This window comes from Oryza sativa, chromosome 4 (genome assembly GCF_034140825.1).
Source record: "Oryza sativa Japonica Group chromosome 4, ASM3414082v1".
Lineage (NCBI taxonomy): Eukaryota > Viridiplantae > Streptophyta > Magnoliopsida > Poales > Poaceae > Oryza > Oryza sativa.
This window is the reverse complement of record NC_089038.1, coordinates 6,583,545-6,726,958: the sequence shown is the minus strand read 5'-3', so window position 1 is coordinate 6,726,958 and position 143,414 is coordinate 6,583,545. Positions and strand designations below refer to the sequence as shown.

The window sequence follows — 143,414 nt, the reverse complement described above, 5'->3', positions numbered from 1 at the left end:
CATCCAAATTATAACAATTATTGGTTATTTATCTGAAAAGATACATAACTAATAATTGCTACTACTCCGTCCCAAAATATAAGGATTTTTAGAATAGTATCAAGTCAAACATTTTTTATCTTTAAATATTAATAGAAAAAAATAAAAAAGATCAATCATGTAAAATTGATGTTACTTGATTTATCATTAAACAAAGTATTATACTATGCAACTCTTTTTATTTAAAACATCTTATTTTATAGATATTATTGGTCAAATTAACATCTCGAAGACTGTGTCAAAGTCTAAAAATACTTATATTTTGAGAGACGGAGGAAATATATTTTAGGATGAAAGTGGTATAGAATAAAGTTGGTGGGATGGCAGATTGGGGACCACCAGCATGTTGTCTTAGGTCATTCACAATGCAGTGATGTGACACTCAGCCCAAGCCGGCCAGCTCAAAGATTTCATTCCAGGTCGGACTATTCCCTTGCTTCAGGAAGAATGCATAGCCAAGTTTTGCCACAGGTACCTCGTCAGAATCGGCAACTCTGGGCCCACATTTTCGTGTCCTGCACCACAGAGAAGGGAGAAAGGGCCGAGGAGAGAGGACTGAGGTGATGCACGGTGTTGCGTTGAGAGGAGAGATGGTGAGGTGGCGCCGGCATTGAGATGTTGCCTTCGCCGCTTGGGACGCCCCCGCCGAGCTCGCCATCCCCCACTCCCAACACGGCCGCTCCGCGCGACGCCCGACACCGACGCCCAGGGCAGATCTGGCTGCCCCGTCACCGCTCGGGCCGCCGCTCATCCCAGCTCCGCAAGAAAGACGAAGACGGCGACGGGGCTCCGGTCGGCGGCGACCTTTGCGAGGATGACCGCGCCGCCGCTCGTCGTCCACGAGGAAGATGAGGTCGCGGGCGAACTCCACGAAGAAGATGGAAGCGGCGGCGGCGCACAAGAAGAGGAGGTCCAAGTCCGCCTCCGACTGAGCTCCATGCCCGCCACCGTCGAGCATCCGTCGCTGCCGAGAGGGACCAAGTTCGTCATCATCGAGCATCCATCGCTGCCGAGGAGGGTAGGGGGAGGGTTGCGCCGGCGCATTCCGGCGCCGACGAGGAGAGGAAGGGGCGGGAGAGTTGCCGCTCGCTCCTCGCCGCCGGCGCCGCTTGGGCCACGCCGCTCGACCGCTCAGGCCGCTTCGCCGGTGCAGTCGCCGCTTGACCACCCCGCCACCCAGCACCGTCGCTACTCGGGCCGCCTGGACGCTCGGCGCCTTCGTGAGCTGCCTTGGATTCCCTGGTGAAAAAAGTAATAGCGGAGAGAGAGATTGGGATATGGAAAAGAGACCCAGTGGGACCCACTATTGGCTACCGTGTACTGTGGAGCATGTGGCTTAGAGTAGGTACAATAGCAGACTATTAGTCAGCTACAAAATATATTTTAATGAGATAAAAGATGAGAAAGAAGAGCAGTGGGCTACAGATCTGTAGCTAGTTGTAGCACGGACTCCAAGACGCAATGTGTGTATGACAGGTGGGACCACATACTAATAGATCAGTTCTAACTGTGTAAGATAGATTTTTTTTTATCTCGAACAAATGCAAGAAATATGGGTCTTCCACAAAATACGATTTTTCTGGGACGAAGAAAATATTAGCTAGGATGGGTCACATCACATCTTAGATTAAGTTATCCTGAGACAAAGGAACATGGTGTAGCTAATTTAGGATTGGACAGCTGCCTAAGCTAGCTCACTTTCATAAAGCAAGACTTGACCAAAAAAAACTTTGCCATAATAGGGTTTAATTATCCTGCTACCTTGTTTAACTGCTAATGTATATGAATCAAGCTGTCAGCTATATTCTTGCTAATTTAGCAATGGGCAGAGCAAGACATGACCAAAACTCTTTGAAATTACAGGTTTTTAACCAAGATTTGCAAAAAAAAAAAATCGAGAAAAAAGAGCATATATATATATATATATATATATATATATATATATATATATATATATATATATATATATATATATATATATATATATATATATATATATATATATATATATATATATATATATATATATATATATATATATATATATATATATATATATATATATATATATATATATCTAGAAAATCAATTATTCCGGTACTACAATTTTTATCCCAAACTAATTTATTTTACAACACGGTTTTGCCAAGCAGTAGTAGTAGTACTCCCTTCGGGCTGATAATACTTGTCGTTTAAACTAGGGAGAGGTCAAACTTTAGAATCTTTATTATGAATCATATTTAAAATATTTGACTTTCAAATATGGCGACTAAATGTATAGATTAGTTTTAAAAAGTACTTTAATAAAATCATATATTTGTTAACACTTTATATATATTATAATAGAAAATAATGGTCAAAGTTGTTTTTTTGGTGACCGTGCCCTTATCAACAAGTATTATCAATTCGGAGAGAGTACTTAATTAGCGTGAAGCATGGAGTTGATTTGACTAGGTCAAGTTTCACATTGTACTGGGAGGAAGGACCCGTTAAAACACTCAAAACCGGTGTCAGTAGTTTACAGATATAATGAATATAGTTCTATGAAAAGAATTTCGAAAATAGTTCGCATAGCAATTAGTAAAATATTTTTTTCTAAGAAAATAAAAGCTTTTTCAGCAGAAGGTCTTAACTCTTTAAGTCCTAGTATATGATAAATTAACATGCATGCACTAGTGTACAAGTGCAGTTAACTGGAGAATCGAAGCTGGCTCACCCTGCCCTTCTCCGATAGACGGCTTCGAGCTGGAGGCCGACGGGCCGGGAGACGGCGGCTGCGCATCGACGGTGAGATCGTAGTAGGTGTATATTTCGACGCGTACGTAGTAGTTGTAGCCGAGCACCACCCCACCCTGGTGTCCCCAGCAGCAGCTCGGCAGCTGCTGCACCGAGTCGTTCAAGCACCGGTCGCACTCCGCCGCCGTGCGGTCCCTCATACACTGCACCAGCCCGTACATCGTCCCGTTGTCGGCGCCGGGGTCGTACACCGCCTCTCCCGCGGCGAACATCCGCGCCGTGTCGTTCGCGGCCCGCGCCCTGAGGCGGCTCATCAGCGCGTAGTACGTCCTCTCGAAGCCGACCTTGTCGGTGACGTTGTTGACGTTGTAGAGCTCCGCGTGGTAGCTGTTCTCGTAGGCGGTGGATGCGTTGGTGTCGGCGTAGCTGAGGAAGCACTTGTCGTACCAGATGGCGGCTCGGCGGTTGGAGTTGCAGTGGCCGTTGATGTCCAGCACGGCGCTGCGGAGGTAGGTGGCGCAGTCGTCCGGCGTGGAGTCGCCGCGGCACATGCCGCGGACGAACGCGCGGTCGGCGCCTTCGCCGCGGGACAGGGAGGCGAACCCGGTGGGGCCGGCGGCGGAAGGGAGGTCGTCGAGGAGCGCCAACACGTTGGATTGGAACGTGCTGTTGATCGCTGATGAGGGTGGCGACGGCGAAGCCGAGGGTGGCGGCGAGGGGCAGTCGAGCGAAGTGAATGGATTCGTGGTGTCTTTGGACGTCGCTCCGGTGAAAAGGATCGCCACCACCTCGACGAGGAGGAAGACGATGCTGCCGCTGTTGCAGCGACAGGACGGACACGGCATGGCATGTGTTTTTGTGTGTTCTGAACTCGGACGCGATAGCAATGGGGGATATCAGAATTGTTGCAGAAGATATATAGTAAATCATTCCGGCCGTTGCCTGGTTGGCATATTAATTACTAGGAGTGTACATCGTCCGTCCCAAAATAATGGGTTACTGTGTTCAATGTTTAATCATCGTTCAATGTTTCCGTCTTATTTAAATTATTTTTATAATTAATATTTTTATTATCATAAAATGGTAAAATTTGAATAGTATTTTATACATGACTTAGTTTTTCAATTTTTTTTATAATTTTACCAAGTAAGGAGCGTGGATAGTCAAACATTAAACAATGAACTTAGTTTCGATGAAGGGTCAAGGGTGTATGGCGCGCGTTACGTACTGTGGACTTGCGGGAGTGGTGGAGCGTAACCCTGGAAAGGGGAAACAAACACGCAGCGTAGGCTTGACTTAGGAAAGGCATTGGTAAGCTAGTCTCCTCCATTGGCTCGCCTGCAGTGATAGTCTTGTCCACGTATTGCAGAATTAATGAGGCCGTTCATTCTAAAATATAAGTGTCTTTTGATGAATTTGACATATCTTACAAAATCTGGACATGCTTTTCTAGACCCGATCTTCTAGTTAGGGAATAACTCTTGTTTTAATCAAATGCGATGTTTGCGGCATGGCTATCAAACAGAACAAGTCTAGGACTGTCACGCCTTGATTTTTTTTGGGATTAACAATCATTAAATAATGCATTTCTAGAAATTATATTAAAAGTTAAAACAAGTTCTCAAGTGGAATTAATGTGGGAAATTAAATTTCCTTTAAAAATAATGGCCAAAAATATTTTTTAATATTCTCCGTGCCCTAAAATATTCTCTGAAATTTCCTGTGAATTTTTGGAGCTAAATAAGTAATTTTAATAATACAAAGTTTATTTGATCAATTAAATAAAATGAAAAACAAATTAAACTCCCCGCCTTCCCTTTGGGACGTTCCAGCCCAAAGTTCGCTTTACCTCCAACCTCCCCCAGCCCCCTCTCCCTTGAAGTCTACTTTACCTCCCCCAACCAGTCTCCCCTCCTCCTCCCTTCGACAGGTGGGACCGGCGGCCGCACTTGTCATCCCCAGCCTCCGGCCTCCTATCCCAGCCAGCCACACGTCGTTGCCCACTCCGCGTGCACGGGAACCCTCCGCCCCACTCCACTCATGTTGGTATTTCTTAACGATATTACTAGAAATATAATTCCAGCAATAGTGTAGAACTACTCCTGGTATATTATGGTTACAGAGTTTATCCGCAAGCGCACGGATATACCATAATAGCATTTCACCCGAGAGTATTCCAAGGGTATTGTATTTGTTTAATCCTGTGGGAATATTATAATAGAGAGAACCATACAAATAATTTATATATTACTTGTAATAATCAAAGTCTAAGTAGGGGGTAATATAATTCAAATGGGTAGAGTGACACTAAGTAGAAGCATTCATCCTCTTGCTCATGATATCTAAACTAAGTGGAAAGAATATAGAAAGATCCTATTTCTACACTTCTAGTATACATACATATTATATATACATCCTAGTTATATTATTACTTAGCTAATACACTCTATCTGATGCTCTCCTGGTGCTTTGAGAAGCCACCCCTAATTACGGAGGAGTACCCCTAATCCGTGCTGAGTTCCTTACGACAATCTGTCCTGACCATACAATCGGGCTAAATACGGAGGAGTACCCTCCCCAGGAAATTAACTTAGGACTATATACATGTGCGGAGGAATACCTGTACTGAGCTGTCACCATCAGCGGCCTACCTCGCTTCCGCAGCATATAACCCCAAATAATGATATCCAGTAATCTAAACACCACACTTAAATTACCGAATACTACTCTAATATCATCGTCATGACATAGAGTCATCGTAAATACAATTATTATACCCACACCATTGTATCTCCCAAATAAGCTAGTATCATAATAAATATAACTCAAACATATAGTAAAGTTGGTATTCATATACTCGGAAAGTAATACAATACCATAATAGTATAAAGAACAGTATTCTAAATAAAGTACAAGTCTTACACAAGAAGGAAAAGCTACTAGAGCCATACCCGAATTCTTCCGAAGACTCCGAGGATAGAAGATTCTATTCTAATTCTATTCCACTATACTCTAGAAAATATACTAAACTTGAGAGATGAAATAGACTTCTTGCTTGAGGTGTGTCTTGAAATGGAGAATGAGAGGGCTTTATATAGCTTGAGAATAATGGTTATGACGGTTGGAAAGGTCGGTAATACCCTCCAACCGCCATAGGGGAGCAATCCTGACCATCCATCCAAACCCTGCATCGAACAGAGCCACGGTGGGTTCGACCGAACCATGGGCTGGGCTGGCCTGGCCCAAATTCGGCAGGTGACCTGTCAACAACCCACTCGCCCGCAACAGCCGCTCATCTAACCAACTTTTTCCTAAAAATCCGGCGTGGATTTGGCGCCGCGTAGCCCCACATCGCCAGCCCGCCTCACTGGCCGTTGCCAGCCAAATTTGCCTCACCCGGCTCCCTTTCACCCTGTTAAACCTATAAAACCCTTCCCCGCACCTCTGTCTACATTTTTCCTACCTTGTCCGAGCTTCCCGAGCCCTCTCCCACTCTCCCCGCACCGTTCTCATGCGCCGCTGCTTGCCAGAGCGCTGCGACCGCCGCTTGCCGCCGCCCTAGCCACCTCCGCTCCACTCTGCCAGCACCGCTGGCTCTGCCGCTCAGTGCCACACTCCGAGCACCGCTCCGCTTCTCCAAAATCCATCGGCTCCGCCACTTCCACCACACTCTCGTGCCACGGCTCGCCATTGCTGTCTCCAGCCATTCGTCGCCAACGGTTGGGACCACGTTGGACCACTCCGCCTCCTCTTCCGGCTCCGCATCACCAAGCTGATCCCTGGCTGCCACTCCTACTTTGTCGCGAGCTCCTGGAACCAGCCATCACCGTGACCCCATTGGGGTGCCGCCATGTCACGCCCGGAATTTCTATCCAAAATTCCAAACGCTTACATGTGTGTGAACCCTTGTCCAGGAATCAGCCGAGGCACACAATAACAAATTGATAATAGAGTACAATTATTACTCTAATTAAGAGGCGAATAAAAAGTCATTACAGAGGTAGATAGTTCCTCTCAATCAATAAAGATCTAAGCAGCGGAAAATAAAATAAACGGCGCAGACGGCTCCACTCCACAGGCAGCTTGACCAAGGCTACACCTAATCCTCCACACCATCAGCATCATTGTAGAACTCTTCCTCTGATGAATGATTGCAAGGTGAGTATATGACATACTCAGCAAGCCACGCAGCAAATATGCAAGTGCACAGGATAACAAAGGATGGCATAATAGGTTTTCATTTCCAAAAGCAGCATTTAGCAAACATTTGAGAATTTAATAAAACAGTTGAGTAATAATTAAACAATATTAATCCAACACTATACAACGTACCCTGTTGTATAGGCCCAACCATTCTGAACAACCATACCCGGCTGTACAGATCTATCTCCAAACCAGGAATATACCATTCCAAACCAGGAGCTAATCAAATTATTACCAGTTATAGCATCATTTATTATGGTGAGAAGTGTGAAACTAATCACGAAAGACATTGTTAGACCCGCCCATAACCGCGGGCACGGCTATTCGAATAGTTTTACTCTGATCAGAGGTGTACCACTGTACCCACAAGACACAACCCCACATCATGTCACCATGTGCCTCAATACCACCACGGTACCTCGGAAAAGAGTTGTGACATTACCTCTCGTACAACACAATCTACCACAGTGCACCACTCCCGGATCATAGTCACCCCCTTATAAACAAGGTATGGACTCCCCAGCGAACCCCCGTGGGCTTATCTCCGCCACTTCTCAGTCTGGTGCTCCGCAATGAACCACGCTATACAAAAGGTAAAGCCGTTGCCCACCCTAGCTTGTGGTTGGCACGGTAAATGTTTCACAACCGAAACTCGTGAACCGGTCCTTAATTGTCATGAGCACGACCATCAAAACCATGTGCTCACAACCCACCATTATCAGGTTTTAGTTGGCACATTAATTAATTAACCAATCACGATTGACCATCGTGAGCTATCAGTAAACCATCATGAAATAATAGTGAGTCATAAGTTATTCCAATAGTGTGCTAATGTTTCTAAGCATGGCTAAGCAATCACATCTAATATCTAGCTGAACCAATAAATAAAGCTCAACTAGTCAAGTTATAATAACCCAAGGTATCAAGGAATAAAGTAATCAAGAACAAAAGGGCTATAACAAAGAATAGGTTAATTCCACCCAATGACATTCGAAAATAAATGCAATAGTTGAATAGAAACAATAGCTTTAAATAGGATCAACATGCTCAAAGGGTTCTTTGGGATCTGTGTGACTTGCCTTGCTGGCCTTGGAACTCTTCAAACTCTTCTCCGACGAAAACGGACTCTCCGGAAACGACGGAATCTAAACAGAAAGAAGCAAAATCACCAAAACAACACATAAGCAAGCATGAACAGTACATGTCGATCTCAATTTTAGAAAAATTTAGAGACTTGAACCAACTAAATCGGAGCTAAGATGAATTAATTATGAATTTTTGAAGATTTAATCGGATTAAAACACTTATATAGATTTTAATTGAATTATGACGCAATAATGAATTATTTTTGAAAAGGAAAAGAATGTTTATTGCGTCAGCGGCTAGGGTTTCGGTGGACCGGGCGCACGGGCGACGGTTCACGCGAACGGACGGCCGAGATCGACTTGATCCAAAACGGACGGCCGAGATCGAACGGTCCACGACCGGCTCACGGGAGACGGGGACGATGACTTCGGCGATGACGTCACCACCGACGGCGGCGGCTCGGCAGCTCGGATGCGCAAGCCCGCCGGCGAACGACGGCGCTTCGGTACGAACGGAGGACACCAACGGTAGCGGACGGCACGGCGAACTCACCGGTGACCAAAGGAGCGGCGGAAGATCAACGGACGGCGATGGCGACGAGGTTGAAGCGGCGGCGGTCTTCGGGTCGACGGTGACGGCGGTGCTCCGGCGATCTTCGGCGACGGCGAAGCGGCGGACGAGGACGGCAGCGACTTGGCGACCACAACGGCGGTCTTCCCGAGCGACGGCGACGGCTGGAACGGCGGCGGCGCACGGCTGAAGCGACGGCGGCGACGACGGCTCAAGGCTACACGGCGCTAGGGCGCTACGGACGACGAGAGGCGAAGGCGAGGGAGGCGACGGGTAGAGAAGAGCCCGGGGGTCCTTTTAAAGGGGTTGGAGGGCGACGACGAAGGCCCACGGCGGCCGGCGACGAGAAGGAAAGTTCGGGGTTCGGAGGAAAGAGGCCGATCCGAATCGAACTCGATTCCACGAACTTCCAAAACGAATTAGCCGATGTTTCCAAAAGAGAAAAGGTAGAGGAGATCCCGAGGATCATTTCCCCTCTATCAATTCGGTCGGAAACGGAAAGGATCAATCGAATTTGGAAAGGAACGGCGGCGGCGCGAAACTAGGGTTTCGGGCGGCGGCGGCCGAAGGTTGACGACGACCCTGACAGGTGGGCCCCACCTGTCAGCGGGCGGACGCGCGCGCGCGCGGCGGATTGGGCCGGACTGGGCCGAGGAGAGAGAGAAAGGTTTTGGGCCGACTTTCGGCCCAAAGCCAAAAGAGACTTTTTAAAACCTTTTTCAATTTAAATTATTCATGAAATGCAATTCCATTTATTAAAAATACTTCCTTAGCTCAAATAAATCCCAGAAAAATCTAGGAATTATAGAATTAAGCAAAGTATTTAATGAAATTTTATCTGGCCCCATTTTATATTGGAATTTATTAATTAAAAATTAGATCTTCTCTTCTAGGCTTTTAAAAATTATTTCTAAAAATTCCATTTAAACAACAATTTATATATTTTGATTTTTCAGGGTGTGACACGCCATCGGCCTCCTCCCACGTCGCCTCTCCCACCGGGTGCACTCGGTGAGCATCCCACTCTCCATCCCCGCATCCTCCCAGTCCGGGTACGTAGTAGAGCGACATCTGGGAACAGCGGGTTGCCAGTGCCTAAAGTATTGCGTTAGGATTCGATACCCTTGGAATACTCCGTAGGGGAAGTGCTACTTCGGTATATCCATGCGCTTGCGGATTTTGACTGTGACCGTAAAAATTATCAACAAGCATTTCTGGCGCCATTGCCGGGGACCAGTTGCTGATCATTTCCAAACCCAGTTCATCCTTGTATCTCTTTTCATTTTTTATTCTACCTTTACCCCTACTACCTGTAGAAGTATTCCCATCAAACTCTTCTCGACTATGGAGCAACCTCTCTTCGAGCTGTCTGCTCCTAGGTGCGAATTCTATGAGCCACCTCCTTCATCGGAGCCAATTTATACAACTGGCTATGAAATTGGCCCTGAACTAATTAGTATGGTTAGGGAAAACTCTTTTTCTGTCATTGATCTAGAAAATCCCTACCATCATCTGTGGGACTTTGAGCAAGTCTGCTCATGCCTTAAGATTCATGGCATGAAGCAAGAAACTGTATGGTGGAAATTGTTTTCGTTCTCCCTTCATGAGAGAGCGAAGCAATGGTACACATCTACCGTTGGATGTGTAAACGGTAGTTGGGAAAAGTTGCAAGACAGATTATGTCTTGCCTTCTTCCCAGTTACTCGTATTACTGCCCTTCAAGTAGAAATTCTCAGTTTCTGGCAGATTGAAAATGAACCCATCGGTGCAGCCTGGTCCAGATTCACTAATTTAGTGCAGTCCGGACAACCCTTATCCTTACCTGACTATGTGCTTTTGCAACATTTTCATATGGGTCTAAATAAGGAGTCTGCATTCTATCTGGACATAACTGCCGGATGATCATTCATGCACAAAATGCCGTCAGAAGGAAAAGTAATTCTAGACCACATTCTAGAAAATACTTCCTTCGTGACGCCATGCAATGAACCCCTATTGGAAGCATCCGTGTCCAAGATAGAGGAACCTTCAACAATCGAGTCACAATCTGAACCTTCCACCTCTACCTACTCGATTGTTGAAAAAGTTCCCGAGCCACCAGCCGTTGAGAATGAAGAAATTCAGACTCCGGATCATGCCGCTATCATGTTCAGGGATGGTTTTGACGAAGACTATGGTAACACCCTGAACTACTTCAGTAAAAAGAAACCACTCGTCCCCTTGCCACCTCCCGATCCTATGGAACTTGGGTTCCTAATAGAAACTGTACGGGAGCTGACTTCTATAATGAGTGATGAATGTCTAAGAGAGGCAGAGCTTTCATCCGAAGTAACTCGGATAAATACCGCTCCCCGAGTTCTTCCTTGTCACCTAGAAGGGAACGACGTTGTCATTCAATACAGTCCAACTATCGTGGTTAATCTTATCTCTGAGTCTTTTGCATTCGCTTACCTAAGCAATAAGGCAGTAACCCCGACAAACAAATTCTTCAAGCACCCAAACGGAAATATCATTGAAGGATTTGGGATTGTGCAAGACGTACCTGTCTACTTCGAAGACAGGAAGGCAGTCTTGGATTTCTACGTCTTTGAAATCCAAGATTTTGACATTCTAATCGGGCTCCCTATTGAGCAACTCCTCATAAATACGCCCCGATTAGATAGCCTCAAGATAACTCTGGGAGGGAATGAATTCTCAGTTCCATTCTCATGGGCAAGGTTCGCCTTGACTGACTCTCTCCCAGAAGATGAGTTTGCGGAGGAGGTTACGTCAGGTCCCCCTCACGAGTCTCCCGAGACCCTTCTGGAAAATTAAGTCCCTGACTTCATCAAAGAGGAAGCAGAACCCGGTGAGATTCTCGAACTTCCAATCTTGGAACCTCCGCTTAAGCTTAAACCTCTACCTGAAGGCCTACGATATGCTTTCTTGCACACTAACAAAGAAGCCCCTGTCATCATAAGTGACAAGGTTTCTAAAGACGAGACTCAACGTCTTCTGTCTGTGTTAGAAAAGCATCGTGTTGTTCTTGGCTATTCCCTCCAAGATCTCATAGGGATTAACCCCGTGCTTTGCACTCATCGTATCCCTATTGACCCCGAGAGTACCCCCTCCAAGACGGCTCAATAATGCGATGCGTGAAGTTGTAATGAAAGAGGTCCTGAAACTCCTATATGCCGAGATTATTTATCCTGTACCATACAGTGAGTGGGTTAGCCCAATCCAGGTTGTGCCAAAGAAGAGAAGAATGACGGTCGTTGCAAATGCTCAAAATGAACTTATCCCACAACGAATCGTAACCGGATGGAGGATGTGCATAGACTAACAATGCTACGAAAAAGGATCATTTTCCGCTACCATTCATTGACGAAATATTGGAACGCCTAGCAAATCATTCCTTTTTCTGTTTTCTTTATGGGTATTCCGGGTATCATCAAATTCCCATCCATCCGGAAGACCAAAGTAAGATGACGTTCACATGTCTGTACGACACCTAAGCTTATCGTAGGATGTCCTTCGGACTATGCAACGCTCCCGCATCTTTTCAAAGATGTATGATGTCTATTTTTTCGGACATGATCGAGGATATTATGGAAGTCTTCATGGATGACTTCTCTGTCTATGGAAATGATGTGACCATGGCTACTACGGATACATCCGTTGCTCAACGTCTCGTACGGTTGTAGTCGGATCGTCAACGTTTCTCCGAAATCGTAGTTATCATCAACTCACAGAAAGATCAGGCCAACAACAGCCTTGAGTGTCGAGTGGAACTCAGGGTTCATCAGGAAAGACCTTCGGTCATTGTCTACAGAATTTAGACAAAGTCTTACAACGATGCCAAGAAAAGGACCTGGTACTCAATTGGGAAAAGTGCCATTTCTTGGTCCGCGAAGGGATTGTTCTTGGTCATCGAGTGTCCCAATGAGGAATCGAAGTTGATCGTGCGAAAATCGATGTGATTGATCAACTTCCTCCTCCTGTGAACATCAAAGGGATCCGTAGCTTTTTGGGACACGCCGGCTTTTATAGAAGGTTCATCAAGGAGTTCTCTACAATCACCTGACCTCTGACCAACCTGCTAGCCAAGGATGCTCCCTTTGAGTTCGACGATGTGTGCCTAAAATCCTTTGAGATTCTCAAAAAGGCACTCGTCTCTGCTCCAATCATCCAACCCCCTGATTGGACTCTACCCTTCGAGATCATGTGTGATGCAAGCGATTTCGCTGTTGGTGTGGTCTTGGGCCAAACTAAGGATAAAAAGCAACACGCAGTCTGCTATGCTAGCAAAACTCTAACCGGAGCTCAGTTGAATTATGCAACTACTGAAAAAGAGCTGCTCGCGGTTGTTTTTCTATCGATAAGTTTAGGTCTTACTTAGTGGGAGCTAAGGTAATAATTTATACTGATCATGCTGCTCTAAAATACCTGCTCACTAAGAAAGATGCTAAACCACGTCTATGAAGATGGATTTTGCTGCTCCAAGAATTTGATTTAGAAATTAAGGATAAAAAGGGAGTAGAAAATTCCGTAGCGGATCATTTGTCTAGCTACGAATTACTGATGCACAGGAACAGCCAATAAATGATTTCTTGAGAGATGACATGCTAATGATGGTGCGCGACTCCAACCCATGGTATGCCAACATAGTAAACTACATGGTGTCAAAGTACATACCACTACGGGAAAATCAAAGAAAGCTGAAATTACCAACACCGGGTGAAGTGCTACATCGGTATATCCGTGCTTTGCGGATTTTATCTGTGACCATAAGAATTACCAACAGTGGTTATGGGCGATCAACCAGATTCACCGTGATTAGTCCCACTTTATTATTAATTTGACTTAATAAACCAGTGTAGTTCAGGTGATTTGGTTGGGCCTGTTCAACGTGGTGTAGCATTGTTCAGTGGATATTTAATGTTGCCGTAATTAATCAATGGTTTTATTGTTTTCAACTTTAAATGTTTACAACCGCCTTATGCAAATGCCCACAAACCTCCCTTTATATCCCACTGCACGAATGCAACGTTGTTGTGGTTTGCTGAGTACGGTGGTTGTACCCAACCTTGCTATTATTCCTCCTTTTCAGAAGTGTAGTGCTTTTGAGCTGAAGATGAAGTTAGAGAACAGCTGAATATTTGCCTATGCCGCTGTTTTCATTCGGTGTGAGGACTAAGTGCCTCTTCTGTAAGTATTTACGCTTTATTTACGTTTGGATCTGTATATTAAATTGTTGTTTTGTGTACCCTAGCTTGATTCCTGGATCGGGATTTATACACAAAATAGTCTGGAAATTTGGGCTAAATTTATGGGCGTGACAAGGACGTTGTGCAATCGCTACACCACAAACAATGTCGTACCAACCATGATGCACGATTGATGATTCTTGCAATGCAAACGAGAGAACATTGCAAGAACAAGATAAGATGCAATCTAAATATTGCGAATAGGTAATTATGCACAAAGAAATAGTTGCAATTAATGTGGAAGAACTAATCGACCCAACAAATCAATGCACCAACTATTTGTGGTCTGAATCTATAGTCGCCGACTAATCGAGCGAGGACTAGAGACAAGATGAATGGCACTTAGTAAAATTCAACTAAACAAAACCCAATTATTCTAGAGGGTGTACATAGACATTTATAAAGGAAAATAGAGCTAGGATTAGGTGTTGGTTCATGGAGGTGGAGAGAGACACTTCCAAGATAGGCCTAGTCTATTACAAGGTCTAAGGCCCAAGTTCGGTTTTAGCAACAACACTGTCTTGTTTTGTCGATTCCCGTTGACTTCGGATAATTTTGGATATGAGACTGGATGAGTTTGAAAGGTGACAAGATAAGCTTTCCAACAAGTCCAACATCACGCAAGGAGCTAGGTCAGGTTGAAGTCAGTACTGTGTTCGGAGGCCGAACTGGATTCCAAAACTCGTTGGACTTGAATATCTTATAGGTCCTTTGTTCATCAAATGTATTCTTTGGCAATGCTTATATTTCTTATGCTTGGTTGTATGCCTATACTTGATGGTCACATTAGATTCATAGTAGTAGAATGTGTCATATCCTCCTAACATCCTTTATATTTTGGGGCAGAGGGAGTATAATTTTTCTCATATGATGTGTGGCGTTCTGCAGAGCATCAGAATCGAAAGAGACTAATAGCAAAAGACAAAATTACCAAACCAACTAGAGGGCGGAGTAAATAGCAAAAGGCAAATTATTCAAAACTTGAAATATATAAATCTACAATAGCTCCGAATTCATATACGTGCTACAACAAATTTTATGATAGATGACGCACTACAAGAAACTTGAAATATATGACGTTTCTCCACATTTGCCGGATCGCTATAGTACACCCACAGAGTGTTCGTTCAAGATCCTGTTGATTCTTTGGTTTCCTAACATGAACGTGGCCGGGTGAGCACGTCAAAACATGATCCCGGACGAGCGGATACTATTTTTGTGGTTTGTTGATAGAGATGAGGTGCCGAAGAAGCCGACCACGATGGCAGCCATGGCGGCGGACAGAAACATGCTAGGAACTCGATACAAGCAGGGAAAGAAGGTCGACGAGAGGTGGTCCTGCTAGTGCTGTGGTGCGGCGGCAGAAGGTCGACGACGGCGGATTGGTCGCACGGCCGGTCTTGGCTATGGCTGGAGAAAATTTTGGAATAGAACGAGTTTAGCGCTTAGAGGTCTAGAGAGGAAACCAGAAGTGATTCAGACTTCTGTGCTCATTTGCTTTGAGGAAGAGGAGGATTGGAAAAGGAGGGAAAACAAAGGAGGGATTGGCAACGAGCAGCTGCGCGGTTACGAGCTCGGGGCGGCACATGGAGCAGCGCAGGCAGGAGCGAGGCTGCACGCGACCCGACTAGCGCGTGCGAACGCGGGCAGGGTGCAGGGCGGCGCGAGCGGCTGCTGCCTCGGCTGGGCCAACGGCAGCCGTGGGCCGGAACGGCCCAAACTGAGGGAGATGGGTGGAAGAAGTGAAAAGAAATGGACTACATATATATTTGTCGACAAATTTTTCCCCAAAAATTTGACAGATGTAATTATAATACAATCGTAGTGTAATTACACTGTAACTTATATATAATTACACTGTAACTTCCATGTAACTACAGTGTAACTTATATGTAAGTTTCACATAATTTTGAATCGTTAGATCTATTACAAGATTTGTTTTGGTGAGGAAGAAAACAAATCATAGCACACATAAATGTGAAAGAATTTGTTCCCACGACCTCCATTTTACCGAAATAACATGTACAGAGAGATTTTTGAAAGTTACATACAAGTTACATGATAGTTACAGTGTAATTACATGCAAGTTACAGTGTAATTACACTACGATTGTACTGTAATTACATCTGTCAAATTTTTGGGGAAAAATTTGTCGACAAATATATAGCAAAATCGTTAAAGAAAGGGGTGATGGGCTGGGTTGAGGTAGATTTCGGCCCAGGAGAGATAATGATCCATTTGAATTTTTCAAGAGATTTTTCAATGGATCTTTGGTAGGATATTTCCGAATACTAATTGATGGGATTTGGGATGTTGGAATATTTGCATGATGACTCCGGGATAACTTAAAATAAACATGAACTCTTCTGATGGTTTTGGGAATCTTTCTCTATAATATCTTGGATATGTTTTGGAGAAGAAACTAAACAATGTTAAGCAGGAGGAGGAAACCTAGAGGAAACAAATTAAAGGAAAGTAAAGGATTAGGAGGCTCCAATTCGAAAGAATGAAGAACATCAACTTTAAAGACTTTTGCAAAAAGTTTACCCCTAAAAAATCTAGTATGTTACATAACAAATGGGCAAAGACCATTTTGAAAGCCCACATAGGACCAATGCGATAGCAACCTGTATAGCCCACTAACATTCAAAACAACCCAGTGAACATCAATACAGTGAAAAACTTATAGCTAGCCCAATTTACACACAAAACTAGCCACGTGTCCAATTACAATAACATATTTCATTGACCAAAGCAAACATCACAGGTGACCATATCCTACTACTAGATTGCAAAATGAATATATGAAAACCTTTAGCATCGACAAGTCTCCAGCCTAGCTTCATCTGCAATCTGGATTAGGGTGTTCCGACGGCTTCCTTGTTGAGGAGCACGGAGATGTGGTTGAATAGTGTCATGTCCTGATTTTTCTCTTTCTGTTTTTTGCACGTGTTTATGAAAATTTAGTTTTGGTTTATTCTCCTTAAATAGCTTTATGAAAATTTCATGAAATCAAAATAGTTTAATGTGATTAATTAATTAATTACACCATTGGCTTGTTCTTAATTGGAGTTACTTGGATTTAAGTTGTATTTCGGAAGTGGTGCTCAATTTCTAGTCCATTCCAAATATCCTAAATCCTCCAAAAGATCCAAATAATCTAAAGTTGGAATTTCTAGAAAAGTCCGTACCTATTCCCTTCCTTCTTTTCTCTAATGTTCCCTTTTGCATTTTGCCCCTTCTACTTCTTCCTTCCTGTTTCTTTTTCTCTCCTTTTTCTTCAACCTTCAGTTATATATGGAGCTTAAGCTCCCTTCTACTTTGAGCCGCTCAGCCCGGGAGAGCCCGAGCCACTGCTCCCGCTGTCCCCTCTGCACCCTCGGCCTAGCCCACACAGCCGCCAACCCGAGCCGTGGTGTAGGCCCGTGTCACCAGACCACACCATCGCTGTCACGAGCCCGTGCGTGCAGCACTGTGCTATTGCTGAACTCCTGCAAGAACCGGTGCCACCTCCCAAAAATCGGTGTCGTGCGCCACCCTAAACCTAGTCCCCTTCCTCCCCTATAAATACTACCGGCCATCGCCCTTCTCCCCTCTTTTCCGAAGCTGCTCTTGTAGGATCGACGAGGCCGACTAGAGGGGGGGGTGCATAAGTGGTTTTAAAACTTTTGGATAAAACCGAGTTATATATGGGCAAGGTAAATCAAAATGGTTTTCCACAATCCAAAGCTTGAATCAACTAGTCTCAACTAAGTGCACAAAGAAGTTAGCCTACGTTGAGGTTTGCAAGCCTAGGGTGATAATAGCACAAATAATTTCTAGTATGTAAACATGCTCAAAGTAAATTGGCACAAATGTAAGTTGCACAAAATAAAGAAGATAAGAGAAAAGGATTTTTTTCAACCGATGTTGGAAAGTTGTCGGCTTACTACTTCACCGTTGAGACGAGCCCAACTTCACCGCTCAAACTACCGAGCCTTCGAACCCCTTCGTCAATGGATGGGCAAGCTGGGAGCCTGTCTAGAAGTGGTCTCCCAAGTCTCGATCACTAGTGGTAGCGCTACTCTAATCTCCAGATAGGTGAGCTCCAAACCTTCACAATTAACCATCGGGCCTTCTCTACAAACTTCTTTGGAGAGGTCACCGAGTCAACCGCCACCAAGCTGTCTAGGTCTCGGCAAACACCAAGAGTAACAAATCAAGACCACTTGACTCTTACCAAGTGCCAAAGCTTAATATCATGCACAAGCGCTAAACACCAAGAGTAACAAATCAAGACCCACTTTTCAGCACGGACGCTGATAGTAAAACGATGATATCTTATGACTTGGGTGTCGGAATTTTGACGTTCTTGGACTGTATGGAAAGCTTATTCAAAGGTCTATCCAACACATGAACAATCCTTCCTAGAATCACAACTTTTTCTTAAGGATAAATGGCTCACACTCCCAACGATACTCCACTAGACATACGCACAAGTCACTCACTCCTATTGGAGATGCCCACTTCTCTCTTTGTTTGAAACTTGAGAAAACTCATCACACTTGACTAGACACCCCTAGACATGTTCCTTTCTCTCTTTGTCCACAAAACCAACTCTAATGAGAATTACAGGTGGACATGATATAAAAGCCATGCATCATACACATCTAACCAACCTCATCACATGCATGTCAGAGGCTCTAGTTGAGTCTCAAAAGGATCAAGATCCAACCCGGATTCCTCACTCCAAACTAGACCTAAACCTTAGTGTGCATGCCGAGGGAAAGAGATCATGCATTTCAGATTGAGCGATTTGGACATGGTTCAAATCAAGCCAATACTCATTGAGCCCTCTTAATAGTACGACGCCTATCTAGTAGCCCGGTCTTTACTCTAAACACCGAGACTGGTAAAAAACTAATAAAAGCATTCTTAGTTTCACTATACCTTTGCCTTGTGGCCATCCAACTCAGGCTCAATTCTTTTTCTTTTTGACTGAACTCGGGCTCAATTCTTTGTGATCATTCGGTTTTACCATCTTTATGTCGAAGTCTTGACCAACCTTTGTCAACACTTTATTTTCATCACAAGCTTGACTTCATTCTTGTCAACATAGCGATGTCCTTGACTTGGTGACCATCAACTCATAGTTTAATCTATTAGTCTCATCATGGTGGGACCTATTGCTTTGCATAGCTTAAAGGAAAACATTAGTCCCAACAAATCGGTTGTCAACCTCCACTTGATGACCCTATCAAAAAGTAAGAAATAAGAAATGATACATATCGCTTTATCGCCATGTATTTCATCCTTATCATGATTAAGGTCCATCACCAAAGAATGTGTATCTTCCACATCTCATTATGGAGAAAAACCTAGTTGATAACTCTCACCATTTTCATTTCCATATCCAAGTGAGACTAGTCAAACAAAGGCTCATAAAAACATTAGTTTGATGTAATTATATTTGACCTTAATCAACAAAACCAAATGAAGGCACTTGAACTTACATCGTTGCCGCCATCTCTGCCACGAGAAGCCACCACCATTGTTTCTTCTACCATCAAGAGCCACGCCGTTGTGGCTCCACCTCCTCTAGAAGCTGCCACCACCACCTCCTCCGGAAGCCGCCGATGGTGAGCCCTGAGGCCGAAGCCTCTTTGCCGATCTCAGCCGTCCGATCCCCTAGATCCAATCTCCACTGTCGGATTTCCATAACTCTTTCCATTGCCACGTTAGCCCTAGATCCATCCACATTATCTCCATTTTATCCATCTTAGTCCACATGGCAGCAGTCCATCATACATCGAGTCCACCATACTCAAAGCCGCTGACCATGGGTCCCACATATATTTTTCTGTTACAAAATAATTCAATTCCCGATATTAAATACCCATAGAATATTCTTGTGTCGGTGACATGGGATCAGGAGTATCATGACTAGAGGTTTGAGGCAGACACAATCGCCCACGTGGCCTGGCACCCTCGGGGAACGTCGGGCCTGAGGGTGATGTGTTCGCCCTCCTCTTAGTCCCCCCGAGGGGGTCGGGCCGCACCCGCCTCAGCCCCGAGGGCCGAGGCGCCCCGACCCCTCGTGGGTTTTCGCTCCGCGTGTATGGGTTAGGTGAGCACAGTGGGGCTCACCTAACCACATTTATTGCGATTTGGCTGAGCGTGTCACGCCGCATGTAACGCAGTGCAGTGCACTCATTTATCCGGTCTGTGACCAGTCACAGACCGGTCAGATTGCGGGTTAGGTGGCGACAGGCGATCTGACGCACGCCTCGCCCCATCCCGTCAGGACGAGGGCTTCTAGGTGCTCGTCCCCAGCTGGAGCTAGCGTGTTACCTCCCAGAGATGGCACGTTAGTCCTGGTCAGATATATGCCAGGCTTCATCCTAACCATTACAGGCAAGATGTTATGTGAAGAAGGGCGAACATGTAGATTGCTAAGCTGACACGTGGTGGACAAGAATGACCGACGTGACTGGTCTGACTCCGGTCATGTCGACAGCAGACAGCCACGATTCCACGTCGCATCTGCTCCCGGCGAAAGTGGAGGTAGTTGTGGGCCGTCCCATCAGAAGGTGACTCGGACGGCAACTATACAAATCTCCGTCCATTTATGAAAAGGTAGGGGAAGTCCCCACAAAAAAGAGGGAAATGGTGCATGTGGTATCCCCTTAAGATATAAAAGGAGGACCTTGCCCACTTAGAGAAGGGGGGGACTGGACTTTTCCAGATTAGGAACCCAGAACAAGGGAGAGGCTGGCTCATACTTTGTAGCTTCTTCATATGCGAATCCACCAAAACACAGGAGTAGGGTATTACGCTTCTCAGCGGCCTGAACCTGTATACATTGCCGGCGTCTTGTGTGCTTCCTGTCTCGCGAACCTTCCACAGATTGGGAGCTTAGAGTCTCACCCAGGGTCCCCGGCCGAACCGGCAAAGGGGGGCCAGCGCGGTCTCCCGGTGAGGAGCCCCACGCTCCGTCATCTGGCGCGCCAGGTAGGGGACTCTGCGAGTGATCTTCTGAGCTCTCGCACTCCTTCGTGTGCGCCAAGCTTTTCCTGTTCAGCCCAATGGCCGAGCCAGCAAAGGCGCACGACCTCTCCCCGAGTATGAGCGGTGATGACGGGGAGCCAAACCCACGCCGTCGAGCTCGTACTCCACCGCCCCCTCCACGCCAAAGTCCTAGGCGGGAGAAGGCGCTCGAGAGGGCTGAAGGATCCGCGACTTCGACATCCACAGGAGGTGGAGAAGGGCGGCGAGATGGGGAGCGTCGCCTCCTCGTCTACGGCGACGGCAGCACGCCCCAGGGCGCGCTCCAAGCTGCAGGCGCGCTCCTACGTCACCCGCCCGTCGCCCATGACCCGGAGTCTCCAGCCCAACGTTGGCTGGACGATGTGGCCAAATTGGTCATGACTGCACGGCAGCGCCTAGATGCTGGTGGGCGGTCCTCCGCCACCAAGGCCTCTGGTGCTGCTACCACCGGCTCCGCGTCGTCGAGACGGAGGGCGCGGCGAGCGGCAGCCGCTGTTCGCCATTCGGCCGCCATTCCTTCGTCAACGCCTCCGACCCGGGATGATCTGCGTGGGGAACCGGATGCCCGCGTCAGTATCGAGCGCCGGCGTAATGGCCGACGTGCTCCCCACGCAACGGAGGGCACCTCCTCGTCCGGAGTGTCACCTCACCACGGACGCGGGGATCAGCCCTCCGTGCCCCCGGTTGGTGGTGTCGGCTGTAGAGCCTTTGTGGCGAGCCTTCGGAATGTCCGTTGGCCCCCAAGGTTCCGGCCCACCATCACCGAAAAATATGACGGGAGCGTCAACCCCGCCGAGTTTCTCCAGGTCTACACGACCGGGATCGAGGCCGCCGGGGGTGACGACAGGGTCATGGCGAATTTCTTTCCCATGGCCCTGAAAGGACAGGCGCGGGGTTGGCTAATGAACTTGCCACCCGCATCTGTCCACTCTTGGGAGGATTTGTGCCAACAGTTCACCATGAACTTTCAAGGCACGTATCCGCGCCCAGGTGAGGAAGCGGACTTGCACGCAGTACAGCGAAGGGATGATGAGTCACTTCGCTCGTACATTCAGCGGTTCTGTCAAGTCCGCAACACCATACCATGCATCCCTGCACACGCGGTGATTTACGCGTTCAGGGGAGGTGTGCGGCACAACCGCATGCTCGAAAAGATCGCCTCCAAAGAGCCCCAGACTACCGCGGAGCTTTTTCAGCTCGCGGATCGAGTGGCTCGTAAGGAGGAGGCATGGACCTGGAACCCCTCCGGTTCCGGTGTGGCAGCTTCGGCCGCCCCCGGATCCGCCGCTCAGACAGGGCGGCGTGACAGGAGGAGGAAGAAGAGGTCAGCCCATACCGACGACGAGGGTCATGTCCTCGCCGTCGAGGGCGCACCGCGGGCCACCCGAAAGGGGAGGCCTGCGGGAGACAAAAAGAAGGAGGCCGGCGCTCCCAGCAGGGAGCGCCCAACCGGCAAGTGGTGCACCGTCCACAACACTTCCCTTCACGACCTCGCGGACTGCCGTGCAGTCAAAAGTTTGGCTGAGCGGACGAGGAAGTGGGAGGAGGAGAGGAGGCAGGAGCGCCGAGAGGGCAAGTCCCCGGCGGTTCCTTCCGGCAATCGGCGAAGTGAGGCCAAGCAGAAGGCCCCCGCCGAGGACATCGATGACGGCGATGATGACCTAGGTTTCCAAGAGCCTGGGGCCACCATTGCCACTATCGATGGGGGAGCGTGTGCTCACGTTTCTCGCCGGAGCCTCAAGGCCATGAAGCGAGAGCTTCTGGCCGCGGCCCCTACTCATGAGGCGACGCGCCGGGCGCGGTGGTCGGAGGTTGCCCTCACCTTCGACCAGACCGACCACCCACCGTGCGTTGCCCGGGGAGGACAGATCGCAATGGTGGTTTCCCCCACTGTTTGCAACGTGAAGCTGGGGCGTGTCCTCATTGATGGAGGAGCAGCCCTCAACATCCTTTCCCCCGCAGCCTTTGACGCCATCAAGGCCCCGGGGATGATGCTCCGGCCGTCCCAGCCGATCATCGGTGTGACGCCGGGGCACACTTGGCCGCTAGGTCATATCGACCTCCCGGTCACCTTCGGTGGACCCGCCAACTTCCGCACGGAGCGGGTGAACTTTGATGTGGCGGACCTCAGTCTGCCCTACAACGCGCTCTTGGGGAGGCCCGCGTTGGTAAAGTTCATGGCGGCGGTCCACTACGCCTACCTCCAGATGAAGATGCCGGGCCCCGATGGCCCCATCTCTGTCCATGGCGACCTCAAAGTCGCGCTCGCTTGTATGGAGCAGCGCGCGGACCGCCTCGCCGTCGTGTCCAAGCCCGAGGGTGGCGACGAGAGGCTTGGCACATCCGCCCCCGCCGCCCCGAGGCAGCGGATAGTCACGTGCGATGAGGTCCCGGTCAAGGAGGTTGCCCTGGGCGACGGCCCGTCCAAGACCACACGGATCGGTGGTCTTCTGGACGGCAAATAGGAAGACGCGCTCGTCTCTTTCCTGCGGGCAAACGCTGACGTCTTCGCATGGAGACCGGCGGATATGCCCGGGGTCCCCAGGGAGGTGATTGAGCACCGTCTCGCCGTACGGCCGGGCGCAAGGCCGGTCCGGCAGAAAGTGCGGCGCCAGGCCCCGGAACGTCAAGCCTTCATCCGCGAGGAGGTGACGCGACTTCTGGAGGCCGGATTCATCCGCGAGGTCATCCATCCGGAGTGGCTGGCGAACCCGGTGGTCGTTCCCAAGGCGAACGGCAAGCTTCGGGTGTGCATCGACTACACCGACTTTAACAAGGCATGTCCTAAGGATCCTTACCCCCTGCCTCGCATAGATCAGATTGTCGACTCCACAGCGGGGTGCGACCTTTTGTGTTTTCTAGATGCATACTCTGGTTACCATCAGATTCGCATGGCTAAGGAGGATGAGGAAAAAACTGCGTTCATTACCCCCATAGGAACTTATTGTTATACAACAATGCCCTTCGGGTTAAAAAATGCAGGTCCTACTTTTCAACGTACTACTCGAATTTCTTTGGGTAGCCAAATAGGACGTAATGTTGAGGCTTATGTCGATGACTTGGTTGTAAAGACGCGCAACCAAGAAACCTTACTCTCGGATCTAGCGGAAACTTTTGAAAGTCTCCGCTCCGCCCGCATAAAACTGAACCCCGATAAGTGCGTGTTCGGTGTACCTGCGGGCAAGCTTCTTGGGTTTTTGGTCTCTGCCCGAGGCATCGAAGCCAACCCCGAGAAGATACGAGCTATAGAGCGGATGCGCCCCCCCAGCAAGCTTAAGGATGTGCAATGCGTCACCGATTGCATGGCCGCCCTAAGTCGGTTCATATCGAGGCTGGGGGAGAAGGCGCTACCCTTATTTAAGCTCCTCAAACGCTCCGGGCCGTTTACTTGGACGGAGGAAGCTGAGCGCGCCCTCACTCAGTTGAAGGCGTATCTCAGCTCTCCCCCGGTTCTGGTTGCCCCGGAGCCAAATGAACCCTTACTACTCTACTTAGCGGCGACCCCGCAAGTGGTTAGTGCGGCGTTGGTCGTGGAGCGCGATGAGGACAATCCTCATTCTGCGCACCCCACCCTGTACAGACTTGGCCCGGGAGAGAGCAGGGAGGAGAGGCCCCCGAGCCGAACGGTGGCCCAAGGCCCCCGACGACCGGAGTTGGCCCTCTGCCCGCTTGTCAGATGGTGCTAGGAGCCCCCGACCCCCAGGAAGGCCCTGAGGCCACTGTGGGAAGGCCGCACCTATCGCCCTTTGACCCCGAGGCTAACCCTGTGCTGACTCGACCCGGGAAAGAGCAGGGAGAAGAGGCCCCCGAGCCGAACGGAGGCATAAGGCCCCTGACGACCGGAGTTGGCCCTTTGCCCGCTTGTCCGACGACGCCAGGAGCCCCCGACCCCCAGGACGGCCCCGAAGCCACTGTGGGAAGGCCGCCCCTGTTATCCTCCGACCCCGAGGTCATCAGCACAGAAGACAAGTGCGCCCCGCGAGGCTGCTTGGACGAAGAGTGCCCCAGGGATGCGGCCCCTAGCGAAGAGGATCGGCCCCACCGAAAGGTGCAGCGGCCCGTCTACTTTGTTAGTGAGGCCCTCCGGGACGCCAAAACCCGATACCCTCAGGCCCAGAAGATGCTTTACGCTATTCTGATGGCCTCGAGGAAACTGCGCCATTATTTCCAGGCGCATCGGGTCACTGTGGTTACGTCTTACCCCCTCGGTCAAATCTTGCATAATCGAGAGGGTACAGGACGGGTGGTGAAATGGGCAATCGAACTTTCTGAGTTCGATTTGCACTTTGAACCACGCCATGCTATCAAGAGCCAGGCCCTCGCCGATTTTGTGGCAGAGTGGACCCCGGCTCACGAGCCCGTCGCGATCCCCGAGGCCAGCACGGACCCCTCGCAGCTGCCTCACACCGCCCACTGGGTAATGCAGTTCGACGGCTCCCTGTCTCTTCAGGGCGCCGGTGCGGGGGTCACGTTGACCTCTCCGAGCGGAGACGTCCTCAGATACTTGGTCCGCCTCGACTTTCGAGCGACCAATAATATGGCAGAGTATGAGGGACTCCTTGCCGGACTCAGAGTGGCAGCTGGACTGGGGATCCGCCGCCTCCTGGTGTTAGGCGACTCACAGCTGGTCGTTAACCAAGTCTGTAAAGAGTACCGTTGCTCTGACCCGCAGATAGACGCCTACGTGCGCCAAGTACGGCGTATGGAGCGCCATTTTGACGGGATTGAGCTTCGGCATGTGCCCAGACGGGATAACATGATTGCCGACGAACTCTCACGGCTCGCATCCTCGCGAGCCCAGACCCCACCGGGCGCCTTTGAAGAAAGGCTTGCCCAGCCGTCGGCGCGACCCGACCCCTTAGGGGAGACGGATACGCCTAACCGGCCCCCGAGGCCTGTCGGAGTCCAGGCCTCGGGACCCGAGGGGAGTGCTCCCAGTTCCCTTAGATTGATTGCTTGGATCGCCGAGATCCAAGCATACCTCACAGATAAGACTCTACCCGAGGACCGCGAAGGGAGTGAACGCGTCCATCGCATCTCCAAACGCTACGTGCTGGTAGAAGGGACCCTCTATCGGCGCGCGGCTAATGGAATCCTCCTGAAGTGCATTCCTCGGGAACAAGGCGTTGTGCTTCTTGCCGATATCCATGAAGGCGAATGCGGAGCCCACTCCGCCTCGCGCACCTTGGTTGGTAAAGCTTTTCGCCAGGGTTTCTATTGGCCGACAGCTCTCAATGATGCGGTCGACCTGGTCCGGCGATGTAGAGCGTGTCAATTCCACGCCAAGCAAATCCATCAGCCGGCCCAGACCCTGCAGACCATACCACTTTCGTGGCCATTTGCTGTCTGGGGACTCGATATCCTGGGACCGTTTAGGCGGACCCCGGGCGGGTTTGAGTATCTGTATGTCGCGATCGACAAGTTCACTAAGTGGCCCGAGGCTTATCCGGTCGTCAAGATCGATAAGCACTCCGCACTTAAATTCATTAAGGGCATCACGGCCCGGTTTGGAGTGCCTAACCGTATTATTACGGATAATGGCACCCAATTCACTAGTGAACTCTTCGGCGACTACTGCGAAGACATGGGCATCAAGCTCTGCTTCGCCTCACCTGCCCACCCCAGAAGCAATGGCCAAGTGGAGCGCGCCAATGCGGAAATCCTCAAAGGCCTTAAAACCAAGACCTTCAACATACTCAAGAAGCACGGCGATTCATGGATCGAGGAGTTGCCAGCGGTGCTCTGGGCAAACCGAACTACACCAAGCCGAGCAACCGGGGAAATGCCTTTCTTCCTCGTCTACGGCGCGGAAGCGGTTCTCCCATCCGAGCTCACCCTGAGGTCTCCTCGGGCCACCATGTACTGCGAGGCTGATCAAGATCAGCTTCGCAGAGATGACCTCGACTACTTGGAAGAACGAAGGCGGCGCGCGGCCCTCCGAGCCGCGCGCTACCAGCAGAGCCTGCGGCGCTACCATCAGCGTCACGTCCGGGCCCGATCACTCTGCGTCGACGACCTCGTCCTACGCCGCGTCTAAACGCGTGCTGGATTGAGCAAGCTTTCACCAATGTGGGAGGGTCCGTATCGAGTGGTCGGCGTCCCCCGGCCGGGCTCCATACGGCTGGCCACGGGCGACGGCACTGAGCTGCCTAACCCGTGGAACATCGAACACCTTCGTCGCTTCTACCCCTGAGGGGGGGGGGGGTCGGGTGTCAGGTTTCGGGCTCGGGCCAACCCCGCACCCCCTCGGGCGTGCAGGGTTGGCCGGGGGCTGCCACACATGCACATTCTTATTTCTTTTTTTTTTTCAGTATTTCAATAAAAGCAGTTTCAATTTCCTAAAGGCTGTATCTGTGCTGTTTTTTCCTTTTGAAGAATCTTGACTTGAAATAGGTCACTCGCGCTCAATCCTGCCCTCGGGGGCTCGGGTCGGCTAAAATCGCCAAACGGGGCACAGAACCGAGCCGTGCCCCGGGGCGTGGTGAACTCCGGGGGGGAATCGGCAAAAACCCACAATCGGGTCACCCATAACCCTCGGTCACCACGTTCCTGGCCTGGCCAGTCTCGACATGTGGATCTCCCCAGGCACTAGCTCCGACCCGCGCCTTTTGAGGACTAGAACCTGGGCGCGAGCCCTTAGTCAAGCTAAGACACAAAAGGACTACGGCACAGATCATCCTCATCTCATACACACAGCAAGATGAAATTGACACAAAAATTTCTTCATTTTTGATTACAGATTAAGTTGATCTATACAAAAAAGAGGCCCAAAGGCCTTAGAAGAAAGAAAAGAAGAAAAAACTGAAGAATGGCGGGGGTCTGGGGGCTCAATCCGAAGCGCCTGGGTCGCCGGCCTCGTCGTCACTGTCGTCTGCACCACCGGCATTGCCCTCCTCGTCGGAGTTGGGGGCGAACACGAGCCGAGGGGCCGAGCCCTCGAAGCTGTCGACGATCTGGTCGGCGGCATCCCGGACCTGCGCGCGCACGCTGTCCTCGGTCCCAGGAGGGAACTCATCCAGCGCCATCCATGGAGAGAAATTGGGGTCTCTGGCCTGGTAACTCGCCAGGACGAGCTCCACCGCTCCTTGGGCGAGGTCCCTCGAGGATGACTTAATTGTCTTCTCGAGCTCCTCGGGGAGCCGTTGGAGAGCCCCGGCCATCTTCGAGAGGCGCTGGGCGAGGCCTCCCTGGTTGGCGGCGTACTTTACGGTCCGCCCTCTCCAGAGGCCCACTTGCCGACCGGCGCAATCTAGGCGCGAGACGGCGTCCCAAAGCATGCCGGGCCCTACCTCGCCTGCCAAGCGGAGGGCTTCGACCTTCCCGGCGGACGAGTCTAGCGCGCACTGCAGATCGGCGATGGTGTGTTCGGCAGCTGCGAGGCGGGCGGCTAAGTCGCTTTCGCCCGCGGCCGCCCCGCCGCTGCGCGCCCTCGCGTCCAGCTCCTTCGCCCGCGCCTCAAGCTCAGCGGCCCGTTGGTTCAGTGCGGCCCTCTCGGCGCGGGCACCTTCCAGATTACGGCGCGCCTGCTCCTCCTGCGCTGCCTCGCGGAGGGACAGGCTGTCCGCCAGCTGTTGCGCCGCGGACTCGGCCCCCTCGAGAGATCGCTCCCGCTCGGTGAGCGCGTCCTCGCGGAGGCGGAGCGCGAACTCTTCTTCGGCGCAGGCAGCCTCGTGCGCCGCCAGCGTTGCTTCCCGGATGGTGACGGCGGCCTCGCGGTCCGCCAGATCCCTCTCCACAACGCAGGCGCGCTCTTCCAGCGCCATGGCGCGCGCCTCAAGGGCCACTTCGCGCCGCCGGGACGCCGCTTCGGTCTCCGCCGCCCGCTGTTCTCGGGCAGCGGCAGCGTCAAGCACCCCCTGGGCGGCGTCGAGCTTCTTCCTTAGCTCCGCCTCCCAGCTCCCGTATTGAAGGCGGAGGGTGTCCTGCGTCTCGTTCATCACGGTGGTGGCAATGAGGGCAGCCCCCCGCTCCTCCTCCACTTCCTTGGCGATTTCCGCCAGCACCTTCTTACGGGTTTCAAGCTCCGAAACGTGCCGGCGGTGAGCCTTACGGCCCATCTCCACCATGGCCTCCACCGAGCGTCGCCCCTCTTCGACACGCGCCCACGCGGCGTCGAGCTCCGCCCGCTCTGCCTGCAGGGCCTCCACCTGGGCACTTAACCCATCCAACACCGTGGTGTTTGCGGCGGCCAAGGCCTGCAGAAGGGGCTCTGCGTTCAGTGGGGCGATAGAAGGCGTGCGGAAGAGCCGCCTTGGAGAGGATGCCGCGCGGCTCGGGCCGCCGATGGAAGTGCCGGACTCGGGGATGTTCCCCGGACCCGGTTGGTCCTGAGCGTCGCCCGAGGGAGTGGGCCCAAGCAACGTGCCCGCAGCCTCGTCGCCAGCTGCCCCGGAAGTTGTCGCCTGAGCGTCGCCCGAGGGAGTGGGCCCAAGCGACGCGCCCGCGGCCTCGTCGCGAGCTGCCTCGGAAGTTGCTATCGCCTCGTCCTGGCGAAATCCGGCTTTCTCCCGAGCGGCTTCCTCGGCCTGGCGGGCTCGGGCGGCCTCCTCCCGAGCGGTTTCCTCGGCCTGGCGAGCCCGGGCGGCCTCCTGGGCGGCCTCCTCAGCTTCCCGTAGGCGATCCGCGGCCTCTCGCCGGTCAGATTCCCGCCTCCGGGCCTCTGCGGCCGCCGGATCCTCGGCCTCAGACTGGCCAGACTTGGAATGGCGGGAGGGACGCGACGGGATCTCGCTGAAACAAAAGAAAAGACCAGAAGACGAACAAGATGGGTGAGTGAAAACTCATGTTGAGAGAATGAATACAGCCACGATGGGTGAGAGACGAACCTGCGAGGGGGTCGGTTAAACGACCACTTTGGAGGGGAAATGAGGTTTCCCCGAGATGGTTCTGTCTCCCCCATCTTGCGGAACCGCTTCTTCTTGCGCTCCCCCTCGGGCTGCGATGTCGGCGCGGCCCCCTCCGGGCGCCTGCTGCTGGCACGCACCGCCCCGCCCCCTCGGGGAGGAGATGGGGGAGGTGTTCCTCCCTGCTTCCTCTTCCCCCGGGCGTCGGCAGGACGGCTGCTCCCCGGGCCCCTGTCGCGGGACCCAGAAGCACGACCCCCGCCCGGGGTAGATTGTTCCCCCCTGCGGCTCCCGCCTGCGCCGTCGTGGCCCTTTGGAGCTCGCTCCTCTGAGGCCCCGACCGCCATCATAATGGTCAGGATGGAGGCGCGGTCTGGATCGCTGCAGAGGGGGAGGATTCCTTGGGGAATGAGGGACGCCTCCACGGAGTTGAGATTCAGCACCCGTTGGACCAATATCTTGAAGTCCTCAGGAGCCCAGTCCCATCTCACTCCCTGGTAGGTCCTCATGAAGTCTTCGGACCCGGTGTACTCCCAGGCGCCCCGAGCGCGCCGCTGGAGCGGCGCAATCCGACGACGGAGGTAGTCGCCGTACACCATGGCCCCTGTGAGCCCCTGGGATCGCAGGCCCGCCAGACGGTCGAGGACGGCGTCATAGCCATCCCCCAGATCTACCGGCGCCCGCCAGCTGGAGGCCTGCGCCGGGGGCTGGCTCGGAAGTCGGAGGCGCGTTTCGTCGGCGAGGGGGGTGTAGAACGAGTCGCTCTTCCAGTCGTCCCACTTCTTGCTGAGGGCGCAGGGGATGTAGCGGTTCAGCACTGGCCCCCGTGGCTGGAAGTAGCAGCCACCAACTACCGATGGCGGCGACACCGACTGCACGGTGAAGAACCACCGGAACAGCCGAAGAGATGGGCGCACCCCAATGAACATCTCGCACAGATGCGCGAAGATGGCCAATGTCATCACCGCGTTGGGGGTGAGGTGCGCCATCTGGAGATCGTAGAACTCCAGAACATCCATGAAGAAAGAAGAAAATGGCGGAACCAGCCCTGCCATTGAAAAGGGGAGAAAGAAGACGGACCGCCCCGGGTAGTCTGGCGCCGGGCGTCCCTCGCCCAGCGTGACTATCTCCCGGCCGGTGGCAGATTCTGGCATGAAGCGGCGCGGCAGCCCAGCCTGCCTCTCGCTCACGATGCGGGAAGGCGGCAGCACGCTACCATCGAGCAGAGCGGAGCCTCGTGCCATGGCGCCGGAGGAAGAGAAGATTAAGAGCGAGCGCGTGTGGCGAAGGTAGGGCACAGGAAAGAAGGAGTTAGGGCGCAAGCGGCGAAGACAAGGGGAATAATGGCGAAAGGAAGGAAACAGATCCCTTCCTCAGTGCCTTTATACTCTTGCCAACGCTGTGCCCGGCTCCTCGCTTCTCGCGCCCACTATTTCGCCCCCTCGTTTCTCGCGCCCACGCTTCCACTAATCCCATTCGCCCGCTTGCGGCGCATGAGGTGGATATGCGGTTGTGGCAGTCGAGATATATCATATCGTTCGCACGGTAATTACGCTCGCCGACCGAAGCGACGTTACCATATCTCCAGACGAAACAAATCGCCATGTCCAGATTCGTGTGCTACTCGAGTAATGTGGCAGTCTTGAAGAGACCGCTCATTATTGACAGCCGAGTTACCACTGCAGATGTGCGTGATTTGTGACCGATGGGTTTCTGCCCAATTGTGGAGACCGGTCCCACCTGTCACCAGGCCTTAGGAGTGGCATCACGCCCGACCGCTTCCCTTAAAGAGGGCGATCGCCCTGGCATAACGCCGGGGGCTACTGTCGGTGACATGGGATCAGGAGTATCATGACTAGAGGTTTGAGGCAGACACAATCGCCCACGTGGCCTGGCACCCTCGGGGGACGTCGGGCCCGAGGGTGATGTGTTCGCCCTCCTCTTAGTCCCCCCGAGGGGGTCGGGCCGCACCCGCCTCAGCCCCGAGGGCCGAGGCGCCCCGACCCCTCGTGGGTTTTCGCTCCGCGTGTATGGGTTAGGTGAGCACAGTGGGGCTCACCTAACCACATTTATTGCGGGTTGGCTGAGCGTGTCACGCCGCATGTAACGCAGTGCAGTGCACTCATTTATCCGGTCTGTGACCAGTCACAGACCGGTCAGATTGCGGGTTAGGTGGCGACAGGCGATCTGACGCACGCCTCGCCCCATCCCGTCAGGACGAGGGCTTCTAGGCGCTCGTCCCCAGCTGGAGCTAGCGTGTTACCTCCCAGAGATGGCACGTTAGTCCTAGTCAGATATATGCCAGGCTTCATCCTAACCATTACAGGCAAGATGTTATGTGAAGAAGGGCGAACATGTAGATTGCTAAGCTGACACTTGGTGGACAAGAATGACCGACGTGACTGGTCTGACTCCGGTCATGTCGACAGTAGACAGCCACGATTCCACGTCGCATCTGCTCCCGGCGAAAGTGGAGGTAGTTGTGGGCCGTCCCATCAGAAGGTGACTCGGACGGCAACTATACAAATCTCCGTCCATTTATGAAAAGGTAGGGGAAGTCCCCACAAAAAAGAGGGAAATGGTGCATGTGGTATCCCCTTAAGATATAAAAGGAGGACCTTGCCCACTTAGAGAAGGGGGGGACTGGACTTTTCCAGATTAGGAACCCAGAACAAGGGAGAGGCTGGCTCATACTTTGTAGCTTCTTCATACGCGAATCCACCAAAACACAGGAGTAGGGTATTACGCTTCTCAGCGGCCTGAACCTGTATACATTGCCGGCGTCTTGTGTGCTTCCTGTCTCGCGAACCTTCCACAGATTGGGAGCTTAGAGTCTCACCCAGGGTCCCCGGCCAAACCGGCAAAGGGGGGCCAGCGCGGTCTCCCGGTGAGGAGCCCCACGCTCCGTCATCTTGGAATATTCCTTTTATTTTTATCCATGGGTTTTCTTCGAATTCACACTTTCGAAGGTCATAACTCATTCGTTCGAATGCCGATTCGACCTATTCTTCTTCCTAAATTGTTCCAAAAGTGAGCTCTACCGCCTTGTTAAGTTTGTTATTTCATTTAACGTTATCTATTTAGTCTTTCCTTATGTTTATTTGATTCTTGTTTGCCATCGTGTAGACGTTGGAGTAGAGGAGTTGTTCGCTACAGAAGACGCAGTGCAAGGACAGTTTTTGTAGCAAGGCAAGTGCATTCTTTGAACATATTGGACCCAGTTTATAAAATGTTTTGTGTTGAATACATGCATCATTTTATTTATCATTACTTTGATAAGAACTTTGTGGTTGTGTGCCCTTTTGGGTAGCATTTGTTGCACCATGTAATGAACAATGGGCGGATATAATGTTTTTGACCGGGGTGATGGGTGACTCTATATGAACCTAGTTAGGTGGTAATGTATATGTGTGATCGTTACTGGGTATGGTCTCTATGTGAGCTTACTGTCAAGCTATGCGTTATTTAGTTGCTCAAAGGGCCAACTACATGTCCTTAAGCTGCTACCCTATGCTATGTGCTTTTGTAGTTTGGCAAGTTGCCCTAGTTAATTAAGGACTTCACTTCATAATCCATATCCGAGAAGTATACATGAAGGTTAAAGTCTTTGCCTGGTTGTTGTTCCTAGATAGAGTTAATACAAGAGATTTGTTGGAAAGAAGATATTGCAAACCGCCAAATGTTCCTGTTACTTGTGTTTTATGCTTCCTGGGTCTGCGAGAAACTAGAGAGCATTTATTTTTCCAGTGCCCTTTTGCAATTGCTTGCTGGAACACAATTGGTTTTTCTTGGGACACAACACAGGAATTTCATCAAATGCTGCAATCTCACAGGAGTGCCCGACCTCATCTTTCATGCTTTATGGAGATCTTTCTTGTGGCTTGTTGGCTGTTATGGAAGCAAAGAAATGATTTAATCTTTAAGCATATACAACCTTCTGTTCAGATATGGAAATCTAATCTCAAGGAGGAGCTAAGTCTACATTTCCTTAGACTTAGGATAGCTGATAGACCTATTTTGCAAACATGGATTGACGTCTTGTAATTTTCTTGCTTGTACAGATTTCTTTCCTTTTTATATTTGAAATTTAACCTTGGGGGCTTCCTCCACTGTTTCCCGGTCAAAAAAAAAATCCATATCCGAGAGGTCGAAATGACACCCCCGAAGAAGGACAACCTCATTGCATTCATGGAAAAAGTGTTAAGGATGGAACTCCCTCTTTAATATCAGAATGACAAGACACTGAAGAGGTAAGGGGCGCAGCCAAGACTGCGACCTCAAAAGTCCGCTGAATCATCCACACTAGCTAAACCCAAGAAAACTAAGAAAGTGTGGCGAGTCAAATAACAATAGTCATCCGTCGCATCATCTCCAGAACTGGACGTAGCTTCAAATTAATTGGAACGGAGAAGTCCCGCTCGTTGGACTTTAAATAATGAGTCCTTCGCTGAAAGGTAAATTAAGTCGATATCTCATATTTATTTATCTTCTTGAAAATCAAAATGGGACCACTTAGGGATATAAAGAGGTATGAATTGGCATCTTTCTTGGGACCAAACTGTGACACCCTGGACCAATTAGGATGAGGCATGTGTGGCCCATGAGAGCTGTGTGCACATGTTTAGTACCACCTTGCTAGTTTAGCAAGGGTGGAACCAACTTATAAGGCATTGTCCCTCCAACCATGCCACTCCCTTGTTAACCCTTTTACACGAAACAAGGATGAAAATGTAAATGGGCTGGTGTGTGTAAGTTGGCGCACCCGTCGGATGAGTTGGCTACGCGGTTCTAGAGGGCGGTCTATTACATGAACTTTCACTTTTATTTAGTGGAGGATGCCACTATTCTTACGTCGAAAGGAGGGAAACATGGGTAGCCATTAGGGGTTTGCCGACCCCTTGGTGTGGCCAAACCAGGGGTGGCTCGCCCCTATAAAAGCTAACCCATGGTTATTGTTCTCCATGCATGCCTCAAACCAAGTTGCACTAGTTTTCTCTTGGGTTTCTATTTTCGTTCTAGAGTGCTTCTCGTGTTATTGTCTCAAGTTTGAGTATCCACTTTTTTCTTCTTGCATATCAAGTTAACCTTAAGGGTTGAACTACAAGAACATAGTGTGGTAGTGTCATTACCCCACAAGAACGTAGTGTGGTAGTGTCACTACCCCACAAGACGATTTTGTGGTGCGTTCTCGCCCATAAGAACGATTTTGGGGAGTGTTAATACAAACAATGATGACTTTTGTGGTAGCAACCAAGCTCCACAAGGACGACTAACTCTTGGACGGCTAACCGGCTTTTGCTAACGTAACCCGTTTTTGATTATTCGTGTGTTTGTTGCTTTGTGTGCAGGACGAAGAAGAGCTCTAAGCGTTTTCTCAGCGCAATAAAGCGGGCTGCAAGCTCGCGCTCACATCACTATTCCTACAGCTTGAGTGCGTGCCCGTCCAATGAGGACGCAAGAGTGAAGGGCATGCTGAGTCATATGGCCAAGTGCCAATGGATGAGGATCAAGGCCAAACTTTCCATCCCGACTCCAAGCTGGGCTTGCAAAGAGATCAGGATGTGCAGACCTACAACCTCCTCAGGGATCGGGTGTTCACTCATACGCGAGCATACGACCCGGAGCTGCTTGTCAAAATAGGTATGGATGTTGATTTTGCTGTGTTTGTCGAATGACAGCTGCATTCGTCGAAAAATGTGGTTCACTTTTTGTGGAAAAGTTAAACCGTATGTATTAATATTGAATTTTTTGGGATCCCCACATTACATGCCCCTTGGGGTCTATTTATAGTCTTAGTATAAACTCATGCACCCTAGGGTAAATAAATACAGGGGAATTTACGTGGATACCCTTATAATAGGGACATTTATGAGGGCAATTATAGACAATTCAGCCATGGGCTTCCTCTTAGGCCGCAACGTGGGCCATCATTGACCAATCGGCCCCTTTGGACCCCGAGTTCTCTAGTTTGAGGCAAAGGCCCTTGGCTAGGTGGTAAAGGCTCTCGGCTTCGCCCGAAGCTACTGTCTATGCGTCAATCAGTGCTTCGCTGCTGCGCTTCGCCCTGACGATTGTTGACTCGTTTCGGCAGGTCCGTCGAAGGCCCTTGTGATATGCCTGCAATAGTTGTCAGGTGGAAAACTATATGTTGGGGTGATCTCGTGCCAGTAGATGACCCTGTTTGTGTTTTCTTACCATTCAGTTTCTTTGTATGTTGCGAAATGTGGGGGAAGGTATTATGTTCCGATTCGTCAGGATGGAATACTATCTCAGTATTTCAACAGAAACGACTTCTAGCAACGTATTACAAGAGACTTTGTATGTAGGAAACCACAAGTCAGTGACATCCACAATCCTACCTTGCCATCACTCTCTTCCCTCGGGAAAATACTTTCCGAGCAAAAATATTACTCCATATTCTACGGAAGTAGGATGGCTGAAATGTACTAATCAACTGATTTTTGGAGGTAACTAATCTATTTATTAAGAGAATATACCGAGTAAATATTATGGCCACGAGAAAGCCCGATAACTAAGAGTAATTTATTTACCAAAAGAAGGTTGGACCAATAACTGGAGGTGATTTATTTACCAGAGAAAAGGCCAGAATAAATTTTGTGGCTAGATTATTATATTCATGAGTAATTTATTTACTAATATAGGCCGATAACTGAGTAATTTATCAAAACAGGACTGGATACAAATGTGTGGCTATATCACTATGCTCATATGTAATTTAATTACTTAGTGAAGGGTGAGGGTGGGGAGAGGGCCGGGCTGCCTATATGTGAGAAGAGTGTTTTAGTTATTGTGCACTTGTATAATCATGCTACCGCCCAACCTTACCACTACTAAAAAAGCATTTTTCCATGCGGCCAAACCCTATTTTTCCATGTGATAGGGGCGCCATGCGGCCAAACCAGATTTTCGCATGCGGGTGCTTATGCGAGCCGTATGCAAAAATAAAATTTCGAAAAAAAAAATAAAAATCTCGAAATTGAAAAACCAAAACCCTAGCTAGCCTGGTGCCACAAGCCTGCTTCAGCTGCCACCCACCGGCCATTGCTGCTTCCGAGGTCGGGGGCGACGGATCTGCCCGCCGTCGTCGCTCCCGAGGGCGGGGGTGGCGGATCCACCCGATCCCACCACCATTGCCGCCACCACCGCCCATCACCTTCGCTCTCGTGGTTAGGGGCAGTGGATTTGCCCGCTCCCACCGGTAGCCGGGGCCGTCGAGGGGCCAAGCCCGAGGTAGCCTAAGCCGCCCGCTGCCCACTCGCCGGCCGCCAAGAGAGAGCGAGGAAAGGATGAGGACCGAAAAGATAAGGTTGGACTTTGAAAAATTTTGAAGTGTTGAGAGGGAAAAGTGGAGGCAAGTTAGGCTTCTCGGTGGATCCTTAACATGCCCGCCTGCGAAAATGTATTTTTACATGTGGCCCCTTAAGAGGTCCCCTTGCAAAAATAGACTCATTTCCGGATGCGGCTATTTAAGAGTATCGTCTGCGAAAATCGATTTTTCCATGCAAACCTCTTAAGGAGCGGTATGAAAAATAGAGGTCGATTTTGCAAATATGGCTAATTACGGTCCGTCTGCAACCAAATAGGAGTCTTGTCCAGAAAAATCGTTTTTGGAGTAGTGTACGTGGGGCCACTACACAAGTTGCTAGCTACATGTGTTTAGAATGTGCACATGTCATTTGATGGCTGGAATGTATCTTGTAGGCCGTCTCAATAAGACAACCCGATGATATATAGTTAAAGCTAATCAAGCTTGAGTAAGCTGTCCTGTTCAATAATTTGATATATAGATAAGATTCCAGTACATCTTTTACTTATACGCCGGAATGTGAGGGCGACGTGCGTGATGGCCCACGACCTAACAGAAAATCAGCTATGGTTGCTCACGTACTGAACTTGTCGTCGATTGGTTGGCTAAGCAATATGTCAAAGCTGGAATGCTATTATTTTACCACAAATTGCAAGCACAGCCAGTAGAAGAAGCTGATAAAGAAACCTCTCAAAGCGCAGTTCAGCAACAGCCCAAAGTTGATATAGAATCAGTCAAGTAGGGAATTGGAAACGTACTCTACCAAGTAGTACCAAGTACCAACTACCAAGTTCCAATATTAATTCGATTCTTATGTTGAGGCGCGGCCAAACTGCCGCGGGATCATCCTTCTGCCACCGGAGACTCCCGAGATGAGGCGAGGGGAATCGAAGGCGGCGACGAGGGGCGCAAATCGATCGTCGTCGTCGTCGTCGTGGAAGAGCAGATATATTGGATATGGCTTAGTTCTTGGCTTCGTGTTGGTGCTGCTCTACTTGATGGTCAATGCGCAGTTCAGCAACAGCCCAAATGGTAATTATGATTACTTTTTCTCCATATGTGCTTGCTTAATTATCATCTTCCTTTGTTTGCCTTGGAAACTCGAGAAAGTCTAGAGTTAGACAACAACATGGAGATTCATGTGTTCAATCTTTCCAACATGGAGGTTCATGTCCTGATTTCCTTTTGCCGCAGCTTATTTAGGCCCAGCAACAACTAGTAAAACTGAATCGATTCCTGCTACAACATATCAAGGGAATCAAGCATGGCAAGGTATATATACAGCCTTAACATGATTAAGAATTGCTGTTAGATAATCCCGTTTCTTTTCTTTGCTGAAATTGTGAAGTCTGTAGAAGATGGGAGCAGAGGACTGGAGGAAGGCCACAGGGAGGAGGTAGCTAGTACACACACGGAACGATCAACAGGCCAACGTCAAGGTAAACGTCAGCTACGTCATTCCAGAGAGCATACTAATCAAGCGACAACAATTACGACATATCCTTTTACCTACTACAAGATATCGAATTCAAATTATTCTCTTTCTTTTTTGCTCCTTCAGAGAAAGATGACGAAAGCGAGAAGCAACGAACAGAGAAAAATTCAATCGAGGAACAATTAGGTACCTTGTTATTTTCATTTCTACCACTACACGTTAAGCTATAAAATAGCATGTAAGCAACCAAATAATAATTTGTTGGTAAAACTGGTATATATGTGTTATTGATATTGTTAAGGAAAAGAGAGTAATTAGATATCAAAATAAAGAGAATTTAAATGGGAGGTGATTGGTGGGAAAAATAGTACTACAAAATTCCTTATATATGACCAAATTTGACTTCTCAAGTTTGTTTTTCTTTCACCGACTTGCCAGCGTGCCACAGTATCACATTTTATCTTATTATGTGTATATGATGTCAGGCAACGACAGGAGCTCTAACTACTGGGAGGAAGGACGCCAATCCGAGAAGAAGGATACGATAGAATTCAGTGAATTCGGTAAATAATAATATTCCTGATGGACCAGCTCTTCATTTCACATGTCATGAATTGCAGCCCCAATACGTTATACCAGTTTTCAAGCGTGGGCGCGTTATTGACGTGGTGATCAACTGATCATTGATCAGGAGGAGGAACGGACGACTTCAACAATGTTGCCAACACCAAGCCGATCTGCGACACGTCGTTCGGCAAGTACGACATCTGCGTGCTCGACGGCGACACGCGAGCGCAGGGAGGCGGCGGCGCCGGCGCCGCCGTGGTCACCCTGGTCTCGCCGCGCGCGGCGCCGCGGGAGTGGAAGATAAAGCCCTACTCCCGGAAGTACCTCGACGGCCTCAAACCCGTCACGGTGAGGTCCGTCCCCAACCCGGAGGACGCCCCGCCGTGCACGACGCGGCTGAACGTCCCGGCGATGGTGATCGAGCTCGGCGGGCTCACCGGCAACTACTGGCACGACTTCACCGACGTGCTCGTCCCGCTCTTCATCGGCGCGCGTCGCTTCGGCGGCGAGGTCCAGCTCCTCGTCGTCAACCTGCTGCCCTTCTGGGTGGACAAGTACCGGAGGATCTTCAGCCAGATCTCGCGGCACGACATCGTCGACCTGGAGAAGGACGACGACCGCGGCGTCGTCCGCTGTTACCCGCACGTGGTGGTCGGCTATGGCAGCCGCAAGGAGTTCACCATCGACCCCTCCCTCGACGACACCGGCGGCGGCTACACCATGGTCAACTTCACCGAGTTCTTGAGGCAATCCTACTCGCTCCCGCGTGACCGGCCGATCAAGCTCGGTACCAACCACGGTGCACGGCCGCGGATGATGATCCTGGAGCGGACCAACAGCCGGAAGCTGATGAACCTCCCGGAGGTCGCCGCGGCCGCGCGAGCGGCGGGGTTCGAGGTGACCGTCGCCGGCGGCCGTCCGACGAGCACCTACGACGAGTTCGCCCGGGAGGTGAACTCGTACGACGTGATGGTGGGCGTGCACGGCGCCGGGCTGACCAACTGCGTGTTCCTCCCCACGGGGGCCGTGCTGCTGCAGATCGTGCCGTACGGCCGGCTCGAGAGCATCGCGCAGACGGACTTCGGCGAGCCGGCGCGAGACATGGGGCTCCGGTACATCGAGTACGACATCGCCGCCGACGAGAGCTCGCTGATGGACGTGTTCGGCAAGGACCACCCCATGATCAAGGACCCCGTCGCCGTGCACTTGAGCGGGTGGGGAAACGTGGCCGAGTGGTACCTCGGGAAGCAGGACGTGCGGGTCAACATTGAGCGGTTTAGGCCGTTTCTGACGCAGGCGTTGGAGCACCTGCAGTAGCGATCCTTTTTCTCGATGAACAAGCAAAAATGTATATGCATAACACGACGGTGCGTTTTCCTATTCTTATTCTTTTTCCTCAAAATTCCAACACTACCAAGGCAAAGGGTCTGTTTGGGGAAGCTTTAGATTCTGAGAAGTAGCTGTTTGGTAGCCAGCTTCTGAGAATCTGGAAAAGCTCTGAAACTCAGCTTCTCCAGCTTCTGGCTTCTTAGTTTATTTTTCAGAATCTGTAAGCTGTGAACTGTTTGGGGCAGCTTCTAGCAGAAGCAGCTTTTGGGAAAAGCTGCAGCTGGGACAAGCTCCCCAAACAGGACCAAAGTGGTCTTTTAGTTCGATCATATTTTAGTATAGAAAATTTAATCGCCAGATCTAGGCTTAGCTTAAGTTAGCACGGATAACAAGAAAAACCATTAACATATGATTAATTAGTTGCGTATCGACTATTATGAAAAGGATTTTAGTTGTTATTTAAAAAAACTGAAATAAAAAGTTTGCATAAAAGACACCGATGTATTAGCGCATCCTAAACTCACTTCCAAACGCAGCTTAAGTAAAGTTATAAAAGGGCTCATTAGCCATAACCCGTTACTATACCTAGAGTTAGGTAGAACGCACGCTAATCTATTTCAACTAGATAATATAGAGAGATCGGTCATTCTCACAGAAAAAATAATATGAAGACAGGGCCAAAAATAAATATACGTTTTGCGCTTGTGGAAGTCGGTAGAGCTGGAGCTTTATCTCGAACTTGTACTAGCTAGCTAGTGATTAGGCTGATTGGTCTGTATTGTTAGAAACCTATGGGCTTGGGTCCATGAACACCCAGCCCATATATATTAATTGGCCCACACCAAAACCTTCCATATATGGAGGAAGGCTATACAAAGAGGAGAGGGGTGATCATATTATACACTTGTGCTTGAGGAGGATAGAATGATGAATGAGAAGAGAGTCTCACCCCTAAATCTTGTATCTTCACTTTTGTAGAATTACAATCTTATATCTCCACTTTTGTAGAATTACAGGACCTCTTGGACTACTTCGTATAGCAGAAGGATTGCGTAATATGTTATCATGGACTACTTCATATAGGACCTCTTGGACTACTTCGTATAGCAGAAGGATTGCGTAATATGTTATCATGGACTACTTCATATAGCAGGAGGGTTGCGTAATATGTTATCAGCACGACGTTCTACCGGAGACCGAGAAAGAAGAAGGTAGAGAAATCTCTTGAATCCCCTTGCATCTTGGACATTGAATTGCAAAAAAGAATTGCTCGCATCCTTCCGATTCCGTTTTTGTGGTTTTTGTTGGATTCCATCACTGCCGACTGGGAGTCGCCGGCGAATGCCGATTGACGGAGTTACCACCACCGGCCGCCGACTGCCACGAACAGCGCCGGCCCAAACCACACTCGTACTCACGTTGGCCGCCGGCCGCGCTGTCCTGGCTGCGGCCCCGCCGACCGTTGAGGCTTCGCCCGCGCTGGGCCTCGTTTGCACCGATGCCGCCGCGACCGCCGCATCGGCCGGTTGCACAGGGAAGGAGAAGGAATCGGAGAAAAGAAAAGGAAGAAGTGTTAGTAATAAGTCTAGCTGCTCAGAGTAGTTAGTTTCCCTTTGTTTTTACGTTGAGTCTTGCACATGATCTGTTCATCCTGTTTGTGTGCATAGTGGGCTTGACGCACGCTGCGTTCGTGCGGAGTCCGTGGTGTCGTGCGTGGTGTGCTCCAGTTCGTGGGATGACGCGAAGTGGCAAGGAGTGTGGCACGCACAATTAGGAGGCCACTATGGCCACGTTTAACTTTCTTGTAATTTGCTATTTAAGGTTAAGCTCTAATCCAGAAAAGCTGCCAGTTAATGCAGCGCCAAAATACTCTGTGTTGTTCTGTTTCTGTTTTGCCAGACAAGCTACAGTTTTTCGTTTTGCTGCTAACAATTGGTATCAGAGCCTTCGGTGATCGCCGGGGTTCCTGATGTCGTTACCAACGCCGCGCGTCTCCCACTCACCACCGCGTCGTCGCTGGCGCTCGCCGTCTCCGCGCCGTGGCCGTCATGGCGGCCGCGGCCAAGTCGTGGTGGAACGCGTCGTCCGCGAGGCGACCACGAGCAGCGTCGTCTACCCGACACTCACCCGCACAAATTACCAAGATTGGGCGCTGGTAATGCGGGTGAACATGCAAGCCCAATGTCTGTGGGGCGCGGTGGAGCCGGAGGGCGATGATCTCGTCGACTACCGGCAGGACCAGCAGGCGCTCGCCGCGATACTTCGCGCCGTGCCCGCCGAGATGCTCGCCACGCTCGCTGTCAAGGAGACGGCGCAGGAGGCGTGGGAAGCGATCAAGACTCGCCGTATCGGTGTGCAGCGCGTGCGTGAGGCGAATGCACAGCAGCTGCGCCGAGAATTCGGTGATATCCTCTTCAAGGACGATGAAACCGTCGACGACTTCTCGATGCGGATCGGCGGCCTCGCCAACAACCTTCGCACCTTAGGTGATAATATCACTGAAGCTGAGGTCGTTCAGAAATTGTTGCAGGTTGTCCCAGAACATCTCCAGCAAATAGCCATCTCGATTGAGACCTTGCTCGACGTCAATGAGCTGTCTCTCGAGGAGGTTACTGGGCGTCTGCGCTCCGTCGAGCAACGCAAGCAGTGCAAGACTGCGGCGGCATCGAGTCGGGTCGACGCCAATGGCCGTCTCCTCTTCACCGAGGAAGAATGGCTGGCGAAATTCCGCAAGGCGGCCTCTCTGCAAGACGCCGCTCACTCCTCCAGCGGCAACGGCGACCGCCGGGGTCGAGGGCGTGGGAAGAAGGACGATGGAGCCCCGAAGGAGGCCCAGCCCAAGCCAGCCAACCCGGGAGGCCGTAACCCGGGAAATTGCAAGAATTGCGGCAAGAGGGGACATTGGGCCAAAGACTGTCGCAGCAAGCCCAAGGCCCAGCAAGCTTACGTAGCCCAGGAGGAGGACGAAGAGCCTGCTCTGCTCCTGGCCAAGGTGCAGCTGGATCCGCCGCGTCCTCGCGTCGCTGCACCGACAAACGTCGTCTCGCCACCGAGCGCGCCGAGGGCGCCGTCGCCGATTGGCGAACTTGCCGTGGTCGAGGCCAAGGTCTTCGCGCAGCTAGACGACGGTGGCGAACATGATCCGGCGATGTGGATCCTGGATACTGGCGCAACCAACCATATGACCGGGTCCCGCTCCGCTTTCGCCGAGCTCGACACGGCGGTCACCGGCACTGTCAGGTTTGGCGACGGCTCGGTGGTTCGCATCGAGGGCCGCGTCACCGTCCTGTTCTCCTGCAGGTTCGGGGAACACCGCGGCATCGCCGGGGTCTACTACATCCCGCGGCTCACGGCGAACATCGTCAGCCTTGGACAGCTGGATCGTTCCGGCAGCAAGGTACTGATTCATCACGGCATCCTGCACGTGTGGGATCCTCGAGGGCACCTACTCGTCCGTGTCCGACGCTCCGACGACTGCCTCTACACCATCAAGCTGGACATCGACCGTCCGGTCTGCCTCGCGGCAAGGAGCGCCGAGCCGGCGTGGCGGTGGCACGCCAGGTACGGCCACCTCAACTTTCCTGCTCTCCGCAAGCTCGCGCAACAGGAAATGGTTCGTGGGCTGCCGCTGCTACAACAAGTCACTCAAGTCTGCGATGGCTGTTTGCTCGGGAAGCAGCGGCGAGCGGCGTTCCCGACGCAGTCCAAGTACCGCGCTGACGAACATCTGGAGCTCGTCCACGGCGATCTCTGTGGGCCGATCGAACCTGCAACGCCGGCTGGTAATCGGTATTTTTTGTTGCTTGTCGATGACATGAGCCGCTATATGTGGCTAACCATGATTAGGAGCAAGGATGAGGCCGCGAACGCCATCAAGCACTTTCAGGCCCGTGCAGAGGTGGAGTCCGGGCGCAAACTCCGTGCACTGCGCATGGATCGTGGAAGCGAATTCACCTCAATCGAATTTGGGGAATACTGCGCCAATCTCGGAGTTGGTCGGCAGTTGACGGCGCCCTACTCCCCGCAGCAGAACGGAGTAGTGGAGCGTCGAAACCAAACCATCGTCGCCACTGCCCGCAGCATGATGAAGGCGAAGGGTGTTCCTGGGCGGTTCTGGGGAGAGGCCATGTCCACAGCGGTCTTTCTCTTGAATCGTTCGCCGACGAAAAGCTTGGACAACCAGACGCCCTATGAAGCATGGTATGGCCAATGGCCCGCTGTGCATTTCCTGCGCACTTTCGGGTGCGTGGGGCACGTCAAGATCACCAAGCCCGGGCTGAAGAAACTCGATGACCGGAGTGCGCCAATGGTGCTCCTCGGCTACGAGCAAGGCTCGAAGGCCTACCGGCTCTATGATCCAGTCAGCGAGCGCGTCCATGTGTCTAGGGACGTGGTGTTTGATGAAGACATCGCCTGGGACTGGGGACCAGTGACGCCTGATGGTGCTCCCCAGCTCGAGCCGTTCACCGTCGAACAGGTGGTGACGACCACCATCGGGACGGCACCTGCTTCGTCGCCGACTCCACCCTCGCCACCATCGCCGGCTCCGTCGGCCCCCACGACACCGGCACCTCCGTCGCCTCCGTCGCCGGAGGCGGTTGAGTTTGTCACGCCGCCTACCCAAGATTCCATCCTGGACGCCGACGCAGATGACGACGTCGTGCCTCGCTACCGCCTGGTGGATAACCTGCTGGGGAATGCCTCACCGCCCGGACACGCTCCGCGGGTGCTGGAACAGCTCGAGCTCCATGTTGTGAGCGCCGACGAACCTGCTTCACTGGCTGAGGCTGAGGCGGATCCAAGCTGGCGTGGCGCCATGCAAGACGAGCTTAACGCGATCGTCGACAACGACACTTGGTCGCTCACTGACCTACCCCATGGCCACCGTGCAATTGGGCTAAAATGGGTCTACAAGCTGAAACGTGACGAACAGGGGGCGATCGTGCGCTACAAGGCGCGCCTCGTCGCTAAGGGGTACGTCCAGCGACAGGGGGTGGACTTCGACGAGGTCTTCGCACTTGTCGCCCGGCTGGAATCGGTGCGCCTCCTTCTCGCCGTCGCCGCGCACCAAGGGTGGCAAGTCCACCACATGGACGTCAAGTCGGCATTCCTCAACGGCGAGCTGCTCGAGGAAGTTTATGTCTCGCAGCCGCCGGGTTTTGTCGACGACAACCACAAGAACAAGGTGTATCGCCTACACAAAGCTCTTTACGGCTTGCGCCAGGCGCCTCGCGCGTGGAATGCCAAACTTGATAGCTCCTTGCTGTCACTCGGCTTTCACCGCAGCAGCTCCGAGCATGGTGTGTACACACGCACCAGGGGAGGAAGACGACTGATGGTGGGCGTCTACGTCGATGACCTCATCATCACCGGCGATCACGACGACGAGATCCGCAGCTTCAAGGGAGAGATGATGAAGCTCTTCAAGATGAGTGATTTGGGGGCACTCAGATACTACCTCGGCATCGAGGTTACCCAGGACAGTGATGGGATCACGCTGGGGCAAGCCGCATATGCCGGCAAGATTCTTGAGAAGGCAGGACTCAAGGACTGCAATCCCTGTCAGACTCCTATGGAGGTACGTTTGAAATTGAGAAAGGGTTCAGATTTTCCGCTTGTGGATGCTACACTGTATCGCAGCTTGGTTGGGAGTCTGCGCTATCTCGTCAACACGCGACCCGACCTGGCATTCTCTGTTGGGTATGTCAGTCGCTTCATGGAGTCACCCAGGGAAGATCATCTCGCTGCCGTTCGGCGCATACTGCGCTATGTGGCAGGCACTCGCTGCTGGGGAATTCGATTTGGCCCAGGTGCACGGTGCGCTTTGCCAATGCTGGTTGGTTACTCTGACAGTGATCTGGCTGGCGATCCAGATGAGCGAAAGAGCACGTCCGGCCAGATTTTCTTCATCAATGGCGGGCCTGTCACTTGGCAGTCCTCCAAGCAGAAGGTGGTGGCATTGTCTTCCTGTGAGGCCGAGTACATCGCCGCAGCCGCCGCAACATGTCAAGGAGTATGGCTCGCGCGGCTGTTAGCGGAGGTGCTGGGCGACGAGATCACCGCACCGCTGCTGAAGGTGGACAACCAGTCCACAATATCATTGATAAAAAATCCAGTGCATCATGACCGGAGTAAGCATATCGATGTCAAATATCATTATATCCGGGAGTGTGCAGAAAAGAAACTGATCGAAATGATGTTCGTGGGAACTGCGGAGCAGCTCGGTGATATATTCACCAAATCTCTGGGCAGAACCAGGTTTCAGGAGCTTCGTTCAAAGATCGGTGTCTGTTCTCTTGACAAGAGCAGTCAGACTTAAGGGGGTGATTTGTTAGTAATAAGTCTAGCTGCTCAGAGTAGTTAGTTTCCCTCTGTTTTTACGTTGAGTCTTGCACATGATCTGTTCATCCTGTTTGTGTGCATAGTGGGCTTGACGCACGCTGCGTTCGTGCGGAGTCCGTGGTGTCGTGCGTGGTGTGCTCCAGTTCGTGGGATGACGCGAAGTGGCAAGGAGTGTGGCACGCACAATTAGGAGGCCACTATGGCCACGTTTAACTTTCTTGTAATTTGCTATTTAAGGTTAAGCTCTAATCCAGAAAAGCTGCCAGTTAATGCAGCGCCAAAATACTACAGTTTTTCGTTTTGCCGCTAACAAGAAGAAGCAGCAGAAGGAGAGGAGCATCGCCGGCTGCGCCATAGAGGCTGTGACGGCGACATCGTCCTTGCCAACTCCATGCCGGATCACTGCGCCTTGTTGGCTGCGGTATGAAATAGCAAAAAAGGAAAAACAGGTGGCAGCGCCGGCCGCCACCGTCGCGCCTGCGCGTGGCAGCCACGCAGTGCCGGTCGCCGGCCCTACCGCAAGCCACGCCTAGGGTTGGCAACGGGGCGAGTCGGGGGCGGGTTGGGCTAGAACGCCCCCGCCCCCAACCCCCGACTTCTCCCCCCGACCCCGACCCCGCAGAGGTGGTCGGGTGGAAAACGTCACCCGCCCCCGTCCCCGCAGGGGACCCGGCGGGTGAGCGGGCCCCCGCACTACCCAGCTGGGCCGGTGGACGGCGAGCTGACGACAACGACGAGGACGTCGAGCTGGACGACGGCAACGAGGACGGCGAGCTGGAAGGTGAAGAGGCGAGCCGCCGTGCCCCACGCCCTGGCCGCCGCCCGTGGATGGCTGTCGACGCCGCCACCCGTGCCTTGCCCGATGCCGCCGCCCGTGCCTGGCCGTCGACGCCGCCGCCGCCGCGCGCGCCTTTGCTGCCGTCGCCGCGCCCCTTGGCCGCCACCGCCGCACCTTGGCTGCCGTCGCCGCGCGTCTTTGCCGTCGCCGCGCGCCTTGGCCGCCACCGCCGCGTGCCTTGGCTGCCGCCGCCGTCGCCCGCCGGTGGAGTCGTGGAGATGGTGGCTGCCTGGGTGAGAGATTGGGGATAGGGTGTGGAGCAGTGGAGGGGTGGGGAAATTAGGGTTTGGATGTATATATATGATAGGCCAGATGGGCCTTTTGGGCTTACAACATACTATGATTAAGTCTAATATACATCCTCGGGGCTCCGCGGGTCACCCGCGGGTGAAACGTCTCCCCCGTCCCCTCCCCGCCCAAATGCGGGGCCCCGACCCCGACTCACTCGCGGGTCTGAAATCGCCCCCGCCCCCGCCCCCGTAGGGGCGGGTCCCCGCAGGGGACCCGGCCCCGCGGGGAAAATTGCCATCCCTAGCCACGCCGCCTGCTGCTGACCTGGCTGCCGCGCGCTGAACTCGCCGCCGCACGCCGCGACGTCCCACCGCCGCCGCACGCCACGACGTCCTGCCGAGCCGAGCTGCCGCTGCAAGGCCTCGCTGCCGCACGACCCCGTCGTCGACCACGACTGAGACCCGCCGGCCATGTTTTCCTCGCCGCACAAGCCGTGATTTCCATGAAAGAATCAACGGTTGAGGAAAAAGAAGGCAAAGGCAGAAAGAAGAAAGAAAAAAAAAGGCAGCGAGCAGTCATGGCCTCGCCGCCACTGGCGCTCGCTGCCGCCTGGCCGCCGACGCCACCGTGCCACGCCTGCGCAAGGCCGCCGCCGCCCCACGCCCGCACCCGCGCCGCCGCACGGCCGCACTCGCGCCGGCCACGCCCGCGCCCGCGCCGCCGCACGAACGCACTCGCCCCGGCCACGTCCTCTCACGGGCGCGCCGCCGCAGCAAGGCCGGGCCCCGCCGCCTCCTTGCCGTGGCGCCGCCCCGCCTGGCCACCGCGCGCCGCCTAGCCACGGGTGGCCGCCGCGCCGCCGCCGCTCGGCTGCTGGCCTGGCCGCGCCGCCACCGCCGGTCGCCGGTCGCCGGTCGCCGGGCCGCCACCTCCCATACATGGCAAGAAGCCATCGGTGGTAGGGAAAAGAAGGAAAGGATAAGGAAGAAAAGGAAAGAAAAAAAAGGGAAATAATCATGTGATTTTGCAAAAATGCCCTTGTTGTTTTGGAAATTAAGTGCATGTTCCTCTGCATTGGAATTTTTTCATTTTAAATCCTGAATTTTACATAAAACACACAAATAACCCTCTGCATTTGGGATATTTGCTTGAATGGCATTCGGAGTTTGCAAATATCACCAAAATCATATTCTCGTATAAAAGAGCCACGGGACATTGAATTTCGACCCGACTTTGCATTTCAGGTACCTTTATTGCTGATGTTTATGATTATGAAATTTAATTATCACATTTACGATTATTGATTATTTGTGATGCTTTTATTACTTTTAATTAATATCGTTGCGATAAAATATATAGAATTACATAGTATATACTGGAATTATTTGCGGGAATTTTGTGTACCATTATATTGCAACACTTGTGCATTTTACCAGCATTTAATTTGCGCATATTTTTTTAATAACGAAAGATGACTGGCATCACGGATTAGAAAATTCGCTGAATCTAGAATATCTCTGACATATTTATTTTCCAATGTCGAAATTACAGTAAAGTAAGAAGCCCTATGCTCTATGGTACCGTTAATCCAATCGCGCTATAGGCATTGACTCGATGAGTTTAATCTAGCATTTCAAACTCTTGCCAGTGCCTCCAAGCCACTCTCATGAATGAGTAGGCTAGAAGAATAAGCGCGTTAGCATTTAGAAGATTATGGTACATACCCTACCTCTCGTAGAGCAACAACTATGAGCGAGAATGGGTATTTTTTGACTATGATTCACTGAGCAGATGACACAAAGAGTACGGTAATACGGTGCACCGAATTTGCACCGAATACTGCGAAAACTCTTGATGTTCTACCCGAACGTGACGAAAGTCGCACGCAAGCATCACTGGTGCACATACAAGAAGTATGCCTAACTAGTTGATAAATGGAATTGCGTAATGTTTATGACAGTACTCACTAGAAGAGCATTGTCTTCCAAAACCATCTAGCACAGTTAATAATGAATTCAACACGAGTAGCTAGCCTAGTACACTTACCTCAACGAAAGAAGAGGAAAAGGGGGAGTAGAACACAGGTGGTCAAGGAGAAACAATCTAGAACTATGAACATTAAAAGAAAATGACAATCCTAATAGCACACTCATCATGATTTGAGGAGGAGAGCTCCTAGCCTATTTGCATGGCTATGGACGAAGAATCTCCTATGCTATATCGGATCGGCCCTAAAATTGATGTCAGGATAGTAAATAATTGCCATAGCTGTCGAGCAAGAAGCTCGCTATGAAGTTAATTGAATCCGAAGTACCGAGATACCTCGTTGAATCAATATACTTCGTCATCACTTGTTGCAATCTTTGAATAGAGCATTGCATCGAAAAATGGTCCTTGCCCAAGTAGAGCACGCATTTTCCCTGCAATAGAGAATTATTTTCGGTATAAAATTGCATATTTAAGGCATTTACTATTTTGTTGCTCTTTTCTAGCACATAGTTATAATGCTTTGAATTGTGTGTAGCGCCCAAACATAAGAGAAAAAGAATGAATTGTGGTCCGCATAACCACAAATAACACTTTAAGAGAAAAATGTATTTTCCAGACCCATAGAACTGAAAATATTATTATGACTGTTGCTAACAGCAACAACTGAATTTGTCGGCCTAGAATGCGCCACAGTCATATTACCTATGGAACAATTTTGCACTTTATAGAAGCATCTATTGTCCGTCAACCCCGTTGAACTCTCTAAAAAGTGTGATGATTTAGGCTACACCCTTTTAGCAATGGATTTTCAGCCATTTCCGGTCTTAGAATTATAAGAATAAATATTACAACTCGTATGATCGTGGCACATATATGCATAATTTTCCTAAATCATGAAGATTTGTGTCACAGTATGCACCGATAGGAAATTAGTGCATAAACCGCATATAGTTCTAGCATCCCTGAACTGGATTGTGAGGAATATCTGCGGCTCCCATTTGGTACTATATGGATAAATGCGCTTCCAAAGCAGCAAACATCTAGTGTCTCTTAGACACCGTGTCTCTACCAAGACTGATCCAGCAAGATCACGTGAACATCAATTGAACTCACTAAATCATCTTTAGAAGTCCGCGAGGACAATACTAGCATTGCATTTGATGATTGGTGAATTGGTAGCACAAGTACCAAATATCCGCATGAATGGACCAAGTATAAGCTATGAATTGCAATATATGCTATATCATTGTTGTAATACCCGTAGTAGAAAAGGACATGTAGTCCCCAAAGCTGCGGACTCTGAAAGAAAATTCAGACCATCGGCATAAACATGCATCCTGCAACTAGTGCTATTGCATCCGTGTGGTTTATGTGCATATCCCACTAATGCGTTGCAAAAGGCTCTCTCCGAAGGTGGGGAACTTTTTACGGAGATGATTATGAAGCCTAAATTCCTTGACAAATAAGAATTATTTCTAGTCATTTAGGGGGAGAGAATGAACCACTAGATAGGAAATGTCAGAAAATATTACAGCAGAAAGGGACTAATGCATGTTACACCGCACTAGTGAATGCAGTTTGCACAAAGAATTAAAACTGCCAAATCACATTGTAAATACTTTTGTGATTTCGAAGAGTTTGACTAAGTTGCATGAATGAAATGCACCGGGGGAGGGTGATACCGAAGAAAGTAAAGGTACCCCTCGTATTGTCTAGAGGCCTCGAACAAAAAGAATTGGACAAGAAACTTCGGCTCCTCACACCCCTAAAGTAACCGGAGACGTCTGGTGAAAACAGGGCAAGAGGGACTATCATACTCAAAGTCACAAAAGGTACCCCACCGAATAGAAGGGGAGCCGGTTGAGATCTGGCAAACGGTACGGAACCTCCGAATAGGCGTACTGCACCTTCCCATCAAGGAAGAAAACTAGCTGTTGGAGTGCACACTAACGCTGGTACATGCCCACATCAAGAAGTATTAAGCAAGAAAAAGAAGAAGAAGCATATGAAAAGTGCATCTCCTCGTATATCCATGGATACTCGCATAAAGTCTCATACAACCAGTAGAAATTGGCAATGAGACCTATCATGGGCAATGTCTCTTTTAGACAACAAAACTCATTGGCAGTCAACCAGGAGTTGAATGGAATTAATGAACTAGAAGTTGAAATGAAGAATTCAACCTGAATAATTGATAAGCATTGAAGATAGAATCAATGAACGCATTTCAGGAGTTTGGATCGGACACTTGCATAATAGTACATGAATAAATACTAGGTCCCGAACCAACATAAAAGAATAGAATAAACCAGAAAAGAATTGAAGAAAACAAACTCGTTCGTTTTGAATTTGAGTTTGATTTGAAATATTTGGCCGAATCCAAATCATGCTTACACTTGCAGCTAAAGGCATGCGACAGATGGAAGTCTAGTACATCAGTCCAACTGCACTTAGGAATGTTCATGGTGCATAGCTTTGGAATAGTCTATTATCGCCAAAATGGGACGGAATTCCTAAACACGAGTGTCATAGCAGCACATGAATACTTGGCTAAATGAACTAAACCAAACTAAGCATCGTTGAACTGTTCAGAGCCTCGGCATAGTTTTGAGAGATGGTTACCCGCGACAGCAATCGCGATTTGAAAACTATCTCAACCCCCACCATTTATGAAATTAAAGCAGCATATGTCGCACATATGCAATTGAGTTATGTGAGAAGCAAACTCACTAAGCATATGAACCCCCAAGCTCTTCTATGTACATGAATTGCATAGAAGCAACGAACTAAGTCATGTGGAAGTCTTGCAGATTCATCCACTAACTCATTATTTACATCTTCCCTTGAATAGGTGTGCCCGAGAAATCGGAATAATGAAACTTAGAGAAATGCAAAATTCAGGGGGAGAATTTCGCTAACTCATTTCAGAATCTTGATATAGAAAATCAAGTACCCAAAATCAATCTAGAAAGATTGAACGAAGAATTAGGTGAATTGTACTCTTTTTCCCTTGGATAAGTTTTCCTAGTAGTTTCTTATCAAGGTTTTTAATGAGGCAATCCGTGCGACATTGCACGCGTATGCTATGTACTCTTTCTCCAATTTTTTTCCACTGGGTTTTTGTGGAGTTTTGATGAAGCATAGACATCACGCGGTGAGTGCCCAAGGGGGAGTGTTAGGAAACCTATGGGCTTGGGCCCATGAAGGCCCAGCCCATATACACTAATTAGGCCCACACTGAAACCTTCCATATGTGGAGGAAGGTTATATAAGGAGGAGAGGGGTGCTCATATTGTACACTTGTGCTTGAGGAGGATAGAATGATGAATGAGAAGAGAGTCTCACCCCTAAATCTTGTGTCTCCACTTTTGTCGAATTACGGGACCCTCTTGGACTACTTCGTATAGTAGGAGGGTTGCGTAATATGTATCAATATCTACTTATCTAAAGCTGGCCGTTTGGCCAGAATTTTATTGGGCCACGTGGCTTCAATGAGCTTGCAGACAAATCCATGATTTTCTGAGGTAAAAGAAATCTAAGAAAATCTTAAATTAAAAGAAGAATCTAGAGTCATGGGGAAGAAAGAGAAAAATAATACATTGCTTCCATTGTTTCCTGCCCCATGAACATGGATACTAGGCACTAGAAGGTTCGTTCCTGACTTTGACGATGAGTGTCCGAGCTATCTATGAAAACACCGTAAGCGGGAATGGAAGATGAGGAGCACGAGTGACAAAAATAATTGATGTTATTCATCCGTGAACAAAACATTGCGCTTGAATGTCACTGTAAGTTTACAAGATATATTCGCTACGATTCTTTTGGAATGCACAGTAAATTAGTATTAGAATGTAAGGGTTCACATAATGAGTAAAGAGAAAAAATGAAATAAAGTTAATTTAAAAATAATAAGGAAGTTTCACAATTAAATTTAAATCATCAATTCAATTTTCTGGATTAGATTTGAAAAAACCCGTCAAAGGCTGGTTCCTTTTCATATAAATTCAAATAAAATTAAACAAACAATTTTAGATAATTGTATAAATTTATACGTTTCAGAAAAAAAGACTCAATGAATATATACAGGATATAAACTGGATGCGCACCGGTTGGCGCGCCTATTTGCTAGTATACTATATATGCGTGCAACAGGATCAGTTTCGTCGTGATCTGGTGGAAGCAGTCGCTGAAGTACTTGCACCGAACGGATAAACAATTAATTCGTCGATGTTTAGTCTGATTACTACTTCTGAACAAAAACTTGGAGGAGCCTCGATCGCCCATGTGTCAAGGCTGATGTAATTAGAAAATGCAATTCACTGCCACAGAAATACTCATTGATGCCGGTTCCAAAGGCCTCATAGATGCCGGTTTTAGGCCTGACACCAATTGATTCTGAAACTGGCACCTATAATTTTAAACAAACGAAAAAGGAAAAAGAATCTTGGCCACCAACCGCCCGCCAGCCACCACCTCATCCGGTCTTCTCCATGGCCGCCGCCATCACCAGATCTAGAGAAGGGAGGAGGGTGGAGGAAGAGGATGAGAAAGGGCCCCAGGGAGAAAGGGGGGCCGGCGAGCCTCCTCCTCCTCTGCCACCGCCGCCACCAGGTCCGCTTCAACGCCGGTCTTCTCTACCACCGCCGCCACCACTAGATCTGGAGGGAGACGACCAGGAGAGAGAGTGAGTCGGCGAGTGAAGGAGAGGGAGAGGAGGAGGGGGGCACCGGGAGGGAGAGGGGGCCTCTTCCGCCTCCTCCACCAAGCCCGGCCTCCACGCCCATATGGTGTACCATCGCCAAATCTCCGCACCTATGGAGCTTCCACACCGCCGGAGAGAGAGAGAGAGAGGGGGGGAGAAGGGGAGGATGGCGTGAAGGGAGAAGGGGAACGACACAAGGGGAGAAGTAGAGGATGCGATGCGATGCGTGTGGATAAGTATGAGCGGTCGCACAATTCAGTGGTTCTGGTCTCGGCTCATTTTTCTATATGTGCCGGTTTTTTATTTAATCGGGACCTATATTATAATATAGGTGTCAATTCTTTTAAAAAACGATCCCTATAGTATTGGTACCGGTTTTTCCTAATAAATCGACACATATAGTCCTGAAAGATGTTGGTTCTTTATTTTCTTCATCGTGTGGAGGTGGGAAAAGACCCACAAATGTACACCTATAAGGCCGGTCTCTATCAGGGTTTTTGTAGTAGTGATTCCACGATAAATATTCCTCTTTTTTAAAATATATTTCAATTGTTGACAACAAAGACGGATTATAAGTTTACTAAACCATGTATATGTGGAATTTCAGTGAATTTGAATTAATATAATGGTTTATAAAGATTAATCTAACGATTTATTGCGACCGCGAGTAAAGGTAGCTATATAATTTGAAGTCATACAGCTTATCTTTTCCTAGTCTTTAATTCTCTCTTATCTCTCTCCACCGAGAAAAGTAGTGGATCGGTGGCTCTTGCCGACGTCGTCAACTCATCGGCAAGAGGACCCATCAATGAGGAAGGGGATGATTGGGCGGGGCATGATATTATGATGCCTAGGCATGACGAGATGCCACTACTATAGAATCTAGCATTTTCATTAGTAAATCTGTTATGATTTGGCCTTTCACAAAGACACTCATCGATGACTGGTCGAAAATCCCCCTTAAAGATTTGTTCTAGCTGCTGAACTCATCACTGATGACCCCTCGTCGATGACGAGCTAATTTTGCGGTCTATCAATACAAGTCATCTATGATCATCAAATAACACCAAACATTTTTGATATCATTGTCAAGAAAGAAACTGGTTAACATTGATTGTTTTCCCTTCATTTGAAAACGGATATGTATGACTGGTTTCAACCTGCCAGAAAATTTTACCGATAATCCAGAATAACTTGCGAGAAGAGTCCAGCCTCGTGTTGTTCCTTTGCAAATGAAGCTCTCGACACCTAATCCGGTCAAATTTGCAGCGTCAAGCCCCAAGCCAATGGCTCAGGCGGTCCTCCGTGATTACTTGGCTCCATATGTTGCCAACGTGCCCATCAGACCCATTTTCAAACACTGGAGATGCAAACTTTCAGATCAAGACGGGTCTCATCATACTGATGCAGGCTAGCTCATCCTGTGGAAAAGCCGATGAGGACGTAGACGCTCATCTCCAGCAATTCTTGGAACTCTACGATACCATTGTCATCAGGGTAGTTACTCAGAATGCTATCCGACTCCAATTATTTCAACTCTCTACTTGGTACATCGAAACATTAGTTCTACTCCAAGAGAAGTGTCGTGGCCACATGAGAGAAGTCATCAACAACGTTCCTCATGTAGTTCTTTCCGATGGGCAAATCCAACGTCCTTCGGGGAAATATTTCGACCTTCTAGCAAGTAGCAAATGAGTCAATTCCAGAGGCATGGGAAACACTTCATGAGTACATCCTGGCTTATCTGCACCATGGGATGGATGATTGGCTCATTGTCCAGAACTTCTACAACAGGATGATTCCTGCAGCCTATGATCACATCGACAGTGCTGTTGAAGGAGCCTTCTTCTCACTGATTGTTGCTTGTGCTACAGATTTGATTGAGAGGATGGTCTCCAACCAAGGGAGGAGCGAATAACGACTCCCACCTCATCACTAGGGCATGAACACAGTTAATGAAACAGACATGCTCGTCGCTAAAATGGATCTCCTCATGAAGCGCTTGGATGAACGTGCTTGTGATAAGGTGGAGGTGTCCGGTACTGCACAAGAATTTGAAGTTCAAATGACATGTGAAACATGCCACGATACTGCACTCGGGGAATGACTGCCCTGAGTCCTATGAGGAAGTGTTCTTCATGAACAACAACAACAACAACAACAACAACAACAACAACAACAACGGGTACCGTCCACAACAACAACAACATCATGATCATCATCAAACAACAACAATAGAGATTTGCCTGCTGTCATGCCTTGGGATGAGGACCTCCCGCATGTTAACCACATTTCTGAGCCAGAATTTCCTAAGCCTCCACATCAACCTGAATAGCCAGGAGAGCAGCATGGGGATAACATGCAGGAAGATATGAAAGACAACCAGCAGCAACAATCTCAGTCTCATAGTAAGGTCTCAGAGATTTCTGGTTCGCATCACGTGGTGGTCCATCAGATGGGGGTAGAAGATTTTGAGTTGATTCTATAGACCAGATTCCTAGTCAATCCTAATTTTTGGAAGTTTCTTATAGCTGTTCAGAATGTGCTTGTGTTATGGGATTCTGTAATCCTAACTGGTGTTCTTGGGGGACTACCTCATTGTCACTTTGCTATGCTTGCTCACTCTTCCCAATGGACACAAGCTCAAGGACCAGAATCTAATATGCAGAATGTTTCCTACTCGCTACTGGTGACACACATTGTTCAATTTGCTTTGTTGGTTGTTGTTCTGCTACTGGTGGCTAAGATTGAAAGGCATGGGGAAAGCCGACATATACGCCCAGTGACAACCTCGGCCCAGTTGGGAGTGGAGACCCAACAATTTGAAGGTGTTATGCTGGTGGATCCAATCTCATGCATCCCTCCTTATGCCACCCTAATTGAACTGCCAGCTGATCCTTTTCCTCCAGATAATATTTCAAGTATACCTTCGCTCAAAAAGTGCAAGAAATCCAAGGGAACAAATGTTGTCATTACTGACACAGATAGAAGGAGTGCTCGCCTAAACAAGTTGACTAAGGGTTTCTTGTCTCCTAATCCCAATGTTGCAATTGGCAAGGCAAGGGGGAAGAGTGCAAAAATACTAAAGTTAATTGCTGAACAAAGTGGTATAATCTCTTCCCTGCGTCCTCTTCCCCCTAGTTTTTTCAATCCAGATGAGGGCAATGAACTAGAGAGGTGGAGCTGGGTTTTGGCTGCTCCACAACTCCACTCCAGACATAACTCCTGGAGCTAACTTTAGGAGTTGGAGCTCTACCAAACATGCCCTAACCTCAGTTTTTTCTCTTCAACAAACCAAAAAAGAGGGCTTTGATATGGCTTTGTCGAAAAAATTGCACCTAGATGTTATGATAAATTTGTGTAGTCTCCTTCAAGTGGTGCCTTAGGAGGTGTTTTCTAAGGTTGGAATGGCTCTATGTTTGATGGCCAAATCTTCCTTCAAACGGATCATGCAATAGTCTTACACTTCATCTCAAAGCTGAATGCAGATTCTCTATATCTGGTTAATATTTACGGACCTTCCTATGTTCCAGGCACACATGATTTTGTTGAATGGATGAATGCCCTAGACATTAATGTTAATGATAACTAGGTTTTTATGGGAGATTTCAACTTTATAGAGCAACTGGAAATAGAAATAGGCTAGGAGATGATATGTTCATCTTCACTGAAATCATCAGAAATTTAGGACAGCTATAAGTCCGCCTCAAAGTTAGAGCTCACACCCATAAATCTTCAGGTTCAGACCTCAATCCCTATGTTAATGTTTTTCGTTTGGGGAATTTCTAGGAGCTGTCAAAGTTATAGATAAGATATAGACCTCAATCCTCAGGAGCTGTCAGAGTTATAGATAAGACATAGTACCTAATAGTCTCCCTAGGAGGAGAGGGGATAGGTGTAACACCTAGGCTCAAAAACGGTATTGAGTCTATCTTATCCAGTTGGATCACTGTGTTTTTCGTCCTCGCTCTAACAAAAAAAAATCCAGAATAGGAGTTACAGTGACCGGTCAACCTTTTATATTTAAGCTGCTCCCTCTCTTCTCAAATTAGCGGCGTGGGATTATTCTAGCTAGTACTGTAGCGCGGCTGCTGCCGCACTGCTACTACTACACTCTTCTGCTGTTTTGCTTGCATGGGCTGGCCAAGGCCCAAGGCCTGCAGCTGCTGCTGCTGGGCTGGTAGCTTGCTCTCTCTTCTTTTCTCTCTCTTCTTTCTCTTTCTCTTTTCTATAATTATTTGTGGGGCGTTACAACACGCGAACAAGCTAAATAGAAGCCAATACACACCAATAAAAGACAAGCCTAGACATACTTAATCCAGAGCCACAGTTACCGATATAAGGGATCTAGTACTATCTCTAATCTTCTGAGTTCATATTCGAGAAAGAAGACTACACTAGTAGTCGATTGCGTGTTGGCGATCCATGCCGTCAAGCCGACGCCGACTAGATTAGGTTATCCTAAGTATTGTACTCGTGTGGTACTGATATATAAGAGCAACACCGGCTTTGGTCAACAAGAGTAGAGCTATTACCTATCAGTTAAGGGACCTAAATCTATATAAAAATATTTGTCTTCCATCTCTTTTAGCTTAATTTCACATACACCCGGGCACCAACGATCCCCGTGCTCTACAAATACTATGGTTGGGATATCCAACGTCGATAGTGACGCGTTAGATAGGAGCCTTGGTGCTTTAGGCGAGATGGGTTTCAAGAAGACGGATTTCTGACAACAACCTCCTTGATGACTTCGGCTTTGGGAGATACGATCCGACCGGAGTGCGTTCTCCTATGAAGCGGGACCCTTGTCATCTCCATCTCTATCATGACATCACCACTGTGGATTTTTTTCCACGAAGAATACTTCAACAGCTTTGGAATATAGTATGATATATGATCCGACAGAGTACATCGCCGCCAACAATTCAATCTATTAAGATCAATAAAGCTTCGAGACATGCATCGTCGCGTCATGAGTTCTACTACCTCAAACTGATCGACCATGACGCGGCGTACCAACCAATCCATTGATCTGCGATAGGGTACTAGCTGTCGTCGTTGATCGAGTCCGATATCATCAGCCCACACCGCCGACAAGCTGCCTCTTGGTCCAATTTCTACTCGGACATAACGAACCGGAGCATTCAGCGCAAGCAAGTCCCTTAAATAAGGAGTATATGGCTCTGCTCGGAGCACTTGCGCTCTGCCTCGGGTGAAGTGCAACTCTAATCAAAGGAACCAGAAAAGATGACAGCGGAGAATCAAATCAACAGCCACGTGCACATATCCGTGATATGTGATGTACAGTGCAACCTTATCTACGGTAATTTTTTTTATAATGGAAAAACCATTATCTAAGGTAATTAGTAAATTGATTTTTAAATTGGTCTACTAATTTTGTATATATAAATATCTGGCATATATCTACAAAGGTACGCCCAAGATTTTATATCTGATTTATTATACATTTTCCAACTTAATGATTTATTGTGTTTATCTAAAGCATATTTTTTATATGATATCTATTGTGGGAGCGTTCTCTATATTAGACTAACTATGGTCTAATGTTAGAGGCTCACTCTGATTCTTTTGCGTAAATCATGCTGGTTACGGTTTAGATAGTACCTGATAATTAATCTGAATATGCTTGTTATATATGTCCTGATGATGCTAGAAGATTTATACAGTTTTTCGAGTACGTTCCTGGTACACCCTGTTATACATATTGCCTTTTAGAATATATTTTTTTAGGAACAATCGTGCACTCAAGTAGGCAGCGGTCGAGTACGCCACATTGTCGAGAACGTTCTCAAAAAATACGGAGTTGTCAGACCAAATCTACCAACAAAGACTGGTGGCCTATTCCACATATAGTATCGGTCAAGCCCGATTTATTTGTGATATGCTTATAAGTTAGGTATGTGAGTCATGTTGGCCACGTGAGATGCACATGTAACAACCAACTCAAGCGCCTCTATGAGTGGTCGATGTATGGCTACACATGGTCCTCGACCAATGGTCTTAGCGATCCTTTCACCACTTCTCCGAGTTCTCTACGAGTGGTTGAGGTATGGCTACACCTAGTCCTGGACTAGCGGTCGTAGCGATCCTCTCACCACTTCTCCGAGTTCACTACAAGTGGTCAAGGTATGGCTACACCTGGTACTCAACCAGCTGTCGTAGCGATCCTCTCCTTACCTCTCGGAATCCTCTACAGGTGGTCGATGTATGGCTACACCTAGTGCTTGACCAGCGGTTGTAGTGATTCTCCTAGAACATCTATAGGTGGTCGAGGTATATCTACATATGGTACTCGATTAGCAGTCGTAGCGGTCCTCCTACCAGATTTACGAGTGGTCGAGGTATGTCTACACCTGGTCATTCGACTAGCGGTTGTAACGATTCTTCCACCACCTGATATGCATTAAGTATATGCATACAACCAAGTATGAGAAATATAAACCATTGCCAAAAAATACATCGGATGAATGGAGGATCTACATGATATTAAAGTCCAATGAGTTTTAGAATCCAATTCGACCTCCCGAGACAGCACTAAATTGAAACAGACCTAGCGCCTTCATGCCAACTCTGATTTGGGTGATCTTGGACTTGATGGAAGGCTTATCTCACTACCTTTCAAACGCATCCCTTCTCATATTCAAATTCATTCCGGATCGACGGGAATCGTCAAAACAATACAGTGTTGTTGCTGAAACCGAACTTGGGCCTTGAGCCTTGAAATAGACTAGGCCCATCTCAGAAGTATCTCCCTGCACTTAACCCTAGATCTATTTTCCTCTATAAATGTCTATGTACACCCTGTAAAACAAATGGGTTTTGTTTAGTTAAATTTTACCAAGTGCCATTCACCTTGTCTCTAGTCCTTGTTCGATTAGTCAGTGACTATAGATTTAGAGCCCCCAATAGTTGGTGTGTTGATTTACCGAGTCGATTAGATCTACCACTTCAATCGCAACTATTTCTTTGTACTTAATCATGTATTCACAATACTTTTATTACATCGTATCTTGTTCTTGCAGTGTTCTCTCGTTTGCATTGCAGGGATCATCAACCGCGCGTCACGGTTAGTATGACATCGTTTGTGGTGTAGCGATTGCACGGCGTCCTGGACTTGTTCTGGTTGGTACCCACGTCGTAAACGTTGCACTCAATCAAAGCGAGAGTTATCCACCTCACCAGAAAATCAGGCCACGAGAGAGAGCGTCATCACCACCTCTACAATTTGTTGAGTATGACTGCACACTTGGTTTTTGACCAGGGTGGTTGTTGCCTCAGCATCCGCCGTATCAATTCTATAAGTGTTTGTATATATCAAATGTGCAATATTTATCCGTTGATCCTCTCTTCTTATATCACTACGTTTCGAAGTTGATCCTAATGTCCCATTACATTAGTCTGACAAGCTTCGGGGTCTCATTGACCTTGGCCGGGGACGCTTGGCACTGATAAAGCTTGTCGGGCCACGCATGGTCAAACGTCCATGTCAGATTGGTCATGTCAGAGGCCTACCATTAACATCCTCGATTTTTAATGTAAAAATTGAATGCATCATGCTGAGTTTTATTCATAATCTTTTATTTAATAAAAAAATCCTTTTAAAAGCTTTTACCTTAAAAAGAGAAAAGAGGGTTTGAATTGAATTATATAGTTCAAGTATCTCCCTTTCAATCGTATTACCAAACCTGCCTGGTGGTATTGCAAAAATATCAATTCTATTCATCCATCTCAAGTTCTGAATTTCTTTTATAAAATCCAAACTCCTTCTAATTTAGGTGTTATTCTAAATCCTTTGCAAATTCAAATATTTTCTGAACTAGTTCTATGAGTGCACTCTTAAGTACCTCAAATAGGTTTAGAAACCTTTTTCTACCCTTAACCTATCCAATCTTGGATATAACCACTATTTTCCCAACTAGTTTTTGTCAAAAACGAGAAAGAGTACCTGAGTGGCCCAAATTTTGATCCAAAACCTTTTTTTAACTAAATTTAATCTCTAGAGACCTAAATCAGCTTGTTCAAGTCCTCCTTTGCTCCCTAAACCGGCGAAGGATTTTGTGGGCCACGGTGCGCCGTGTCGTGCCCACACCACGCCAACGCGCATCGACACCCTCCTCCATCACGCGCGTGCAACCACAATGGCGCAACATCCATCTATCCACCGCGCCTTGGATACCCTACTTTCTAAGCACTAATCTTCCCGCGATGGAACCGGCAAGCCAATCGCGGAGCGATCTCATGTGCGTGCCGTGCCCGCCACTCCTCCTCCGCTGGCCGCCATCCTTCGACATGGAGACATCCCAGCGAGAAGCCCAACCAAACCATCACCTTTCAGAGCTCAAAGAAACATAACTTTTCCCTCTCACATCCCCAAACATGGCGCCGATGAGCCGGCCGTTTTCCTCAATGCCGCCATTGCACGTCACACTAGGAGAGCGCCACCTCGCCGCCGCCTCCTAGGCCGTGATTTAAATCCCTTCCGCCACCACTTAAAATAGATCATTCGTCATCCAATTTCACCTTCTCCTCCCTCTCTCAGCCCTCTGTTCCTAATGGCACTAAACTCATCCACGGCACTAATGGCAGCCGAGTGCCGTTATCCACCAACCATCACCACACCATCACACCAAAGCTCTACATCTCCATACATTGCTAAGGTTGCTGTGGAGCACTGGTCTTAGTGTGCGATCACGCTGCCGCCGCTCCAATCCTTTCCCAGCCCCGAGAACAAGTTGAACATCGCTTACATGCTCTGTTTTGATCCTTCATCGCTACCAACTTGCTCTGTTTCGGAGTTCGAGTGCTGCCACCAGTTGCATTTCATTCTCCGACCAAATCCCGGTGAGCTTTTGCAGTGCTCAGAAATATGGTTGAATGAAATAAACTTAGATTGGAACATTACGCTAGAAAAGAATAATTTCCGGGTGGCTAGTATTGTTTCGATCGATATAAGATATTATCAAGTACATGTGAAGAACGAATGAGTACGGCCGCAACTCTCACGTGGGTATAAACCTAGTGGATTACGTTATTTAACAAAAGTGGTACTTCTGCATACTGGTTCTATTTTTAAGTCCTCAAGGAGGACCTTGAAGAGGAGGCAAATTTTTGTCGAGCAAGGCAATCGTAATATTTACTGAGAGCGGGTAAATATTTATTTGAGATAAATTGATAAATTGTGATGTCACGAATTATTTGTGAACCCTGATTGCGATAACATGGTGGCATGCATACAATCAGTTCTTCTGAGACCCCAGGAGCTCCAATACACATTCAAGGTGTATGTGGAAGTTTGGTTCATGGAGCAGGTACCACTACTGATAAATAGCTGAAAAACTAGGCCATGACAAAACTACAATTTAATTGGTACGTCATGGATTGCGGGTACATCGTACATCTACTACAGTAAGAGTATTATTGAATCTACTCAGATAGCCGTACTCATGGGAATTGAGCAGCGAGACTCACATTGGTATCTTGGTTAGAAATTAAGATTTATTCTTTGCTAAATTCTCTATGAGCATACCAGATTCAATATTTCCAAATTAGCTTTATGCAAATAACTATCTTATATTTATTGCAATAACTTGCTGGGTGTTGTGTATACTCACCCTTGCTCTATATTACTTTTTCAGATGTGAGTCAAGAGGAGGACCCTTATGACTACTAAAGATTTCTACTTCCCTAGTCAAAATAAAGTAGAACCTCATCCATCATGGTTTGTATCAAATATTATCTAGCTAAAACTCTCTATGTAATATTATACCTCTTGTAATTTGTACATGTGTAATGAACATCCGGTTGTAATATCTGTATCAATGTTAATGATCCAGGGTTGATATAGTAATACTTGTCGATTTCCAATTATTTAATTTTGGGACCCGACACTACTTAAACATTAATTCAAACCAAGCTGTGTAATCGTTAATTGGTCTTCCTAACTTCACGGCTGGGGCTACGAATTCGCTGCTTTGGCATAATTTGTTATATGATTAGAGCTGCACTTGTGGAAACCCGCCTTTTCCATCAAGACAGCTAGAGACTAGGAAGGGTAAAACAAACTCTATTTAGCCGAGGGTGGCTCTGGCGAGAGTACTCTTTTATTATCACAAACAAATTCATTTTATTTTCAAGTGTTCGCTCGGAGGCTTTTCTGTCTGATGATTCATTCTAAGTAATTGATTTTAGAAAAGTTAGATATTGGAGATTTGTCACGTACTCTTCACCTGCTCGGCTATCCGAAAATGGTTGGATGAGTTCGACATGGCACTACTAGAAAAACACTTTTTGCAGGCGGTCAGAACAAATTTTCGTAGGCGGACATATCGTCCTCCCGTACCTAAACGCCTACGAAGATCATCAATCTTCCCATGTGGTACAGTAGTCCACCTGCGAAGATAGGGTCTGGCGCCAAACCCTCGCCCCCCCCCCCCAACCCAGCCCCCGGCCGTGCCCTCGGTTTCACCCCCAAATTACAAATCCTCCAACAAAATCCAACACAATCCTCCATACATGAACAAAATTCATTCATCAACACAATCCTCCATACATGAACAAAATTCAAATAAAAATCATCCAAGGGTGCTACTCCATCACCACTGCCCCATCCTGGATGCAGCACCTAAACCACCACCACCGGGATTAGAGAGAAGTGAGGATAAGAAGAGAAGAGGTGAGAGAGCAGTCGAGCTTACTTGTCGCCGAGCCGCCGCCAGCCTCTCTCTGAACCCCCTCAGGGCCGGGGTGAGAGGCAAGTAGGGAGGGAGTTTGCCGTCACCGCCGGTAGTCGCCGCCGCCTTCTGCCCCCGGGCCGCTGGCCGGCCACCAATCTCCCCCCTCCGCTCTCCGGCCAGATCTGGGAGGGAGGGAGGGAGGGGAGCCGCTGCCGTCCGCCCGCCATCCACCCCGAGACGCTGGCCACCGGCCTCCTCCCCCCTCCCCCCTCCGGCCAGATCTGGGAGGGAGGGACGGAGGGGAGCCGCCGTCCGCCCCACCGCCTTCCACCCACCGCATAACGCCGCCGACCGCCCCGCCGCGCCATGCTGCCGACCGCCCCACCGCGCCCCGCCGCCCTCCCCCAACCGCCCTCTGGCCAAATCTGGGAGGGAGGGGCCGGGAGCCACCTGCTGCCCGCCGCCGGGAGACGCCGCCGCCGGCGGCCGGGGAGAGGAAGAGAGGTGAGGGGAGGGGAGGGGAGGGGAGAGGTGTGGAGGAGAGGGACGTGGGAGAGGAGTGGAGGGGAAGTGGAGGACTTAGAAAAAATAGCCCCTAGGTTGCTCTATTTATATTTCAAATCTATTTTCGTAGGCGGACCATATAAGAGGTCCGCTTGTAAAAATGAAGGGTATCTTTGCAGGCGGACTGCTTAATTTTCGCAGGCGGACAACGAGTTTCACCCTATTTTATATTTTTGTAGGCGGCTATTTGGCTTCCAGAGTTATATCCGCCTAAAAAATAAATATCTAGTGTGGATTACTGGGTAAAGTGATGGTTTGCCTGCTAGATGTGTCTTAGTTACTTCAATCCAAAGCGACCGAAGCCGTCGAAGTTGTGGAAGGGGGTCAGACGGAGCGGTAGCGAACACCTTCGTTTTCGCCTGAAAGAGCTATCGCCGACAGAGAGAGAAAGAGGTCAACTACCTCTCAACATAAATTTTTATTCCCTTCTGCGGTGACACTTTTAGTGAGACTGGGGCTAACATAAAAGCATAATATCTTTAAAATTCTATTAAGTACACACCCGTCCCTGCAAATTTATTCACCATAATTAATTTGACCCGTTATGGGTGGAGTGGTGCATGAATATGTAAGGGGTGTTTAGATTAAGTCCAAAGATGTGAAGTTTATGCGTATCACATCGAGTATTATATAGAGTGTCGCATAGGGTATTCAGGTACTAATAAAAAAAACTTACAGAATCCAACATTAAACCGCGAGACGAATTTATTAAGCCTAATTAATCTCGTCATTAGCAAATATTTACTGCAGCACTACTAAATCATAGGGCAATTAGGTCTAAAAAATTTGTCTCGAAAATTAGTCGCAATCTGTTCAATTAGTTATTTTTTAGCCTATATTTAATATACTTTATGCAGGTGTTTAAACGTTCGATGTGATAGGGTGTAAAATTTTTATGTGGGGCTAAATTTGCCACCACATCTGAAATTTGGTAGGCAGTGCATCATAACTCCACCACCGGACTGATATTTTCCGACATGTAAGCTTTCGAGTCAACAAAAACACGACACTTTAACACAGCATCTTCATCATTTTTTAATAATAGAATTAAATATCCTGGTCTTGCTCAAGAATCACAGCCATTTATTATAAGGTTCACACAAAAGCAAACTCAAACAGTGAGTATGTAGCAAAAATAACAAAACCAAAAATAGAAGCAAACTAACAAAAACCAAACAAGGTAAAACCCTCACAACTACTAAATTCTACTCCCTCCATTTCACATTGTAAGTCATCCTAGCATTTTCCACATTCATATTGATGATAATGAATCTAGACATATTTATCTATCTAGATTCATTAACATTAATATGAATATAGGAAATGCTAAAATGACTTACATTGTGAAACGGAGGAAATATTGGTGAATTTTTACCCGAAGTTGGTAAATAGCTGCATGATATATGATTGTCGACTCAAGTTTACGATACACAATTTTTTATTAGCTTGATATGATCTTCATGCTTATTTTAATTGAGCCCATTTCCGGAGTGTAATAGTTTCACGGATAGACTTCAATGATGGACATCAAACCTAAGACGGGCATGATTCGGTAATCACTGAAACCAGCGTCCAAGAAAATCTTTTTAAATTCATGCTCCTCTCGCTCCGCCCCTCCTATAGCTATCATGTTCATATCAGCCAGCACTTGTCTCTTTGAGAGTACTGTCCTGTTTCACCCCATACCCAATTACCGGATTTATCAGTATCACTTTCCCTCCATCACCTCTTACAGGAATTGCTTTCTTACACTGCCCAACTATCTTAACGCAGTCATCCGCATCCCAGCAATGCAAAACATGCTGAAAGCCGTACATACAAACTAATTATCCATCAATATATATATGCTACTCCCTCCATCCCAAAATATAATAACCTTGTACTGGATGGGAAACGTCCTAGTACTAGATGGAAAATATCCTAGTACAACGAATCTGAACAGCAGTATGTCTAAATTCGTTGTACTAGAATGTATCCCAACCAATATAAGGTTACTATATTTTAGGACGTAGGGAGTACCATATAAAATGGAGAAAACACGGAGAACATAATGTAATGGGAAATGGATTTTTATCTTTCGAGGGGATATCTATCCCCTCATTTTGCGTATGCCGTTTAAAAAGTTATCAAAAAAATTCAAAAAAAATTGTCAAGATATAACAATATATGATTTATCTTTTCGCAAACATGCAAGTTAAAATTCAACTTATACAATTCGAAAAAAATAACAAATTTAACCGCGAATTAAACGTCCTCTTCATAGTCAAATTTGTTATTTTTGTTTCTACTTGTATAAGTTGAATTTGAATTTGCATGTTTGTAAAGTGACATATCACATATTGATCTAAACTAATATTTTTTTCAAATTTTTTATGACTTTTTAAGTGACATGAAAAATAAGGGGATAGATAAATTAAGTTTTCCAGTGTAATGTATACCTTGAGTAAAACCGCATCGGCTGGAGGAATATCCTCAAACATGTCGCCAGCGATAAAACACACCGTGCCATCGTCGGGTGCCTGGCTGATCACATGTGGGAGGTCAAGCACGCTGCACTTGATGTCCGGAAACGCCTTGGCGATGGCCATCGCGGCTCCTCCATGGCCGCCGCCGACATCGACCAGCGATCTAAGCCCTCGGAAGACGACATCACCGCGCTCTCTTAGCGCGATCTCCATGAGGAAGCTGCTGTCGGCGACGCACGCGTCGTTGAGGGCCGAGTTCATCGTGTCGTCCCTCTTCATCATCTCCCACGGTGGCATGCCATGAGCCATCTCGAAGAGCGCCGTTGGGCTGGCGTTTCGTCCATCCCTGAACCACGGACTTAGGCTGGAGAATGTGGTGAGCATCGCAGGGCTCACCACGAGGTGAACCAGAGGGGAGAAGTTGCACGAGGCCTTATCACCGACGAGGATGCGAGATGCCGGGGTGAGCTTGTAGACGTCTTCTTCAACGGCAAATATGCCGGAGACGGAGAGCACGCGCATGAGCCGGCGAAGGTGCGGGAGCTTGGCCGGGGGGATCATGGTGTCGGCGACGATATCGGAGATTGTGGCGGCGCCTCCACGGCGGTGGATGGCGCCAGGGATTCCAAGATCAGTGGCGCAGAGAAGCGCCATGGATTTGTGGTAGCCGTACAGGTGGTGGTGGAGATCGATGTGGCCCTGAAGCATGTCCTGGGTGCTCAGCTCTTGCTCGGTACACGACATGATGTTCTACTTGCCCAGGGCTTGGCCTGAGTGGGCTGGTTAATTTGTTTGATGACACAGAGGGACCAGATATCTAGCAAACAGTATGGTCATATAAATAGGCAACAGTACCCGCAAAGATCAAGGATACTAGTCACTAACCCTGTACTACATATATAATCAATAAGTAATGTTTTTTTAAAACGTGTTGATTATTTTTCAGAAAAAATATACTTCCTCCATTTCAAGTTATAAGATGTTTTGACTTTTTCAAGTTTGACCAAGTTTATAAAAAAAAGAAATATTTTCGACCTAAGATAAATTTATTATAAAAACATATTTAGTTACAAATTTAATAAAACTAATTTGGTAATGTAAATATTATTATATTTCTCTGTAAACTTAGTCAAACTTGAAGCACTTTGACTTTAACTAAAGTCAAAACATCTTATAACCTGAAACGAGGGAGTGGTAGCTTAAGAATAAGGAAAAAGTACGAATTACCCCCTGAACTATCATAGACGATCGAATTACCCCTAAACTCGAATACCGGATATTTTACACCCTTAACTATACAAACTGGACAAATAACCCTCCGGCTCAATCCGGGGTGGTTTCAGTCCTACGTGGTAGTCCAGTCAGCAATTTTTTTAAAAAAAATAGTGTGGGTCCCACCTGTAAGACTCCTCATTCTCTTTCCTCTAAATCTCACACTACTCTCTATTCCTAAATCCCCATCCCCTCTCTCTCTCTCCTCCCTCCCCTGTTGCAGCGAGCGGCGGCGGCCGGCTGGCAAGGCGTGCACGGCGGCACGCGGGGGCGACCGGTGGACGGCGGCGTGCGGCTGTGGGTGATGAGCGGCGGCGCGCCGGCAGAGGACGAGCGGCGCCGTCGAGGACGTGCGGTGGGCAGTGGCACAGGGGGATGCGTGGTGACACTGGAGCTCCACCCCGTCGCTCGTCCCCTCCAGGGACTCCTCCATGGACGCCATCGACCTCCACCATCCGCCGGAGCTTGCTCGTCGCCACCGCCCAAATTCCTCGCCGATCTGGCAGACTACCGCCTTGTTGACAGTGAAATTTGGTAAGGCCAAAGTCATCATCGGCTTAGAGTCACTATCGGCTATGGCATCTCGGAATCAGCCGATGGGAGTTATCAAGTCGCCAATAGTCGGATTCCTGCTATATTCGGTTAAGGAAATCAATCTACTAAAGGAAGCTTACCCATAAACGACCGAGTTCAAAGAGGATACGGCATGGCAGTTTATCTATTAATTAGGAATAGTTTGTTAGTTTCCTTTTATCTTTAGGAAAGTGTGTTTAGTGTCCTATAAGGACTTTAACTTTTCCTTTTATCTTTAGGAAAGTTTCTTTCTTGGCCGACAAGGACTTGTATCAACCCATGGGTATAAATATGTACACCCGAGGTCTATGTAATCTATCGCTACGATCAATACAATTCGGCGCATCGCCACCCTTTTTACTTCTACTTTTGTTTTTTACATTTCGGCAGAACTTGACACCCGACGCGGGGCTGCATCGTCTTCGATCTCCGGCGAAGGGATAAGTCCAATGTTCCGTCGGCCCAGGCAATTGTCTCATCTACATCGGTGTCGTTCAAGGCTGTATCAGTACATTCGACCTCTTGGATTGCTCTGGTTTTGATGATATATTTGCCTACCTATTTATCATATGTCTCTGTTAATCTAGTCTTAGCATGTCAATTTAGCTCTATCGGCTGCTTCTCGTTTTAGGGTTTCTGCCGGTATCGGCTAAATCGCGTTGCTAGATTAGATTAGCTTAGACATCTAACACCCTGAAAACTCAGTCAACGGCTTGATTGTCTAGATATTATGTTTGTTTTCATACTTAGTGCTGCATCAGTTAAGTTTGATCTACTAAGTCATGCTTAGAACCATAATCTCTAGCCTGCTTCTTGATTGTCAATAAGGGTTTCATCGGGGTTTCAACCGGTGAGTTATCTGGACGTTGCATCGGCTCATAAGGATTGCATATACATATAAGTTGGATTTAGCCGATGACAACAAAGGCTTCACTGTTTAATCTAATCTTGTGGATTTCATGACATCGGACCTCCAGCCGATGTGTGCTTTGACCTTCGGATCGATGCTTATTTATCATATCATTATTTGCTGATTGGTTTATACTGGATTATATTGTTATTTTATTACATCGTCGTCAGCCGATTGCCTTTATATCAGTATCTACATTGGACATATAGCCGATTGCTTAAACCCTATCGCTATCGGCTGGTATCGGCATCGGCTATTATCGGCTATCGGCTGGAACTACTCCATCGGCTTGTCAGTCGATCGTCTGTTTTGATCTACTATTTGCATATCTTGTCAGTTGCAGGATCAAACTGACTGGCACGCTCGTATCTCACCAATTTTTGGACCTGCACAGGAGTTAAGCAGATCTCCCAGGCCGGTGTATTCGATTTTTTCGTCAACACGCTTGGAACAGGCTGCCGCCCTACCAGTTTTCCGCGACCACCACAGTCCCCTGCCTCTTCGTCGACATCGCCTCCGCCATCTTCAACCTTTCCGTCCACTGGGCTGCTCGTCGGCAACAAGCACCCGTCGCCGGCATCCTCTCCATCTGCCGATTGGAGGTCGTGTGGCGCCGGTAGTCAACGCGCACAGCGACGCGCGGGGGCTGGCACAGGTCGAGCGGTGGCGGTGGTCGTCACGCACGGTGACGTGCAGGGCCGACGATGGGCGGTGGCGCGCAAAGCAGAGGCAGGACGTCAGCTACCACAGTCACGGCCGAGGCGGAGGTGGAGAAGGCCGAGGTGTAGGGGGCAGTATTGGCGGCGGTGAGGCTCCCCACCGGTTCGCCCTCCCCGTCACGCTCGCCATAGCTCGTCGCCGGCCACTCGCTACCCAGCTCCGACCTCCACCTCCGCGTCTTGCGCTTCCGCCCACGGCCGTCCGCTGCTACTCGCTGCAGCAAGAGGAGGGAGGACAGAGAGGGCGTGCCGCCGTCGTGCCTTGCCGGCTGGTCGGCACCGCTCGCCGCAGCAAGGGGAGGGAGAAGAGAAAGGGCGTGCCGCCATCGTGCCTTGTTGGCCGGCCGCCGCCGCTCGCTGCAGCAAGGGAGGAAGGAGAGAGAGAGAGGGGGGATGGGATTTAGGAAGAGCGAGTAGAGAGGGATTGAGAGGAAAGAGAGAGAGGAGAGTCTTACAGGTGGGGCCCACACTATTTTTTAAAATAAAAAATTGCTGACTGGACTGCCACGTAGGACTGAAACCACCCCAGATTGAGCTAGGGGGGTTATTTGTCAGGTTTGTGTAGTTAAGGGTGTAAAATATCCGGTATTTGAGTTTAGGGGGTAATTCGATCGCCCATGATAGTTCAGGGTGGTAATTCGAACTTTTTCCTAAGAATAAAAGAATAGTCAATATTACACTAGTACATATTCTTACATGTGTAACAGGTCATTTGTGACGGGTCCAATAAAACTGTTACAGATTATGTCATCTGTAATGGCTGATATAGACAACCGTTACCGATGACCAAAACAACCTTGAGCCATTACTGAAGCCCCCGTATCTGTAACTGCTCCTAACCGAGGGCAGTTACAGATGTAAGCTCCATTATCTCACTAGGAGCCGTTGCAGATGACCCACTCATCTATAATGGTTCTCCATTAAGAGCCGTTACAAATATCGGTCCCTTAGCTATAATGGCTCTCAACTTAAAACTGTTATAGATATGTCACTCATTTGTAACAGCTCCACATTTAGAGCCGTTACAGATAATTTCTAGGTCTACTAACTTAAATAAAAAATAAAAATCCTAGCCAAAACCCTTAACTCCCTCACTTCCTCTCCTTTTTCCCCCATCTCCCCACCATTTTCCCCCTCAATCTCTCCTCGTCTCTGTCCTTATCTCTATCCTCTCTTCTCCCGACTCAATGGCTAGCGGGGCTGGCATGTGTGGCGGCGGTCGCGGCTGGTGGCTCGGTGGGGTTGGCGCGGGTGGCCGCCGAGGCTGTGCAGGTGGTGGCGGTCGTGGCTGGTGGCAACGGTTGACGATGGTGCAGGCGGTGGTGGCTGGCGCGGGTGGTGGCGTGCATGCCTTTGGACCACCAGATTCGGCGGCTGCAAGGCACGGGTCCTTCAGATCCGGCGGAGGCTGGCTACAAGATCACTGTATCCGGCTTCAACGGGTGGCGGCAGGAAGCCCAGATAAACGGATGACTCCTTCGAGCCACCGTGCAGCGGCCATCCATGGTAGCATGCTAGGAGTGAGGATGAAGACGGGGTGATTTTTTATTTTTTTATTGTGAATATTCACCTTTTTTTTAAACCTGAATTTTCACGTGCCGTTACAGATAACTTTCATCTGTAATGGCACTTTAGTCGTTACAGATGCGTCTCCATATCTGTAACTGTTAGGTTAGGTTGTAACAGTTGGTTTAACCGTTATAAATGTGAGTTATCAGCCATTACGGCTGTAGTGTTCTGTGCTAGTGTTAATTACAACATTCATTGCAAAAGACCATTAATTACAACTTTGTATTATTAATTCATAATTCCGGAATGAAGTTTATAAAATTTTTAATTGTGGCCCTACATGGATACAACTTTTGTTAATTAATTTGAAATTTAGGACTGACAATTATTTTTCAGTCAAAGATATTTGCAATGTGATGTTTTATTGAACATCAACTCTCAATAAATTCACTCAGACTGCTTACTACGATCAACCTAATCAACAACTGGATTTTTCGGATAAAGTGGAAGCTCACTCAGAATACATTATAGGATACAAATTCATTATAAATAATGTTTAATTTACAATTTATCATTTCGTTAAAACGATGATCGTAAGTTATTCATCTTTGTTAACATACATACTCTTCTGCGTATAAGAAATCTAACAACAAATGCAAAGTCACGTACTCCCACTCCCCAACATTTCCCTTTCTGTTTTACTCATATATTTTCTCCATCTAATATGGTCATATTTATCTTATTTTACCGTAATGCGATAAGTCAGCAGATGCGATGTCTAGCATATAGGTTGTTGTGATTTGTGGTAGCTAGCCCACGGGCCATGGATGTCCAGCATATGCTTAGGTTGTTGTGATTTGTGGTAGCTAGCCAATAGTGTCAGTTCTGTTGGCTTGTTGCCATCTGGACAGTAGTAGCCTCATTAATGTTAGCAAAAACTGGTTCCTTAGATTATGTACACCTGCAACATCACACTCGTACACTTATGAATTCATCATCTAACACATGCTTAAATTGATATGAAACCAGCTATACCTTGTTGATTTTATTTTCCAAATATCTGATTGGCCGTGGAATCATTAAAATGATAGACGGCAAATCAGTGCAAGATACATTCCTAGAAAAAGGGTTTTTTATGGCGTTACCATTTTATTTTTCTGACGGATTAAATAAATAAATATTTATATAAATATATTAGAGGGATTCTGGTCACAAACCGCCAACGAAAATCGATCTTCATCCGCCAACAGAAAGAGTTATTTCTACTAGCGGACATCTTAAGTGACGGCCTGCGAAAATCTATCTTCGCTGGTGCACCTAAAGAGCACCGACAGTGAAAAAAATCACGACATTAAATAGCAGAGTAAGTCATGCGCGCCAATCACCCAGTCTCCTCCCCAACTCTTCCCTTCCTTAATTTCCTCCGAATCTTTCCTTCCTCTCCTCTCTCCATTCTTGATGGTCCGATGCGGCGGTGGCGGTGAAGTGTAGTGCGGTGGTGGTGGTGAAGCGAAGGGCGGTGGTGAAGGGGAGTGCCTCCTCCGCCCTCAAATCCTACTCGAGGCGAGCTCATCTTCCATGGCGATGAAGAGAAGGACGACGATGGTGGCGGTGGGTTGTGGTAGTGGAGGAGGCGGAGGCCGTCCGATCCGGTGGCAGCGGGCTCATTAACGTCGGTGAAGGGGAGGGCCGCCTCCATCCTCAAACCCTACTCGAGGCGAGCCAGCGATAAAGAGGAGGATAACTGTGGTGGCAGATCTAGTGGCGGCGTGCATCGAGAGCTCCAGATCCGGTGGTGGCTGTCTTCGATAGCATTAGATCCGGTGGCAGCGGTGGTTGGTGGTGGGGAGAACAAGACTCGGCTCCTTCCTCCTCTCAACGGCTCGGCTGAGGACGGCGGGAAGGGCAGCAATGACCTCGGTGGCTTCCACCTCTTCGGCGACGCCGCCGTCGATGGCATCGACTTCTCCACGGCGGTGGGAGGTACCGTGGGGGTGGATCCAGCGGTGGGCGATGCTCGGCTGGCTGGGGCGTGGGCGATCCTCGAGACAGTCAAGGAGGTGGATCCGGCGGTGGCTGGCACAACGATGACGACGGACGGGCTCCTCCAACTCCCTCCCCTCTCCCAGATCCGACAGGCGGCGGGTCGGGGCCACCTGGTGGTTGCGGCTCGGCTCGAGCATGGGCTTCGGTGGGGCAGCGATGATGGCAACCACGGCAGCCATGGTGACGTCTGCATCGAGCTCCCTCAATCACCGACGCAGCTACATGATGGCAACCGGCGACTTGAGGATTAGGGATTTCTGATTTGAATTTTTGATTCTGTGCAAGCTGTTTTTGACTGGATTTTCAATTTCTTTTTGCTCCAAAAAATATTTCGCTGGGGGTATCTTAATAGTGCCGCTAGCGAAATCCTATTTTCGCTGGTGGTTGTCTTAGCTTGGCCACCGACTGCCCGGTAGCATAAATGCCTTATTTTCACTGGCCTTAGGTCACAGGTGGTATAGCCGCCAACGAAATCTCATTTGGACCGTCAGCGAAAATTGTTTGTGTAGTAGTGATATATCGTGGTAGAAATTCTTAAATTTGGAATATTATTGTGGCCATGAAATCATTAAAATGATAAAAATCCTAGAAATCAGTGTAGAACTCGTTATATTTGGTAGGACTCCTTAAATTTTGAGAATCAGTACACCGAGTACGATAGAAGCTGCTACCAGTGCCAATTGGCCGAATATCACTAGCCCCATCAGACAACAGGGGATGAAATATCGGGCCTATTTAGATCCCCTGACAAAAATTTTTACACTATCACATCGAATGTTTAGACACATACATAGAGTATTAAATATAAAAAAAACTAATTACACAGATTGCGTGTAAATTACGAGACGAATCTTTTAAGCCTAATTGCTCCATGATTTGACAATATGGTGCTACAGTAAGCATTTGCTAACTGATTAATTAGGCTTAATAAAATTCGTCTCGCAGCTTACAGACGAAATCTGTAATTTGTTTTATTATTAGTCTATATTTAATACTTTAAATGTGTGTCTGTATATCTGATGTGACACGATAGAAACTTTTTATCAGCCATCGTGTCAATGTTGTTGCCAACTTGCCATCTCTATGCACAGTACAGCATTTACTCCCAGGAAATCTCCATACGTGAAAAATACAGTGCGGAAATAGAAAGCCGGCCCGACACTGCCCATGATGAGACAGTGAGATTCACGAGTTACGAGTATCACTCACCCTGTAGTCACTACACTGGCCAAGGTCACCTGTGACGGACCTAAACCCTCATCTTTGACGGCTTCGCGCATGGTCAGTGATCAGTGGTCACTGGTGAGTCCAGTCACCTTTGACGGGTGGCCGGCCGTCACAGGTGACACCCACCTCTGACGGGCAAGTTACTAGAAGGCCGTCAGAGGTGTTGGTCTCCGCTAGCCTTGAGCGAGTTAGGACCCGTCACAGGTGACTCATCTCTGACGGCCCTTTAAATAAAGGCCGTCAGAGGTTGAGGTCTCCGTAGTTAGAAGCTGTCACAGGTGATCTACCTGTGACGGCCCCAAAAGTAAAGGCCCGTCACAGGTAGGTCACATCTGACGGGCCTTTATTTGCTAGTCCATCACAGGTTATGTTACCTTTGACGGATTTTTGTTCCGACCCGTCACTGATGAGTTAATTCCAGAAAAAAAATAAATGCTAAATATTGGCTAGCCTCAGGATTTGCTAGCCATGCCCTCTGAAAAATAGAAACATCACAGATATATTCCAGTCACAGATCCATCACAGATACATCACCCCCCCAATATAACATCACAGATCCCCAACAACACATATATGCAGTTCAAATGCCACAATTTTGCACAGCAAATTCACACCCCTTGAAAGCCACAATTTCGGTCGTTGCTCATAGAACCGCATATATACTTACCAAATGGATTAAAGCCATAATGTCATCGACCTACACAACCTGTCAATAAGGAAAAAAAAAGGAGAAAACAGATGAATAGTACAACATAAATCGTAGTTGATCAAATGTGATGACAATTTAGTAAAGTACCATAAATATTGCACATATGAAAGTAAATTACATTGCACTCTATAAAAACATAATTTTTTACATCGCCAGAAATTATAAAAACATCTTTTTTACATCACAATAAATTATCTAGCCAAGTTCATGAGTCTATTTGGCATGAAAACGTCCTTTCTTGTTCATTATTTCTGCAAGAATAAAGGCGCACAATTCGCCTCTGATAGCGGGGGGGTTGATGGGTGAGATCTTGAAGCCAGCTCTACCTTTCTGTTTAATAAATAAGAGGTTAATTAGCACGTTTTGAATAGCAATGTAGATATTGAAATGAGCTTATTCGCCATTAGCAACAACCTCAGGGTCGAAATCTTTCACCTCTCTTAGAAGTGTTGACATGTTGTGGCACACGTGGAAACCACATTGGTCTCCGATCTGTTGTGCGCATGCAAACTTGGTGTCATGATAAAGTTCATTCTTGCCCTCCTTGTGCCTACCACCCTTTTCCACATATGGGCCCCAAGCCATATTTAAGGCCTTGGTGATTTCACTGAAATCATAATCTTTGGACTTATTGGAGTTAAGGTAGGTAACCCGACTCCACTTAGGTACGATGACTAGGAGAATCCAATGTCGCCTGCGCAGTGGTTATGTAGCGTTAGTACTAATAACCTTAACTTCAAAAACAATATACACGAAGGGTATTGTCCTCTTACTCTTGGTTGTGTGCGCACATGATGTACTCCTTGTCTTGATGGGCCCATAAACACCGGTTGACATAGTCAACCACCTCAGTGAAGCTCTGTCGTAAATTAACCTCATTCACCATGGATGGATCAAGGAACCCAACCTGATTACCATGGCGACGACTCTCGATCCAACACAACCTTAAAATATGTACGTATTAGAACTAATTTAATTAGGAGATATAGTCCAGTCATATCACAAGTATAGAAGGTATGCACTTACAAGGAGTAGCATTTTAGAAGACCAGTGTCCAACTTCCGGATCCTGAAAAGGTCGAAGAGGTCATCAAAGCCTATAGTTATATAGGCAGGCGACGATAGGAACGGCTGGTGGTCGTGATGTCCAACTATGGATGACTCCCTCATTTTCCGCTTGGCATTGCTTAGCTCCATGTATTGCTTATGTAGCTCTCGGCAAGCAATACCCATCACAGCTAACACATTGTCCTCCACCAATGGCATGCCTAGCTCAAATTGGGCTGGCGCCCTCACGACCTTCCCCGATTTGCTCACCGGCATCGACGTCGCAGCCTTGCCCCTTTTTGGCTCCGGCGCCAACTCCCCGACCTTCCCCTTGCCGCGTTCACGCTTCTGGCCCTTGACAAGTGGTGGGGAGCTATCGGCCTTTCTTGTGGTCTTTATTGGAGCCAAGCTTTGAGCTATATCTACCAAGTCCATATCAGCTCCACCGGGAGAATGAGGTACTGACAATGCCGGTCCACGGGGAGCCTCAATTGATAGCTTAGACTTGGGAGGTGTAAGCTCCGTCGGTCGACTTGGACGAGGAGTCATCTTCACAACTATGTCTTCTTTGGGCCATTATATGAACGTCTTGCGCGCATCGCCCAAAGTCATGATTTCATCATTTGGGGGCACGGGCAGCGGATAGCCTGACCAGGTGTTCTTTACTGTATCGATGGACACCTTGGCATACCCAGCTAGCAGGTCTGCGCCGTGGACCTTGTCTGTAACCGAGGGCTTGAAAGCCATGCCCTCAGCGACTTCAGGAGCGAAAGTTGGGTGGACTCTCGCTAGTAGGACACACTGTGCTGCGCCCTGCATAAGGTGAAAGTTTGAATTTAATATTGGAATGTGTACATGTCTTTTATTAGATATGGATCGGATAACAACAATTACCTCGATGTGGTCCACTGCAGCTAGTGGTGCGATCGGGAGACCAGGGGCCGGCACCTCTGTGGATGCACAACTACTCCTATGCTGTGACGGACTCGCGTCGTGTTGTACACGAGGAGTTGGTTGCACATCAGGTGTTGTGACTCGGGGTATATTCATGTCGGCGAGGACCTTGTTAACCCTTTCTTCCACCCTTGCATTCATGCTAGCTTCTAGTTCTTGAATGACCTCAACCTTAAGTTCGGCCTTCAAACGAGCGTCCCTCTCTTCCTTGGAGACTTTCCGTTTCCTGTATTGGGATCTGTACTGAGGGAGTCCATGCTTCCAGGGCACATCGCTACCAATTCCCCGAGTTCGGCCAGGATGTTCTTTGGTTCCGAGCGCCTTTGTGAGGATGTCATCTTCGCGCCTCTTCGGCGTGGACTCAACCTCGCTTTGTAAAGCTTGTTCAGTAACCAAGCATAACTAGAAAAGAAGATAGTCGTTTATACGAACTTGTACTTTATACGAACGGAAATTAGTTAGGTTAAGTAGTGAACTCACCAGTTCCTGATAGACGACGGCATCACTTTTGTTCTCAAATGTGACAGAGCCGTCCGGGTTGACCTTACCCCTTGCCCGCGCCCAGTTGCGAGCTCTTTGTTCAGGGATGTCTGAAAACGGGGCAGGGACATTCGCTGCTGCAGCGGCTGCATCTTCTTGGGCCCATATTGCCTCCTTGCCGATGTACCCTGCGGTGCCCAGCCGATGCGGGTGCTCATTCCGCTGTTGCAGTAGGCGATGTGCCTCGCTTGATTCCCTAAACTCTTGGGTGGTCTTGAGAGAGCAGAATTCCTCCCAAACCGCTTCGGTTATTTGAGGGTATTCATCGAACGGCGTATGATTGCCGGGCGGGTTGACAAACTCGGTGAAGAGCTTCGACTTCCAATTCTTCCAAGCTTTGCCCATCTTTTGGAATGCCTTCCGCTTGAGCCTATCCTTTGCTTCGGCTGGAAATGTGAACCATTTCTCCATTGCCGTCCAAGCTCGCTCTTTCTCGGCTTCTGTGACCTTCCCGATATCTTTATGGAGGATCCCGAAGTTCTCACGTGCCGCTATCCCGCAGCAGTTAGACCATCTTCCAATGACAGTCCTGGGCGCCGTGGGCCTACCACTAGCGTCAACCTCTCTTATAACTTGCACTGTGGTCGGCCATATATTTTGTGACCGCGGATTTCTACTAGACCTACTTGCACTTGTCCCGCCCGACATCGACGTATGTTGTTCATGCGGCAATTCTGCAGCACAAACAGAAGGCAATATTTGCTAAGGGGTGCTAGCTAAAATTTATGTGGTCATGTGGTGAAAATTTATCCTATAAATTACCATGAATTTCGGGTTGTTGGACCGCCGTTGTCGCGGGATGACCTTCGGCAACTGCCTCTGTGGCTGGGTTTGCTTCTTCCTGGATCCTCGCAGGTGTTGGGGAGGGCGGGTTTGCGCCGGGCGTTGACATGGTTTAACTTTCGCGAAAAAGATTATAAATTTCCTACCATTAGACTAAATAGCATTAGATCCAATGTAATACGGGGTATACTATGAAAGATATGGCCTCAGTTTTGCTGAGAAATATGCATCAATTACAATCATTTGCATGAAGGGATAAAAAGAGGAAATCATAACATCAAAAGAGCAAGTGCAGAAAATCTGTTCTTATGCATAAAAAAAGAACAAGTGTAGAGGTATATAACCACTGAATCAATCATGCAAATTTAAAAAACAGCAGCAGCAAGGGTACAGAATTTGCATGATTGACATAAAACAGCAGCAGGAGGAGTATATATGCCACAGGGGTATCAACAGCATGGGTATATAAATGAACAAGTGTAGGGGCAAAAAAATGAACAAGTGTAGATAATATGTTCTTATTGAGCAATTCATCACTGGCCATTTAATAAGGAACACATTGGGCAGCAGCAGCAAGGGTATATAAATCATCAAAGAATGACAGAAAACAAGTGTATATAGTCTCCTCTTATCAATCCAGAAAAAAGAGCAAGTGCAGAAAATCTGTTCTTATGCATAAAAAAAGAACAAGTGTAGATAATTTGTTCTTATTGAGCAATTCATCACTGGCCATTTAACAAGGAACACATTGGGCAGCAGCAACAGGGGCAAAGATACTCCACAGGGGCAGCAACAATAGGGGTGTATTAACAAGTAGCCCACAATAACAGCAGTGGCAGGGGTGTATTAACATAAAACATCACTAGCCATTTATCTAGTTAAAATCATGCAAAATTCAACCAATGCAGCAAAATTAATCCTAAAATCATCTAATACAAAAAGACTAATTCATCTAATACTGCATATATTTCATCCACAAATAGTCCAAATTCATCACCTCATATATTTCACATCTCAAATATGCATATATTTCATCAAAAAAAAGGAGACAGTACTACTAACTTCATGTAAACAGCAATTCATCCATTCAATTCAATCAAGTGTAGATAATAAAACAGCCCACAATCATTTATGTGGCAGCAGCAGCAAGGGTATATAAATCATGTATATAAACAACAATTCATGCAATTCACCTATTCATAGACAAAAAGGGTATATAAATCCACAAGTTTAGATAATCTGCAAAGTTCCTTAATCATCAAAGAATAACAGAAAACAAAATGCATGGAGAATTTTGGTGTCTAGGTCGGTTCCGTCCATGGACTACACTGACCAATCCACCAAAATTCCCCATGCATTTTGTATTATGTGATGGTTTGATAACCTCGGAACAACATTAAATCTGCGGCCAATCAATCAATTCTTCCATTTGAACTAAATTTCAAACCCTAAACCTAATAAAGTTCCTTAATTATCAAAGAATCAATTCTTCCATTCATGGGCATCAGAGAGAGAGGGGTACCTGGAGAGGAGACGACGAGCAGAGGAGGCGGCACACGGCGACGACGAGTCCCGGTCGAGAGGAGGAGGCGGCGGAGAGGAGATCCCGGTGGCGGCGACGACGGTCCTGGCGTGGCGACTGAGAGGAGGTCCCGGCGGCCGTCGAGAGAGTGAGTGAGGCGGCAGCGGTGGAGAGGTCGAGGCGGCGGTGGGGAGGGCGGCGTAGAGGGCGGAGATGGCGGTAGAGAGGGCGGCGGAGATGGCGGCGGAGAGGTCGATGGAGATGGACGGCGGCGGTCGAGAGGCGGCGGCGGTGGAGAGGGCGGCAGAGAGGTCGAGGCGGCGGTGGGGAGGGCGGCGTAGAGGGCGGCGGCAGAGATGGTGGCGGAGAGGTCGAGGTCGAGGCGGTGGAGAGGAGGGCGTAGAGGGTGGCGGAGAGGGCGGCGGATTTGGCGGCGGCGAGGACGGCGGTGGAGAGGTCGAGGCGGCGGTGGAGAGGAGGGCGTAGAGGGCGGCAGAGAGGTCGAGAGAGGCGAGGCGGCGGTCGAGAGAGTGAGTGAGTGAGAGTGGGCACCGGATCTGGATCGATCTAGAAGATGTCCAACCCTAGGTCAACCCTAGTCAAACTCACCTGTGACGGGCTCCAACTATGTGGCCTCACCTGTGACGGGCGCCAACCGTGGAGCCGTCACAGGTAAGACCACCTGTGACGGGCCCAACACTCTGGGCCGTCACAGGTGAGGTCACCTGTGACGGCCCTACAGATAGAGCCCGTCACAGGTGAGTTTGCCTAGAGCAATTTTATTTTATTTTATTTCACTTAGTTCTTTTATTTTCCTTAACATATTTTCACATACACTACATATTTTTTTATACTTAATTATTTTATTTCACTAACAGTAGTAATTGCACTTCATTATTATACTACTTTAATTATATTATTTCTAATGCTTATACTTGCTTAATTATTTTATTTCACTTCTAGTGGGTGCTTCACTTAATTATTTTATTTGACTATTTCATAAGCAATATACTATTGATCATTGCGAACATATTAGAGTCATACAGATAACAGACATGTAGACATAAACTACGTACATAAATTACAAAAATAATCCTTCCTCATGGTCGACACGTGCATATTGAACTTCATCTTCTTCCTCCTCCTCTTCTAGAGGTATTTCTTGACCTATGCCGTGGACGTGCTGGTTGTAATCATCCTCGTCTGCAATATTGTCTAATCCAACAATTCTCCTTTTCCCTTCACGAACAACATGTACTTTCTTGTTACACGGGTCAACTATGTAGAACACTTGAACAACTTGTTTGGCGAGAACGAACGGTTCATCCTTGTACGCGTTGTTAGCCAAGTTGACAGTGGTGAAACCTTCATTGTCAACTTTTACATTGCGAAGATCGACCCATCGACAACGAAACAACGGGACTTTGAACTTCAAGTAATCTAGCTCCAATATTTGCTCAACTCTACCATAGTATTGATCACGACGACCACTGTCACTAGCAGCCTCGATGCGTAACCCACTGTTCTGCACTGTGCATTTGCTATCTTGCTTGACCGTGTGAAAGGTGTATCCATTTATGTCATATCCTTGCCAGGTGGTGGCACTCCATTCAGGACCCTGTGACAACCACTGAAGTGTTTCACTAGGCAAGTTCTACAACCTGGCAATTCGGTTCTTTAGCCACTCGTTGAAAGAAGACATGTGCTTATTCCTGACCCAACTCTCTGATCGGCCTGGGTTCTCTTGTCGGATAACTGCAAGGTGTTCGTCAACGTACGGCACCACCTCAGTCATATGCTGTAGTACCGTGAAATGAGCTTTATCGTACACCTTCCGATCCAACCTAATAGTCTTTCTTCCAACAGTACCAACACCGTCAAGCCTCCCTTCGTGATGAGATCGTGGTAATCCAATTGAAGATGTTTCTGACATGTAGTCCACACAAAATTCGATGGCCTCTTCGGTGGTGTAACTCTCGATGATACTCCCCTCGGGGTGTGAACGGTTCCGTACATAACCCTTAAGGATCCCCAGGTACCTTTCGCAAGGATACATCTGCGTCATGAATGCTGGACCACAGCACTTTGTTTGCCTCACAAGGTGCACCGGAAGATGTTCCATTATGTCAAAGAAAGTTGGAGGAAAGTACATCTCAAGATGACATAGGGTTCTCACAAGTTATGCCTGTAGTTTATCTAGTCCCTCGGGATCAATGATCTTCTGGCCGATTGCATGGAAGAAGGAACACAACCGCTGGATCGGGTGTCGCACCTTAGGAGGCAAAATATTCCTTATTGCAACGGGCAACAGCTGTGTGATAAGAACGTGGCAATCATGCGACTTCATTCCAACCAACTTAAGATCTTGCAGTGAAACGAGCCTACTGATTCTTGATGAGTAACCAGATGGAACCTTTATACCACTCAAACATGTTAGCAAATCAATCTTCTCTTCTTTCGAGAGAGTGTAGCAGGCTGGAGGAAGGTAAACCCTGCCGGATTCCGTGGTTATGGGATGTAGCTCCGACCGAACACCCATATCTTCCAGATCTCGTCGGGCGTTGAGACCATCCTTTGTAGTACCTGGGTTAAGCAGTAATCCCATTAAACTCTCGCATACATTCTTCTCGACATGCATCAAATCTATGCAGTGGCGAACTTCAAGATCCTTCCAGTATGGTAGTCTCCAGAATATTGACTTCTTTTTCCACATGCTCCTCTCTTTTGTCTTTTGTTTTTCCACATGCTCCTCTGTTTTTTCCTTCGATGTGCTCCTCTCTTTTCGCTTTCCAACTTTCCTCTTTTTTCCAAACTCGTTGGTTATTCCCATCACTAAGTTGTGCACCTCTGTCCCTGTTAGCTCTGTCGGGGGTCCGGCTGTATCTCTGTGTCCATTGAAATTCTTTCTCATATTCCTATACGGGTGATACCTTGGGAGAAATCTCCTGTGACCCATGTAGACCGTCTTGTGTGAATGCTTCAACCATTTGCTTCTTGTTTCCTCCATACACTCCGAACACGCCCATTTCCCTTTCACAGTTTGGCCAGAAAGGTTGCCAAGGGCCGGATAATCGTTGATGGTACAAAACAGCATCGCATGGAGGTTGAAATACTCTTGTGCATATGCGTCCCATGTTCGTGTGCCCTCATTCCATAGCCTTTCGAAGTCATCGATTATCGGTTCAAGGAACACATCGATATCGTTGCCAGGTTGTCTCGGTCCTTGAATGAGCATGGCAAGCATAATGTACTTTCTTTTGAAACACAACCAGGGAGGAAGGTTATAGTTAACAAGCAGAACTGGCCATGTACTGTGACGACTGCTCAAATCACCGAAAGGATTAATGCCGTCCGTACACATTGCGAAACGCATGTTTCTTGGGTCATTTGAGAATTCCTGGTAAATCCTATCGATTGTCCTCCACTGCACTGAATCTGCTGGGTGCCTCAGCATAGTATCGACTTTCCGTTCTTCGGCATGCCAGCGCACAAGCTTAGCTTGTTCCTTGTTCGCAAACATTCTCTTCATGCGCTCCGCAATTGGGAGATACCACACCACCTTTGCTGGGCCTCCCCTCTTTGACTTACTTCCTTCACCTTCACTCTTTGCTCGTTTGTATCTTGATCCCCCACAGATAGGGCAGACATCCAAGTCAGCGTATTCCTTGTAATACAAAATGCAGTCGTTCGGACATGCATGAATTCTTCTGACCTCCAGGCCCAACGGACATAATACTTGCTTCGCTTCATATGTCGTCTGAGGTAAATTGTTCCCCTCTGGCAACAGATCCTTTAACAGCTCAAGGAGTTCTGTAAAACTCTTGTCCGACCAGCCATTAATAGCCTTAAGCTTCATCAGTTCCAACACGCATGACAACTTGCTGTGCTTCGACTTGCATCCATCATACAACGGCATCTGGCAATCTTCCACCAACTTACTAAACTTCTCATAATCTCTGTCGTTGTCCTCTGCGTCTTCAATGTCATGCAACATTGTAGATAGACATTGAGTGTCCAAATCTATGGTCTCCACCTAAAGGAGAAGGTACGAACATGCCTTCTCGAGCTGCGGCGGTGTTCTCTACACCCTGATCCAACACTTCTTCAGCTGCGACATCAGGCGCCTCTTGCTCTCCATGCTTGGTCCAGCAGGTATATTTCTTCATGAATCCATTCATTATCAAATGAGCATGCACTTCATCCTTGTCTTCGATCATCTGTTCATTCTTACAGTCCCTACATGGGCACAACATGTGCATGCTCATCCTACTTTTTCTGTCATTATCCGCAAATGTGACAAATTCAGTGACCCCCTCTCTATACTCGGTAGACGAACGATGCGCATAGTACATCCATCTACGATCCATCTGAAATCAACAACATACGAAGAAAAATAAATGATGATCGATATGTTGAGAATGAATGGAGAATAATGTGTTTTTTACCTTGAATTTTAGTAAAAAATCGCCCCCCTTGCCCTCCCAACCGATTTGTGAACAGTACAATGGTCGGGATGGAAAGCAGTTGGCAGTTTGGGGGTATTTATAGACCCAACACACCTCAAACGGGTTAGATAAAAAAAAGCCCGTCAAAGGTATTGCTCATACCTTTGACGGGCTTCTATTCAACGGCCCGTCACTGGTATCCGCTCACCTGTGACGGGCCAGAAATGAAAGCCGTCACAGGTGGCGGCCCATCACCTCTGACGGCTTCTAATGTATCGGCCCGTCACAGGTGAGGGGATACCAGTGACGGGTTGGAAGAAAAACTCGTCACTGGTATACCTCTGACGGGTTTTCCTTTCGGCCCGTCACAGGTGAGGGGATACCTGTGACGGGCCGCGGCCAGATGCCTCACCGGTGACGGCATCCCGTATAACCCGTCAAAGGTAATGGTCAATACTGACCAATTCGTTTGCCCGTCACAGGTATCCCGTCAGAGGTGTGAGGATCTGGCGTAGTGAGTGTCAGCTAATAAAACCGACAGCGATAGCATTGCCGACAGTGGGGGAATCGCGATTTAGACATAGGAGAGAACTAAGGGTTGGAGAGAGTTTAATACACTGTTATTAGGTTAATTATCTAACTAGATGAAGTGACGTGCTTTCTACGGGAAGTATGTTAGATAAATAGATAATGGAGAAATGATGAAATTATTTGAATTGAAATATTATAAAAGTGATTTGAGAATGATGATTTAGCATATGTACGTTTAGTTTTAGAATGAAATAAATCGTAGATATAATAATTATTATATGCTTGCATGTTGAGCTTTGTGTTATTAATGGGTTGATGTGGTATGTATGTTTCAGGAGTGCTAATAAATATTATGCTTACATGTTAAGCTTTAATTGTTTAGTGGGTATTACCGTATTAGCTTTATAGAAAGAAGAGATTAGGTTATTAGATGTAAAAAAAAAATGAGGAGGCGAGGGCACTCCTCCACTTCCCCCAACACACTGATTCCTAGTAAGGTCCCCGGCCAATTTGAGATGGGTCCTGAAATCATTTTCGTAGTTGTGAATACTAGGGAGGAGTTTCAAGGGAAAATATACATTGCAAACCTTAAAATTATCATATGATAGAAAATAAGCGTATGATATTTGTCATATCAGCATAAGTAATTTGTTTGCTTAGATACTCATGGTGAATTAATGCTATATACTTATGGTGAATTAAATAACAGTTTTACTTATGGTGAGTTAATGCTATATACTTATATAGTTCATCCCCACTAACTCTAATTCTCTCATCCCACAGTGTGCCACATCACCTCAAATTAATCTAGCCATTAGATCTACAATTGAGGTTTCAGATTCACTAATTGCTAATGTGCAATGAAGAGCACAATATACAAGAGTATGTTTGTAAGCCAAGCCCTTCCATCCTAATTGGTCCAATTACCGTCTCTCCCTCTCCCACGATACGCACGGGTGGGTGCATGCAAATTACTGCACAAAAACCACCCCAGCCGAGTCGACTTTTTATCGTCAGATCAATCGTGCGGTGAATTACGCCCACGCCAGTATCTACAAAGCTATCATGTGGCGCTTGACGTTCTCCCTCTATAATCTTCTATCGGTTCTTATCTTCTTGAGACACTTCATCAATCAACTCATTTATATAAGATCCTGTCAACAATGCACACACCAGTGTAGCACCATGTTGGAATGCGCGCAGGCTACGATAGCATAAATCAAAATTTTCTAGCGCGTAAACCAAGAACCATGCGAGTATTAGATCATATATCGTTACCACTCGACGTGCTGTGCAGCGGAAGTAAGCGCTAAGAAGGCTAAGGAATCCTCGCGATGTAGTGTGCGTCGATGTAGAGGAAGTAGTCGATCGCACCGGCTCGACCTTTTCCTCCGCATGCGTTCTCCTCACCGTGCTCCCAAGCCGATCAGCACCACAAAGCAGCGGCGCCTTTACTGGTATCCACAATCCAGGGAAGGAACACCACGCGCAGATGTGCTAGCACCCGCGCGTGGCTAGGGTTTTCTCGGGAAGGGGAGTGACGGCTAGGGTTTCACATGGTGTGTTGATTCCGGCGGTCACACCCCTCACAAATATATCGGATCCACGATTGGGCCTTTGAGGCCCATATGAGTCCTACTCGGATCCCTATCCGATTGAGTGCATATTGGAACTCTATCCAATCCCTTTATTCCGGCCCTTTAAGCGTGCGACCCTGTAGGTTCATATATATACTCGGCTGCAACCCGAAAGCTCCTTTTCGGTCCACGTGTCAACAGCGGCCCCTAGCAGAACGTATTGACCCACCGAGCATACATAAAGATCATATCGGTTGAACCTCTAGTGTAAACTTGTATAAACCCCTTGGCCTCACAATATAGATTAAGCTCAAGGCTAGATATGTGTCATCCTCTAATAGCTCAACCATTCACTCGTACTTGTGATAGATTATATAACTTGTGATTGACACCTCAATCACCTTTGGCATGGCCATGCACTTCTATAATCTATAAGATCGAGGGGGCCCAGATATATCTCTCCATAGGAGGGGCAAATCTCATCTTGATTATTCATATCCCACTATATGTTTTATAGCATACCCGAAAACTATTTTTATAACTACCCAATTACAGAGTAGCATTTAGCAGTCCCTAAGTAAGCTACTATACATGTGGAGAACCATGATAATCTCAGGTCTAAAGATTTAATACGAAGACTAAATGAGATCACTAATGACACAACACATACGGCTCTTGCGGTGTCTCATGTTGGGTCTATCCAACATGTTCCCCAACATGTGTCCACATTATTAATTTAGTATCTCTATACCATGATCCATGAGACATGATCATCAATTAATACATGCATTGATCAGCTAAACATATTTGTTCCACATATGGTATTTGATCAGGGATCCTTTAGAAATAGCAATATACAACATAAAGAGTCTCATGAAAGAATCACATATTAAATAACCAATAATGAGTTATCTATTTCAACAAACAATGTCGGATAAATATGTAAACATAGTATGTGATACATTCATCTTTATGATTGCCTCTAGGACATATAACCAACAGTCTCCCACTTGCACTAGAGTCAACCATGCACGTATCTAATACCCATTGCCCTAGTGTGTGCCTGCTTAGGCTGAGGGAGTGGCTTTGTCAGCGGATCTGCAACGTTCAAATCCGTATGAATTTTGTATATCTTCACATCTCCTCTACCCAATATCTCGTGAATGTGGTGATACTGCCGTAAAATGTGTTTGGATTTTTGATGCGATCTAAGCTCCTTGGCTTGCGCAATAGCACCACTATTATCCTAATAGTGGTCCACAGGGCTAGGAACACTAGCCATCACACCCAGTTGAGAAACAAATTTCTTTATCCAAACAAACTCCTTTGCTGCTTCAGAAGCAGCAATGTATTCGGCTTCTGCTGTAGAGTCGGCGACTGTATCTTGCTTGGAACTCTTCCAACTCACAACGCATCCATTTAGGCAGAACACAAATCCAAACTACGATCTAAAATCATCTTTGTCGATTTGGAAGCTTGCATCGGTGTAACCATTTACAACGAGTTCTTCCTATCCTCCGTAGACTAAGAACATATTCTTAGTTCTTCTCAAGTACTTTAGGATATTCCTTACAACAATCCAGTGACTCTCACCTGGATCTGATTAGTATCGGCTTGTTGCACTAAATACATATGAAACATCTGGACGTGTACATAACATGGCATACATTATGGATCCAATTGCCAAAGCATATGGAATCACACTCATCTTGTTTTGCTCATCAGTCGTTTGAGGACACTGATTCTTGCCAAGATTAATACCATGTGACATCGGCAAGAAACCTTTCTTAGAGTCTTGCATGTTCAACCTCTTCAACACCTTGTCAATCTATGTGCTATGGCTTAATCCAATTAGCCTCTTTGATCTATCTCCATAGATCCTTATGCCCAGAATATATGCTGCTTCCCCTAAGTCCTTCATTGAAAAACTATTTTTCAACGATGTCTTAACGGATTCAAGCATAGGAATATCATTCTCAATCAACAATTTGTCATCTACATGTAGGATTAGAAACACCAGTGCGCTCCTACTAATCTTCTTGTATACACAAGGCTCTTCTTCGTTTTTGACAAAGCCCAGCGCCTTGACTACTTCATCAAAATGAATATTCCACCTCCGAGATGCTTGCTTCAACCCATAAATGGATTTATGCAACTTGCATATCTTTTTAGCTGATTGTGGATCAACAAATCCCTTGGATTGCGTCATGTACACATCCTCATCCAGATTTTCATTGAGGAAAGTTGTTTTGACATCCATTTGCTATATCTCATAATCGAAATATGTAGCAATCGCTAAAACAATCCAAATAGATTTTAGCATGGCGACTGGTGAGAATGTTTCATCATAATCAACACCTTGAATTTGTCTGAAACCTTTCGCCGCCAATCGTGCCTTGTAGATGTGAACATTTCCATCTACATCTGTCTTTTTCTTAAAGATCCATTTGCACTCAATGGCTTTTACACCATCAGGTGGATCAACCAAGTTCAAAACTTGATAGTCATACATGGATTCGATTTCGGATTTCATGGCTCCAAGCCATTTCTTAGAGTCTGGTCCCACCATTGCTTCCTCATAGGTAGTAGATTCATTGTTGTCTAATAGCAATATATCACGTTGTCCTGTAGTTAGCAACGCATACCTCACAGGTGTACGCCGTATCCTTTCGGACCTTCGTGAAGCCGGTGCTTCCACAACTAGTTCAACCTGTTGAACAACGTCTTGCTCAATTTATTGTGATTGTGTGGACGTTGAAGCGTTTTCCGGTGATTCCTGAATTTCTTCAAGTCGCACTATGCTCCCACTATCCTTTCTTGAGATAAACTCTTTCTCCAAGAAAACACTGTCGGGCGACAAACACTTTCGTTTCCTTAGGATACCCCACAAAGAAGCATTTATCTTATTTAAGTGTGAGTTTGACCGATTGCAAACGTTTTACAAAAGCCTCACAGCCCCAAATCTTTAGGAAAGACATACTGGGACGGTTCCCTGTCCATATCTCATATGGTATCTTATCCACGGATTTTGATGGAACCCTATTTAGTGTGAACACAACTGTCTCTAGAGTGTAACACCAGAAGCTTAACGGGAGATCAGTTTGGCTCATCATTGATCGCACCATGTCCAACAATGTACGATTCCTCCGTTCAGACACTCCATTCCATTGAGGCATTCCTGGCGGAGTGAGTTGTGGAACAATTCCACCCTCCTTTAGATGATTGCCAAATTCAAGGGTCAAGTATTCTCCACCACGATCAGATCGTAGATACTTGATTGTCTTGTCCAAATGATTTTGTACCTCATTATGAAATTCCTTGAACTTTTCAAAGTATTCAGACTTATGCCTCATTAAGTAGACATAACCATATCTACTAAAGTCATCGGTAAAGGTAATAAAGTACCTAAAACCACCTCTGGCAGTTGAGCTCATTGGTCCACATACATCAGTATGTACTAGTGCCAATAGCTCATTGGTGCCAAACAATCCGGTGAGTAGAGCGGCGTGGAGTCTGCATAAGTTATGCGTGACTTATCTAGTTCATTTACGCGGAGTGGAGAATTGGCGGCTGGTAAATGCCAATTTTATTCCGCCAATACTTGCATAAATCAGAAAATATGAAACACCCAACATAGTGGTAGGGTTTAATTCTAACAATTTCCACGAGTGTTGGTCTATATGTGTATGCAGGTGACAAACTACCAAAGTTGAGACGAAATACATATAGAAAATGAAGGATAATTTCACCCATTGAGTCTTGGGCTCACAAACTCATCGAATACCAAAAATTGTGCCCAATCAATACACCACTGGGCCAAGGAGTATTTTGCCAAGGCCTAGGAGAAAGGCCACAGCCAGGGGAGCTAGCCAGGGATCGGCCGACCCCGGCCTAGCCACAACCGCCTATCCCGTCTCGCCTTGCCCTATACCACTGCCTCCTCTACTCTACCTATCCTCACTCTCCTTTTGCGACCTCACACTAGCACATCTTAGCGGCCGACGTCATCGATGTAGGAGCACCACGAGCTGCTCCTTGCCGATGGCCCGACGCATCTAGGTGGCCTACACCATCTTGCGGCACCAACACTCATTGGCCTTCTTCGTTGTCACTGTCCATAGGGAACCTTCTCACTGCAACCCAAGCCACCCAATTCTGAGTCTTCTCAATAGGCCAGCTGACCATGCGAGGCCCTAGTAAGACGTCGGGTATCAGGGGCATGGTAGGGGGCTATTTTGCCATGTTCGTCGCTTAGAGGCCGGGGCCAGGTGGAGAAATCGAGGATCGAAGGCAGGGTTGTTCCTATCTAACCCACCCCCACCTGCCCAGTTGCCAACCCTAATTTAAACGAAAATGCTTATGATCGATCGTCTTACGCTGAGTTAATATCGGACGACGCGTCTCGAGTCAGCATTTATCCACCGCACACATCAACTTTATCCTCTCACGCAAACTCCTCCATCTCTCCCTCCTATCTCTATCCCGAGCACCTTCCTTTTCTTTCTCGGCGTTGACCCACCGCCTTCGGCACCGCTGCCTTCACATGCTCTTTGACCCGACGCTCATCGACAAGTGCGACGTCCTCATCAGCCCATGCGTTCCCAACGTCGCCTTCACCCAAGGCACCCACATCGGTGTCTACCACGATACCTAGGAGCCTGACCACACGCGCACCAAGGCCTTCAGCACCAACCTCCTCATCGTGCCGCACACAACTGGGCCACCGAGCTCCGCGCCGCCGTCGAGGAAGACAAGGCGACTGACCCAGCCGGCCTCCACCAGCTACCTTATCCCGCTCCAGTAGTGCATCTTCCGCTTCCTCTGCAAGGCACTCATCAGCATCGACCTGGCGGCGGACGGCCTCGTCGACCGATTTGGCCTCTACATCCTTGACATGTGGCTAGCCTTTGTTGACGGTCATTGGCGATCAATTTCGACCGTCAATATTACCAAAATAGAGGAGAACTAGTTATGCTTGCAATGCATATTTGTGTTAGAATAATAATATTCCACTAGTATTAGGTTTACTAACCTTTTTGCATAGAATAATTATAAAGTGAAGGAGAATCGACATCAAATCAAACGATAAATCAATTGGACGATGTCGAGAATTAGACTTATGTAGAATGGGCCGACAACTTAGAAATGTCATGATCAATTGGGCCAAAATTCACAAGTCTGTAAAGAGAAAAAGTCCAGGAGGTCACCAGCCGAAAATGGGCTGGATTGGGCCAGCCCATGGTTCGGCCGAACCAGGGGGTTCGGCCGAACCCCCATCTAAACCGTTGATGTCAGGGTTTGGCGTGGACGTCCAGGATTGCATCCCAATGATGGTTGGAGGGCACTTCGGACATTTCCCCTCCCACAACCTTCATACCTACCTCTATATAAGGACTTCACCTTCTTACTTCACTCACACACTCCAAGCAAAGCTCTCTCATATTCTCTCAAATTTAGTTTAGTGTTCTTAAGCTAGAGGAGTAGGAATAGAATAGAAATCAGAGTCCGGAAGAGTTCGGGTATGGCTCTAGTAGCTTTCATTTCCTCTTTTGTAACCTTTGTACTTTATTTAGAATACTCTTCTTTATACATTTCTAGTATTGAAATACTTTCCAAGTATATGAATACCAACTTTACATTATATTCATGTTATACTGATTATACTGCTAGCTTATCTAGGAGATGCATAGGTACGGGTATAATGTTTACTTATGCAATTACTCTATGTCATGATGATGATATTAGAGTAGTATCTGGTAGTTTAGGCGTGGTGTCTAGATTACGGGATATCATTATTTGGGGTTATATGCTGTGGATGAGAGGTGGGCCGCTGATGGTGATAGCTTAGTATGGGTATTACTCCGCGCGTGTATATAATCATAAGTTAATTTCCTGGGGAGGGTACTCCTCCGTATTTAGCCCCGGTTGTATGGTCATGACGGGCTGTTGTAAGGAACTCGGCAACCAGGGGTGGCTTCTTGAAGTACCAGGAGGGCATCGGATAGAGGGTATTAGCTAGATAATCATATAACTAGAGTGTGTGTATAATATGTATACTAGAAGTATAGGAGTAGATTCTCTTTCTATTTTCTTTCCACTTAGCTTAGATATTTTAGTATGAGAACGAGTAGCTCCATGCTTGTGTGTCACTCTACCCTTTGATTTATCTTAACCCCTGCTTAGACTGATTATTACAAGTAACATATAAATTGTTAGTACGGTTCTCTCTACTATGATCTTCCCACAGGATTAAATAAATACGATACCCTTGGAGTACTCTCGGGTGAAATGTTATAATGGTATATCTATGCGCTTGCGGATGAACTCTGTAACCATAATATACCAGGAGTATTTATGCGCCATTGCTGGGAATTATATTTCTAGTAATGTCGTTAAGAAATACCAACAGCCTTGCAGCTGGTGCCCACACAAAAACTTAGCGTCATCCCAGCGACACGGTAGCGATGGCACTGGACATGGCCACCGATGGGGGGTTGATGCTGTTGCGGCTAGTCCTAGCTGAGGTCGCCCACTTTGTGCAACTAATCGTCCGGGGGCGGCGACCGGAGTTGAAAAATAAGATAGAGGTGGGTTTAGCTTTGTGTTGCACTTTTTTGTATTAAGGTGTTTCATTTTGTTTTGATTCGATGTTGCATATATTGATTCTTCATCTTGCAAATGATATGTTTCGATTGCATTTGATTGAAACACTTTTGTTGAAATGATGAAACATTTTTCCCTGATTGATGAAACACCTGAAACATTTTCCCTGATTGATGAAACATCTGAAACATTTTTCATTGAGGAGTGCAACATGTGAAACATTTTAAACAATACAATGCAACATTGTTCGATGTTTTGCAAAATATCAGACATCCGATTTATAGCAATCTGAGGCTGTGTTTAGATCCAGGGGTGTAAAGTTTTGGCATGTCATATCGGATATATGGACACACATTTGAAGTATCAAACGTAGTCTAATAACAAAACAAATTACAGAATCCTCCTGTAAACCGCGAGATGAATTTATTAAGCTTAATTAATCCGTCATTAGCAAATGTTTACTGTAGCACCACATTGTCAAATTATGGCGCAATTAGGCTTAAAAGATTCGTCTCGCAATTTACACGCAATCTATGTAATTAGCTATTTTTTCATCTATATTTAATACTTCATGCATATGTCCAAACATTCAACATGACAAGGTGTAAAATTTTCTCAGTGGATATAAACAGGGCCTAAATGGAAAAACTCTGGGCATGAGCTGACATTAGTCCCTAGCTGACAACTTCCCACACAGAAAATTTTTTGAAAGTAATCGTTTTCTTGAATGGAATTGCAAGAATAAGCTGATTAGGGGCGGATTTGTGGAAATATACCGGCATCGCGTAATGCGTGCGCGAAAGCGGTGGCGCTATCACTAATTTGGAGTGAGGGAGCACTAATGCATCGGTATCGCGCTCCGAAAGCACGAGAGCGAGGCGATCTCGCGCTTTTGTAAAGCGATACCGTGGTCCGTCCGACGCCGCCTGACGTACGTGGGGCACGAAGCGGTCTCGCTCTTCAAGGGCGCGATAGCGCGTGCGGTATCACAGTCGGGCTGCGCGAGACCGTAGCGGCGTGTGCTGACTGACACATGTGGGGCCCGAGGAATGACAGGAGCGGTCTCGCGCTACGCGATAGCGAGAGCGAGTCAGTCTCGCGGTACGTGTCAATGAGAGCGCCAGCGATATCGCTCTTTCCAACCGCGATACCGTTGCGGCGTGGCCCACGTCCCCTAATTCATCTGCTAATCCTGGGAGACGGCAGTGCGACAGCGACGCCTTCGGTCTCGCTCTTTGAAAGAGCGAGACCGCGAGCGATATGGCTCTCCCCGCGCGCGAGAGCGATCAGCTAATTACATTAATCCATTGTGCAAATCGCTAATATTTCATGTCGCCATTGGTACGTACTCCCTCCGTCCCAAAAAAAACCAACCTTGTACTAGATTTGTTTTTTTCGGGACGAAGAGAGTAAAAAGTATAATTTTTTTCATAATTTTTTTCCCTCCGTCCCATAAAAAACCAACGTAGTACTAGATTCGTTTTTTTTGGGATGGAGGGAGTAGAAAGTATAACTTTTTTTCATATTTTTTTTATTATGTGTGCAACATATATATACATAAATGAATATGAGAAATATGTTTATATTGAAAATAGGCAAAGATTGTGTACACAGCTACGAGAAGAAAAATAAATATCTTGGAATTTGCAAAATAATGATATCAGAGAAAGAAACAATATATTACCTATAGAAAAATATAAATTGATAATATATTTATTAAAAATATATAAAGGAGTAGAGAGATCATTCGGGAGCAATTTTTATAAAGTTGACAAAGAATAGGAATTTAGAATATGTCATATTCACAGAGAAAACCACCTTTGCATATTCACAGACTCGGTCTTGTGACAAGAACCGCGTAGCGAGTTAACGAACTACTCAGTTCTTGCCACAAGACCGGGCCTAAGAATATGCAACACCGAGTTTATGAATTTGCAGGAGTAGGTCATATTCACAAACGGATGCTAGAACTTGAAAAAAAGAGTGGGTGTAAGAATGTATTAAAAAAATCACATTTGTATATTCACAGACTCGGTCTTGGGACAGGAACCGCGTCGCGAGTGAACGAACAACATAGAGCGAGTTCACCAACTACTCAGTTCCTGCCTCAAGACCAGGCCTAAGAATATGCAACACGAAGTTGGAACCAGCAGAACGTTTATGAAGAAGAGATGTAGTTGTGTGCTACGTTTGGTTGTTATTTATAGGGGATGGCAAGAAGCTGCGCAATCTCAATTATTAGAAAGAGACGACGGCGCGTCGGACTGCTAGCTTCAGACTAATCAATTCAATAGCGTCGGACTGTTTCACTCGTGAAGTTAATAATTACAAAGCAACAGCATCACTTTCGGCGGCACATGCTGCATAACTGTTTGCTTTATTAATTACAAAGCGACGAAGTCACTTTCGGCGCAGCGCAACGGAATCTTCAAAGTTTAATTGTGAATGATTTTATTCTCTGTGGCATGTCCCGTGATTGGAAAGAGAGGATGCCATTTTAGGTGCGTATCATTGCATCTCTGTGAAAAGAAATTACTGGGTAATTTAAGTCATAAGTGGGTAATTTAAGTCATATTAGTAAAAAGTAAAAGTAATATGCAATTTTAACCGCACGAGTAACATCGAAACTGCACTATTAATTTAGTTTGTGAGACTATTATTTTTTGTTAGCTCTCGTACGAAAAATTATTAGTTAACCAAAAATCATATGTGTTAACTGGATACAAAATAGGGCATAAAAATATGAGATATTTATGAACTACGAAACATCGTACATAACATGAAGAATAAGCAGTACAAAAAAATAATGTTCATTGCTAGTAATAGAAAGCCAAAATCACAGCAAGGTTCAGATAGGTTTGCCAGGTGAACTGAAAGACGTAATGTTCACTTCTACTCGTCATCATCATCATGGTCAGTCGTAGTCCTAGATGTTCCAGCTCGCTTTTTTGTAGTTTTTTTTCTTGCTCGTGCGGCATGTCGAGGGCCTGAGAGTGACAGACGGTTTGGCTCATGGAGCTCACGGTTAGATCTACGCGGGTCATTGTCGTTTCCTTCGCCAACCTCTTGTTGTGTGGGCTGTGTCACATGGGGCGCATCATCAATTTGTGAAGTCCGAAGCTCGTTGGGTACCGATGACGACCCTCCACCGAAGCTGGACATGTCGCCTTATGATGCAGTGTAAGGCCTAAACCCTGACATTAGTTTAGGGCGAAATGACCCTACAGAAGCAATGTAGATATCAATGAAATTATCAAAGCTGGAGCACACAACAATAACACAAAAAAAATCCAAACCTGTTGACAGTGCTTGCATATATGGAATTTCATTAGGATGCGAGGAATATTGACCAAATAGCCAATCACCTTGTTGCAAGAAGTCCATATAACCCTGTACTCCACCACCAAACGACGTGCCTTGCATCCATATAAAATGTCACGGAGTTATTGTCTTAAGTTGAAGTGGGAGTCATGTATGGCATGAAAGTGCCATCGATATATGTGTATGGAGAATGATGGCTGAGCGTACCACCGTAATCCATGGATTGTCCTTGCCATGGGTTGGTGCCATATGTAGGTGCATGCAGTGGAACCGACTGAGTAGGCCCTGTTAATATCAGGAAGTAAATTGTCAATAAGATTCATATACATGCAAAATTAATAAATTGAAATAATAAAAATATGAAATTAGATGTAAGTGGAGACTGACCGCCTAACGACGTAAACCCTCCTTAACTGATAAAATCTGCAGACAATTGGGGTATGGTAGGGATACCTTGGCTAGTCCCTGTATATGCAATTAATTAGCAAAAAGTAAAATTACGAGTGGACATATGCATGCCAATATGGTACTGAATGTACACGGACCTGCAAATGGTGCAAATCCTCCTTGCCAGAGTGAGGTTGGCACATCGTGAGCCATTTGAGGAATCATATGTGGCCTTGCAGGAGGCATATGAGGCACAAGACGGACCATTCACATTCCCTCTGTCATCAATTGGAAAACATCATTTAGTCATTTCACATAAACAATTGGGAAAAAATTAGCATATTGATGAGCTATCCTGTACCAGCAAACGACGTAAACCCACCCTGCCATTGAGAGGTGATGGGCGTAGAGCTATGTGGGGGTACTCGTTCCGGTTGTGCTGCGAACGAATAAATTAGTCTTTAATATAAATGGCACTTATTTTAGCATTCCGCAATAACGTATTTTACCTTGAGTTGAACCAAAGCCTCCTAAGTGTTCCGAAATTTCAGTGATTTCTGGGATAGTCGGAATAGTGGGTGCCTCACGAAACGAAGTTGACCTTACTGCAGCACGACCGTCGCTGGATCGTCGCGCGGAGGCTGAAGGGCGGGCTGAGGTGGACGGCAGGGAAGAGGTAAGAGGGACGCTCCAGCATTGGCTTGAACGTCCTTCTTGATGTTGCCGGAGTATAGACGTCCGAGGAATGTCGGCACGACGCGAGCCACATGATTCGCTTACCTTTTCTACGGAGGGAGTCAACCGCGGCCATAACTTCCTGGTTGGTACTCACGATTCCATCTCTAAACTTCTCCCACAAAGTTTTCGCATCCCTTACTAACTCCCCTGCAATGTCGGTCTGCATGAAGCGTAGCAACAATGTTAGAAAGTGGAACCCTATGTATAAGGACACACAGATGCAACAAAATATTTAAATGCTAGTAGTACCGTCAAGTGAGCGGGGGGTGCTAGCTGCATATCATATATTTGATCAATTGTTGGTGGACCTCGCTCGTCGGGATCCTCGGGTGCAAGCAGCCGGATGCGAGTCTGCGATGAGTACTAGGCCATGTATTGTTCGTAAGTGTTGTGGTCGTATGCCTTGGTCTCCTGGACGACATCATTCAAGGCCTGTGACCACGCCTCTATCCATGGGATCATCCTTGAGTGCATAGATCGATGATACCTGTTGTCAGCTTGCCTCTTTTCCCTGCAACAAAAATACAACAATTAGTTGTTAGTTATATCTGACAATTTTGGAGAGCACAGAAATTAGACAGGATTGAAATAACAACATACGTGTGCACATCTGGTAGAAGGTGAAGCCCAACAGGAACTGGGACTTGTTGGTACAATCCCATTTGACGCATTACCCTTTGAACATTATACCCCTCGAAGAATATGTCGTACACCAGTATTTTTCGTGTCATCCAGTACGCTTCATCGCGGTAGCATAAGATGCTTACTCCATGTGGTGCACGCAAAATGGCCTCTTCGTTCGTGTACGGAATCCATCGAACTTCGTTTTCCCTAAGGCTTTCGAACGCCTCGGTGAAGTACTCATACACATTGTGCACCTAGATTCTCGCCCACTATGGCTGCACGATCAGAGATTGTAGATTTAGTAATGCAGTATCATTGAAATGATAGAAATATTCCTTTAATGCAAGCATACGTACCGGTCCGTAGCACCAGCGAGTACCGAAGGTAGGACGATCATCAACTGCGTCAGTGTAATCGTCCTTGTGGGCCACGGCCACACTCATGTATGGACGTCCGAACGAGAAGAGCTCGTACGACCACAACATGACCAAAAGTGGACACCCCATGAAAATCGCCTCCCTTTGTCCGGTCTTAATACAAGCGTCGCAGAATCCACGGTATGTGGCTGCAAGGATGGCTGATCCCCAACTAAACTGTGCAGAAGGTGCTATATTACCTTCAGCACTTTGGCGAGCAAGGGGGATTAGCCTGGCATCCACAGTGTTCCCGTGCGAGCCGGTGAACATGACCCTTCACTCATGTTACAACTACTGCAGGTTTCCTTCCTCCCTATCGTGAGCACCCTGAGAGCCCCTTCTATTCCTCCTGGCACGTTGTTGCCTAGGTTCCATGCTTGAAGATGTACCCTCCATGTTATTCTTGCAATCTCTAGTGCGGTGCCCGTACTGAAGACAGTCCTCACATCGCCTCACAGGCCCTCCCGCTTCGGATGCATCCATATCATTTCTTAAGCGTCATGTCTGTCTTCTACCCTTACCAGCCTTCAACAAATCCAAGTCTGGCACATAGATCCTTTTATCACCCCTAGTATCGACTAGGTGTTGAAGGTACCTCCACCCGAGGATCTCAGCACTCCATGCATTCAGAACTCTATCCTTTAGGTAGAACGTCAACACGTATGATGTTGAATCAAGCTTAATTTTAGCGCACGCGGCCGGGGACATGGCTACATGGCTTATGAAGAAGCTTCGGCTTATTGCAAGAGCACGAACATTTGTTATCAGATTCGTGCCCTAGAGTAACTTCATGAGTGATGACCCCAGTAGAAGATCCAAAACCCCCCTTAGTGCGACATGTGACTTCCCACCTTCGTCTGACGTTCCCATTGGTAATGACCGTGAGAAATCTTGCCTTGTTAGCCTTCTCTTGGAGGTACTCTGCCATCTTTTTGCAGAAAGGTGTTTGTGCGTTAGACATTTGTTGCAACGCCGCGGCCCGCCTCGTCCTCATCCACATCGTTGTCCTGTGCATAATGCCTTCAACAAAAGCAGTTAGAGGTAAAGGCCTTAATTTGTGAAGAACCGCATTGTACGCCTCTGCAAGATTAGTGGTCATTATGCCATGCCTAGCCCCATTAGTGTCATGCAGGAGTGCCCACTTATCATTCGGCTCGCACTCAATCCAATGGGTAAAACATTTGATATTCTTTGATGACCTACGCTTCTTTCCATTTGATGGAATAAGATCATCCATTGGTTCCAGGGCCTGGGTGACATGTACATCCTGCGGGTTGTTGTTGGTCTGCTTTGACCGGATATGTGTCCTTGTCCCCTCGTCAAGTTGTTTCCAAAGCTCATCGAACTTTGTAGGTTGATTTGCCTTGCACAACCGCTTGAACATGTTCATCAGCTGTCGGCTATTGAATTGTTTGAAAAACTTGGCTCCCATGTGCCGCATGCACCAATGGCTGTGCATGTCAGGCCAGTAGTATGCACCATCACCATCCTCCTGGAGCTCTTTGATTGCCTTCAACAGACCAGCATTCTGGTCATGTATGATGCATATCAATGTGTGTTTTTGCACCACTCCCCACTTTAGATGTTGCAAGAACCACAACCAGCTTTCGTAGTTCTCGCTTTCAACAAAACCAAAAGCTACTGGAATTATCTTCGGATCCGCACCAACGGCTGTTAATATCTAGCCTCTGTACTTCCCAGTTAGGAAAGTACCGTCGACACACAGCATCGGCCTCGAGCACTGGAACGCATGAATGCATGCTCCGAATGCAAAGAATGCCCATTGCATCACAAAATAATTTGGAGGACGAATTGACTCCCGATTCTGCACAGCAACATAGGTCCCAGGGTTCCTGCTCTTTAGAATGTTAAGCATCTGTGGCAGTGTGTCATATGCTTCCTCAAATGTCCCATATCTTTTCTCCATGGCCTTCTGCTTCGCCCTCCAAGCCTTGTGGTAACTAATTGTGTATTGTTCACCTTTCTCCACCAGTTTTATTATGTGCCGCACAGGCAGGTCATCACCTTCAATAATTTCCTTGTAGTACTTGTTCGTGACATATGCCGCGGTCAGGTTGCGATGCGACTCCCTAGTGTTCCGAATCAGACAGGAGTGTTCCTGCAGTTTGGACACAATCCAGTAAGACTCGTACTTTGGCACGTGACCATGAAGACGGAAGGTGCAACCTTCCATCTCACAGACGACCGTGTACTCAGTCTTGTTAGACTTCACAACCCTGAACTGCCTTTGCATCTGGAATGACCATGACTTCACTGTGTCTTGCAACCTAGTTTTGTCACGGAACATTGCACCCAGATTGATTTGGCCATCCCCGTAGAACCATATTGAATCATGACAAGAGCTTTCTGCAATATAACCAGGGTCTTCAAGGTTCCACGAAGCAGGCATAGGTAGTTCATCAACTTCTTGTTCATCTTCATCATCATTCTCTTCAGCAGTGAGGTTTTCCTCATCTTCGACTGCATGTCGGTCCACCCTCTCAATTTCTTCAACTATAGCAGGTATGTCCTCCCCTTCATCGGCTTCACCAGTAGGATGGCGGTTGACCACTTCATCTCCTTGTATGGATAGATTTTGAATGTCAGGACCAACATCGCCACCACGATGGGGAGCTACAACTTCATCTTCTTCGTGTGAACTAGACCCCAACACCTCACGGTTGCTGGATTGCCCTGCAGCGCTCTCCGTAGGGACTCTTCCTTGACATGCTAGCACCAGCATGACATATTCATATCCCCGTCTCCTACAGCCAGCGAGCCAATCCTGCCAGGCCTTACTCCGTGTCACATTTTTTAACTCCTATCTTATGTTGTTAGCCGATCGGCTCCACATAACCCTCACGTTAACACTATATATACCCGGATCTAAAGAAAATGTGCATGTTAACCAGTACCAAACTTCGGGCATAGTAAGGGTGTCAGGATTTGGATGGTATAGCGTGCATTGCCTAAAGTTGCTCAGATCGAGACCACTTTCATTTTCATAATTTCACCTTCACCGAAATACACTCTAAATGCCGACATTCCTACCATTGCAGTCAACACGGACTACTCCGTAAGGAAGTCTTACAGAACAAACGTGTCCTATTCACGACAAAAATTAGTTTACACGCATACTGTTTTTTTGATAAAAAAATCTTTATCAATAACTAATTATTTATATTTCCATATTATTTATAAAAAATTCATGTACTTGTAATAAAAAAATTTATAAATAAATAATTATGTAAACATAAATTATTTACTTATGAATACATGACAACGCAATTTATTATTTATAATTTTACTACAACTTTGACCAAAAAAATAAACACATGACAATAAAATTAATACATATTAATTAATTAAAACACGTAATTAAACATAACTATGGCAATTAATTTAAGTAAAAGAGTATGTAATACTTAAAACAATACAACCAAACCATATCGTACATAAATATGACAAAATATTTACCTGCGTTTATCAGATTCCGCCTACTCCTTTTTAACCATCTTGCTCGTATAACAATTGCTGCCTCAAAGTTTATTTCACTGCATAATCCATATGTTTAACTAACAAATTAATTATACATATCAATTAATTTTAATACAACAAATGACTACTTGCACCGAAGAAACATTGACGGAAGCTAAGTTAAAAATCATTTTGGCTAGCTCTTTCTATTCTTTATCTAGGACAATGACACTCATTGAGCCGCATCATGTTCTTTGCTACGGACTGTTTGTACCTATTTAGATATGACCTCTAAAACAATACTACTATTGCAAATTTGGATGAGTACATATAATATATTACAACTTTAACTATAAATTATCTAACGGACCGTAACTTTACTTAAATACAAAATATTTGTAACTATCAGTTAGTACAAAATTATCTATAAATTAATCATAACATAAAAAATTAATAGAACTAAGTTCAACTTCACTTGATTACTTACATAATCAAATTAATCATAACTACCAATTTATTATAGTATATGTTGTCGAATGGACAACTATGCCACGTCGAAAGGCGTGGTTCTCTCAACAGTAGTTGGAATGTAAAAGCAATTGTATTGATTCGTGAAATATTTTTTTGGGGATCCCCCATTACATGGCCCTAGAAGTCTATTTATAGCCTTAGCACAAGCTTGCACCTCCTAGGGTTTAGGGTTGCAAGGGATTTTACATGGTTGCCCTTTTGAAAGGGACATTTACATGGGTATGCAGTGTCATTTGCACATATGGGCCTTTAATGGGCTGATAGGCTGGGCCTGGTCTATGGCAAATGGGCCTAAAAGGCCGGGGGCGGCCTGTTGGGCCTCCTTGATGCCGAACTCGTCAAGGCGAAGTCTTTGTAGTTCGCCCAAGATGCCTTCGCCCGAGATGCCTTTACTTTCGGAATACCGACGCGGCTTTCCAGCCTTCGCCATCTTCGCTTATGGCTTCCGCCATAGGGCTTCGCCTGAATGGCCTTGACGTCTTTGGCTTGAATCCTTGGTGGTACTATAGTTTCGGCAGGTCCGGCCGAAGGGCTTCATGGCATGCCTCCAACAAGCCCCTCACGGGCAAGGGTGAGTAAGGAGCTTCGGCCGAGACCGTGCAAACTATATGGTATGGCATGAGGCGTCCCCTTTCGGCCAATGTTCCTGCCGAAACCTCTTTTTAGACTTCTGTAGAAAAAATATGAACACTGGCGTTCGCCTTTCGAGAATGGCGAAGCTCTATTATGACATTGGGTGATTATATTTTGCCAAGTTTGTCTGCTTTGCGCGATTCTTGACTTGTATTTTTTTTTTCTTTCCCCTTTTCCCTATTGTTTTAGCGGGGATTTCACCGAAAGTCATGCGTTCGGCCCCCTTTTGGGGATTGGCGAAAAGATTTGTTGACTTTTCAGCTTTCGACTTCCGTTTTCGACTTGTAGCATTTTGCGCTGGGAAAAACGCTTGTGTTTTGCGTAAGTTGAATGCAACGGCGTTCCGTATCTTTATTCCGAAACAAGCTGTCGCGGTTTCAGCGTTCGGCGAGTGATGCTTCGGCCGATTCGTTTCGCCCCCCTGGCGTTTTCGTCGATCAAGCGTTCGCCTTTTATGTAGCTATGTGGTTGCAAAATGGCGAATTAGAGGCGAAGACCTCCTGGTCGAACCTTAGAGGATTATGACCGGTGCCACATCCAGCGCCGTGATAACATTGCCACACTTTGGTTAGACTTCGAAATGACTAATCGTCAAGTTGTTATCGCTTGACGTCGGTGTGTATTTCGCTTCCTTCCCCCCTTAGAGTCGTGTACAGTATAGACGACGAACCGTGTTCGCGGGACTTAGTAGGGGCGAGGCAAAAATGTTCTGAAATGGATAATATAATTTTTTGCTCCTTTGCATAACACGTATGTGCTTTTGCTCGATGGAGCTTGTGCATGTTTTTATGTTTCTTTTCGCTATCATCACATTTTGTAACTTGTACGTTCGGAAGGGCGAGGCGTGTTGGCCCCCTTGCGTGTTAGCGAAAGGAATTCACATTGACTTTTCAGCCCTCATCATTCACTCTCAAATTTTGGCATGTGCGTCCAGAAACGCTTAAGTATTTGCATAAGTCGAGTGTAGCGACGATCGGTATGTTTTCCGAAAACGAGCTGTCGCGGTTTCAACGTTCGGCGAGCTATGCTTCGGCCGATTCGTATCGCCCCCCTGGCGTTTTCGTCGATCAAATGTTTGCCTTGGGATTTTTCCACGAAATATCATACACAAAAAAGGCGAAGACACCCATGAATTTTATATGACTGAGCGTCAGTTTGCCATTGCCCAGCGTCGACGTAGCATAATCCCCGTTTTTCCTTCTTCACCGCTTAAAAATTTTTTGTGTTGATTTAACAACTAGCGATGAAGAAGATGCTAAGGGGGTAGTCCTTCGCCTTTGAGGACTGCTTTTGCTGATGAATCGGATATAAAGTCTGAATGCCTTTTGGCGGGCAATGGAATTTATCTGTAACTTGTGCTTTTTGGCAAATAAATGGGGTGTGGTGCGTGTTACAGCTATTCGGCTCGTACTTTCCCCTTTTTTCCTTTGGCAAAGGTATTTTTAGGTACTTTGATCGTTTTGACTGTTGCTGGCTTTCAGTCTTTTTAGTACTTCAACCTTTTTAACTGTTACCAGCTTTCGGTCTTTTCTTTAGTGCTGCTAGGGTTTTGTTGTTCGTCCCTTTCGGCTGCCCCGTTCGTCTGCGGGTGTGCAACCAATGCGAACTTGATTTCAAGTTTTAGCCCCTTGCACATTTCCTTGGACTTCTCGGAGTCAAACCACTTGTTATTGTCGGTAATGAACTCTTTCGGCACACTGAATCGGCAGAAAATGTTTTTCCGAACGGATATTTACACTAGTGCCGAAGGTACTGCCTTAGCCCATTGAAGGCAGCTTGACACTCAGGTGTCCAATTGAGTTTGCCGGCCCCTCGGAGTATCTTGAAAAATGATAAATCTCTTTCGGCTGCTCTTGGGAGCAACTCCTTAACTTATTTTCGCCCCCAGCCCTTGTCACCGTACCTCGCTGGTACTGTGGCGAAGAGCGTGGGTGGGCGAAACCTGTTCGCCCGCAGCCCTTGACGCCGTACCTTATTGGAACTATGGAGAAGGGCGTGGGTGTGGCGAAACCTCTTCGCACGCAACCCATGACGCCGTACCTTATTAGTACTATGGCGAAGGGCGTGGCGTGTGGCGAAACCTCTTCGCCCGCAGCACTTGACGCCGTGCCTTATTGGCACTATGGCGAAGGGCATGGGTGGGCGAAACCTGTTCGCCCGCAGCCCTTGACGCCATACCTTATTGGTACTATGGCGAAGGGCGTGGGTGTGTGGCGAAACCTGTTCGCCTGCAGCCCTTGACGCCATACCTCATTGGTACTATGGCGAAGGGCGTGGGTTGGCGAACCCTCTTCGCCCGCAGCCCTTGACGCCGTACCTCATTGGTACTTTGGCGAAGGGTATGGCGTGTGGCGAAACCTGTTCGCCCGCAGCCCTTGACGCCGTGCCTTATTGGCACTATGGCGAAGGGCGTGGATGGGCGAAACCTGTTCGCCCGCAGCCCTTGATGTCGTGCCTTATTGGCACTATAGCGAAGGGCGTGGGTTGGCGAACCCTCTTCGCCCGCAGCCCTTGACGTCGTGCCTTATTGGCACTATGGCGAAGGGCGTGGCATGTTTCGCTCGTAGCCCTTGACGCCGTGCCTTATTGGCACTATGGCGAAGGGCGTGGCGTGTGGCGAACCCTCTTCGCCCGCAGCCCTTGACGCCGTGCCTTATTTGCACTATGGTGAAGGGCGTGGCGTGTGGCGAACCCTCTTCGCCCGCAGCCCTTGGCGCCATGCCTTATCGGCACTATGGCGAAGGGCGTGGGTTGGCGAACCCTCTTCGCCCGCAGCCCTTGACGCCGTGCCTTATTGGCACTATGGCGAAGGGCGTGGCGTTTGGCGAACCCTGTTCGCCCGCAGCCCTTGACGTCGTGCCTTATTGGCACTATGGCGAAGGGCGTGGGTTGGCGAACCCTCTTCGCCCGCAGCCCTTGACGCCGTGCCTTATTGGCACTATGGCGAAGGGCGTGGCGTTTGGCGAACCCTGTTCGCCCGTAGCCCTTGACGCCGTGCCTTATTGGCACTATGGCGAAGGGCGTGGGTTGGTGAACCCTCTTCGCCCGCAGCCCTTGACGCCGTGCCTTATTGGCACTATGGCGAAGGGCGTGGCGTTTGGCGAACCCTGTTCGCCCGCAGCCCTTGACGCCGTGCCTTATTGGCACTATGGCGAAGGGCGTGGCGTATGGCGAAAGGTGTCTAGAGGCTGGGGTGGCTTCGTAGCCCCCCAGCTTGGACTTAACTCACTTTTGCCCCAAGCCCTTGTCGCCGTACCTCACGGGTACTGTGGTGAAGGGTGTGGGTGTGGCGAAAGGGGTCCCATTTCGCCCTTTCGGTCTAGGTTCCCCACGGACGGCGCCAGCTGTTGTCGAATGGACAACTATGCCACGTCGAAAGGCGTGGTTCTCTCAATAGTAGTTGGAATGTAAAAGCAATTGTATTGATTCGTGAAATATTTTTTTGGGGATCCCCCATTACATGGCCCTAGAGGTCTATTTATAGCCTTAGCACAAGCTTGCACCTCCTAGGGTTTAGGGTTGCAAGAGATTTTACATGGTTGCCCTTATGAAAGGGACATTTATATGGGTATGCAGTGTCATTTGCACATATGGGCATGGGCTGATAGGCTGGGCCTGGTCTATGGCAAACGGGCCTAAAAGGCTGGGGGCGGCCTGTTGGGCCTCCTTGATGCCGAACTCGTCATGGCGAAGTCTTTGTAGTTCGCCCGAGATGCCTTTACTTTCATAATACCAACGCGGCTTTCCAGCCTTCGCCATCTTCGCTTATGGCTTCCGCCATAGGGCTTCGCCTGAATGGCCTTGACGTCTTTGGCTTGAATCCTTGCTAGTACTATAGTTTCGGCAGGTCCGGCCGAAGGGCTTCATGGCATGCCTCCAACAGTATAAAACTAGTTGCAGCGACATAAATTTATTTAACTGCACTTTAATTACAATACCAAATAAATTACAAACTGTCTATTAATTATAGTAAAAATTTACTACATCTTCTTCCGTTATAGAACCATACCTTGTCTTGCCTTCTTCTTTTCAACCAATTTGCTCATATAAAAGTCCCAATTTCAAAGTTCTTCGTAGTACTATATTTCTTTGTTCGTTCGTAACTACCTACCATGTTAAGCATGTGTTTAAGCACACCATATATTTCCAGCTACTTAACGAATATTTATACCTTTTCCATTTCTTACAAAATAAATAACTGCATGAACTACTAAGTAATTGTAACTTAAAATTACTACAAATTAATTACAACTTTAATTTAATTTTTGTACCATATTTAATAATTATCAATACTATTAATATCAATATCAATAACTACAAATATAACTATTAATATTTCAGTTTTTTTCATTTGTTACATATAATATTGGTCGTATATATAAAATTAAACATCATATGAACTACTAATTAATTATAAATTATAATTACTGCTACGTATAAATTAATTGTAACTTATATTATACTTTTGTACCTTAAAAATTAATTACGTCTACCTATTTTTTAACCCGAATCGACTCTATTAACTTTCTACATTTCTATTTTTACATACGACCTAACAAAATATAAAATAGTAGTAACTAATACATACCTAAATTTTTCTCTGACATAATTAAAAACAAATATTAACTACGTGAACTAATATTTTCTAAATCCTCATCTTACGAATTTGTGCTAATAGAAAACTAATCAACTTACGTGTCTTTTTTTCCTTCTCTCCACTGCCTGCACTGCCTCCTCTCTTCTCTTGCTCTTCCTCTCCTCCTCAGTTCACTCCCTTCTGTCTTCCTCTGTGAAGACCATCTCCTCTCCTCTCAATTTAACCCCGTGACCGCATTGGATTCAAACGCTACAGCGGTTAGAAATGGCCGGCATGATGTGACTACAACAGTAAACTGATAAGAGAGTGCACAGAGATCTTCCACCCCTCCCTAAAAAGCTAAGGTAGATGGCTAGAACCCGTGCAAAAAGCAAAAAGAAATACATATGGGAAATAAAGGTGTCGGTGGCGTCGGATGCGAAAAGCGTCGTCGCTCTCGCGCATGTGGAGCGCGATACCGAGGACGGTCTCGCGCATGCGGACCGCGAGACCGAGCCCACTGCCGCTCCCTCGATACCCTCGCTCTCGCGCACGCGTAGAGCGAGACCGCCCGCTGTCTCGCGCGTGCAAAGCGCGACAACGCGCGGTCTCACGCCCGCAAAGCGCGACAATGCTGCCCCACTGCGCTCCTCGCTCTCGTGCACGCGTATAGCGACACCGCGATCGGTCTCGTGCTCCCAAAGCGCGACGCCGCGGGCCCACTGCCCTCCCCCAGGCTTTCTCTCTCTCGCGCATGCCGCGTCACCAGTCTCGCACGCGCAAAGCGCGATACCGCGTGCCCACGTCTCCCCCGTCGCGTCATAACCGGTCTCGCGATTTCATATTACGATACCGACCTCGGTCTCGCGCAACAAAAGTGCGAGAGCGATGGCTCCGCCCGAGGTAGTCGCGGGCGCGATACCGCTGCGGTCACGCGTCTCGTTTGCGCGAGAGCGCCAGCTCAACTTCGCTATTGCTCTTTCATATAGCGATTTCGCCACGCTATCGCACTTTCCAGGAGCGAACATCGGTGGTATCGCTCTGGTTTATTTCCACAAATCCTTCGCTATCCGGTATATTTTTGCACAATCAATCGATAAACAGTATTATTTCAAAATTTTTTCTTCCCACACACGCACTCGTCCTCAGGGCCCCACCTGCCAGTCACTCACGCCAGTACTTACATTCCATGGAGTCCATTTCCTTCTTCACGAGTCGTGTCTTTCCAGAATGCGCCTTCCTCTGTTCTTCAACCTATGCGGTTGGGCCATCTCTCCCGACATGACACAGCGGCGGTGTCTCCGGCGGCTTGGAGAAGATAATGTGGGAGGAGGAGGAGGGGGGGGCCGGCGATCGGCGCGCTGGGCGCGGCAGGGGAGGAGACCAAGGCGGAATTGGTTGCGAGGAAACCGAGGAGGAGGAAGAGATTAGGATTAATTAAGGTTAATGCGGCTGCACGAAAACAAGATCAATCTCCGTCTCTCTCAATCACGGTAGCTAGGTCAGTTTGCCCTAAGACAATTTCCCCGTCGCGAGTCGCCGACTTCATCGGAGTAGGGGCGCGGCGGCCATGGCGAAAAGGGCGAGACTACTCAGCGCCGCGGCCGGTCCCGTCCTCCCCGACGAGCTCGTGTGGGAGATCTTGGCCCGCCTCCCGGCGAGGGGGCTCCTCCGCTGCCACGCCGTGTGCCGCGACTGGCGCCGCCTGGCCACCTCCGCCGACTTCCTCCTCGCCCACCACCGCCACCAGCCGCCGCGCCCGCTCGTCTTCGGCTGCGCGAGGTGGAGGAGCGGCGCCGCCGCCGACGCCGACGCCGCCGTGGATTCCGTCGACCTCATCCGGCACCCCGCCGAGCGCCGCCGCGTCCTCGGCTTCAGCGACTACCGCCAACACCAGAGCTTCAAGATCCACTCCTCCTGCGACGGGCTCCTCCTCTTCGTCTCCGGCCGCGCCTTCTACATCTGCAACCCGGCCACGCGCCAGGTGACGCCAGTCCCAGCCCTCACCGGCGGCGGCAGCCAGGTCACCCTGTACCCGCACCCATCTTCCGGCGACGGCGAGTACCGCGTCCTCAAATGGAAGTATCCCGATGCCGTCTGCATCCTCGCGGTCGGCTCGTCGGAGAAGCCGCGGCGCATTGGATTACCTGAGGCATTTCTCCCACCCGTGTTCTGGATTGATGAGATCGGCTTTCTCCCACCCGTGTTGCTCCATGGCTGCCTGCACTGGCACCTCCGTAAACCGGAAGACGCAATACTCGTTTTCGACACGGTGGCTGAGTCCTTCAGGTGGATGGTTTCTCCAAATGTTGATGGTTATGGTGCACATTTGGTTGAGATTGATGGTGGTATGCTTGGCATTGGCATTGTGACTCAAGGTATGGCCAAACTCTGGGTTCTTCAGGACTATGAGACGGAGGTCTGGTCGTTGAGGTACCACGTTAAATTGCCCGTGGCGAGAATGAGGAGCATTGCAAGGGAAGGTTTCTTTTCATGGAAAATCGTATGTCATCGTGGGGAAATTCTGGTCTACATTCAGAGCTCTGTGTTCTTGTTTCTGTGTGACACCAAGGGGAATTTGCGGGAGAAAATCCATTTGGATAACATGCTTCCATGTGCTATGAGGCATTGTTTGAAAGAAAGCCTTGTCAACCATGCGTTCTTCGGGAGGCATGGTGGTGCTCATGTGGGACAGCCACAGTTTTTCTGTGGTCTGTAGCATACGCTGGTGCTGCTCCGTCATTGTTTTGCTTACCCCTGCAAGTATGTAGGCTATTTAAACCAATTCCTATCTGCAAGTAGTAGTAGATTGTTTTTCTGAACAAATATTTTTAGGAAGCTTGCCATGTCTTATACAATGGTCTATTTTGCAGAGTGTAGAAGGGGACAAGGACTTGAGGAGTTTGAGTAGGGGGTTATATTTTGCAGATATTTGGCAATGGTAATTTTTAATCGGACCAAAGAATGATTGTCTTATGTGGTGACTGGAGCTGTAGATCTTCTGGGTGTAATGGTGTGCCGCATCTTAGCCTGATTGGTCTAAATTTTCTGATTCTACAATGAATTTATCTTCTAGTAATTAACTCGAATGTATATCCTGCTGCCTTAGTTCCTGCCTTGAAAACTAGTTGATTGGATGTAGACATATAGTTTCCATGGTTTAATAGAGGGAACCATGGGTTATCCTTTTGAATTTGAAATATATAAGAAGCTTGAGCATAATGTTGACATGCTGTTAAGTTGTCGATTGATTCTATGTTCAAATAATTTTCATTCACATGCTAGGACCAAAACTGTGCTCATGGGCTACTATATATGCTCCTTTTCTCTTCAGAATTCATTTCGTATTTTGTTGAGCGTGCAGAACTTATGAAGAGAACATTCAAATTTGTAGAACAAACTAAGAGAGCTTTAAGTACACCGTACTTCATTGTGTTTGATGATTGCAAAATGCTGACATTGTCTCAACCACAAAAATGCACCTCTTAAAATTAGTGACAAAATATATTTGTGGATGAAATCAACAATACATTTGGAAAACAGCTGAAAGCTGTTAGAAAAATAAAATTAGGGGTAAGTAGGTTGAACCAGAACAGGCTCTATAGTGTTACTGTTAGCAAATGTTAGATCGGGCACTCGCAATTCACAACAGTGCTAATACGAGAAAATATTTGCTTTAGAAGTTTTGAATATATTTTTTTCACTTCTTCTGGTGCGTTGAAGCAGTTAAGCCAGTTTTTAGCGTCATCATAACAAATCGAGAATAGTCTAGTAGCCAGCTGAAATTTCTTCTAGCTATGCAAAATTTTGAAGACGGTGGAAATATATTACAATGGCCTCCATTGGTACGCCATATTTTTTCCAAATTCTTGCCGAAAGCCGGAAATGAATTAGTTTATCTGAAATTCCTTCATTCGAACGGTTAGTAGGAACTATCATATCATATCCAGAATCAAGATGAAATGAGGAAGATAATGTATCAAACTCATACAAAGGAGTCACAGGAGATAATAATTTAAGTGGTCAGGCAGAGACCATACGGGTATCGGTTGGTACCGATGAGGTATTAGTTAATATACGTATAAGGTATAAAATCCAACACCAATAGGTATCGAAATCGGCTACTTGCTTGGTATCATCCCGTTTGGATGAGATCCCGTTGTATAGCAGTTCCCGCGTTAATCATGTATTCATGTGTAAATATATGAAGGATTTTTTTTTTATTTTCACTATAGTAGTTTGAGATCAGAGAAATGTAGAAAATTGCAATAGATCGCGAAAAGGAATCAACGCAAATCAGAATTGGTTGTTCAGCTTACAGCTCCCATGGCTCGACAAGTTACTTTCATGTGATTTAGGAGGTTTACTTTTTTCTGAACCCTATCTCTATAACCACATCCAAAGATTAATGGCCTTAATATTTCTGAGACTTAACACGGATGGACGTTGAATCGGCTGTATTCGAGAGTTGAGGTTGGAAACTCACCTTCCATGCATGTAAATTGGAACAGCATATTTTCTTATAATTAATTAATTTAAGTACTTAAATTTTTTAATAAGGGTTAGTATGATTTTTGTAAAACAACTTTCGTATATATTTTTTTAAAAAAAAACCACCATTTAGCAAAACTCACCGAAAAGAACACAGCCCAATAGCCCAACAGATAGGTAGGTTCCACCGGCCTAACGGATAGGTAGGTTCCACCTCAAGGGACCTTACTAGCGAATTTGCGATTTAAGAGGTTTATTACTTGAATGTCCTTTTTTTTTCAAAATAGAACCGAGTACAACGCAACTTTAAACAATTAATCTTTGTAGCACCAGGTACAATTATTCCTTACATAGTTACACGTGCACTCGTGGCAAACAAAGAACATGGATAAGAATCGGAATGAACTTCCGATGGTCTGGCACTCGTGGCATTAAGAAAAATGCCGTACAACTTTGCTCAAGTAATCAACATATCTGTCAAATCTACACAAAACTCCTCTTGCTGAGGATATGGCTTCCCCCCAAAGAATTAACCTATTGTACATATTTATCACGCCAGAATAACACGCTAATTACAAGGCTCAAACTTACAACACAACACATGGATATGGACTACTCGTTACGAAATAAGTTATTATGCAGCAGCTGTAGTACACAATACACAGCGCATTCGAGACTCGCCTGATGGGGTACCTTCATCATCCTCGTCGCTGTCCTGAGTACTACTGTTCGATTTCATCAAGTCCAACCCGCCTTCGAGGCAAGACGTGTGATATGCGTGGCAGCAGTAGAACACGATGACAGAGATGTCCTGAATCGACAAAGGATCAAAGCACAAGCAACACCGAGCACCACACCTTGTTCTGGATTTGATCTCTAAAGCTCGTAAACTTGATGATCTCTCGTTTGCTCGTGAAGATCCTTCAGCAACCCTAGTTCCTGTCACCTCCTCGTCCATACTAGCCATGTAGACTCCACGCCGAGCCTCGTGATAATATTTTACCAAAAGGTTTACGCAATCAGCCTGTACATGGCAGGGTCATCAAACGTCAAGATAGATGTGGGGTAATAAATAGACAACTAACCTTAAGTATATCTTTTTCTTGAATATTAACCTTAAGTATATCATTGCACCCATGTCTTAATGAAGTTTCTGTTCGATAGTCTGTCACAATTTTCACAAGGCGATCCCGCAACCTATCAAAAGCGTAATATTTCAATGAACACTTGAACCAGGGAAGAGAAGGATTGGATTAAATAAAGTTGTAGCATCTCTATTCTACAGTGTCAATATAGCCCTATAATTATTATAATAAACTGAGTGATGGTCATAGCTAATAATTTGTATATAAGTAATTGGTGGATTCTGAATTTCTGATCATCTGATGATAGAAATTCGTTTCGTAAGGTGTATATGTGATGTTTTTTTTTTTGGGGGTAGGTTCTCATTATCTTTGAACGAAACAAATTTTGGCACATTTACCTTGGTATTTCTAGCCCATCAGGAACCAAACTAACAATGTACAAAGGATCAAGATTGCCAACAGTATGTTCCAACAGCATTCCAACCTGCTCAACGGTTACAAAAATGCAATGAATAAACAGAAGGAACATCAGTGTCAAGAGTATTGAACAGAATACACAGCTCAATTACCATCTCAGGTTTTTGGAGGCACTGTCTTATCAATTCCTCCCATAACTCATCATCGTGTTGCTCCATCACAAATTCAACGGCCTGCATCCAAGGTTACTGTTATTGCAATCCAACCACAGTCTAGAATTGCTAGTCTAGCCCCAAATTTTTAACAAAATGATCATAACCACATTAGGACCTCCTGAATATCTTCCAATTTGTTTATAATTGTAGAGAGAGCTTCCTTTGCATTTCCCATACGACCAAGCACAAAAACTTGCTCCCGTACAAGCTCTTTTTGTGCAAAGATTTCATATGCCTGAAATAACCACATGTCATTCATTACTCATCCTTCTCAAGATAATGAATGCTTTTTTTTTCTCTTTTGAGAATTATGAGTTTATGACCTTGTCAAGCCTGTAATGCTGACTGGTACGGAGGAAGGGTATTAGCATCCTTGGCTCATACTCTGCATAAAGCTCCACCTACAACACAAAGTGTAATGTGGTTAGCTGTTATACTAATACAAAAACTAGAGCTACAGAAATAGGGCAAATGGGCAGGAGGTGAACAGTATGATAAAGACTGCTTGTTCACAGAAGAATCAGCATACCTGCATGTCATGATAGTCTTTTCCAGCATTCATGTCTGTCTCAAACAGAGCATGTAAATACAGATGCAACAAATGTCTTTTGTCACAACTTTTACTAGCATGCAACAACTGTCCTACAACTTCATTCGGGGGGATCGTATCACGATGCTGGATCAATAGGTTTACAGTTCTTTTACTATCCAATATCATAAGATTGACAACCTGCGAAATACGCAAGGCCCATAAGTGAATATATGGAGGTTATTGAAGCCTGTCTCTGTCTAAAATATATTATCATGTTCAACTACATTGTAACCATATGTAAGTACCATTATTAGACAATTGCTACCATGACACTTGACAATTCACAAATGCAAACTTGAAAAAAAAAGTCAAGTGAGATCAGTTTTATCCTACATTTGGGAATTTTAACCATACCTTGTCATGAATGGCATCATGCAAGTTGTGCTTCTCAATAAATTCGAATACTTCTGGCTTCAAGAGCTGAATGAAATGAGGTTGGGTCAACAATACAGGTAATAAAACAAAATTCTATTAATTTAATGCAATGTGAACCTTTTAACTACAAGTTAGGTAATACTTACTTCAGCATACAGAGAAAGGGCCTTGTCATATTGACTGTTGATGACATACAATTCAGCTAAAGCCTACATGGCAAACAGAACCAAGATGTCAAAGAGCTCAAAAATACTGTGTAAGTCTTACATCCATTAAGAAAATGTTTCCATACCTCTTTTAATGAATCAGTCATTGAAGAGGAATTTAGCTGTGGCTCAATTGCAGATATGACAGGTGAAGCGGAGTATAATGTAGGTGGCCATTTTTTTACAGTTGTCAAGAGAAGTTCATGAAAAGAAGGATTGGTAGTTAAAGCTACAAGAGCAACCTACATAAACCAATTAGAATTAGTATTAGAATCAGAGGTGTTGTAAAGAGCAAGCAAGCAAAATAGAAAGAAGTAATGGCACCTCGTAAGCTGTATCACTCAGCTGAGGATTCTCTGTAGGTATGTAAGGAACTAATACAGCAAGTTGGCGAAGATGGGCAAAGTGAAAGACCCACCTGTGGCACAAAAAAAGTTATGGTCAGTAGATATACTAGTGATCAACTAAAACAAACAATGCACATCAAAATCTCATAATGCTCCTGTGTTTGTTCCAGATCGTATGATGAAGGATACAATGTATATCAACACTTCTTTTTTTCTCACCTCTCCCATGCTGAAGGAGATCCTCGCAACAATTTTGGACAGAGGCGTGCAGCTTCAGCATATTTTCTTTCAATTATCAAATGATCAAGGTATCTCGAACCCACCTGACATAAGATGGCATGAACAAAATTTCAATAATGTTCCTAGCTATTATGTGGTTAGATTTCTTAATAGCTGAGGTCGTCCTTCCTAAAAAAATGGGCTCATAAGATACTGACTGGGTTATGTTGTTGAAGTGCTGTCAACTTCTAAAATATGCATCAGACCAGCATAATATATATAAGATAGGAAGCAAACTTCTAAAATATGCATAGAATTTCAGAATGTATTTGTTGTTCACATTGTTAGGACCACCTTAACTCATGACAACAATAGTCTAAAGACGAGCCAGCTTAAATATAAACACCTATTGGTACATGATACAGGTCCCATTGTTTTCAGCTAAAATGCTCAATATTGTGAACGTGATAATCGCCAACAAAACTATAGAAGGGGATGGGGACCTCAGTTGCCATAATGGACCTTAAAGGTGTCTACTTGAAGGTTCCTAAACAATAAGGGTAGCATCCTCATCATCAAGCAGATAATGCATACCATTATTCATTTACTGTTCAAACTCAAACTGTTTCTACTTTACCTCATCAAGAAGCTCGGTTCGTCCTTGTCCTGCTTCAACTGCAGCCAATGCCTTTTCATGCCAACCATGTTGAAGAAGCCAAGAAATATGGTCTTCAGCATCTCTAATTTGAAAGCACATATTATATCAGTAGAAATATAAAGATACAACATTTTCTGAAATGAAATTTTGCCATGTCCTTATAGAAAGCTCAGAAACACAAATAGGCTGGAAATTATCAGAAGAAACTAGCTTAGTATTGTTCTACGTATGCTACTTGTAGTTAGAAGAAAATTAAATGCCACAGAATCAGATATGCAACTGAAGTGATCTACTGCAAGTAGCCAAGCTTACATGTGTATCACAATTAAATAATGCAGAAAATTGAAGGACTAATGGAGTTCTTCAAGATTACAATCAGAGAAAATATGACGAAGGAAGATCACATTTTCAAAAAGAGAAGTTTTGCTCAATCAATTATTGCCTTCTTTCATTTGCAATTGCAGAACTTAGAAGCTAATATAATCCTTTGTTTTGCAACATTACAAACCTTGGCTTTGCGACCACTATATCTTTAGGAGATACAATGTAATATAAAGGTTCATCACCAGCAGCCCACTGTCCACCTGCATTGCTGCTTCCTGGGTGGTAAAAATATAACAATAAAATTCCTTCATTAGAAAAGTTTCAGTGAAGAAGAAAAGAGAAGTTCATTCACTGTTAAAGCACATTTCATTAAACCTGAGAAAGGAGCATGAGCAAGAGCATAATCCTTTGCCTTATAATGCTCATAACCATGAATAGGAAGAGCATCTGTGGTAAGTTCATCATTTTTCCATGATACAAGATGTATTTCTGGACGCTGGGCAGTTCCCTACAAAGTGTTTAAACATAACGAAAAAGGTAAATGTGGGAACAGCATCACTTCATAAGAAAAGGAATCTGGTGCACAATATGTCATAGGCGTTGGGCAGAGAGGCCGAGGCCCACGAGGCCAAGTCCTAGCGGATAAACAGTACCACGAGTACTGTAGCAGTTGGTTAGGAGATAGGATAGGATTAGATAGAGTTAGTTTGAGTTAGTTTCTTAAGGGTCAAGTCATATCATCTCTATATAAGGGATGGATTGTATTCATCTCAAGTTAAGCAATGAATATCAGTTAGTCTAATCTCTCTCTCCCAATAATGTTCTTCTCCCTAGCCTAAATCTACATCCCTTCTCCAGGAGATGACGCCGCCCGGCTATCTTCCCGGCGGTGTTTATCCTGTCATGACCTCGGGTCATGACACAATAAAGGAGAAAAATAGATTTACAGAGTGCAGTGCAAAGGACAAGCCATCATGATTACCTGACGTGAAGGAACAGAATTGCTAAAACTGTTTTCTCTGTCTTCCTCCTCTGGAATATATGCAAGCACAACTAAAAGATCACCAAATGGAGCAATCCCGGATATGTGATAGCCTGTTTGGAACGAACCCACAATATCCACGTACTTCTCATTACTTGCAGTGATACTCCTCTGTATGCCATTGAGTCCTTGAGATGAATCTGTTCGAATTGCTGCAATCTTGACACTTGTTCCCCATCCAATAACTAAGATGGTATCATCCTGAATATGCAAACCAGTCAGTATGCCATGTACAATTTCATTGAAAATGAGAACCCAAAAGAATCAGATATATTAACAGCAAAGTGACTATAAACTTACTTCTCAGCAAATAAAACACATATAATGCTCCCAGGAATGACTAACAATGAAAACATGTCTATCGTATACCTTTTCCTTTAGGTTTAAAACCATTAGTTCCTTATATCTGACTAAACTAGATTGGAAGAAAAAAAATCAATCCTAAAGCTTTCAATGTACAAGAAACTTTTTCCTGCTGCACCATATATTCTTTTGGTATATGTTTGCCAGAATGAAATGATGTTTCTTTTCTGTAATATCCTTTGTATTCTACTAACTATTTGCTGAAAGGAAAAAAAAAATGATCCCTAACTGTGCATATTTTTAATGTCGACCAAATTGAAATGTTCCAAATGAGCCATACTTGGTATAAAAAAGTATAGTGTTCGCATAAATAAATGTGTATTACCTGCCAGACCAACTGAGGAAGTAAAAACTCTGGCCGAGGAATTCCTTTTGGCCTCTCTATAAACGCGATTCCTTTGTCTGTCTTCATATCATGCACTTTTACCCCTGCATCGTTAGCCCAGGCAAGGAGGTCTGTCCTCCATTTCATAGAATGGATTGGTCCTTCGCCATCACGCAGAACCTGTATGTAAGGAGACTCACACAACCATTTGAAATCACCAGATCAATTTGATTTTCTTGTAGGACAATGAGAAGAAGTGCACCTTTTTATGGTAGCCACCTCCCCACGACTTTTTTGTCAGCACAAGTACTTGACCTGCTAAACCCCCTGTAGCGAACCTTCTATAGTTGTTGTAATAATTAGGGTCTAAGGCAATTGCTTTCATGGGTCGATGGTACTCAAACTTCAGTTTTTCATCAGTGAAGAGGCTGCTTATTACTACAGTCCCATCATCAGAGCAGCTTCCTATATATTCACCGTCTGCATCAAAACTGATGTCGTTGATAGTTGCTGTGTGAGCAGCAATTTCCTTTACCTGCAAAAGTATTGAATTAATGGATGACAATGTTATTTTCTAAGCAGGCCATGGTCATTACTGATAGTGCTCCATCACATGATTTCAGGCCGAAGGAAGCTATGGGCAATCTCCATTTATTGAAATTTCTGTGTCAATGTTGTTAAATGCACAGCCACCTCAGCTTGGTTATATCCGATATTTAGCAGACAATCCTAGTCCTCCTAGATTTTTTAGGTCACCAGAGGTAATCCCCTCCAACAACGTGAAAACATTTTACACTGAACCATATTCCTCAGTCTAGCACAATCCTTAAAATATATATTCTCTGCAAAATCTATATTTCAGGTGTCCCCAAACAGAATTTCACCTTTGTGACGTCTCTTCCACAAACAATAGGTTAACAGTTTTCTACAACCAAATCGAATTCAGTAGACCAATGCTACAGGTCGCAGAGACGAGACGATCCAATTCCACGGTATCCTACCAGAAATCCCAATCCCACAAAGCAAGCGACCGCCCTACGAGCTATGCGTGAAGGGAAAGAGGTGGGTACGATACCTGATTACCCTGGAAGTCGAGGATGTGGAGGGTGCCGTTGTGCGTGCCGAGCGCGACCATGCGGTCGGCGACGGCGATGGCCGCGGCGGCGTCGGTGGAGACGATCGCGGGGACGCTCCCGCCCAGCCGCTGGTACTTGAGCCGCGGCTCCTCCTCCTCATCATCCTCCACCTCCCCCTCCCCCTCCTCCTCCTCCTCCTCGCCGTCCTCGTCTGGCTCGTCGTCGGCGTGCCCGCCCACGCCGTTCTCGTGCGGCGGCGGGTGGCCGCGCCGCGCCGCCGTGGACATGGTCGCCACCGGCGCAGGAAGGGGTGGGGAGGGGATCGCGAGATCTCTCCGGTCAGTTCGATTCGTGGACGGCGGGGCGGTGGTGGTGCGCCGATTTGGGCGAGACGGAAGCGAAGCCTGGGCTAGAGGAGCGACCGAGACGGATGGATGGACACGAGTTGGTTTCTTTCGGTGTACTCTCGCGTCCCGTTCTGTTCTGGCGACCGGGTAAAGCAGAAAGAAATAAATCAATTAATCAATAATGCTACTTTCTCCGTTTCACAATATAAGTTATTCTAACATTTCTCATATTTATATTGATATTAATGAATTTAAATAGAAATATATGTCTAGATTCATTAACATTAATATGAATATATGAAATGCTAGAATGACTTACATTGTGAAACGGAGGGAGTAACTTCGATCTATAGAAAATACGATCTCAAGAAAAAAGAAATGATGTTCTTGATTTGTACAGTCAAATATAAAGGTCTTAAATTATTGATTTATTATAAAAAATATCAGGATTTAATTTTTTTTAGAAAAAAATATATTTCATATGTCGCATTAATTAAGGCGTTGCCAAACATAAAACGTCATGTAGACTCCAAAACTAATATCGAGCTTATGATTTATTAAATTATATATTGTTTATAGAAAACAAATCACCCTATAACTATAGAACATCAAATCAATGTTTTAACACTTCAATCTAGAACATGTGTGCGCTTTGCACTATGGGACAGGGAGAGTATTAGTAGAAGATTTGTGAGTGTGACCGAAATACTCTATTGTATATTACTCCGTACTATATTTTTATTTCTTTGTAAAATATATAGTTTAAGAAAATAATAATAATAATAATAATAAATATGGTTATTGTAGATCATTTATATTGCCCGAAACTTCAATGAAGTAAATATAAATGGGACACCATTTAACTGAAACCCTATAGAAATTGTGCAAATTATAAACCTTCAGATTGCTTAAATTTTATAATGAACAACCAAACAATAAAACCCTTGTCCTTCTTCTCAATCTCCTGATGCCCCCTCGCGCTCCCTACGCTCACTAGCACCCAATCTGCACCGCCTCCACCATCGCAGTCCGGACTCGCTGGCTGGCCGGAAGGGCTCAACGGTGCCGTTGAGGCCCTCCAAACGGGCTCCTCTCCCTTCCTCTTCTCTTTCCCCAAACTGGCAGCCTCCTCCCCCATCCCTCTCCCTACCCTGTCCCACCCCTACCCCAATTCCGAGACCCTAAACCTTAACTCCATTACTTTCATAGAGGTCCCCGAAGTTAGAAAAGGTATCGTCGGAGCTGTATGAGATTTTCTAGGATAGTTAGAACAAGAATCACAAAGCAATTTCAAAGGTAAGTAATTTGCATGATTTTGATCTAAAAATCTATACCCAGTTATTTAGCCATCCCCAAAATAAATAGTAAATGGTGATGGTTCTTTTGTTTCAAAAATGGTGATGCTTCTTCGCCGTGTTTAGTTCCAAAATAATTCTTCAAACTTCCAACTTTTCCATCACATCAAAACTTTTCTACACACAAAAACTACCAACTTTTCCATCACATCGTTCCAATTTCAACGAAACTTCCAATTTTAGTGTGAACTAAACACAACCCTTGTTGAGTTGTTGCGTGCGGAGTGTGGCACTGTGGCCACGTGGGCCCATGACCTTAGTTGTTAAAGTATATACTAGGTTATATTAGGACACATTTTTAGTTGTTAAAGTTTTAAAATGTTTCGTAAAATAGTCTTAGAACACTATACACCATATTGTCTCAAAATAAATAAATTCCTAGCTACGAATTTAAATGTAGGCTATGTCCAAATTTGTCTACATCCAGATTCGTAACCAGGAACTAGTTTATTTTAAAATGAAGGAAGTATATATTAATGACAAGAGGAAGGGAGTATAAGAATTTAGATCGCATTGCCAATAACCAAATCCATCAATTAACTACTACATCCGTCCCAAAATAATGGTCACTTTGACTTTTTTCTTACGATGTTTGACCATTCGTTTTATTTGAACAATTGGTCCAAATATAAAAATTGATAAGTCATACTTAAAGTGTTTTTGATAATAGAGCAAATCACAAACAAAATAAATAATATTTTTTTAATTTTTTAAATAAGACGAATGATCAAAAGTTAAAAAAAAATCAAAGCGACAAGTATTTTGGGACGGATGTAGTAGTACCCAACATCCCGTGTTTGTGGGGAGAATTTACTATTTGTCACTCTACCAAAATGCTACTCCCTCCGTTCCATAATATAAGAGATTTTAAGTTTTTGTTTGCACTGTTTGACCATTCGTCTTATTCAAAAATTTTTAAAATTATTATTTATTTTTTGTTACTTACTTTATTATCAAAGTACTTTAAGTACAACTTTTCGTATTCTACATTTGCACAAATTTTTTGAATAAGATGAGTGGTCAAACAGTACAAACAAAACTTAAAATCTTTTATATTATGGGACGAAGGGAGTAGTGCTCAAATACCATTCTCTCAGATTTTTATTCTCAAATATCACCTAGGGCCACATGTCAGCCTTACTTTACATTCAAATAAAAGTGAGGCTGACATAAAGACTCGAGTGGTATTTGGGAATGAATATTTGGAAGAGTGATATTTGAGCACCGGTATTTTAGTACAGTGACAAATAGTAAATTCTCACAGTGTTTGTGAGGGGGAAAAAAAGAAAAGAAACAATGGCGCATTATCACTGGGTGGTGGTCGGTATGGTTCGGTTTTGCGTTTCGATTGGCATCTTGTGCTTGGCCCATGGCCAGCCTCCCAAAGTCCAAAGCACAGATCCCCATCACTGCACGCGATCTCTAACTCCCGCCGGCCGCGGAGGGGCTTCGGGGCTTCACAGCTACGGAGCAACTTGCACGCAGGCAGACACGCACCCACACTGGACACGCACGCACACTGGACGGTGTGCGCGCGTCATGGAGAGGCACCGCCCTTTGTTGGATGGACTCATGTACCCAATAAAATTCAACCGGCATGTCATAATCTATCTATCAAAAGCACTGGTACACGTACAAACAAAGTTTTTCTTTATAAAACTCTTCCGAACAATAATCTCAACCGTTTAATTTAAATATATAAAAATCTACATGTACTCACAATATAATATGTGGTGTTGGTAAGAGTTTAGGTGCACCTAGACTTTATCTTTTGTATAATCCCAATCGATAATTTCAATTGTTGGCTCAGATTATCTACTTGATTATAGGGATAAATTAAATATTTTTTAAAATAACTTAAAATAGCTTAAAGATATGTTTTCCAAATCGTATAGAAATATAATCAGGTAATAATTATTGTCACATACTATCTTCCCAATTGATTGTAAGGATAAACTAAATATTCTTTGAAAAAACTTTAAATAGATTAAAAGTAGTGGTATAATAAGCAATATAGTTGAAAAAAAACTTTTTAGAAAACATATAATCTGAAGTAATCTAAAAAGAACAACGCATTTGAACTATTACTTTAGAATCCATCACTAGAAATTACATCATAACTTATTATTTTTGACATGATGGCATTTTAACAGTTCAGATTACCATAGTTTCTCTACCTACAAGAATAGTTGTTTCTCATGTAATTTTATACTGCACGTTACACGCTAACATTCTGTGGCAACATGCGTACTATCTAGGAATATATGGAGACAATAGCCCTATAGAGAGTGGAGTATAAATGTTTGCTCGCTGCTTACATTTATTTGCAACACACCACTTCAAGGCTACAGCAGAGCAGGGTGTATCCAACCCACACATAGCATCCTTAGGGTGAGTTTGACCTTAGGGTGAGTTTGAGGAGGAGGAGAATAAGAAGATTAGTAAGATAAGCAAAACGAGGTGAGCCATTAGCATATAATTAATTACGTATTAACTATTTTAAATTTTAAAAATAGATTAATATGATTTTTTAAAACAACTTTCCTATAGAAATTTTTTTGCAAAAAACGTACTGTTTAGTTTGGGAAGCGTGCGCGCGGAATACGATGTCCTTTCTCACCCTATGTCACCAGAACGAATGCTCCCTTGGACCATTCCCCAAAATATTGGCCCTTCCACAAGCAGATTAATAGGGTGCTAGGCTAAGCACTCAAAAACCAATAACATGACCATGCCTGACGACCCCCCTTATGGGCAACCTAATGGGTTTTAATAATATAAGTATCGTATAATTATGTATAGTACATCCCTAATAATTTTAGTCAATTATATTTTCTTTTCTTGCTAGCTATTTCGATAAAGAATAATTTAGAGTGAATAATACTTTAGGTGATTTATTATTGTCAAAGTTTCACTTTGAATTATAATATGTTTGAAGTTTTTACTTTGGACAAAAATCTATTATTGTCAAAGTGATAACTAAACGTAGCTATACTTTAGATTTATTATTGTCAAAGTTTTTACATTGGACCATCCTTTGTGTAATTGTGTTCCTTGCCTTTAACCTACTTTGCTGCCACTCACTCCTTGATTTCATTAGCTCACCAGCAAGTAAACACACCAGTCAAACACTCTATCTTGACCATCCAACACCTTGATTTTATTTTTTTGGCTCCTTTTCTCCCACCAAAGTCATGTGAGCTGAGAAAAATCACTTGATTGTGAGCTCACAGGCAATAACTACAGTAGTGAGCTGCCTTTTGACTTGATTTTGTGAGTTCGAGCTTAGGAACAGATCTGAGAGAAGAAATCCTAGTTATGTTCTTGCACGGGTTGATCCATGGCACCATCTCAATGAAGAAAAAACCAGTAGGAAGAGGAGAGATGGAGAAGAAAACTAGTCCAGTTTGAATCTTTTGTAAAACCACCTAATCCAAACCGAAACTTGGATAAAAATTACTAGTCCAAAGAGCAATTCACTCAATAATTTATGATCCGATTTGTCTCCTTTTTACCTCACTTAAATTATATCACCTTAGTTTTGCCTTTAGATGATCAATATATGTTTGATCTAAATTGTTATAGAGCACACATCTCAATTATTTATAGTTTTTTAAATGATTGTTCAAAGATGCAAATAACTATACAAAGCCAAAATTATCTTACATTCTACTTCCATCATTATTCCACAATATTATCGTATGAATACACATGGTTTCATCTAGTATAGCTACGTTTTTTAGCTACAAAACCAAATCCATCTTACAATCTTACATTCTGTAACACACTGGGTTTCATATAGTACAATCAAAAAGAGCAACACAATTAACAAGCTAGTTTAGTTATCACTTTAATTTTCAAGCATCCAAGGATCAACATCGATGTCTGTTTACACCCAAATTTGACACCTAGAGATAAAATAGGGAAAATTGTCAAAGTTTGGAAGTCTGCTGGTTTCCTCTGATTGGGAGTGTTGGCCGGTCAGACCGCCGAGTGAGGGCCAGTCAGACCGGCGGTGTGTGGCCGGTCAGACAGGCAGAATCTGAGTCCGGGTCTGTTTTCGTCGGATCTCGGGTTTCCTTGCTCGGGAAGGCATATTTCAAGTTTCCTTTGGATTCTATCCTGAGTTGGACATGGAGGAGGGCCTGTAGAGGACAAGACCAACCCCTATATAAGGGACATGACCGGTTCAATTGTAACTATCCAATCTACAATCAATCAATCGAATCGTTTTTCATATTGATTTTAGTTTTCTCTTAGTTTATCCATCTTTGTCGATTTGCGCCGTAAATCGTCCGCCGCCGTTGCGAGAGTGCGACACCTCTTCGTATGTTTGTCCTGAAAACCTTTCGTTTTGCCCACGAGACGGGTAGTTATCTAGAATCGGCTCCACTAGCCGGTTTAGTTATCAAAACCCATCTTGGTTTAGCTTTTGCTAGATTGAGGTGGTTGGCGACTCTAGGATCATGCAAGGCATTAGGTGCTACGATCGTGCTTATCAACTTGTCAAAAAAGTTGCCAACAATGTCTAATTAAATGGGCCAATGAGGAAGAGGTACGATAGATTGGGGGAAAAACAGCTATACACATATGACATATACCAGATCAGGTATGCGTTATCCACCAGCAAATATAAAACTCGGCTACGTGTCAATGGGCGAAAAATTAGACCCACATCCACGCCCATTGAGCATATCGTGTACGTATGCAATGTAGATATCACGTTAGATGGATACCAAATCAACGTACCGCGTAGACACTACATCAACCAAAACCACCTCGTAATAAACCACTGAGAAAGTCTCTGTATCCGGTGGACAAGAATCAGACTAGGTGACTCAGCTTATAAGTGAGAGAGGCAAAATAAACTCTTGCTATATTAAAACAAGTAGGAAAAACTGCACCGAAGATCTCTCAACTTGTCATTGGGATACAAAATCATCCTCGAACCGCAGAACCATATATGTTGGATCTCTTAACTATACAAAACCGGTCACCCAGGATCCTCCGGTGGTTTTGACCTCGGTTTTAGTCTACGTGGCGGCTGAGTCAGCGTGGGACTCACGTGGGCCCCACGTGTCAGGTGTCCACGTCGTCTCTCTCCTTTTCTCTCTCTCTCACTTCTCTCCTCTTGTGCAGGCCATGTCGTGACGAGCGTCGAGCGCCGCGGCCACCACCACGGCGAACTGTGGCAGCGAGGGGCAGGCGCAGCGGAGCGGGACGGTGAGGTTGTCGCCGGCGACGAGGCCAATGGCTGGTGCTGCTGCTAGTCGCCGTCTCCTTCGTAGGCAACTTCCCGGCCGGAGCACGACGAGCCTCCCGCTGGGCCTCGCCAAGAACGACGGCGCCATCAGGAATGGAGATAATCGGCATCCCGACGACGAGCACCAAAATAACAAAATAATCGGCACAATGGAATAATCGGCAAAATAATCGACGATCCACATGCTGGGCGCCAGCTGCCACATCACGATGTACTGCGCCGACGACGCCACCTGCACGCACCATCAACAACCAACCAACCATAAGCAAACCAAACCAAGCTTCGCATAGACGACGAAGACGAAGCAGAGAACATGATCAAGAACATACATGGCGGGGGGAGGATGGGGACGGGGGAGAGCGGGCAAGCGAGGACGGAGAGTAGCACGCGGTGGTCGGCGCCCGGGGGGGGGTGTCTTCCCCGGCGCCAGAGAGCAAGCGTGCCACCCGGTGCAGCGCCGCCTGCAGTCCCGACTTCCGCCGTGCCGCCTCCTCCTACCCGAGGTGTTCGGCCATGGGCGTGCCCGGGAACTCGGCCTCTACCTTCCTGGCCTTGGCGGCCTTCCGCTTCGCGGAGCGGACGCAGCGGCGGCGTCCACCTCGGACGGCGTAGCGGCAGAGTGTGGCGGGAACGCGGACGGCCGCGAGGACGACGAGCTCGACGACGTTGAAGGGAAAGCAGCAGCAAACCGCGGACGGCGCCTTCCTCCTCATACGCCCTCGCCGCCGGCCTCTCCGCCTCCTCCCTCTCCGCGCCCTCACCGCCGGCCTCTCCCGCGCCGTCGCAGCCGGAGGAGCCATCCCCTCCCCGCCACTGCCGCCGCCGGAGAGGCCACCCCCGCCGCCAACGCCGACGATGAGGTCCGTGCCCGGAGCCGCCGATGACGACAAGGCCGAGCGGCGCAGAGTCGTCGGCGCCGCCTCTCCCCATCCGCAACCGCGTTTGCCCACCGCCGCCGCCGCTCTCTTCCGCCGACGCCGCACCGCTCTTGCCCGCCGACGCCGCCTCTCCGCAGCCGTGCTCGCCCAGTCGCCCAGAGAAGACTATAATATGCCCGTGCTTACGGTGTAACTCTATTTGTCTTTAATAATTTTTAAAATTTTCATGTTAGCAAAAAAGATATTACTATATGAACTATACATTTGAGCTTTAATTCAATTTACTTCGTACATAAAATATATTTAACATAAAGTATAATAATATGATATACCAATTGATGCAGATATATAATGCATATATCTGTGCCCCATGTCATAATGCATAATAATATTATATTAAAGATATATGATAATGCGCATATATGTGTCTTAAGTCATAATGCATAATAGTATGATATATAATGCATATATCCGTGACACGCAAAATAATTTACAATGGCGTTGATATCTATTTATTCATCTCACAAGCGTCATTTCTGTATGTGGTGTGCTTGTGTGTATATATCTGCGTCATTATAATGCATCACTAGTGGGTGATATTTTTTTTATATAATATAGTGCATTTTCATATTATAATTATTTTTCTATTACATGCCCATGCTAATGCTATGGGGTGACATTTGATAACTCAAATTGAAAAAGATATAACATCATAGTGACTTGTGCACCTTCCTTGGGGTGCACTTCTTTTTTAGGCTTTGCCAAAATCCTTGTCGTTTTTCTCGACACCCCTCTTGATAATGCAACATAAAGTTGCCCATGCGAGAATACAGGCTCTGGAAGATAGATACCGACATTCGGGATGGTTTGTCCTTGTGATTTATTAATTGTCATTGCGAAACTTAGATGTATTGGAAATTGCTTTCTCTTAAACTTGAAAGAAAGCAAATATCATCTGAAGGAGATAGAGGGATCCTTGGTATGAACACCCTTTTTCGTGCATGATGTCCACCAACGATTTCAGCATCAATTGCATTGTCTTGGAATGCCCTGATCATTAATCTTGTTCCATTGCATAATCCATTGTTAGGATCAAGGTTGCGGAGGAGAATAGCATGGCAGTTAACCTTAACTTTCAGCTCATGTGGAGGGAGGCCATTTGGAGTTATCGTGTTAAGAAAGTCCAAAGGGTAGTTATTTTGGGAATCATCATCGACATAATCAAAGCTATGGTAAATCTTTTCCTCGCCAGGAAACCTGTCGATCATCTTCCTGTTCAGCTTATCCACGAAATCATTTTCTGTTGAGAGAATGGCCCGTGTGCTCATATATTCCGCGGAGGTCGTATATCTCTCATCATTAAGTGAGGGAAACACATATTCACATATTCAATCAGTGCGTTCACTGAATCTTCAATGTTTACATAACCAATGACAATTTCATCAGGCAGACGAACATAATCATCTTCGATCGTGTTTTCTATCCCGTTAACACCGCTGATATCAGCACGATATGACTCGTATTGACCTCGGTTCATTGATTAATTGCAGTTGGGTCTATAAAATTTCGCAGAGTTTTCACATTGAACATGTGGGGACCTATACTAACACTAGTAATCGTGCACGTGCAATGCACGTTTCCTATATTAACTATAGTAATCATATAAAAACACTTCAAATTTCTTGCATTTTCCTGTAATATATGTCAGGCAAAATATACAACATACTAAAAAGTTTAAGAACTATATGTACTATAATGTAACTTAACATACTCCTTTAAACAATAAAAAAATGCAAAGCAACTAACAATACCAAACATATAATTTGTCATAGCTTGATAAACACTTGAAAAGCTCAAAGCAAGATATTTGTATTTATGGTATTGAATTAAACCCCACAGCCTACAATATCTTATCAGGAAAAAAAACTCAGATCTTCACCAACAATACTTCAAATATATCCCTCATGGCCAGCAACTAAAAATAGCATTTACATGATCACCAATGAGGTGTATACAGCTCCTGCCGTGAGTCCACAGAAGTTCACGTGATCTACAAAACACAAATTTACATCCATTTCACTTGTAAGAAATGGTCATCACATATAATTTCAAAAAGAATATTGTCTATAGTTGCCTTAATTGAAGTAAAAAAGTAGATAGCAAGTGTGAACATTCCAGAAACACTAACATTTGTCAAAACGCCTCTATATTTTCCTTGACCACAATATTAATCTAAAGTGGTCATATTGCTAAACTATGCACACACCTGCAGTTGAAGTGGCAGCCACGAAAGGATCTACCAATCTTAAAATCTGGAGACCAATATCTTTCATGGAATTCCCACAAGGAAAGGGTTCCACTATTAGACTGGAAAAAGGGAAACATATCAAATCATGGAAAAGGCATAATCTGAAATTGGAATAGCGTATATCTTTTTAAGATTTAATTTAATCCTGGAGTCCACACTTTTTTCGTGAAGCTACAAATAAATAATATATCCACAATGGTGATGAAAAGGATTTAAAACATGGATATTAGCACTGGATTAAAAACATGAAAAGCACCTTACAATCCAAAAGCTTGAGAAGACATTAGCATCAGGCATCTTCCTAAGAAACCAAATGCTCTTTTAGCCACATCAAAATTTTCAAGCAAACTACGTATGTCCAAATAAAAAGAAATAACAAACCGTCCAAGCAAGCATATGCTGATGGATAAAATTTATGAATTACATCATTAGTAATTAGAAGTCATCAGCACAAAGCAAATATTCAAACTTCCCAAAAACAATGCAAATTATCAGAGGAGAAACATCAAAATCCATGCTTATAACTTGTAGAATATACACTGGATTCAACTGATGCACTTTTTAAGGAAATGAAGCCATAGTTCCATTGTCCTGAGCTCCAAAATTGATCATTGGTATATACAAAGGGGATATTCACTTATATTTAAGTCTGCTAGAATAAAACTCTCTTGACCTATGGAGTTATATGTGCATACATACAAACTGAAAGAGACGCTTACATTTAAGCTTGAGGACATTTCAACCTGATAGGCTCATGTCAAACCAACCGTTGAAACAAATCCGAAATTAAGTGATTACCAGCTAGAGTGACAGCTAAAAGCAAGCTCAACATTGCAATGGGGAAATTGCGATTAGGGAAATCTTGCCCGTGATTGCAATTTCGGAACAAAATTTTCAAAATTTTGCCCCCTCTCCACCGGCAAGCATATATCTCACCCGAAATTTCTCCTTTTTTCATGTTTTTGTGAATTTGGTCAAAGCTTATTCTAAATCATTCAAAATTCATCAATTTTTCAAATAAATTCAGTGATTTTGGTTCTTTCGCCCCCTCCCCCCACGGAAAAAACCCCAATTTCTAGAATGCAAACCCTGAATATTGCAGTAAAACTGCAGTGAAATACTTGGTGCACAAATGTCATTACGGGTGGCACCGCTTCAGGTTTTTTTTTTCTTTTGCAAAAAATTTGAGAGCATTACATCACCTGTGGCAGTTGTAGATTGATGCATCCTTCCGCTGCTTGTACTCATGGTTCTGTTGAACCTTAGCTTGCTACTGCTTACAATTGAGCAAAGCGTACCTCATCCGAGCTTGCTATCTTCTTTAACTCGAGAGCACTTAAATTAGTGGTATTCCCTACGGTGTTTGCCAGTAAATTAGAATTAGTTAACTCAAACAGTACATGATATATAGTGAAGAAATCACAAGCTTAAAAGCTGTTACATACCATCGATCTGTATAAATTAATTTCAGAGATATACAATTAGCAATTAACTGGCAGCGGCATAATAGCTTTGCAAAAGAAGCGAACATGATGTGTATTATTTACTTGTCACTGCAAGCGATGGTGATGTAAAGCTTCCTGCATTACCGGGCCGAGCTGCAAAGGTGAGTCGTGATAAACTTTATTACATTCAGATCACAAATGTTGATTAAAATATTTTTTTGAGCATTCAATTGATCCAGAGTACTACCTAATGTAGATCGAACCACTATACATGAATATTTGTCAGAACCACTATCAATGTTTGTCGTTGATGAAATCCCACTGATGGATCTGAGCAACCAAAACATCACATCAGCATTTGCATGTTCCTAGCAAGGCCGAGGAACCAATCATGAGTTTGTTCTGCGTATTGTATTCATGCAGAACATATGCGCCAAGCAGAACCTGAACCCGGACAGGTCGCCTTCAATCTCCCTCAAAATTTGTAAAGCTAGAAGGAACAAGAAAAGGGATTGCGATGAACAAGAGTTGTAGCCAATCGTTGTAGTTACAGGACAGATCGGTGGAGGAAGACCTTGGGGGTGCATGTAGCGACGCAACTCCTCGCTTGCGGCGGTAGGAAAGGGACCACTTGCGTTCCGGTATTTGCGCGACGAGCGCGGCCGCAACGGCGAATTGCCTCTCGCTCGTGGCGGCACCAGGGGCTCCGACCTCGCCTTCGTGTATCGGTGTGCGACTAAGGATGACCGAGCTACGGTGGAGTGTACGGTGAGGCGCTGGAGTGGAGGAAGGCTCTCGCCGGCGCAAGTGGAGGATGTTGGATCGGTTGAGTGTATTCAAGCGCTGGCGGGTCAGGCCGCGGTTGGGGAAGACCTCGACTTCGTCGGGGGCAGCGGTGGACTTCGGCGGCCACCGCGGATGGGGAAGAACTCGGCTCCAGCGGCAACTGGGGACGACGTCGGCTCCAGGGAAGACCACGGCTCCGGCGGTGGCTGGGGATGACCTAATCTCCGGCGTGGGCAGCGGGGGTGGCAGCGGAAGGGGACGACCTCGTTGCCCCGTCGCGAGGAGGAGGGAGGATGCGCACGGAGCGAGGAGACGGCGGGGATTCGTGGGTGTGGAGGAGAAGCGAGGAGGCGCGGGATTCGCCGGGCGGCGAGGAGGAGCGAGGAGGCAGCGGGGGAGGAGGGAGGAGCGAGGAGGCGGGGGCGATTTGGGGGGCGAAGTTGTCGCGGCGGGGAGGAGCGAGGGGGCGGAGGAGGCGGTGGGGATTTGTGCGGCGTAGTCATCGCGTGATTTCTGAATAGGTGGAATCGCTCATCGCTGTGCACAGTTAGGAGGATAACGGACGTATGAGATTAGATCAGATGGCGGATGGACGGTAGAGATTGATCCGGGTGATTTCACCAGTAGGATTGGAGAGGTACAACTCTTCCTTTTTATATTAGTATAGATATAACCTTGTGGTCACCATTGTACAAGAAGAGACAAGACGCTGCATGCATTTAAAAACACACACAAATTAGCTCATGTAAAGATGAAACATTTACACAGTATCATTCACTATACACTAATCCTATCTTACTATAAAGTTATCCCCCACTAACTCCTTAAGCTTAACATGCAAAGATGTCACATCATCATCCACTAACAAGATGGCACATCATCATCCACTAACAATCATCACATTTAAACATCAAGCAAACATGCTATATCTTCATCACATTTAAACATCAAGCAAACATGCTATATCTTTATAGTTTTTATAATTTAAGAGCTTTTCAAATACAAACATGTTAAATTATCATCTAACATAATTCACATAATGTTCCAATGTATATCTTCATTATGTTTTATGATATCATATATACTTATATAGCTCATCCTCACTTAGTAATTGCTTAAATGATTAATCTATGGTTCGAATTATATTTTTTAGTTTTTCCTCTAATTAAGTCATATCACATCAATTGTTTTTAGAATTTAGATGATTAATCTACGGTCCAAACTATCTCCCTACTTTTCTTCTTCCATAAAGTCATATCACCTTACTTTTTACGTTTGAATCACCATTCTGCATACTATTTAAATTTAAATTATCATAAATCATATTAATTTACTTAATCTGATGTTATTTAGCTATCTTACACGTTATTTTTTTATTGTTATCATACTAATTCCCGCAACAATGCGCGGGGTTTCACCTGATAAATTAAAGAACTGTACCCTATAGCAAAGGAACAAAGTGGTTAAACTTGGGTTCATGGAGAATTTCCTTTAATCAACTGGAAGAAAATTAACACTCTTTGTGGCCGCAATGTTCATATTTTATAGCAAAATAAATTTCTATATTAATTCCAAGTGTGATTGAACCCAAATTCCCAAAAAGGACTTCTGTAGCATAACTGTTCATAAGAGGTACGGTGTTTCCTATAGCCTGAAACAAAGATCAAATTAAAATACACTTAGAAAAAGAATCAACACAAACATGAATAATGTGAGCAAGGTTGATATTTTCATTTTACCTTTCTCTTTGCATATAAGATCACAAAAGCTACAACCATGCAGAAGTGGCTTTTTTAAATCGCAACACATTACACATGAGTTAATTGATATGACATCTACCATGTTAATTCACACACACCGCACGTGTATTGTTATATCCAAGGACTTTCGTATTTTTCTAGAGGAAAGTACTTTTGTATTTTAATGAAAGCTAGGCTTGAATATATGCTTTTGGCATGATATAAATTTATGTTCATACTTTTCATTCAAAGCCCTTTTCCTGCTGCATTGTGCCCCGTACTGTTCAGTTTTTAGATATATCCATTAATTGTATATGAGAGACAACTAAAGGAATCAGTATATATATTTGGTGTGTGTGTGTATATATATATATATATATATATATATATATATATATATATATATATATATATATATATATATATATATATATATATATATATATATATATATATATATATATATATATATATATATATATATATATATATATATATATATATATATATATATATATATATATATATATTGTGCACGCTGCATTGCTAGTGGTCATAATAAACCATAAACCATGATAAAGACCATAATGAATACTTGCAATGGTTGGCGGTAGAAAATAGTACTGATTCATAAAGCATAACTTCAGCACTATAGGTTTCAATAGAGGCTGATTTATATCACGGAATAAATCAATTGGCAGAGTAAAAACCTTTGTTTTTTAAGGAGTAAAAATATTGGTAAACTGCTTTTACCTTCAATTCAGGTCATGAACTGAGGACATGGACTGGAAACAGCAGGATATGCGCACAGGAGGTTTCCAATCAGCGGGGTCACGCACACTGGTCTGCTGAACTTCTGAAGAATTTGCTAAGACATCTATTTTCAGTTTTTTACTCAGAGGGTAGAGAATAATAATCTACAAAATGTCTGCTATTGCGATTAACCTTGCACCAATTAAATCATATCCTACTTAGATAGCTCACAAATTCTACTCGCTTAGCCGCTGCATCTCAAAACTAACATATAGCATTGCAAGAAAATAGGAGCACGTCCAGCTATTTAGTTGTGAGCAGGAATTCTCATTGTGTAACACTATATGACAATATATCTGAAAATCGAAATTTGGTTGAGTTTGCCCAAGTGTGCGATTATCTGGACAAAAGGGGGGAACAGGGATCAAAGGAGTGGAGCAGGCAGCGAATTAGGATCAAACCTGAGTGGAGCACTGGGTGTGGATGGAGCTTGTAATTATCAAATCAATCCGGTAGGGCATGAGGGTCTCTACCGTTGGTGGAGAGGGATCCGGTAGGTCCGAAGGTGGGATCGTCGCCGATGAACGGTGGGGGGGAAGGGAAGGGAAGGGGCGACGGCGGGGCGAGGAGTTTCATCGGCGGTGGGGGAAAGGGAAGGGGCGACGGCGGGGTGAGGAGATTCGTCGGCGGCGACACACTGGAGATGGGGCAGTGCGAGAGAAAGAGACGGGGAGAGGGATGTGCGTGTGGGATGAGGATCTGGAAGGCGAGAAAGAGAGGGGGGGAGTGCGCAATTCAGGGAGGTGGAGGTAGGATTGATCTCGATCCTTCGATTTTACACTGGACGATCTGAACCGTTGAGTGATAAATGTAATAGTGTAGGAGTGAAAGATGAGTAAAATGAGTTGGTGCATTAGGGCACCCGCAATGGTTATCTATAGGCTCTCTATAAAAGATCCATGTCAGTATATTTTCCTACTTGGAAGATATTAAATGAAGAGAGAGAGCAAAGCTATTTACTAACCTGGAGATAGTCTATAGAGAAAAACGAGACAATGTATTAAAGAGCTATAGATACCCATGTAGACATACTATTGAGATAGTTTACTATTAATCTAGTCTATTGTTGAGATGTACATGTTTTATAGATAGCACATTACTTTACCATTGCGGGTGCTCTTATAGGGTAGATAAGAGAAGAGTGAGAGAGAGAGAGAGGAGAAAGGGAGAGGAGGGGAGAGGGTGATGATGTGGCAAGCTGACATGTGGGGTCTGCATGGATCCCACGCTGACTCAGCCGCCACGTAGACCAAAACTGGGGTCAAAACCACCAAAGGACCTCGGGTGACCGGTTTTGTATAGTTAAAGGACTCCGTATATCTCGTTTTGCGGTTTGAGGACGTTTTTTTATCCCGATGATAAGTTGAGGGACCTTTGGTGTACCTTTTCCAAACAAGTACAACGGTAGAAAAGGCCCAGACAGTCCAACCGAACCAGCCCACAAGGCCCAGTAGGCCCAGGAGAAGAGAAAACGGCCATCACCGCGGTATATAAATCGGTCCTTGCCCCACCACCAGCCACCCCACCCCGACCGACGCCGACCCCACCTCTCAGAATCCCCCCACCCCACCACCACCACCACCAATGATGGCTTCTTCCTCCGACCTCATCCTCTACAACCTCGTCCCCGCCCAACCCCTAAACCCTAGCGCCATCCCCAACCCTAACCCCGACCTCTCCATCGCCGCCGCCGAGCCCCCCTCCTCCGACGGCGCCACCCCTCGCCGCGTCAGGCCCAGGAAGTCCCCCTCCTCCTCCGACCGCCACTCCAAGGTCGCCGGCCGCGGCCGCCGCGTCCGCATCCCGGCCATGGTGGCCGCCCGCGTCTTCCAGCTCACCCGCGAGCTCGGCCACCGCACCGACGGGGAGACCATCGAGTGGCTACTCCGCCAGGCCGAGCCCTCCATCATCGCCGCCACCGGGACGGGCGTCACCCCGGAGGAGGCGCCCCCCGCCGCCGTCGCCATCGGCTCTTCCTCGGTCGCCGCCGCCGCCGCCGCCGGCGGGCATGGGGGCGCGTTCGTCCATGTGCCTTACTACACCGCGCTCCTCATGCAGCCGCCTAACGCGGACGAGCCCCCCATGGCATCCGCTGCCTCCGCCTCGGGCACCACCGCCGCCGACGAGAACAATAATTAATTTAGAACTGCCGCTGTTAGGTTTAGGAGCTTGGAGCGTGTTAGGGTTAGGGTTCCCCGGCTTATTTAGGAGAGGTCTCCCCCTCCTCAATAATTTAACCTCATTGTCCTTGTGGCGGTTGCGGCGGCGGCATGGATTTAGGTTATTTAGATGCCTTATTCAGGCAAGCAAATGAGGGGGTGATTCAGATGGTTTCTTAGAGAGGAGGGCAGAAAAATGGAGAGCTCTCTGTAAGTGGTGGGTGAGGACTGGAGTGAGTGGTACTGATGTTCTGATGAAACAATGCCTGAGTTATTGTGAATGTTTAGATCTGCTGATTTATTCTCCGTGTGCGCTTTTTATGTGCTATAGTAGATGATTCCATTTGGTGTTTACCTTGACTAGGAAGTAGGAACATGGTTTGGTTGTGCCGCAGAAGGAACAGCCTTGGGTTGTATCATGAGAGGAGCTTGGAAGTTGGAAACATAACCAAATTGACTTGGCTGTTACTGTCAGCTGGTTATTTTTGAATCTAACCAGAATTCAGATGCAGATTAACAAAAAAGGTTTTATTTGGAAATTGCTTGGAAGGGTTTTAGTGCTCAGGACATGTGTTCTGCGGTTGCATCTTGTCGTATTCTGAAGACGACGGTTCTGGATTGCCAAATACATGCTTTTATTCCTACTATGCTTGTTTTGGACGTCAAATAAAATGCATGTGCTCTTCCACAAGTGGATACACATCTCATTTGGAGGATTAGGTTTCCTTTTGTTGTAACTGTTTGCTCTATTTCTTGTTTATTACTTTTGTTTATTCTTAAATCATGTAGAAGAACTATAGTTGTAGTGGTTAATGTTTTTTGTCTGTTTGGTTTCCCTTGTCATAAAAAATTATACCTTTTGTCTTTGAGTTGGGAAACGACTTTATATGATGCTTAATTTATTTCATTGCTTTCTGGACATATTTATATCAATAGCAATGTGTTGGTGCATTCAACTTGCTACTGAAGACCTACAGTTTGTTGACCTCAATGCTTGGCATGGCTGCAAAGATTCAGGTATGGTGCTTTTGCTATGCTATAGTATTTTCTCTAAAAATTAGCTTCTTCACATGATCTTCCGAAGCATTAGTCTTCTGCAGAAATTAAAATAATACAGCTAGCCTTGTGGATGTGGAATTTAGTGATAGATTTAAAATTTTCATTATTCTCATATGCCATCATTTTCCATTTTATTTAGATGTAAATTTGCATGGATTTTCCCCAAGAATGCTTGATCGTTTCACGATTTACAGGTAACAGGCTATGTACCTTTTTGGAATTTTATAATTGTTGGGCATTTAAATGTTATTGAGTAATGTTATATGTATACTAACAAGCAAACATCAGATCAAAACTGAGTCGTGTAAGGAAATTTTTGGGTTGGATGTTCCAGAACATCTTGATAATCCATCAATTCTTTTAAAAGCGGTACGCGGTTTCATGTGGTCACCACACCTCGTAGCGCTTATGCGGCATAATTGGCCGCTTATGCGGTGGATTGGCCGCTTATGTGGCTTAAGCGGTACAAGGTTGGGGCACCTGTTCCTTGTATGCGGCCTTGTAAATGTTTTTTTAGAACACTGTAATCCACTATTTTGATCAGGGGGCTGATATGGTAACTGGATCCTTGTTCTAAATTAGTACCCTGTACAATCAATTTTTGTTTATTAACGTGGAATTTTTATATCCAAAGAAGGCCTCACGCAGGGCTGGTGCACCAATTTTGATGGGTAGCTGAATACCCATTTATTTTGTGTCTATGTTATATCGTGATAAAATGGAGTTTTGCTCTATTGGTTCATATATTTTCTGTATCTATGTATATAGTGAAGAAGGTGAATTTTGCTCTATTGGTTAGGCCTTGGATGCATCATTCTGGCTGTGGGTTTGATTCCCATGCTCTCCAGCCCCATGTCACCTTTTTTTCCCAGTATCTCTTGTTCGCCTCAATATCTTTGTATTGTTTCTCTCTTCCACCCGGTAAGATTTGAGAAACCTGCCATATTTTCTCAGAAATTCATCAGTTCTTTTCAAAAACAACCTATCATTGCATAAAAAAACTTGCATCTTTTCTACTGACGACATTAAATCTTTTATTTAAATACCACCACATAAGCTTCATATCTCCTGTGTTTGCCGCTGTGCCACCGCTTGTCCTAGCGCCATATGCTCCACGCTCCTCCCCTTGTGTCTTTATCTTTGCCCCATCTACTATTGTGCACTTGGGTCTTGGTCAAACAGCTCAACATGGAATCAATCGACTCAAGCCTAGCCTATCATGCAACTTGTACCTCTCCCCTACAATCAGGTTGTTACCACACTGCCATAGGCAGATTGCCACCTAGCTGCCACACATTTCCTTGCCTTGCAGCCTCCAACATGGCTCTAATCCCTGTTGAGCGGTGCAGATATGCTAATTAGGTGCATCACAAACTGTCATACTTGCCAGTTGCTTGACAAAATGATTGACTTCTTAAACTTTGAACCATTTGTGCATGTACTCTGTCCTTCTGTTGGATAAACTGTAGTGCTTGTGAGAGTGACGTGGTAATTCCATTTAACGTCAAAGGTGGAGTCTAGGGGTTGTGGGATTTCATGTCAAAGGGGAGTCCAGTTATCCTGCCATTTCAGTATTTAGCAGTTCATTATTTCCTTTTGACCATGCTCCATGCCGATAGATTATGCAACTGGGGCATTAATTGAACCATGTTACGATTTCTCTATATTCAGTCGAGTGATTGCTTATATTGCACCTGGTCTGATCATGAATGAGGTTATGAACCTGACTACTGCTTTCCAATTGCTCTTTGGGATGATATATGAATCTATGTTCTCTGAACTGCATGCTTTAGATTATTGCAAACATGTTGACCATTAAGTATAAATAATGTAGAGTTCTCAATTTGCAGTTCATTTTGATATATTTTCATTTTTCTATGTTCTTTGCAGCTGATACTTGAAGGAAATGCTTCTGATTGTTGTGTGTGCAACTGTGCATGTCACTCATTTTTCAATTTGGTTAAGTCTAATCATGGATTCCAGGTGTAGTTCCCTCTTCGCACATTCATACCTACGCAACATCCTGTTTCTGCATATGTATTGCCGTTAATTGTTGAAACTGCATCATAAACAAATTTTGCACTGAGAATATTTGACTTCTTACCTTTGTGGAGAATGCGTGGCCAGAGCATAGCTCATAACAAAATGGTAAGAGTGACTAAAGTCAATTGTCACTGGTTAGAGCATGGACTGTTTCTAAGTAAGATTTCTTTCTTCTGTAACATTTACTGGTTAACATATCTGAGTTCTGTGGGTGCTCACAAGTGAGCGTATTGTTTATGTATATTGACATATTGTTTCACTTCTAGACGATAAAGAAATCACGAATTTGTAGATAATGTGGGCCATTCCTATGGGCTTCTCCTTTTGCATCTGCATATTACATCTTTAAGTCTTCAATATGAACAAGAAATGATCTTTCTTGATTGGGAAAAAGTCAGTTATGTCAGGTCACTGGTTATTTCTTGATTGTTGAAATGGACTTTGATCATGGATCAGAACATGGTATTTTCTCCATTGAATTCTACAGGTACAGTTTCTTTTCCTTGTTACTGACCAATGCACTTTTGTCATCATCTGATTAGTGTTATCATCTGAAAACCAATCTGTATTTCAATGTGTTTTAATCTTCATCTGAAACCCATTGTACCAGCTCTGTTCCTTGACCACAAATCCAACTTGCAGAGAAGTACACTGACCTAGGATGGCTCCCAAGCAAGGACCAGGAAGTATACATCTAAAAAATAAAGCATTTTTTGTGCCCAAACATTTATGGTCTTGAACATCTTGGGTGTGTTTTGGGAGTCGTTTTTTAGCAGCGGTAGCAGCTGGAGCAGTTCAAAGTGGCTGCAGTTTGCAGCAATTTTGAACTGCCGCAGCCTCAGCAGCTGTGGCAGGTATGGCTGCTGAACAGAGCCCTTATTGTTCAATTATCACCCTGTGACAGGACTTTCTGAAGGCAAGCTTCTGCATCTAGAATTTCTATTTTGGTACTTATAGTTCTTGCGTGACATTTGTTCTGGCACAATGTACCAACAATTTTGATAGTGAATAACTGAGTACAATTTAAAAGATGAACTTTCAAGATGATTGTTTTGACGGATTCTGGATGACCTCTTATATATAAACTAGGCCACTTTGTAGGATCTGATTACTTGCAATTTCAAACGTTCCCCATTTCTCCATTTACTAACCATGAGCATCCATTTTACATCCAGGAATTTTAATAAAGAAGTAACTATGAAATATAAGGAAGTTACTCCCCAATGCCTTGAACCACGTGGCCCATGCTGTTGGCCTGTTGTTTGTGTAGGCAGAGTTCTGTTGTATGCGTAGATTAGGAGTTCTGGTCGAGTATAATTGCTGGATCTTAGACTAGGTTCATGGCAAATTTGCAATGTGCTACACGGGACTGTATTCGTATGTGGTGATTTGATCCATTTAGGCAATCAATCTTCGTTATGGCGAACTGGTGTCTGTTTAGTTAGTATTGCAAAGTCGCAAACTGGCTACCATTGGATGACTTTCTTTATGATTTCCTTTTTAAAATCAAAATTTCCATGGTAAATTTGATTTAACTAGGAAAAATGCCTGTGTGTTGCAATGGGTGAAAAATAAAAGTA

At 46.2% G+C, this 143,414-nt stretch overlaps 8 protein-coding genes and 4 long non-coding RNA genes across 24 annotated transcripts in view; 5 read left to right on the top strand and 7 right to left on the bottom strand.

The window, feature by feature from the left end:
- The window catches only part of LOC4335140 (cysteine-rich receptor-like protein kinase 10), an 8,961-nt gene extending 5,302 nt beyond the window's left edge, over positions 1 to 3,659 (bottom strand). The window contains exons 1-2 of one of the 2 annotated variants that reach the window (XM_066310140.1): positions 2,756 to 3,659; positions 418 to 1,278 (exon numbers count right to left, since the gene is read on the bottom strand). In XM_066310140.1, coding sequence (XP_066166237.1) covers positions 422 to 1,278; positions 2,756 to 3,620 — 1,722 coding nt within the window. In that variant the 5' untranslated portion in view covers positions 3,621 to 3,659 and the 3' untranslated portion in view covers positions 418 to 421. Of the gene's footprint in view, positions 1 to 417; positions 1,279 to 2,755 lie in introns of those variants that run through there. The other variant, XM_015778762.3, reaches the window with a different exon arrangement.
- A 33,939-nt stretch (positions 3,660 to 37,598) lies between these two features.
- LOC4335139 (beta-1,2-xylosyltransferase XYXT1-like) lies at positions 37,599 to 42,290 on the top strand. 6 transcript variants are annotated; one of them, XR_001545629.3, is made up of 7 exons: positions 37,697 to 38,108; positions 38,271 to 38,348; positions 38,432 to 38,515; positions 38,638 to 38,697; positions 38,997 to 39,074; positions 39,203 to 40,445; positions 41,424 to 42,290. XR_001545629.3 is itself a non-coding variant. In XM_015781457.3 (6 exons), exons 1-6 carry the CDS (start codon positions 37,949 to 37,951, stop codon positions 40,393 to 40,395), a joined length of 1,653 nt encoding a protein of 550 aa, XP_015636943.1. In that variant the 5' UTR covers positions 37,599 to 37,948; the 3' UTR covers positions 40,396 to 40,517. The 6 variants fall into 6 exon arrangements, 2 of the variants coding, with proteins under 2 accessions (XP_015636943.1, XP_015636944.1); XR_001545630.3 differs by having other exon boundaries at positions 41,416 to 42,290; XR_010740892.1 differs by having other exon boundaries at positions 37,734 to 38,108; positions 38,435 to 38,515.
- Positions 42,291 to 42,376: 86 nt separating this feature from the next.
- LOC136356144 (uncharacterized) lies at positions 42,377 to 43,548 on the top strand. The gene is made up of 2 exons (XM_066309721.1): positions 42,377 to 43,418; positions 43,526 to 43,548. The coding sequence occupies exons 1-2, from the start codon at positions 42,377 to 42,379 to the stop codon at positions 43,546 to 43,548; spliced, it is 1,065 nt and encodes a 354-aa protein (XP_066165818.1).
- Positions 43,549 to 62,847: 19,299 nt separating this feature from the next.
- Positions 62,848 to 65,528, top strand: LOC107280543 (uncharacterized). Its single transcript, XR_001545075.3, has 2 exons — positions 62,848 to 63,374; positions 64,169 to 65,528. It is a non-coding gene; the product is annotated as an uncharacterized lncRNA (long non-coding RNA).
- Positions 65,043 to 65,367, bottom strand: LOC112938806 (uncharacterized). Its single transcript, XR_003242130.2, has 2 exons — positions 65,228 to 65,367; positions 65,043 to 65,154 (listed from the first exon to the last, which is right to left on the bottom strand). It is a non-coding gene; the product is annotated as an uncharacterized lncRNA (long non-coding RNA).
- A 365-nt stretch (positions 65,529 to 65,893) lies between the features above and the next one.
- LOC4335136 (acetylserotonin O-methyltransferase 1-like) lies at positions 65,894 to 69,065 on the bottom strand. The gene is given in 3 exon segments (XM_026025228.2): positions 65,894 to 67,427; positions 67,429 to 67,572; positions 68,209 to 69,065. Coding segments are annotated over 3 exon segments (1,071 nt in total). The 5' UTR covers positions 68,980 to 69,065; the 3' UTR covers positions 65,894 to 67,271.
- Positions 69,066 to 77,295: 8,230 nt separating this feature from the next.
- Positions 77,296 to 78,659, bottom strand: LOC136356288 (uncharacterized). Its single transcript, XR_010740996.1, has 4 exons — positions 78,227 to 78,659; positions 77,974 to 78,144; positions 77,615 to 77,894; positions 77,296 to 77,530 (listed from the first exon to the last, which is right to left on the bottom strand). It is a non-coding gene; the product is annotated as an uncharacterized lncRNA (long non-coding RNA).
- A 32,455-nt stretch (positions 78,660 to 111,114) lies between these two features.
- LOC4335135 (F-box protein At5g49610) lies at positions 111,115 to 113,137 on the top strand. The gene is made up of 2 exons (XM_015779137.3): positions 111,115 to 112,667; positions 112,778 to 113,137. The coding sequence occupies exon 1, from the start codon at positions 111,475 to 111,477 to the stop codon at positions 112,621 to 112,623; it is 1,149 nt and encodes a 382-aa protein (XP_015634623.1). The 5' UTR covers positions 111,115 to 111,474; the 3' UTR covers positions 112,624 to 112,667; positions 112,778 to 113,137.
- A 1,689-nt stretch (positions 113,138 to 114,826) lies between these two features.
- LOC4335134 (vacuolar protein sorting-associated protein 41 homolog) lies at positions 114,827 to 122,062 on the bottom strand. Of its 3 annotated transcripts, none has more exons than XM_015781164.3 (19): positions 121,639 to 122,062; positions 120,826 to 121,098; positions 120,564 to 120,743; positions 119,816 to 120,076; positions 119,209 to 119,341; positions 119,018 to 119,108; positions 118,489 to 118,591; positions 117,852 to 117,955; positions 117,610 to 117,703; positions 117,372 to 117,527; positions 117,226 to 117,288; positions 117,059 to 117,124; positions 116,642 to 116,842; positions 116,436 to 116,513; positions 116,228 to 116,347; positions 116,050 to 116,130; positions 115,879 to 115,964; positions 115,481 to 115,592; positions 114,827 to 115,419 (listed from the first exon to the last, which is right to left on the bottom strand). In XM_015781164.3, the coding sequence occupies exons 1-19, from the start codon at positions 121,924 to 121,926 to the stop codon at positions 115,030 to 115,032; spliced, it is 2,880 nt and encodes a 959-aa protein (XP_015636650.1). In that variant the 5' UTR covers positions 121,927 to 122,062; the 3' UTR covers positions 114,827 to 115,029. The 3 variants fall into 3 exon arrangements, with proteins under 3 accessions (XP_015636650.1, XP_015636651.1, XP_015636652.1); XM_015781165.3 differs by having other exon boundaries at positions 115,511 to 115,592; XM_015781166.3 differs by lacking the exon at positions 115,481 to 115,592.
- A 6,131-nt stretch (positions 122,063 to 128,193) lies between these two features.
- On the bottom strand, positions 128,194 to 129,684 carry LOC107278778 (uncharacterized). Its single transcript, XM_015779781.3, has 2 exons — positions 128,934 to 129,684; positions 128,194 to 128,836 (listed from the first exon to the last, which is right to left on the bottom strand). Exons 1-2 carry the CDS (start codon positions 129,532 to 129,534, stop codon positions 128,421 to 128,423), a joined length of 1,017 nt encoding a protein of 338 aa, XP_015635267.1. The 5' UTR covers positions 129,535 to 129,684; the 3' UTR covers positions 128,194 to 128,420.
- A 1,648-nt stretch (positions 129,685 to 131,332) lies between these two features.
- On the bottom strand, positions 131,333 to 134,494 carry LOC136356265 (uncharacterized). 5 transcript variants are annotated; one of them, XR_010740951.1, is made up of 7 exons: positions 133,810 to 134,494; positions 133,680 to 133,725; positions 133,483 to 133,565; positions 133,236 to 133,388; positions 132,993 to 133,144; positions 131,749 to 131,849; positions 131,333 to 131,532 (listed from the first exon to the last, which is right to left on the bottom strand). It is a non-coding gene; the product is annotated as an uncharacterized lncRNA (long non-coding RNA). The 5 variants fall into 5 exon arrangements; XR_010740949.1 differs by having other exon boundaries at positions 133,483 to 133,603; positions 133,810 to 133,959; XR_010740948.1 differs by lacking the exons at positions 133,680 to 133,725; positions 133,810 to 134,494 and adding an exon at positions 132,047 to 132,091 and having other exon boundaries at positions 133,483 to 133,679.
- A 3,608-nt stretch (positions 134,495 to 138,102) lies between these two features.
- Positions 138,103 to 139,086, top strand: LOC4335133 (transcription factor PCF1-like). Its single transcript, NM_001419104.1, has one exon. The coding sequence runs from the start codon at positions 138,158 to 138,160 to the stop codon at positions 138,710 to 138,712; it is 555 nt and encodes a 184-aa protein (NP_001406033.1). The 5' UTR covers positions 138,103 to 138,157; the 3' UTR covers positions 138,713 to 139,086.
- The last annotated feature ends 4,328 nt before the right edge of the window (positions 139,087 to 143,414 follow it).

Coding starts and splice junctions, on each gene's coding strand:
- LOC4335139 (XM_015781457.3), top strand. CDS start 37,949: ATGAGGCGAGGGGAATCGAAGGCGGCGACGAGGGGCGCAAATCGATCG. Junction 38,109..38,270: donor GTTCAGCAACAGCCCAAATG/GTAATTATGATT, acceptor CTTTTGCCGCAG/CTTATTTAGGCCCAGCAACA. Junction 38,516..38,637: donor ATCAACAGGCCAACGTCAAG/GTAAACGTCAGC, acceptor TTGCTCCTTCAG/AGAAAGATGACGAAAGCGAG.
- LOC136356144 (XM_066309721.1), top strand. CDS start 42,377: ATGTCGTTACCAACGCCGCGCGTCTCCCACTCACCACCGCGTCGTCGC. Junction 43,419..43,525: donor GGTGCAGCTGGATCCGCCGC/GTCCTCGCGTCG, acceptor GTCTTCGCGCAG/CTAGACGACGGTGGCGAACA.
- LOC4335135 (XM_015779137.3), top strand. CDS start 111,475: ATGGCGAAAAGGGCGAGACTACTCAGCGCCGCGGCCGGTCCCGTCCTC.
- LOC4335134 (XM_015781164.3), bottom strand. CDS start 121,926: ATGTCCACGGCGGCGCGGCGCGGCCACCCGCCGCCGCACGAGAACGGC. Junction 121,099..121,638: donor TCGACTTCCAGGGTAATCAG/GTATCGTACCCA, acceptor ATACTTTTGCAG/GTAAAGGAAATTGCTGCTCA. Junction 119,109..119,208: donor TGCTCATGCTCCTTTCTCAG/GTTTAATGAAAT, acceptor TTTACCACCCAG/GAAGCAGCAATGCAGGTGGA.
- LOC107278778 (XM_015779781.3), bottom strand. CDS start 129,534: ATGGGGAGAGGCGGCGCCGACGACTCTGCGCCGCTCGGCCTTGTCGTC. Junction 128,837..128,933: donor CCCCATCCTCCCCCCGCCAT/GTATGTTCTTGA, acceptor TGGTGCGTGCAG/GTGGCGTCGTCGGCGCAGTA.
- LOC4335133 (NM_001419104.1), top strand. CDS start 138,158: ATGATGGCTTCTTCCTCCGACCTCATCCTCTACAACCTCGTCCCCGCC.